We start from the raw sequence: 144,179 nt of genomic DNA, 5'->3' as shown, positions 1-144,179 counted from the left end.
AAAACACACATCTTATTACACTGTGCCAACAGGCACGGGCGGAATTTGCAAGGGATATTTGTACAGGACAGGGCCACTTGACCACTGTCAAGGGTATCAATACTTTTAGAAGCAATACCTTCAGTAATAAAGCAATACCTTCAGTAATAGCACTTTAGCAATACTTTCAGTAATAAAGCAATACCTTCAGTAATAAAGCAATACCTTCAGTAATAAAGCAATACCTTCAGTAATAGCACTTTAGCAATACTTTCAGTAATAAAGCAATACCTTCAGTAATAAAGCAATACCTTCAGTAATAAAGCAATACCTTCAGTAATAAAGCAATACCTTCAGTAATAAAGCAATACCTTCAGTAATCACTGGTAACAGGACCTCTCTAGCACCACCTGTACTAGGGAGAAAACAACCACCTACACGTCACACTACCTGTAGGGGTGTAAAAGCAAAACACATGATGCCGTAACATTCAGAGGTGTGCAAACCATAACAATTGCGCCAAACTCGCAAGTCACCACCTGTGACTGTCCCGGTGTCCCAATGTCAGGGCCTAAACGTGGCAGTTGCCCACAAAGTGCTGGGCAACTGGAGCAGGGAAAGTTAGGGCAACGTTGGAGCCTCTCTGGGCTCGAAGAACCACCACTGTGGCACCGGTGAGCCTCTCTCAGGCTCTCTTACACCAGTAAGGGGGGCTGCTGAGCCTCTCAGGGCTCCAGCAACAAAAAGGTGCAGCCTCGCTGGGCTGGGGGGTCCCTCGCTCTGGGGACCCAAAGCAATGATGCTTGCCAAGAACCACGCTGGGCTCTAACTCCACTGGTGCCCCCGGGGCACCTCGTGGCTCCAAGCACGCGGAGGTGCTTTCTCTCGTTGGAGCCTCTCTTAGGCTCGGGTTGGAGTCCCCCTCTTGGGGACTCGGATCGCTCAAAAAGGCCCCCTACGAGCCTCTCTGGCTCTTTGACTACAGGCGCGAGGTCGCGCCACAGAGAGGGGGCGGGGCGGACACCGGCAATGTGTCCCGACGCTCCCCCCCTCCTCTGCAGGCACCTGCACTCACCGGGTTCGCGCTGGGCTCTCCAGCGAAGGCGGGTCTCTCCCGCTGGTCCCGGGGCTCTCCTCTCCACTCGGGGAGCCTCGGCAGGCTGCTTCTCGGCTCCGCAGCGGGGGCGGGACTTCCGGGTTGACTCTCCCGGGCCGCGCGGTGATTGGACGGCCGTCTTTCCACTTCCGGGTCGCCGCGGGCAGCGCGGCGGCTCGCTTTAGGCAGGCAGGCGGGCTCCCAGATGATCCGAGGAGTGGGCTCCCTCGTAGATCAATAAAACCGGGCAAAATAAAGCGGCAAGGAGCGGGGTGGCACCTGCGCCGCCAAAGCACATATACAGCGAGGTAGGCACTCGCTAGGCACCGCAATTTCGGGCTGATGCCGGGTGGGCACCGGCTGGCTCTCAGAGCGCTAGCAGCGCTAGCCCCTAAGAAAAGGCGCTCCCAAGCACCACCGGGCCAAATGCAGCGCTCTCAAGCGCTAGACAAGGGATTCCAGCGCTCCCAACGCTGATGGGCAGAGAGCAGCGCTCTCAGGCAAGAAGTCCTTAGTGCTCCTCAGCACTGGAGGACAGGACAGGGCTCCAGCAGGGCTGGAGGCAGGCAGGGGGGCAAGGCTGGGCCAGAGCCAGCACACTGGGTCTCCAGGCAGGGAGACTCCCCAAGTGGCGGTCCTTCTGGCCCCAGCAGCGGCAAAAGCCCCCTCTGGCAGGATTCAAAAGTAGAACATTTTCAGTGGGGACACAGCCCCTTCTTATACTGACAAATCCTTTGTTTCAGGGTGCAGGGTGGGGGGAAAACCAGTCGCAGCTGGTTCTGGAGCACTCTTGATGGCCCAACCACCCATTTCTTTCACTGGGGAGGCTAGGGTCGTTAGACACACCACAGGGGGGCGGAGCCAGCATTGTGTGGGGAAAACCCAGCCCATCCAGGACACAGGTACACTCCTCCCACACATCACTCATGCTAATCTCCCACTCACCACCGGGCAAACCCACCTAGACTTCCTGGAGCCTGGCATGCCAGCCAGCTCCAGGCAATCATGCTCCAGCACCCTCACAGCACATGCACACATACCTCAATGTCCAGAAGTAGCACTTCCCTTCTAGACACAAACATGCCGCAGACACCATCTTGCAGCATTCACTCTCACGAGTTTACACATACTAAACTCGAGCCTGCACTCCCCACGCATCAGGAACTACCAGGGACACACACATTCCCCATGCATTCCTATGGGAGGGCAGGCCAGCCATACTACACGCACGCACTTTCACTCTGGGACTCAGGGGAAAGTGCGCAGGGACCCTAAAATCACTGACACAGGGTCACAAATAAGGCAAAAAGTCTAGGGGTGAACCTGCCCTGCGGGCCAAGTCCAACAGGTTGGAAGGCTCAAACCTGGCTAGAGATTAACTTATCACACAAAAGAAGGGGAAAATCTGGAATGCTTCCTAGCTAACTGGAATCTTTATGAATCAAGTTGCGGGCAGGGTGAAATTAGGATCCCCACTTTTAAGGGTAAGGACAGGGGTACAATTATTGATTATGTTTTTGTTACATCTCATTTGTTACGTTTTGTGTTATACTATAATGTGGAGGTTTCAATTTTTAGCGACCACAATCCTGTGCTATTAGAGCTGGCAACTGGAGAATCACTGGCATTTAGGGACTCACAACATAGAGCTCAAAATGAAGTTGCCACCAGAGATCAGGGGAGAAGATTAAAATGGCCGAAAGTGGTACCTGATATCTTTATAGCGGACATGATGGTTGCAACCAGGGCAGAGATAACAATATGTTCAAACAATGAGGCAGATGGAAGTGATATTGTTAATGCCTATAATGCGATCTGTTTGCACGTAAAAGACAACCTAATTACCAAGGGGAAATCCAAAACTGGGCCAGGTGAGAGGTGGTTCAATAAAAAATGCTCAGATGCACATGCAGCCCTACTTAAAGCACTTAAAGCTATCCCTAGGGATAAGGACTCAGTAACTAAATGCAGACGGGCATACAAGTTGGTGATGAACGAAAGAAAGCGGGAATTAAGGGATGAAGCATGGCAGAAACTGTTGACACCGGATGTTCTGAGAGATAGCAGTAAATTTTGGGCCACAGTCAACCAACCTATCTTTGCAAACTCGGACAATGGCCCCATGGACTGTAACATCACAGATGAGGCCTGGATTGCACATTTTGAGGAGATTTATAGCCTGCCCCTAAACTGCCAAAATTCTGAGGTTTCATTCCCTGAAACCACCCTTTCAAGGTTGACCTTTGAAACCGCGGAGGTGACGAAGGCCATTGAGGAAATGTCCAAAAATAAGGCGCCTGGACCAGATGGAGTCCCAGCTGACCTATTTAAAGCTGCCCCAAGTTTGTGGTCTAAAATCTTAGTAAACGTATTTAATTCTATTACTAAAGATAGTATCCCACAATCATGGTTAACGTCAACCATCATCCCGGTTTATAAAAAAGGATCTAGGCAGGACCCCTCCTGCTACAGACCAATTTCTTTGATAGATTCCTCTGTTAAGGTTCTCGGAAGGGTGATCCTGCATAGATTAAATGATTGGCTGACGGAAAAAGGGATCCTTTCCAATATGCAATATGGTTTTAGGTCAAATAGAGGAACCATTGACCAATGTTCAAATCTGCAATTATTGGTTAGCAAGTATACTACGGCTAAAGAGGGCAATCTATATTTGGGTTTTATGGACCTATCCTCTGCATTCGACCTAGTTAATAGGTCGAAGCTCTGGATGGGTCTTCTTGAGCTAGGTCTGGACCCACCCCTAGTGCACTTTATGGCAAATCTCCATACAAACTTATCTGCCAAAGTAAGAGTGGGTATGGATGGACGTTGTACAAGGCCATTTAGTTCTAATAGAGGGGTAAGACAGGGGTGCATCTTGGCACCTCTGTTGTTTACACTCTATATTAATGCCCTGGAGGCTGAGCTGGGGGAGGTCTCACAGGATATTCCGCGTATAGGGGAGCAGGTAATACCAGTTCTCCTGTATGCGGATGATGCCGTACTTATGGCCCGTACTGGGGTGAGCCTCCAAAAACTGCTGAACGCCTTTGGCACCTTTATGAGTAACCTTGATCTCAAGGTCAATGCAAAAAAATCCCAGGCTTTAATCGCTGGGAAGGGCAGAAATAAGGGGAAATTAAAAAATTTCTATTGCAATAATGAAGTGGTTTGTAGGGTGTCTTCCTTTCCCTATTTGGGGGTACTGTTCGATGTAAAGGGCACCTGGGCTTCACAAAATACAAGTCGTAGTATGCTTTTTTGTAGAAGTGTTTCGGGCCTTATGAGCTTTGCTAAAAAACTGGGAGGCAGACCGGTTGAAGCCATCATTAAGGTCTACAAAGCTAAATGCTTGGCAGTGGCCTCCTATGGATGCCAAATATGGGGTTGCACCGTACCCAAAAAAAATACAACTGGTAGAAAATACATTTCTGAGGGGGCTTCTTTCAGTCCCCCAGTCTACGCCCACATTTACAACACATACGGAAGTGGGGATTGGATATATCTCAGACTATATCCAAATAGCACCCCTTCTGTATTGGCTAAAAATCTGGCTTAATAAAGAAATTACTTTAAACCACTCCATTATTAAAGACTGCCTTCATCTAGAGAGGTCTGATAAAATTGTATGGCTGAACTATATCAAAAATGGTCTGTCAAAAATAGGTCGCTCAGACATGTTCTATTCTCCCGAATTAATAACCAAAAAAGATATTTTGCCAACAAAAAAGGCCCTAGAGGACCTTTTTAAATTAGATCGGGAGGAGACGGAGCTGAGAAAGCCTCTTGTTAGACAAAATTATGGACTGGTCAGCTGCCCAGGACCGGAACCATATTTAATAGTGGTGAATAATCGACACCACAGATTTCTGCTGACAAGATTCCGCCTAAACCTGATTCATTACTCCTTAGGAGTTTTCCGCACTTGGTGCGCACCTGACAAGGCGGACCCCTGCACTTGTGATTGCTTCTCATTACAAGACACACTCCATTTTGTCATGTTTTGCACTCACTATGAAGTATGTAGACGGAAATATTTGTTACCACTCCTGAAGAAGGCGGGCTTTATTCAGGTGAGGCCTGCTCTAATATACCTAATGCAACTGGGTAACCCTTATATTATGTTCTGTGTGGCCAGTTTTTTGACGGCAGCCACTCGCATAAGGAAAAATACCATCAGCCTTCCGCAGATCCAAAGCTGTTTTGAGTAATGTTTCTCTTGTGTAAATATGTATTCCATTTTATCAAGGTACTAGTACTGACAGTTTTTAAATGGTATATATTTTCCTTTTTTTAAAAATTTTTTAATATTTGAAATTTCTCTTTTTAATACGCATTGTATTTTTTAACATTGATGGAAAAAATGTACTGTATTGAAATTTGTTAGATTGTAACTTTTTTGTACCTTGTCTTTTATGATATTAATTTTATCGAATAAAGAATATTTGACTGACTGACTGATTAACTTATCATGGACCTTGCCTTACCAAGGGAGATTGAGAACCTCTCGGACACTTCATTAGTTTTTGCTCTTGTAGGGGGACTCAGGCCCATCATGTAAGCCCTCTGGTCTGCCTTGTACTGGATGTTTTCTTTCTAGTTTCAATGCTGGTTATGGTACGGGGTGGGTTAGGAATGCCTGCTGTGGAGGGTGGGTGTGATGGCTTTCTTTCCCCTATCATCCTGCTGAGGACTTCGCTCAGGTGACTCTCATTTGATTTGGGGTGTTCCTTCTGCTGTGAGGGCAAACTAATTTTCTTGTGGTTTATATTGGTGTCGGGCATTAGATCCTGTTGCATGAGCTCCTATGAGCCACATAGATTTATTACTTCCCCTAGTTAGAGGTTTTAGGATAATTCAGTTAGGGCAACAGATGCTTCTGGGACGGTATGCAACGCTTACAACGCGCGCGTTACCACGACCTACTATTACAACGCGGTCATAACAACGAAAGTTGTTACCACGCATTGCGCTGGGGGGCGCTCAAGGATAGGAAATGATTTAATTTACTATCCCAACACCTTCCCTACTATCCATGGGGACTGGTGTTGGAATAGTAAATTAAATTCTTTAATTTTGCGCCCCCCCAGCGCAATGCGTGGTAACAACTTTTGTTGTTACGACCGCGTTGTAAAAGTAGGTCGTGGTAACGCGCGCGTTCTAACGACATACATCCTTCTGGGACAATATGTGGGTAGGGGGATATTGAGGAGAGGGTTGTTTAGGGGGCATTTAAGCTTAGTGTATTTCTTTGCTTGCTTTGTTTTACTACTATTTTTCCATTCCTGTTTACAGGTGGCAACTAGGCAGATAGCAATGGGTAATTTGAAGCAGCATGATACAATAAGTTCTTCCGGTCCCCTGTCCACTCCGGACGGGTGAAAAATAGGTTTGATTTCCTCAGCTATGTCATGGCCTCTACCGGGTTAACAGTGCTCCCCTGGAGTGTGAATAACCTCCTGGACGATATCTAGTGTTCAGCTGTGTCACGATATGTCAAACTACTACACACACAAAAGTCAGTCTGGCTATGCATCAACAAGAAGCAAGATAAAGGAAAATTGAGTCTATGAAGTATTGAGGAACAGGGAGAAATTGCCTTCAGAACCCTTACTCACCGTTATGTGCCATGCTTAATCATATGGGTTCCCTCCTCACACCGTGGTGTGGGCTAAGACTCCCCGAGGGGAGGAGTTGAGGAGTTTTCTAAGAAGATGAGCATAAGAGAGTACTGATGAACAAGGGGCAGAGTGCAAAGAGGAAAACATAGGTGATTTAATAATGTGTCTCTAGATCCACTGAATTTTTATTAGGTGGCCACAGGGACATGATTAAAATGCAAGAGGGCTAGGGATTCAACAGATATACCCTAGTTTATAAGGTCAACATGTTTCTGCCACTGGTTTGTCCCCTAGAGGGATCCAACGGCATTCGTCACGACCTACACTGAATAGTCACTCTGCATATGTGATAAAAATAAAGAAAAATATACTGGCCACCACTGGGACTAGGCGGTCAGTTGTCCAACAACTCTCTTCTCTTCAGAGGGATTCGTTTACTATGGTGTGAAATTTCAAGTTCACTCTCCGTGCTCCTGGCCATCTTGTGGTGCCCAGCTGAAAGGAGCATAGAGCATTGTGTCTAGTTATATAATATAGTAACATGCATGTAATGCTAAGAAATTGGTGGGAGGACAACCGACGGTGGAATAAACTGACATTCCTGTTATCTCCCTTGTGGGGTACATGATTCAGTATTAAATCTCCTTCAGACTTCATGAAGTGCTACCGCTTATGCGTCAAGCGTTTCTTTTGTTAACATCCAGTGTCTAATATGACCCCACCCCTTGGGGCACGTGTAGTCATTGTGGTTTTTGTTTTGTTCAAGAACACTTGCCAGTGAGGTTTGAATATGCACTTATGTCTAGTCAGATCATTTGGCAGTAACGTTTGTGAACGCACTGATGCCCAGTATGACCCAGTGTGTGATGTAGACCCAAACATGTCCCCTAAGGGTGTCACCATGTGCAGTGTACTACACTATCATGGGGAGTAGAATTTAGAAAAAGTGCCATGCTGAGTGTTGCATGGCCAGCCTACATATGCGCTCCACCCTTATCATTAAAGTAGGGTGGCTGAAGTGGAGACCAAGAGTAGGAGGCTGCTCCTGATCTTTATGTGCCAGGGTGGCACGACTGGAGTCAGCAGGGAAACTAGTGGAGCAGGGTCAGATGCTGAAGGTGTGCCCCCATGGTGTGGACTTAAACGACCTCCGGTGCGTGAGTAGTGGGAGAGCGGGGAGGCCCTTTATGTGGGTTAATGAGTCATTGAAATAATCCACCACCTCGTGAACTCGGAGCCTGCACAGGGGCATGGTGGTGTGTCCGGCTCAAACAGAAGGGCCCTGGTGCAAAAGGGGGCGGTGGCATTGTGCTTACCTTGTATTCCTGGTTCAGACTCCCTTGGTGGATGTCAGGCGAGAGTGACAGGGCTGCTGATTGCAACATACTAAAGGTGTCATGGCCGAACGTGTGTCAGTAGATGTGTGCACCGGTACATGACTCCATGCAGTCTGGGACCTGTAGTTCAGTCATTGGAAAAAGGACTAATCGCAGATCGACACTGCTTGGGTCCTGGTGGTGATTGGGCCAAAGAACCGAGGTAAAGACAGGGACGATCACCCCACGTGTGGAGGAGCAATCACAAAAAATTAATAATAGAAAAATAATATAAAAAGAAATGTGTATGAGGTCCACAAGAGGTCTTGTTGGGCACTCATAGGGGCAACACTTAGGGATCAGTGCTGGTGCTGGTTAATGTGAAATGCCTGGCATGTACTAGAACCAAGATTCATGGTGGTATATAAAACGACCACCAAGGCGAGCCCGTATAACTGCAGATCACCAGGTCCCAAGTATACAACTGAAGTGAAGTACGGCCAGCCACCGTGGTAGCCCTACAGGTGTACCACTTCTCAGGACAGTGGTTGAGAATCTAAGGGGAGCAGCTAGATACATTGACCAAAGGCATGAGGCTCCTCGGCTAAAAGACACACTTGTGAATGAGGTGCACAACCTCAAGAAGGTAGCCCCTATGGCCCTAAAGGGAACAATTGTGCTACCATTGAGGACGGGGACTCATGCACACCTGGGCCTAGTCTGTAACTATTGTGCTTCCCAAATGCCCATACAGTTGCCCTGTATATGGGCTAGAGTTATGGAAAATCAATTCAGCTGCATAGACTTGTCCAAGGGATATCGTCATTAAGACCCTGCTGTCACATTTCAGTCTGAAAACTCATTGCTGTTCCCTGTGAAAGAGTACTCTTTTTATTGTGCCCATATTCCAAGTTTGGTTAGATTTGTCTAGTATACGCCAAAAGATATAAACGCCACAGGCCAGCGGTCATTCTCCTACAGGAGACCCATCTATTAGGCACGAACTGCTCCTTTCTGGACTGGTTAGGTTATGACAGGGTGGATCACTTAGGCTTCACACGTGGCTCTAGAGGGGTCACTATGTTGATCTATAGATTCTTTCCCTTGGCGGTTTCCGTATTTTTAACTTGCTTGACTGACTTAGAAACTCAGATACTGCGTTCTGCAGCGGCTCTTCGCCACCGGGATACCGAGTGCATTCATCGTATCCTGGCCATGGCCTGCACTGAGTTGCGGCAGATCTCCCTGGACGAGGAACAGCAATATTAGAAGGCTTCCACACAGACGGTATATGCCTGAGGGAAAATCTGGTAAATCTTTTTTTTAACACCTTTTTCATAATTTAATAATCAACGTTTGCGCTGTGGTGCTAAGCCCTTACCGCAGGAGCAGAGCATATTAAATTATTGTACTGGTTGGACACAAGGGGTGTATCTGACCGAGTGGTTCTGGTGATTTGGAACTCATTAGGTTGTGTTTAAGAGGAGCTTCCAGTAATTGCTCAGACATTTATGATTTCTATTGAGTGTTATACTCGCAGTGTCCTCCGCCATCATCGGTGGTCGCCAAACCACTCTTGGAAACCATACCGCTACCAACTATATCCAGTGCTTTAGCCCAGGAATTGGACCAAGCTCTCACACTTGACAAAGTGAGTGCTGCAGTGTCCGGGTTACAGGCCTGGACAATGGCTGGCCCAGACAGGTATCCTATTGAATACTACAAACGTTTCAGGGAGATCATATGTCCTCACCTTCTGAATATCTATGTAACCCCACTGCAGCAAGGGTTCTTTCCACCAGAGTTAGACTGTGCTACCATAGTCATTCTGCCCATGTAGGGCCTTCCGAGGGACCAGTGTGGCTTATCAACACTGACATTACGATCTATGCAAAAGGTTAGCTAAGCGGGTGAGTCGGACCTTACCTCACCTAATCCATCCAGATTAATGTGGATTCATGTCAGGCCACAGTACGCATCACTGTATAAGGAGGGCCCATGGAGTACTGCCCCAGGCATCAGAGCGTGACGGCACTCTGCTCCTCCTGTAAATTGATTTTACGAATGTCTTCAATACAGTGTCATGGAATTTTATGGATGGAGTTCTTCGTCGGGCTGGCATGGGAAAAGATCCCGTCATATGGTCCAACTTCTTCACCACTCTCCGACCACTGCTGTTCTGGTGAATGAGGTTTTCTGTGCTGCTTTTCCCATTAAGTGGGGTATGTACCAGGGTTGCCCATTGTCCAAACTTCTCTTTGCACTTGTGATAGAACCCCTGGTGTGGCTGATATGCTATGATGATCAGATTTCGGGTTGGCAGTGGGGGACTGTATTTTAAGACCACGTGACACTATACGTGGACAACATGCTCTTGTTCGTGAGAAATCCACAATGTTTTGGCCCCACTGCCTGAAACCCCTTCCGCTTTATGGTGAGGTGTCTGTGCTACAAGTTAATGAAAGCAAGTCCTGTTGGGTGGAGGTAAGGAGAGATGCTCTGGGGTGTTTTTTTGCCCTAACAATAATATACGGAGTAGCCCTTTTAAATACTTAGGGTTGCACGTGTCTTCCATGCCGGATCTGACCTAGGCCCTCAACTTCCAGTGACTGGACCAGCAGCTTGATCAGGATCTTGTCCGCTGGGCCACTCTGCCATTTAACGCCCTCTTTAGAATTGTATGCCTCACACATTATCTATATGTGCTGACCAACTTTTCTTTTTGCATTCCCCGCATATGGTCTCAGTGAGTGACAGCTAAACTTACTTACTTACTAACTTTGCGTGGGCTGGCGGTTGGCACAAGGTGGCATCTCACTCATTGTATACATCTCCTTTCAATGGCCACTTGGGTTTATCAGATCTTTGATGTACTATCTTGCAGCACATACAGTGCCAATCAATGACTGGGTCACTGGCGGGGGTAGGATGATCTGGCTTATCGATTGGAAATTCAGTCCCTGGGTATAGACGGTTTGCTTGATCTCCTATACGGGGCACGCCTGAGGCAGGCTTACATGCAGGTATCTTTAATCTGCTAGAGGGAGACCCTCTGCCTCATTGGTTGTGACCGGTGCCTGACTATGATCACCCCTCTACATGGCTCAGTCAGCTCTTAGCATTGGAGAGCTTTCTGCCATGTGATCGCAATGGATTCTTGCATCTGGGAGATATCTACAACGGGGGGAATATTAGATCCTTTCAGGAATTAAAAGCTGCCTACTCAATGTGGAACTCACATTCTTTTGATACCTCCGACTGCACCATGCCTTGTCGGCCCCCATGCTCCCTGGCGAATCGGTTAGAGGCTAAAATCTTCTTAGGGCAGTTATAAGGGGCCAACTCAGTGATCCTTAGTAATCCATGCCCCGGACAGTCTTGAGAAGGTCAGGCAGAGATGGACGTCCTGGGTGGGTTCCCTAGAAGAGGACTACTGGAAGGAGGCTTGCATGGCACCAAGGGAGCGACTGCATATGGTACAGTTCAACTACCTACACATGATGTATCTCCCCCCGAGACTCTTCCAATATGAGCGCTCTAAAGCACCAGCGATGTCCATGTGCTGTGCACTTCCCGCAGGAGATTTCTTCCATGTTGCCTGGGAGTGCCCAGCATTGAGACCCTCCTGGGTGGAGTTGAGTCAAATATTATCTGCTGTCTTGGGTCGCACCCTGGAGTTGACATTGTGTGTGGTACTGCTAGGGCTCATGGAGGAGGTGAGGGGCCCAGGGCAAAGCGTACCTTCCTGGGGACAGCCTGTTTGGTAGCCAAGCACAAATTGGCCCGACTCTGGAAGCAAACTATGCCACTAACTGTGGGAGGTTGGTGGGTGAGGGTGGACTGGTGTGAACATCAGTGGAAACTGATTTTTGAGGTCCCTTGGCTGTCTGAAAAAAATGATCGAATATCATACTGTGTCTTGCTATGTTGCACCGCAAAACTTTCAATAAAGTTGGATATTTTAAAAAATTCAATACTCCATCTTTTCTTAGTAACCTTAATCACACAGAAAATATTCAAGTGCTGACTACACATGATTATGATGCACTCCTACAGTATCGGATAGGATAAAAATTACACTACTTACTGCAAATGTGATAGCCAATGCCAAATGCCAAACCATTGTTTCGAAATGGCAGTGGCCTTACCCTTTTTCACTGACCCAAACACTAGTAACTATTAAAATATATTTGCATTGAGAGTTTCATGGAAATGAGCACCACAATTGATTAGCGGTGCTCCTGCTCCACCCATCTTATGTCCCCCAGTGTCATTTAGAGTTAGAGGACATGCAAAGTTTTCAATGATGGACCTCAACTTCCTCCATCAACAGAACCACTAAAACTGTTCGGCCCTGCAACATTTAGGGAGGTTGACTGCCAACCATGTTTCCTTTCTGGCACCGCCAGGTCAGTAACATAAAGCATGAAGGTTCTGGTAAGGAATATCACAACATCTCTTTGCATGCCTGGGAAATTTGATTTTGATTTGGGGCATTCTTTTTGAGGGTTTGTTGCTAAAAATCATAAGATAACTGGAGAGGGAGGTAAAATGTTCTGCAGGGTATACACCTGTTACAACGCAACTTTTACAACTACCTACTATTACAACGCAACTTTTACAACGCATACCATTACAACGCATTGCGCTGGGGGGCGCTCTAGGATAGGGAATAAGTATAATTTACTATCCAACACCTTCCCTAGTGTCCACGGGGACTGGAGTTAGAATAGTAAATCATACTTACCACTATCCAGCACCTCAAAGCGCTATGCGTTGTAATGGTATGCGTTGTAATGGTCGCGTTGTAATAGTAGGTAGTTGTAATGGTATGCGTTGTAACATGGTACATCCGTTATGCAGTCCACTTGTCATTTAAGTGGGATGAAAGTTTGTTTGTCTCACTTTCATCACAGATATCCCCACGGACCAGGTGGGATTTCTAAATGTGGTGGGCTGACCTCCATCTAGGTAAGATATTAGAAAGATGCCCTAAATCCAAAGTTAACTTAGATCACTGAACTTAACCTCAACCACTAGTCCACCACATTCACATCTTAGACTAATTTCTTTTCACTAAAATAAAATTAAAAGAGTGACACGTAGATTTTATTTTCACCATTTTTAAGTTTTTTCCATAGACTTGCTTTGATTTTCATAGAACTACTGGTTTCGTGTTTCTCTGGTTGACTTCTAATTGATAAGTTTCACTCATTTGTCTCCACATTTTCTTCATACATTGCATCTAATTGTTTGCAGTAAGAAACTAATGTATTTACAAATAGCACGCCTATGAATTGGCCTTCACCTTCTTTAGGCCTTAGCTGTACTGCCTTTGATGTATTACGTACTTGGGGGGCATATTATCAAGCACAGCGGTACAATTATTGCTGTTTTTTAGCGCAAAAAACTGCCGCTAAAGCGGCGATAATGGGCTTTATATTATGCCCTTGGGAATTCCAATAGAAGCCAATGTTGACACCAGGACATGGGCTTCTATTGGAATTCTCAAGGGCATATTATCAAGCCCATTAACGCTGCTTTAGCGGCAGTTTGCTGCCGCTAAAACGGCAATAATTTTACCACCATTTCTTGATAATATGCCCCTTGTTTCCCCGTAAACAGTCAGTACTCACCCCACATTTTTTATTAGTTTTAATTGAAGTGCTTTTATTTCATGTGTAGTTAGCTTTCTGATATTGTCATCTCAATTTTAGATTGTCTATCCTTATCTTCAAAGCAGACTTGCTCCTTAGGCTGGGCAAGTGACAGTCTCAAGTCAGAATCAGAATAATATTTATTTCGTCCCAGGACATAGAGCATAAAAACACAATCAGTAAGTAAGTAAGTAAGTAAGTAAGTAAGTAAGTAAGTAAGTTAGAATTTATATAGCGCACTACTCACCCAGAGGGTCTCAAGGCGCTTGAGGGAGGGGGGGTGTTTTACTTATCGAATATCCAAGTTTTTAGTTGTTTTCTGAAGGAGAGGTGGTTCTGTGTAAGGCGGAGGTGGGTGGGGAGAGAATTCCAGGTCTTGACCACTAAGTAGGAGAAGGATCTTCCCCCCATGGTGGATCTTTGGATGCGTGGAATTGCGGCGAGGGCTTCATTGGACGATCGTAGTTGGCGGGTGGGGGTGTAAAAGGACATGCGTGTGTTGAGGTAGCCGGGTCCTAGGTCGTAGAGGGCTTTGTGTGCGTGGGTGAGGAGACGGAACGTTATTCTCTTGTTGACGGGGAGCCAGTGGAGGTCTTTCAGGTGACCGGAAATGTGAGCTTGGCGGGGGATGTCTAGTATGAGTCTGGCTGAGGCGTTTTGGATGCGTTGGAGTTTTTTCTGCTGTTTGGCTGTGGTTCCGGTGTAAAGGGTGTTTCCGTAGTCCAGTCGGCTTGTGACCAGTGCATGGGTGACTGTCTTTCTTGTTTCGGTGGGGATCCAACAGAAGATTTTTTTGAGCATACATAGGATGTTGAAGCATGATGATGAGACGGCATTGATTTGTCTGGTCATCAAGAGGGAAGAGTCCAGGATGAAGCCCAGGTTACGTGCATGGTCCGTTGGTTTGGGTGCGTTTCCCAGGGCCGGTGGCCACCATGAGTCGTCCCAGGCGGAGGGGTATGAACCTAAGATGAGGACTTCCGTTTTGTCCAAGTTCAGTTTTAAACGGCTGTTCTTCATCCACTCGGCTACTTCTTTCATCCCTTTGTGTAGGTTGGTTTTGGCGGTGTTTGGGTCTTTGGTGAGGGAGAGTATCAGCTGGGTGTCGTCTGCATAGGAGATGATGTTGAGGTTTGGTTGGCGCGCAATGGATGCGAGGGGACTCATGTATACGTTGAAGAGGGTGGGACTGAGTGATGATCCTTGTGGTACGCCGCAGATGACTTCGGTGGCCTTTGATCTAAAAGGGGGGAGGCGGACTCTCTGGCTTCTTCCGGCGAGGAACGAGATGATCCAGTCCAATGCTTTTCCGTGTATTCTGACGTTGCTGAGGCGTTGTATAAGGGTGGTATGACAGACTGTGTCGAAGGCTGCGGACAGGTCAAGTAGGATGAGGGCAACTGTTTCTCCGTTGTCCAGTAGAGTTCGAATGCCGTCTGTTGCTGCGATGAGGGCGGTCTCTGTGCTTTGTTTGGCTCGGAAGCCGGACTGTGAAGGGTCGAGGGATTTGTTGGATTCGAGGAAGGCGGCGAGCTGACTGTTGATGGCTTTCTCAATGACTTTGGCAGGGAATGGGAGGAGCGAAATGGGGCGGTAGTTCCTGAGTTCGGTGGGGTCTGCTGTGGGTTTCTTCAGGAGGGCGCTGAGTTTGGCATGTTTCCAGCTTTCCGGGAAGGTAGCGGAGTTGAGGGAGCAGTTGATGACGTCTCGGAGATGGGGTGCGATAATGGAGTCTGCTTTGTTGAAAATGTGGTGGGGACATGGGTCGGTTGGCGATCCTGAGTGGATGGAGTTCATCAGGTGGATGGTGTCTTCAGTGGTGAGCGGGTTCCAGGCGCAAAGGTTGTTGGAGGGGGGTTTTAGTTCGGAGGTGGGTGGGTTGGACTGGTCGCTAAAGCTGTTATGTATGTCAGCAATTTTGTTGTGGAAGAACGAGGCGAGAGAGTTGCAGAGGTCTTGGGAGGGGGTGATGTTGTTAGTGCCGGCGGTGGGGTTGGTAAATTCTTTGACGATGTCGAATAGTTCCTTGCTGTTGTGGGCGTTGTTGTCGAGTCGACCCTTGAATGCTGATTTCTTGGTGGATCGGATCAGTTGGTGGTGTTTGCGGGTGGCGTTCTTGAGGGTGGCCAGGTTGTCAGTGGTTGGGTTTTTTCGCCAGGCTTTCTCGAGGGTGCGACAGATCTTCTTGGATTTCTTAAGGTCATCATTGAACCAGGGGGCTTTTTTGCTACCTTGCTTGATCTGATGGTTTTTCAAGGGTGCTAATTTGTCAGCGCTGTGGGTGATCCATTGTGTGAGGTTGGTGGCTGCTTGGTTTGGGTCCGATGATTTGGCAGGAGGGTTTTGGTGAAGCGATGTGAAGAGCTGGTCGGTGGTGATTTTGTTCCAGTTTCTACAAGGAATTGGTTGTGGGTGGTTGTGGGTCGAAGTCTTTTTGTAGTTGAAGTGAACACAGCTGTGGTCCGTCCAATGGAGAGCTGTGGTGTGGCCTCCCATCTGACCTAGTAAAAATTGACACTCTTTGCCATCCACTCCAAGGTTTATTGCTCTTCTAGATATGCTGGCTCCGGTGGCTGGGATCGTTCTGGAGACCCCAGGAGTCATTCCTTCTTCTACTTCTAATCAATCTTTGTCAAGCAAATATCTCTGCCTGCAGCCTTTTTGCTGTTTACTTAACACATGCTCCATTCTTTACCATTAAGTTGTATTGAAGGATTTTGTATTGTTGCACGGTTTTGACTTCGTTTTTGTTAATTTAACTTGCCTTCAGAAAACATTTGGGCCTGATCTGATGCTTGCCATACCATAAGGATACAAAAAAACAAATGTTCATCACATGAGAACTCACATAAAGAGCTCAGCTCTCTACTATTCAAGCCGGATATCTGCATAATCAAGTTCTTTCCTCTTTTGCCCAAATCAACATACACCCATCTATTTCTTTACCTTGAGCAGATTATTTTGAAGTCGTACAACAGACATAATATTTTCGTTAAAAAAAAAGATATATATCTTCACATCCAGCCCATTTTTAGGTCCATATCTTCAATCCCAGGTACAATTCAAATCTCACGAAACATAACTGTAAATAATTGACTCATGCTTGAGAGAAAACCAACACTCCAGGTGATAAAATGTTTTACCTTGTGGCTCTAAAAGACTTTGGAAAGAAGAGTTGGTCCTCTTGCTTCCATTGTACAAAAATACTTTTGTTAATCTTTCAACTATTTCTGTCTCAATCAATGTATCAGTTCTTTTGCAACAAACCTGAAATACGTTGAACTTTCTACTCTCACTCCTATTGAACACAGCATTCCCTTCTGTTCCTAGATATTCAACCATTATCAGATTCTCCCAGGTTCACTGCTTTTGAAACCCATGCCCTATTGATTTGTTGTAAAATCTGGTTCTCCACTTTACTCTTGCCCTCTTTTACTGATCCATGGAACTGCAGCTGAAGTCAGTCCAGTCTTATCCAATCTACACAATTTATGTGTTTTTGAAGCTGCTGTCCACATGACTGGAAAACATGCTTTGATGGTGCCACTATTAAAAAAACACTGGCTGACCCCTCTGGATCTTGCTAACTTAAATTCTATTACTCTCCTCTCTTAGCCATCCTTCAGGTGAGAAACTTTCATTTTCGTTTATTGTCCTTGTAAACATCTTATTTCTCAATAAGGTTTTAGCCCATCATAGCACTAAATCTGTAGTACTTACTGTCACTGATTGAATATTTGCGGATCAGGTTAAATGCGCTTCCTTGACCCTCCTCATTCTTTGTCTTATTTACAAGATTTTACAGTAGGGCAGCACATACGGCAAACGAAATGGGCAGGAATGCACCGTATCTATCAGTCCTTTTCCCCTGCATTGGCACAAAATGGGCTGCCATGCACCCACACAGGCACCTTTGCGCCATGGTGCAAGGGTGCCTACGTTGCGGGATCATTGTTTTGTGCAGTAAGGAAAACATTCCTACTCAAAATCAATAACAAGAGGCTTTTTCCTCTTTACTATGTGTGCTGCAGAAAAAGGGAAAACAGGGAGAAATAGAGGTATTTCTACTTGTTGCACCAGCCTTACGCCTCCCCTGAAGAAGCGTACATTCTTGGGGCCACCTCAGATATACCATTCCTTGTAAATCTGGAACAGTGTCAAAAAGCCATGCGTGTTACTGGTAACACCCCCCGCAATACCCACTGAATGCCACTTTAATGCAGAAAACTGTGTTAAAGGGAACAATATTTTCAAGTCATGCAAAGTAGCTTAGTGCTGCCTGGTAAATATGGATCAGGCCCCTGCACCACCGAAGGATTGCTGAAAGTGATGCTCCATTGGTACAGCCTCATTGTAAATGAGGCCCTCTATCTGCTACATTTGATATGTCTCATGCCATTCTTCAGACCTGTTTACAGGCCTGTGTTATACAAGCAAAACCTCTCTCTTGGTTTTCTTTATTTTTCTCACATCATTCCCAGTCAGTCCAACTACCTCCTTTCAGTTCTCCATTTTGCTCTCTATCCTGCAGATCACAACAGGGCTCTTTAGTGAACCTCACATAACCCTCTATCTTATTGTATTCACTCATATAGCTTCTCACTAACGTCATATGCAGATTACACCCTATTAGTTTTAGGGTAAGATGGCAATATTACTTCTTCTCAAGCTGTGATTCCATGTTTGCACCTGCTGCTTCAGGAGTGCAGGCTCCTCCACTATGCGGAGGAGCGTTGACCACCCAAAAACCGCAGGAATGGAAAAATAAAACGACAATCGTGTTATTTCCCGTTTCCTGCCAAGTCCTCAGTGCGGGCCTGGGTGGTTTCAGCACTGAGGGGAATAGTAGTGCACTCCCTTCACTGTGAATGCTGGTTTGGGTGGCTGTCTCAAGCGAGCCAAACCGTCATGGGCAGTGAAGCTCTCTCCAACCCCAGCTGCATTGCAGGAGTTAGAGAGAGCAGGCTCAGACTTCCAGTCTGTCCTGAATCACTAATCGAGGGCATTCAGGCCAATCCTGAAGCTGCTCATATGTGAGAGCAGCTTCAGGATTCGCAGCAGGGCATTCTGGGAGCCTGTGCTACAGAAGAGGAAGGAAAGGACCAGAGAAGCACAACACGGCGGGCTACAGGATTTTTTTTTATTGTTATTTTTATTTTGTACCCCGCCCTTTGGGACCCCTATGCCCGCTCTCACTCCCCTGCTCAGTGGCCCCGCCATTCGTCACAAACACCGGCCGTTACTGTACTGCTAGCCTAACAATAACATTGTGCCATTTACATAATGCAACCACAAGTATTCTAAGAATCAGAGAAGAAATGTAGCGATGTCACAAATATCAGAATGGCTTAATGAGCTGAACGATCTGAAATAGATCGTGATCTGCAAGCCATGAGTTTCACTTCTGTGCAATGTCATCCTTCCACAGGTAAGTAAATAAAGCACTATATACTTGGTAATAGTAACAACTCGTATATGTAGGACTTAGAAGCATCAGAAATGCTGAATGTAGTGCGGTATAAAAGAAATATTTTATTGTTATGACCCTCCAACAACGGTTCACATCAAAATCATTGAGGGATCTGATGTTTTAAATTGAAGCTGACACTGATAGAGGGCATCATATAGCATATTTAAACACTTTCATGCCATGCAAATGGAAAGTAATCTGTGAATTTCCCTTCATGTTTCTCTGAAATGCGTATTGGAATGGCCTGAGCTGATGCAGATGAAAGCCATGACACAGATCTAGTTCTTCAAAATTGGAAAGATGATTTGAATATCAGTGTAGGTTTGTGTGTCCCATCTTTGATGTGCTGGTTATTTCATGCTTATGTTTGCACTTCATAGCTCTTTCATGTGGAATTCTACAGCAAATGTATCATTCCTTCGAGGCTCAAAAAGCTTAATCCTGTCAATTCTGCCTCCTCAACTTGTTTAATATTTCACAATAAAAGCAACTGGCATCATATGTTCAGGACCTGACCTTGTTACAGCTGTTTTGGGTGGGGTGATTTTTGGTGTATGGAGAAGAGGTAAAAACTTCTCCAAGAATGACACGTTTGGGTTTCGCTCCAGATCACAAAGTTAATTCATTTGAAGGGGAACATTTGTCATTTATTGCTTTGCCAATAACTTGTTTAATATTTGCTCCTGTCTAAACATTACAAGGATACCCTCTTTTCAGCCTAATTCCAGAGCAAATTAGTTATTTACAATTGCAATAATGTTTTTCACAAAGAAATAATGCATTTCAGAAGTGTTTTTTTTTTTTTAGAATTGACCTTTTATTCGTTGAAATCATAATTTTGAAATACCATTTTGTCTGGTCAGCATATGGAAATCTTGCTCATTTTGTAACATGTTAATTTGATGTCTTGAACTGGCATGGATTGGTTACATTGATTTCAGGAATAGAAAAAAACAAAGTATGGCCACCACAAAAATAAGGCTCACCTTCAAGAGAAAGTCTTTATGAAAACATTAACCAGCTACCGTAGATCAGTGATTATCTTAGGATGACGAAGTTATTAGATACTTGGGGCCTGTTTTAGAGTGTGGAGGACGAGCTTTACTATGTTAGTGCAACGGATATAATACCCATACTCCATATTTATAAATGCCTGTGAGCCCTGGGGACATCTCTTAACATTAGCAGAACTAGGTGGACCTGAACCCTTAAGGGCCCCTCAACCTTTCAGGGTGCCATAACTCAGCCCAACACTAATGGCTTTTGGAGACTCAGGGATATCCTTCCATATTCTACATTGAGACTCCATCATTTTGTGTGACGAGACAGGCCTTGCTGTAAACTAGATGGCTTGACAGAGAATTTCCCAGAGAGGGTACTTCGTCATACTTGCAATGGAATAGCTTCTCCATTAAACTCTATGGGCCTGACTACGAGTTTCGCGGTGTCGCAGGGGCCCACCTCACCAGTGCCCGTTCTGAGACCACCAAAGCTGTAGTCAGATCGCCCAGTAGATTACGAGTTTAATCCTGGTGGGTGGTCCTGCTGTGGGGGTAGAACGGTGGTGCCTTTCTAAGGCTCAAAGGAGAGCTGTAGAAAGGCAGTGCCATGTGAGCGCTGCAGCACGTTCCTGCTGAAGGAGAAATGCATAATGTTGTGCATTTCTTGCTGTGCAGGAACTGGGGGTGCAGACATGCGGAGGGGCACATCATGGGCCTCTCTGCATGCACCACCTTCACAAAGGTGACAGAGGGCCCTCTAAAGGCCCCCTGAGTTGCTTCACCACCACCCGTTCCGTGGTTGCTCCACTGTTGTGGATAGCGTCACAGTGAGGCAACTCGTAATATTATCGGCGGTGCTCGTATTGGAATATTGCAACCTCTGAACACTGTGTCACCTCTGTGGAATCCATAATCCTCAGCCGTTGCAGTTCTGGCCGTCCTGTGGCGGTCCAACCACCAAACTCAAAATACACCTGTCAGACTGCCAGTGCGGTGGTGTTGCACAATCAACAAGGGTTCATCGTAGGCCCTAAATCAGGCCCTAAGATTACTCAGGAGAACTGCCCAGATATTAAAGCAAACATATCTTTGAGATTCTGGCCTTTTATCTTGTAAACTGACAGGCCAAGATTATATTTATTGCTTACAGTGGAGAGGCAGATTCAAACACAGTCAAAAACTGGTGCATCTGTTGAACATACCCGTAAATTAAATCTATTGTACTTGAAAATGAAACTCAAAAATATTTACATATTAATAATATATCTTACATGATCTATTACTAATTATTAAAATGTATGTATATGATTATTAAAAATGAATGTTGTTATATTTTAAGTTAAGACATTGTTACATTGTTACATTAATTATAATGTTCAAAATGGGGCAATAAACTGATTTATAATTAAATATAATAAATATGAAATATTTCGAAATATTTAATTTACTGTAACATTATTTCCTAGGGGTTTATTTTAACTTCCTACCTCCATTATACTGTATTGTAGGGTTGGGCAGAACAGGCAAAGTTTTACATCGCAGAATTCTGTGGAGTTACATAAAAACTCAGCTAAATCCTGCAGAGTTCCACCCACCCCTAGCATTTATCCGTTCTCTCTTCAAAAGTATCCAATTTAATCTGAATTTCCCGTCCACCGCGGAGCGCCGCACACCGCCATCAAAATGCGCCCGCAACCACAGCGGTGTGAGCCAATCGAGACTCACCGTGCGGAATGATGTCCGCCCGCTCAACAAATTAGGATGGCCCAAACAAGCAGACGCACCGCAGCGGAGGCACCGCAGCGGAGACACCGCCCAACCTGAGCAGGCGGAAACTCGACAGCGGAGAAAGATAGCCGAGACCCGGTCATGAACGCCATGGACCCAGCCCTCCATATGCATCCGGTGATGTACTTCTTACAACACTACCTTCGGATGGTCCGCCGCGGATGCCGCCGCAGGTACGCAACTACACAAATACAACACACAACACACATGCCGACACAGGGCCCAATCAAAACACAGACACACAGCTCGGGGTCACAACACATCCACAAGGGCACCCACACATGACCCACCTGACAACAAGGCACCCCTCAGCATCCGGGACACACATCGACCGCCAACCAGCAGCAACGTCCCGGTGGATGCCTCAACAGATGCCTGCACAAGAACAACACACAAACACTACAGGAACACATATTGAACCCCAACAGAAACAGACATACCCTGTCAGCCAAACTGGGGAAAGGCAATGGGAGCACAGACATAACAGAAGTTCACAACATCATCACTCAGGAACAAAACAAACGCACCATAACAACATATCACACAAGAAGTGCATCAGGACAAGCCCACACTGCCACATCAAACCAACCACAGATGCACATCAACACTAATCAACAAACACCACAGGACATCAGGGGATGCACATCAGGCAATGCCAAGACCACTTACACACAGCACTGCATGCACAACAAGCAGTGTGTGCACAACAAGCACACCAGCCACACACAGACATGATTGGCACAACCTCATCACACACACCACAAACCAGCACATCACAAATACAACAGAACACCCAGGAAGTGAAGCAACACCACAGCCAACACACACACATCCAACACAACAAGTACACATGCACGTCTCTGGGATACACGAACCAAGCCATCTCCACCAGAGCACTGGGGAGCACACACAGCTGAAAAGTAAATGTAAATATAGTATACTTGTAAAGCGCACAGCTGCCCATGTATAACGCTGTGGAACCCTTCCTCGCTCTCCCTTTGAGATGCCCCTCCTGGGTACCCCCAAGGTGAAGCAGGCATCCCAGTGTTGTAGGGGCCGTTGTGGAGATTAAGCAAGCTATTGCCCAGAGTTGCAGCGTGGGAGCCCATGATTAGAGTAGGCGCCGAGGCGAGAATTATCGAGTCTGCAGACAATGAGCCCAAGACCCTACCGCGCCGGGAATTGAACCCTGGTCCCAGGCCAGACCTCTGAATCAGGGTCTGCCGCTCTAACCATTGAGCCACACTTCTCCACTGAAGTGCACATGACCACCACAGAAGGACCAATAGCACAAGGACAGCACGCATACAGCATTGTGGCAATGTCCAGAGGGGAACAACACTCATGGCCCAAGAACTGCACCACTAAGCACAAGCTCACAAATGAAGTGATGGGGAGGCACACACACATGGAAACCAAGGGGACAGCTGAGATCAAGGTGAAATACCCTGCATGTCAGTAGCAGATGTGTAAGGGGTGTGCCACACACAAATAGAGGAAGGGAAGACCCACAATGGCCAGGCACAAGTGGCACACATGGGGGATGGCTTAACAACACACATACCATGCCATACAGGAGTAGAAAGCCACCATGTGCCTGCAATGCATGACAAACACAAACACAATGCCAGTTTGGAGCAGCAGGGCCACACAGTCTACACAAACACACCCAAGACACATTGAGGATCAAACAAACACAACACTGATGTGCAACTCACACACTTTGCACACTTCTAACTTACCAACACAACAAGGAGGAGGCAAACACAACAGCATGGAGACACCAACACACAGCACAGTGCACAACAAACAGCTCACACAAGTGCATACTATCTTATACACAGGGCAAGACAAAACAAACAACAGGCACACAACTGCTGGGTGACACGTGTGTCTCTCACAATCCAGGGGCACACACACATCCACTACAAACTTACACCCTTCACACAGAACACCTCTGCTACACCCAAGACCACGCATCTCATGTAGGCCATGGTACCAGGACTAAGGGCCAACACAAGATGACCATACACATACACGGCTGGGCACACATGAAGGAATCTACACTCATAAATCATTACATATTCCAGCCTGCTTCCAAACCTTTGCACAGCATCACACCCTGTGCTGGCAGTGTCCCCCAACCTTCCATGTAAACAGTGTAGCCAAAAATAGCAAATCACCAAGAATAAAACTGCATGGCAGGTAAAATACCTATCACAGATTACACTAATATCAGGTTCAGAATGGACAGAAGACCCTGTCACCCCTGTCTAAAAATCAGATGTGTGCAAAGAGCTTTGCAATGTTGAAGTGATACATAGAGCATGGGGCACAGCCAATCAAATGCAAACACCAAAATAACTTTAATCATCAAGGACACTGACAAAACACAAAACAGGAGTAACTGTATGTATTCACATATTGCACAGCTGTAGCAGTATAGCAATAGTAGACAACAGCAAGGCACAAAATGATGATCATATGCACAGGTTAAATACACACAGGAAGGCCAGTGTCCATAGCACAAGGGAAGAGCCCAACACAGCAGAGCAACAAGGCCAGTGTCCATGGCACAGGTGAGACAGCAAGTACATGAGAGGGTGCACAGGGGAGAGTACAGCACAGCAGAGCAACAGGACCAGAGTCCATAGGACAAGGGGAGAGCCCAACACAGCAGAGCAACAGGGCCAGTGTCCATGGCACAGGTGAGACAGCAAGTACATGAGAGGCTGCACAGGGGAGAGTAGAGCACAGCAGAGCAACAGGGCCAGTGTCCATGGCACAGGTGAGACAGCAAGTACATGAGAGGCTGCACAGGGGAGAGTACAGCACAGCAGAGCAACAGGGTCAGTGTCCATAGCACAAGGGGGGAGCCCAACACAGCAGAGCAACATGGCCAGTGTCCCTGGCACCGGTGAGACAGCAAGTACATGAGAGGCTGCACAGGGGAGAGTACAGCACAGCAGAGCAACAGGGCCAGTGTCAATAGCACAAGGGGAGAGCCCAACACAGCAGAGCAACAGGGCCAGTGTCCATGGCACAGGTGAGACAGCAAGTACATGAGAGGCTGCACAGGGGAGACTACAGCACAGCAGAGCAACAGGGCCAGTGTCCATAGCACAAGGGGAGAACCCAACACAGCAGAGCAACAGGGCCAGTGTCCATGGCACAGGTGAGACAGCAAGTACATGAGAGGCTGCACAGGGGAGAGTACAGCACAGCAGAGCAACAGGGCCAGTGTCCATGGCACAGATGAGACAGCAAGTACATGAGAGGCTGCACAGGTGAGAGTACAGCACAGCAGAGCAACAGGGCCAGTGTCCATAGCACAAGGGGAGAGCCCGACACAGCAGAGCAACAGGGCCAGTGTCCATGGCACAGGTGAGACAGCAAGTACATGAGAGGCTGCACAGAGAGAGTACAGCACAGCAGAGCAACAGGGCCAGCAACACACCCAGGTTGTAAACAATGGTCAGGTGTAGCACACCTGTATGAGGGGGATGTCAACTCACTCCAGGCTGTCATGCGGACTTGGACCTGGCTGTGTGTCGGGGACAGCAGGCCCACTTGACTGATGTGACGGAGCCCCAGGTGATGTGGGGCTAACAGTGGCATGGCAAGCTGGAGGGCTGTGTAGATCAGGTGGCATAGTGGCACTTGGAGGTGGAGTCATGCAGACCTCTGACACAGTGTGGTTGGGAGAGGTTTGAGGGGTGCCATTCCACTTCTTGGGAATATGAAATGGCTTCCCTGTCTTGGGGTTGATGGGAAGTGGTGATGACACAACAGGCACACACACCAACTGTTCCACATCAGGTGCAGACACTGGCACTACCTCTGGTGATGTGCTGGATCCTGCGGAACGCTTGGTCTGGCTACGCCTCTGGACCACCTTACCCTCTTTGCCAGGTGTACCCCCTACAGTGCCCTCCTTTCCCATTTTGCCAGGGGTGGTCTCTACAGTACCCTCCTTTCCCTTTTTGCCAGGGGTGGTCTTTACAGTGCCTTCCTTTCCCTTTTAGCAAGGGGTGTTCTCTACAGGACCCTCCTTTCCCTTTTTGCCAGGGGTGGTCTCTACAGTTCCCTCCTTTCCCTTTTTGCCAGGGGTGGTCTCTACGGTGCCCCCCTTTCCCTTTTTCCAGGGGTGGTCTCTACAGTGCCCTCCCCCACCTGCTTCAATGGTCTTGGAATTGGTGTTGATGTTGTGGGTGGATGTGTACCTGTGCTCTTCCTAGGTATACCCCTGATATGCCACACCTCCTCAGTGGGCACAGACACTGCATGGGTAGGTCTGTGTGTTTTTCAGTGATGGGAGAGTCTTTTGCTGGTGATGCCTCTGCGGCATCTAAGCCTGATGTCTGCCTCATTGCTCTTTTGGCCTTGCTCTTCCCTGACTGGCTCTTGTCAGTTCATTCTGGGGTGGCCCTGCTCTTCAGTGGGGATGGTGTCTGTGGGCGGGTGTGCTTGGGTTGTGTCTGTTGTGTGCTCCTTCTGCTGTATCATTTTGGTGACGCTAGTGAACCGTGGTCACTGTCATCTGATGTGGCCACTGACTGGGGGGTGGACAAAGGCACCTGAGCTGCAATGGGAGCTATAACGCCTGGACTGTACAGTGTAGCCCACCCACGTCAGAGTGTATGCCCTCCATGTATGCAACCACCTGGCCTAATTTCTTGTCATGGTCACTGAAGGCATTGAGCTGGGCGGTCTGGCCCACACAAAGATGGAGCAGGAGCTCTACACCCTCTGCACTGAGGGCAGCAGGGGGACAGGTACAGGGGCAGCGGTGCCAGGTGTGAATGTGACTCATCCCCTCTTAGTGACACGGGTACGGGCAGCACCAGAGGAAGTGGATGGGAGGCTGAGCACTGGGCGCTGGGTGGTAGATGATGATGCAGACTCCCCATCCCCTGTGCCTGCCAAAATGGATGCATCCCCGCTGGCACTCTGTGTCTCAGCCACGGATTCCTCCTGCATACTTCGGTCCCCCTCAGATGTGCTGGTGGGATCTGTGTCACTGGCCTCCGCTGCAGCTGTTGTGCTACTCTCGCCACCACTGGTTTCTGGGTTATGTTCCTCCGTGGTCTCTTGTGAATCTGCATGAGAGAGGGATACAGGGTTGTGTAAGTGTCATCATCTGGTCACACAAATTCAAATCAATGCACTCCAGGAGAGGCCCAAATCTACATGGTAACCACCACACCCTGCAATCACTGTGCAGCAACACACAACATAGACCACAACTGTGCCTGTAACACAGAATATATGCCATGAGTGAGCCATGTTGATGCCACACAGCACTACACCATGCCCGTAGATGGAGTGCACCACACACACAACTTGCCCTGCCCTCACCTAGGGACTTGATGTGGGTATAACACTTACTACCACTGACAGAGCTTCAGAGAACAGGAGGGGACAACATACACACCTATAATGACATAACATTCCACAATGCCAAGTAGGCCATAGCAAGCACCATGTGGTTATCTGGGGCACATTGTTTTCAGATGTGTGGGCCTCAACGATGATGGTGCATGCAAAGTAGGCATTAATGAAGTCACATTCAGAAAGTGGACACTGCTGTTCACCCCATAATAGATTCCCCACACTATCCCAATGATGAATGACTATGTGGAGCCTAACACACCTGGCAATGTGAAAGTACAGCAGGGAAGATCAGCTCATTAAGGCCAGGGTAGCCCAATGCCTTATACAAGCACACATCCCAGCAGCCACTCACATGACACAGCACAGCACAGCAACACACGCATATCACATGGGTCCCCGCTGCCACAGGCACAGTACACATTCATCCACTACCAGCAAAAGGCACTCTCCCCAGATACTCACCACCCCTGCCTGGCTGGCGATGCTCCTTCAGACCTGCATCCAGGTCTGGATGAGTCACTGCCTGGATGCGGCCCATCAGTGGAGTCATGCTGCGCCGTGCCAAACGCCCTGTGCGTGGTAGCATCCCCAAGGTCATCTCTGCGACTTGCTTTGCCAGCCGGCTGATGTCATCCCACCTCTTGTGACAGTGGGTGCGTCGTCTGTTCAATACTCCCAGTACTCGCACCTTTGCTGCAATGGCCCTCCACACAGCCTTTCGCTGGTGTACCTTGAGCTGCAGGTATGAGAGAAAAGAAGGGTAAAGGACCAGTTACACAGTGTCAGGTACCAACATCTATTAGTACAGTAGCAAGACACAGACCCAGGACCAATTGTAAGCTCACTCCCTCCAAAACTGGGGCACCCCAACCAAGGGCACTACGCATGGCCCAAACAGATGTGATTGCATGCACAAATTGGGGCGTTGAGGGTCCATGACAATCTCACAAATGCAGGATGCATCAGCACAATATGCACCAACAGAAGTGTCTAAGTGTGCAATTATACACGACACAGATGGGCCATATCTACTATTCACTGTGAAGGAACTGGAGCAAGGAGCATGTTAGTCTGGTGATGTTTCTCGTTTAGGTGGGCAGGCAATGGACCTACTCCCTGGGTCACACTGAGTCAGACAACAGGGGCACACTGAAATGTTCACACAATCAATTACTTACCTGGTACCTACATGGCCAACATCCGGTGGCTCTGTATGGCTGATAATGTAACACACCCCACTCACACATACAAGTACAGGCATGGAAAAGAGTGACTTTGGGACACACACACTCCCTCGCCCTGGAGACAGCTTGTCTGTCAGTGTTTGACGCAACCCCACACCCCGAGGCATATACTGCAGCTGCACAACTACACGTCTGACACCCCCCTGCCCTACAGCTACCTTCATGGTGACTTACCACTACATTGGGACCACCAAACAGCCTTGGGTACATGCCAGCACCTCGTCCACAAGGACCTCCAGCTCCTCACTTGTGAATGACCTGGCACGGATCTTCTATGTCCTTGCCATCCCTGTGGACATTTAACTCCTGTGGTGGAAGTGAGTGGTGAGGGGTCCCAGGCAGCAGGCTCTTGAGGCAGCAGCAGGAGAGCATCCCAGGCAGCAGGCTCTTGAGTCAGCACCAGGAGAGGGTCCCAGGCAGCAGGCTCTTGAGGCAGCAGCAGCAGAGGGCCCCAGGCAGCAGGCTCTGTGAGCAGTGGAAATGTGAGGCTCACTCCCACAGATGTATAGCCCCCTGGTCTCGTTTGTAAGCAGAGAAGCTGCTACAATTGGTTGTCCAGGTCTGCCTCTTTCAAAAGCATCCAATGACCGCCTCCGCGTTGGCAGTGCACACCTTCCCCGATTTTCAAATCCGCATCATGCCACCACGATCATCGCTGCCATTGGCTGTAGGCAATGCTCCATGGCGGTGTCGCACTGCCGGGGGCAGGCGGTAGCTAACGCCATTTGGGTGGCGGATCATGCCCACAGCCATCTACACATGTCTCCATGCCAATGGCTACCGCATTTGTGAAGGGGTGGTGCTGGTGTCACACCGCCGGGGACAGAAGGTAGCTACTGCCATTTGAGTGGCGGATCATGCCCACAGCCATCTAAACATGTCTCCATGCCAATGGATACCGCACTTGTGAAAGGGGTGGTGCTGGTTTCACACAAGCCGGGGCCAGGCGGTAGCTACTGCCATTTCGGTGGGGTATCATGCCCACAGCCATCTACACATGTCTCCATGCCAATGGCTACCGCACTTGTGAAGGGGGTGGTGCTGGTGTCACACCACCAGGCCAGGCGTTAGCTACCGCCATTTGGGTGCTGGATCATGCCCACAGCCATCTACACATGTCTCCATGCCAATGGCTACCGCACTTGTGAAGGAGGTGGTGCTGGTGTCACACCGCCGGGGCCAGGCGGTAGCTAACGCCATTTTAGTAACATTTACTGGCTATGTCCATCGTGAACACTGCATCAGTACACAGCAGCAACATGGTGAAGGGCACATCCTTGTACACACAATGCCATTCTTCCATATCATCCACATGTGGAGGCACGTTCTGTGTGACACACTTTGGTCTGTGATCCCTGCCATGTCACTTATGCATTTGATGGTTGATGATGCTTCACACTCTTAAGCTGGTATCAATGATGTTGAAGAAAGCAATGTGTTGTGGGTCAGTTCTGAGCTTGTCAAGGCTTGTCTCACTGTAAGGTATCGTACCTGACTGGTGCTTTCCCATCAGCTCATGCGCACAACTGAAATTTTTCAGTCTACTGTGATCATTGTGTTGTGGATGTGTGCAGAGTTTACATGATGCATTGAGGTGTGACGGGTACAGCAGATGAGTATGATACAGTCATGGTCATTTTAGACACATTGGTGGATGGTACAGCACCAGGCATGCACATGTCAAATGTGTGGTTCAATATGTGTGCATTCACATTGACCTATGTGTTCTTAGCGGCGATTGTGTATTGTTAGTGGAGAGGTGTGCCCTCTGTGTGTCTCAACTGGCCACCCACGTAACCTGGTGTGCCATGCATCTCTCAGGGCAGTCTTTGTTTTGCTATGACATCGTTGATGGTGAGTGCTGTGGCCATCTCATGATGGTTGTCACTGACATTTGCACATTTACATTTCAACTAGGAGGAGGTCAAATCTCCTATGTCACCTGACAGTGCTGGAGGACATGGAGAATGTTGCTATAATTCGGAAATTCCGCCTCAACAGATCAACACTGAAGACCCTGTGTGATCTTTTGGAGTCCCACCTGCAGCCTCGCCACCACTATCCAACAGCATTCCCACCCACATACAAGGTGATGGCAGCCCTCCACTTTTTTGCAACTGGTTCCTTCCAGGTGACCGTGGCCAGCGCTGGAGGGATGTCCCAGCCCATGTTCAGCCAGGTGCTGAGGGATGTTCTTGCAGCCATGGTGCGATATAAGAATCGCTACATTCATTTCCCTAGGAGAGCAGAATTGGCCGGTGTGAAGGGTGACTTCTATCCCCTTGGGTGCATCCCCCTTGTTGTTGGTGCCATCGATTGCACCCATGTAGGTCTGGTGCCACCACAGGCAACTGAGCATTTTTTTAGAAATCGTAACCATTATCATTCTATCAATGTGCATGTGGTGTGCCTTGCGAGCATGACCATTTCCCATGTGTGAGCAAGATGTCCTGGCTCTGCACATGATTTGTACATCATGAGGACAGCATGGTGCCCCGGATGATGGAAAATCTGCATCCCGAGCATGCTTGGATTGTCGGTGAGTATGCCTACTGATATGGCGTGCTGTGTGTTACCTGCTGCCCTCTGGCTGTGCAACATGGCAATGGGTGTTTGTGATTCACAGGTGACTCGGCATATCGCAGTCGGCCATGGCTGTTGAGCCCGCTAAGGAATCCCAGGACCCCGAGCAACGTCCGGTACAATGAGGCCCATGGCAGGACCCGAAGTGTAATCGAGCAGACTTTTGGCGTGCTGAAGTCAAGATTCCGCTGCCTTGACAGGACAGGAGGTGCACTGGCATACTCGCCTGGGAAGGTCTGCAGGATTGTTGTGGCATGCTGTATGCTGCACAGCCTGGCCATCCACAAGGGGATCCCCTGCTCATGGACGATGGTGAGGAACCAAGGCCACCGCCTGCTCAAGGACCTGAGTCCAGTGATGAGGACAGTAGAGAGGAGGAAGGAGTTGACCTGCGCCAACAGCTCATCGACCGCTACTTCACTTGAAGGTGGGTGACGAGGTACGACTTGTACATTGTCTGGTGTGGTTGCTGTTGTTGTGAAGGTCTATGCGCGGATGTAACAGACAGGCACATGTGGAGTGACCTGTATGCGAAAATGTGTCAGTGACATTTCACATGTGACCATAATCAGGACTCTGTTTGTTGACACTTGCTGCACATTGTGTTGTCTGCCTGTACAGTTATGTTGATATTGGGTGTCGTGTTATGTCTGCGATAGCACACTGAAGCCAGTGACTGTTGTTCTGCTGTGTCTCCCTAGGTGCAACGGAGTCATCCTGGCCTACATAATGTACATCTTTTGTATACATCATGGACATTTTGGAGACAGTCAAAATAGCACTAAAGACAAGACTGCACAAATTGTAGAGTGTAAGGCGATTTATTTACAAAGTTGACATGTGAGGGGTGCGTTCATTTTCACATGTAGGTGGTGATGGGGCAGTGAGTTGACAGTTATGGTAGATGAGATGCAAGAGTAGAGACCACATGGATGTGGTGACCCAGTCCAAAAGACATGTGCCATTCACAAGGCAGTGCGGGGAAGGACAGTTCAAAGAGTCAATGCAGTGGGGAAGAGGGTTGCCATCAGGGCTGGCTCCGTGACTGGCGTGTGGCTGGTGCTTTGCCTCCAGAGACCCCCAGGCTCTTCTTAGGATGCCCCCTTGATCTCTTGGGGAGGCTGCTGCTTGGCCAGCGGCGTCTGAGGACTCACCCATCTCTGTGACCGCAGGGAAGGATGGTGCACTGTCATCCTGTGGCACAACAGAGGGGGGCGGAGGTGTTGTTTGGGACGTTGGCCTGTCCCTCAGTAATGCCACTTGCTGGCCCATGAGGTCCAGCATCTGGTCTAGGCGGTTGTCGATGGACATCATCAGCAGAATGAGCTCCCGTAATAGCTCATCACACCGGCCAATTTGTCCCTGGACCTGTTGGTATTTCTCCACCACTCTGGTGAAGTGATCCAGGGATGGTGTCCACTCCTCCTGAGGTCTGGTGGTGACCCTGGCCCTCTTACCTGCCCTGCTGCCACTGACCTGTTGCCTCACCACTCTGGGTACACGCACACTCTTCCTGCCGTCCACAGTTGTTGGTGTCGCCTGGTCATCCCCTGGGGCAGGGAGGGTGCTGCAGGTGGTACTGGTGGTACTGGTGGTGGTGGTGGTGACGGTGGTGGCAGCGGTGGAGGCAGAGGCTGTGACTGCAGGGGTCTGCTGTGGTGTTGTTGCAACAGACGTGGTGGTGGGAAGGATGGGGTCTTGGGACCTCTGGGTCTGTGGCACACCAGATGGGCCGGCCTGGAGCTCATCGTCCAAACTGTCCTGGGAGTCAACATCCGAGAGTCCATGTACTGGGGGTGAAGACTATCTCTTCTGGTCATTGTTGTGGTTCTCAGCAGTAAGTTCCTCATCACCTGTGGTTTAGATGGGTAATGGTCAGTGTTGGGCACTGTGAAAGTATTGTGTCATCTGCATGTCATCTACTGTCTGTGCACTACACAATTGTGAAGTCAACACTAGAATTATTCATTGCAACACTGTGTAATTTCATGGTGCAGAGCAACATCATTTACTCATACATGTCTGGTGTCAATGCATTGCATGCAATTCTTGCTGTGTGTAGGGATGCATGTCCCACACATACACATCAAGAAGAGTGAAGATGGCTACCTACCTGTTAGGTGAGGGTGGACAGTGCAATGGCTGACACATGCTCCTGGTTGGGAGGGAGTGCTCCATGCAGCTGGAGTGTGGGACAGGGGGCATGCTGGGAGTAGTAATACAGGCCTCCATCCCTCAAACAGGCCTCCCAAGCAAGTTGGACAAACATCACAAGCAAGATGGCTACCCACCTGTTAGGTGAGGGTGGACAGCGAAATGGCTGACACATGCTCCTAGGTGGGTGATGCCTCCATGCTGCTGGAGTGTGGACCAGTGGGCATGCTGGGAGTAGTGATACAGGCCTCCCACCCCCAAACAGTCCTCCAATACAAGATGGCTACCTACCTGTTAGCTGAGGGAGAACAGTGCAATGGCTGACACATGCTCCTGGGTGGGTGATGCCTCATTGCTGCTGGAGTATGGGACAGGGGGCATGCTGTGAGTAGTGATACAGGCCTCCCACCCCCAAACAGTCCTCCAATACAAGATCGCTACCTACCTGTTTGCTGAGGGAGAACAGTGCAATGGCTGACACATGCTGCTGGGTGGGTGAGGCCTCCATGCTGCTGGAAAGTGGGACAGCGGGTGTGAGAAGTTGGCCTGATATATAATGTTCAGTATTCTAGTGAGCACTTTGTATCAGTCCAAACAACCCTTATTGATGATTGGTTGTAAGTCAACCTTATAGACCAGCTATCCTAGTAGCGTGGATACGAGCAGTCTTCGGGCTAAACTCTAGAGGGCGTGTTAAGCCAGCTGTTATACCATCACATATACCCCTTGAACACCAAGTGAAAGGACACCACACAAGTGTTATGAAAATAAACAGTGTATTTATTTAGATCACAACAGCCCTGTACTCTTTATGAGGACAGGGTACTAAGCACACAACAAAACTCTTACGAAAATACTTTAAGTTGCACAATTTACACAAATGCCCGAGGGGCACGAAAAACCATATACTATGAAAGTGGAATGCGAAATTACTAGCAGGTAAGTACTTGACTAATAGGCTTTGGAATCGCTAGGACTACGTTAATGAACCTTCGGATTACTAGTAGGAGGCCTAGGGGACTCGGGTGCAGACTGTGCACTCTCACGCGGATGCGGGACAAAGTCTATGGAGGCTAGTAAAAGCAAAGTTAGTGTTCTCGGGCGAACCCGACTAGGTAGATCGAAAACGAAAGTGGATCTGGACCCTTGGATAGTGAGGCTATGCTGGGGCACCGAAATGCCGAAGTTACCTAGCCCAGGGGCTGCAGCTGCATAGGTCTGAAAAGACGTCGGGAATCCTCGTTGACGAACCAGGAGCCTGAAGAAAGAAGTTGCTGGCAGGCGACCAGTGAAGATTGTTCGAGTGATCCAAGCCTGGATCGAAGATGGATGACACCTGAAAGCAGAGGGGACCAAGTTCTTAATCACTAGCCAGTGATTGTGTGGGCACCAGGATGGCACCGGGCGAAGTCACCTCGACCAGGTGAGTGGGCGACGCTGGGCTCTGCAGTCTCACAGACCAGGAGGCGTTGTCGGCGACCAGGATGGAGGTGCGAGCTGTCCCACGATGGTTGATGCTGTCGACGTCGCTGGACCCAGGATTGGGGACACAAGTCTTGGCAAATTCAAGCCCACGCGGTGGACCTAAAATGGCGTCTGGAGTGGACCAGGAGGGTCCGGGGTGCTCCTCTTTTGGAAGGGAGCAAGGGCCAGTCTGGAGCAACCGGACCAGCAGTGTTGTTGTCGTTGATCGTCGTCCGGAAGGCCACAAGCCAGCGGGCTAGTAGTCAGACAACGCAGTGAGCAGTAAAAGCAGAAGGGCCCCACGCAGATCGTGGAGATGCTGGGGGGCTGGACTTCGGTGCTGGAGCTGCTCAGGGTCGGGGCTTCTCGGACCCCAAAGCACTCACCAGAGGATCCCTCGGCGGTCGTGCTGGATAGAAGTCGTGCAGTTCTGATGATGGCCGGTCCCTCGAGGTCTCGTCGCACCTACGGTTCTCAGCTTAGCTGTAGAGGTAGGTAGAGGTCAGAGGTGTTGTTCGGATTCCTGAGGAAGGACGTGCAGCAAACCGCAGAGTTCTTAGATGGTGCCTGCGGATGCAGGGTGACTACTCCTTAGCCACAAGGGAGAAATCTTGAGAAGAAGTCGAGAGTTCCTTTCGTAGAATGTAGTTTCTTGATTCAAAGATGATCTAATTTGGAAGGGTCCCCGCTCCTGCCTTTATCCCAAAGAAAGGGGTGGGTACGCGACTAGGTCCTGCCCTGGGGGTGGGACCAGGAAGGGGGGTGGTTACACCCCTCTCCCATGCCGGACCTTCCCCAGGCCAGGGGCTGGTGTGTCCCTGGAACTGGTTCTAGCCGGCAGATGCATAGTGAGCACCGGGGTGCCACTTGCAGTCACCTTCCTGTAAAGCCCTGCCTACCCAGGATACACAAAACCCTGTCTGGGATGGTGCTAGCACCGCCCCTGACAGGAAACCCTTTGTCCAAGCTCTCCTCGCTGGAAGGACTCCCAGCAGCAGGAGGTCAGACTTGTGTCTGTGGTGGCAGCATCCATTTTGTGGAGCTGAGGCTTGAGTTAACTTTAACTGGGGTTCACAGTTACATACATGTCGTGTCCCTCTAGAAGGGTGGAATGCTAACCCTGTAGCCAGAATTGGCGAGGGGTTAGTATTCCAATTTGTATGACACCTTACTCAACATGTTTTGATAAAGCAATACCAGAGATAGCATTTAACCGCGAGGATTATAATGCACTTAAGAGTATATGGTATGCGTTATCATGGAACAGCTATTAGGACTTGGTTCCGCAAGCTGCAGACGGGCTCAGCTCATGCCAGAGCACCATCTCACACGATTCCAAGCACTCTGCCTTCAGGATTGTCAAGGCCTGCCATAGGAGTGACTGATAGGAATCTGTGTGTCCATTTTTAGGGTTAGATATAGGTATACTATATCTCAAGCAAAGGGTGATTACACCACCTTGCCCCAGCTGTCGTGCAGCCAGTTGTGTCAAATTTAGATGGCCATCCAGGGGTGGCATAATACATGCTTCAGCCCCTGGTAGGCCCTGGGTACACCTATGCCCTGAGTTACAGGGTCTGATAAGGTGGCCCAGTCCCAATTGGATAATGCACCTAAGGTACACATGTCAATTTAGTGAGAGAACAGCTAGGCTGTGGGTCTGATTGGCAGGCCCACAGCCAGAGAAAGTCGTAAACCAGTGAAACAAAAGCAAAAAATCTGGGTGATCATAGGATTGCAGACCCTACTCTCCTACATGACCCCCCCCCCAAACTTTGGGACAATAAACTAACCTTGACCAGGTGAATCTTCCTGCTCTAAGTGGAAATACCTGGAGAGCCCATCTGCATTGCCATGATCAGTGCCAGGTCTATGCTCCACTGTAAAATCCATCCCCTGTAGGGAAATGGACCACCTAAGCAGTTTGGGGTTTTCACCCCTCATCTGATTTAGCCATAAGAGGGGCTTATGGTCGGTCTGAATCTTGAAATGCGTGCCAAACAAGTATGGCCTCAGTTTCTTCAGGGCCCAAACCACAGCAAAGGCCTCCCTCTCAATAGCTGACCAATTTTTCTCTCTGGGGGTCAGCTTTCTGCTTATAAAAGCAATGGGCTGGTCTTGACCATCAAAATTCAGTTGAGATAGAACAGCTCCCACACCCAACTCAGAAGCATCTGTTTGGACAATGAATGGTTTGGAGTAGTCCGGACTCTTGAGGATAGGTGCTGTGCACATGGCCTGCTTTAGGTCATCGAATGCTTTTTGACAGCCTGCTGTCCACTGAACTTTCTTTGGCATCTTTTTACTTGTCAGTTCATTAAGTGGAGTCACAAGTGATCCATAATTCCTGACAAACTTTCTGTAGTAACCAGTCAGGCCCAAGAAACTCGAACCTGAGTCTGGGTGGTTGGAGGAGCCCAGTCCCTGATTGACTGTATTTTTCTCTCCAGTGGCTGAACTTGGCCTCCACCTACAAGGTGGCCCAAGTACACAACCTGTGTCTGCCCTATCTGGCACTTTGTGGCCTTGATAGTGAGACCTGCTGCTTGCAGTGCCTCTAACACTTTCGTCAGGTGGACCAGGTGATCCTCCCAGGTGGAGCTAAAGACAGCTATATCATCAAGATATGCTGCACAGAAGTCATCCAGCCCAGTGAGAACATGATTCACCTGCCTATGGAAGGTGGCAGGTGCATTTTTCAGACCAAAGGGCATTACCACAAATTGATAATGTCCACCAGGGGTTGAAAATGCTGTCTTGGGCTTGGCATCCTCAGCTAACCTGATTTGCCAATACCCAGCTGTCAGGTCAAATGTACTTAAGTAGTTGGCAGAAGCCAATCTATCTATAAGTTCATCTGCCCTTGGTATTGGGTGGGCATCAGTCTTAGTGACTGCATTGAGACCCCTGTAGTCTACGCAAAACCTCATCTCTTTCTTACCACCCTGGGTGTGAGGCTTTGGCACTAGAACTACTGGACTAGCCCAAGGGCTATCTGAGGGTTCAATGACTCCCAACTCCAACATTTTCTGCACTTCTGTTTTGATGCAGTCTCTAACATGATCAGGCTGCCTCTAGATTTTACTCTTGACTGGCAAGCTGTCACCAGTGTCAACCTCATGGGTACACCAATTGGTTTGACTGGGTGTTAGAGAGAACATATGCCTGAAGGATTGAAGAACTTGTTTGCAATCCTTCTGTTGATGTTCAGAGAGGCTGCCACAAAAGACAACACCATCTACTGACCCATCATCAGGATTCTGAGTGAGCAGGTCTGGGAGAGGGTCACTCTCTTCCTCCTGTCCCTCATCTATGGCCATGAGCAAACTCATGTCCTTCCTGTCGACATATGCTTTGAGCCTGTTTACATGGAGCACCCTGTGGGGGCTCCTGGGAGTTCCAAGGTCCACCAGGTAGGTGACCTCTCCCTTTTTCTCAAGGATTGTGTGGGGCCCAGACCATTTGTCTTTGAGTGCTGCTGGGGCCACTGGCTCCAACAACCATACCTTCTGTCCAGGCTGATACACAGTCAGGACAGCCTTTTGGTCATGCCAAGCTTTTTGGAGTTCTTGGCTGGCCTTAAGGTTTTCAGATGCCTTCTCCATATACTCAGCCATCCTGGAGCGGAGACCAAGTACATAGTCCACTATGTTGGTTGCAGGCTTTTTGAGAGGTCTCTCCCATCCTTCCTTCACCAAACACAGGGGTCCTCTTACAGGATGCCCATACAAAAGTTCAAAAGGGCTGTAGCCAACCCCCTTTTGTGGGACCTCTCAGTAAGCAAACAGAAGGCAGGGTATCAGGACATCCCATCTACGCCTGAGCTTTTCAGGTAGTCCATGAATCATCCCTTTTAGGGTCCTGTTGAACCTTTCAACAAGCCCATTGCATTGTGGATGATAGGGTGTAGTGAACTTGTAGTTGGCACCACATTCCTTCCACATAGCAGTTAAGTAGCTTGACATGAAGTTTGCACCTCTGTCAGAGACAACCTCCTTAGGGAAGCCCACTCTGGAGAACACTCCAACTAGGGCTCTTGCCACAACAGGTGCTGTAGTGGTCCTAAGGGGAATAGCTTCAGGATACCTGGTGGCATGATCCACTACCACCAGTATAAACTTGTGCCCCAATGCTGTCTGGGGTTCAATTGGACCAACAATGTCAATCCCCACTCTCTCCAAGGGCACCCCCACCACAGGCATTGGTATAAGGGGGGCCTTTGTTGTGCCACCTGACTTACCACTGGCTTGGCAAGTGACACAGGAGCGACAAAACTCCTTGGTATCCTCATTCATGTGAGGCAAGTGAAAGTGTGAGACAAGTCTGTCCCAAGTCTTTGTCTGGCCTAAGTGTCCTGCTAAGGGAATCTCATGGGCCAAGGTAAGAAGGAAACCTCTCTGAGACAAGGGGATAACCAGCCTCCTGGCCATGCCAGGCTTGGGGTCCCTTGCCTCAGTGTACAGGAGTCCATCATCCCAGTATACCTTGTGGGTACCTGTGGCGTACCCAGCAGCCTCAGCAGCAGCCTGCTGTCTGAGGGGTTCAAGGGAAGGGCAGTCTAATTGTTCCTTCCCCAGGTCTTCTCTTGAGGGTCCCCCTGAGCCCAGAAATTCAACTTGATCAAGTTCAAATTCTTTAGGCTCAGTTTCCCTCAGTTCCTGTAGGTCAGCCTCCTCTGAGACTTGATCCTCAACCTGGGGCAAGGGGGAAGGCAATGCCTTAACCCTACTGCTCTTCTTCTTGGAAGGTGGCTGGTCCATTGTTCCAGGATCCAGCACCTGTTCAGTGGGGCATTTTCTGGCCTGTGACCTAGTCTTAGCAAGCACATGTGCTGGCAAGCCTAACATCTCCATGTGAGTCCTCTGCTCCACTTCTGACCATTGTGATGACTCCAAATCATTGCCCAACAAACAATCCACTGAGAGGTCTGGACTAACTACAACCTTCTTTTGGCCATTTACCCCTCCCCAGGAGAAAGCAACAATTTCCATACTATGACTGGTAGTGACATTGCTTGCATTGGTCACCAGGAAATCTGTACCTGGCATGATCTGTCCAGGGTCCACAAAGTTAGGTGTCACCATGGTGACACTGGCACAAGTGTCCCTATAGGCCTGAGCCATTTTGCCATTTATCAAAGGTGTCTGCTTGTATTTGCCCAAAGTATTGGGACTGACATCAGGGGATATATCCACATCCCCTGTACAGACAAGGACAGCCTGAGTGAGTGTGCCAACTAAGTTGTCATACCCCTCAGAACCCAAGGTTAACCCAACTAGTCCCTTGGGAGGTGCACTACTACTGCTGGCTGTACTAGGGGGCACAGGTGCCTTAGGGGCTGCAGTAGTAGGAGTCTGCCCTCCTTTCTTGGTGCACTCACTAAACCAGTGAGTTTTACTTTTACAGTACTGGCACCACCTTTTTGACTGGCCTTCTTGAGTCTTCTTCTTCTGGGAAGCCTGACCCCCACCCTCTTTGGATTGTTGGGGACCTGTCGAAGACTTCTGGTCATTTTTTTCACCTTTGGTATCTTTACCCTTCTAGTCTGCTTTCTTCTGACCACCCTGGTTCTGGCCCTGGTTCTGCTTAACTCTTCTGACCCATCTGTCTGCCTTCTTTCCCAATTCTTGGGGAGAGGTCAGATCTGAGTCAACAATATGCTGATGCAACAACTGGTTCTGACAATTGTTTAAAATCTGTTCCCTCACGATCAGATTATACAATCCTGTGTAATCAGTAACCTTACTGCCCAGCAACCAGCCCTCCAAAGCCTTAGTGGCACAATCTACGAAATCAGACAAATCCTGAGACTGAGTTTTCTGGGTATCCCTGAACAGCAACCTGTACTGCTCAGTGGTTAGGCCAAACCCATCTATCAGTGTATTCTTCAGGACCTGGTAATTGTTAGCATCCTCAACTCTAGTAGTGAGGAGCTTATCTCTACCTTTGCCTTCAAAGGAGAGCCACAAGATAGCTGCCCACTGACTCTGGGGGACACACTGTACAGTGCAAGCCCTCTCCAAAGCAGTTATCCATTTGTGGATATCATCCCCTTGTTTAAAGGGGGCACTATCTTACTCAGGTATCTAGTGTCTAAACTCCTGTTTTCTCTTGGGAGAATGCTGCCACCAGTGGGGTTTGTCCCACTCAATTCTTGCTCTCTAGCAAAGGCAAGTCTCTCTTTGGCCAGGGCAAGTTCTTCCCCTTCAATCCTCAGATTGACTTCCCTCACTTTGGCCTCACACACTCTCCTCTGAGGGGATGTCATCCCTCTGTGAGAAGAGGCCTGAGAGCCATTGGTTCGAATGGATCTGTTAGAGCCTCTGGATAGAGACCTAACTCGTCCATTCCCAATGTTAAGCTGGCCTGAGAGGGGCCCCAGGGTTCTCCTAGTACCATTCTCATGCCTGCTTAAGTTGGCCCTAGTTAGCTGGCTAACTACTTCTTGGCCTTTGTCTGCCTCGTCCTCAGATGGCTCTAGATCCTCATCCTCCTCTTCACCTTCTGCAGAGAGATGGATAAGGTCAGGGTCACCTAAGGTTCCCTCTAGGGGAGGCATGTTCCCATCTGGATTAGAAGGGTCTGGGTTACCAGCCCTCCTGGCATCATAAGTCTCTAAGAGACCAATCAGGAATGGGATTGTAGGGTTAGAACCCTGTTTTAGCTTCCTGGAGGTACACACTTGTCTCATCTCCTGGAAGCTAAGAGCAGCATATCTGGAAGTGACCTGTGGAGGGTCCACTGACACAAGGGGAGACTCAGAGTTTCCTCCTTTGTCTGACATGCTGTTTCTAGTGTGGAGTAAGTGATGCACCTACCTACACTATTTGTTTGCCTACTGATCCCTTGCTAAGAGTTGTAGCCAAGGTGTGCTAAGCCTTGAGGAGCTACAACAGCTGGTTCAGTAGAACTCAGAGTATTCTAAGCTACGTTATATGTACCTGGAGTACTTATGTGATCTTTCACAAGATGTTCTTAGGATACGTGTGGTAAAACAACAGCAAGCTCAAATCCCAACCCCTGCTCACCAATGTGAGAAGTTGGCCTGATATATAATGTTCACTATTCTAGTGAGCACTTTGTATCAGTCCAAACAACCCTTATTGATGATTGGTTGTAAGTCAACCTTATAGACCAGCTATCCTAGTAGCGTGGATACGAGCAGTCTTCGGGCTAAACTCTAGAGGGCGTGTTAAGCCAGCTGTTATACCATCACATATACCCCTTGAACACCAAGTGAAAGGACACCACACAAGTGTTATGAAAATAAACAGTGTATTTATTTAGATCACAACAGCCCTGTACTCTTTATGAGGACAGGGTACTAAACACACAACAAAATTCTTACGAAAATACTTTAAGTTGCACAATTTACACAAATGCCCGAGGGGCACGAAAAACCATATACTATGAAAGTGGAATGCGAAATTACTAGCAGGTAAGTACTTGACTAATAGGCTTTGGAATCGCTAGGACTACGTTACTGAACCTTCAGATTACTAGTAGGAGGCCTAGGGGACTCGGGTGCAGAGTGTGCACTCTCACGCGGGCTGCGGGACAAAGTCTATGGAGGCTAGTAAAAGCAAAGTTAGTGTTCTCGGGCGAACCCGACTAGGTAGATCGAAAACGAAAGTGGATCTGGACCCTTGGATAGTGAGGCTATGCTGGGGCACCGAAATGCCGAAGTTACCTAGCCCAGGGGCTGCAGCTGCATAGGTCTGAAAAGACGTCGGGAATCCTCGTTGACGAACCAGGAGCCTGAAGAAAGAAGTTGCTGGCAGGCGACCAGTGAAGATTGTTTGAGTGATCCAAGCCTGGATCGAAGATGGATGACACCTGAAAGCAGAGGGGACCAAGTTCTTAATCACTAGCCAGTGATTGTGTGGGCACCAGGATGGCACCGGGCGAAGTCACCTCGACCAGGTGAGTGGGCGACGCTGGGCTCTGCAGTCTCACGGACCAGGAGGCGTTGTCAGCGACCAGGATGGAGGTGCGAGCTGTCCCACGATGGTTGATGCTGTCGACGTCGCTGGACCCAGGATTGGGGCAACAAGTCTTGGCAAATTCAAGCCGACGCGGTGGACCTAAAATGGCGTCTGGAGTGGACCAGGAGGGTCCGGGGTGCTCCTCTTTTGGAAGGGAGCAAGGGCCAGTCTGGAGCAACCAGACCAGCAGTGTTGTCGTCGTTGATCGTCGTCGGGAAGGCCACAAGCCAGCGGGCTAGTAGCCAGACAACGCGGTGAGCAGCAAAAAGCAGAAGGGCCCCACGCAAATCGTGGAGATGCTGGGGGGCTGGACTTCGGTGCTGGAGCTGCTCAGGGTCGGGGCTTCTCGGACCCCAAAGCACTCACCAGAGGATCCCTCGACGGTTGTGCTGGATAGAAGTCGTGCAGTTCTGATGATGGCCGGTCCCTCGAGGTCTCGTCGCACCTACGGTTCTCAGCTTAGCTGTAGAGGTAGGTAGAGGTCAGAGGTGCCAGGGAAGCCGGGTCTCGTCGTGCTGGTCGGTCGGATTCCTGAGGAAGGACGTGCAGCAAACCGCAGAGTTCTTAGATGGTGCCTGCGGATGCAGGGTGACTACTCCTTAGCCACAAGGGAGAAATCTTGAGAAGAAGTTGAGAGTTCCTTTCGTAGAAAGTAGTTTCTTGATTCAAAGATGATCTAATTTGGAAGGGTCCCCGCTCCTGCCTTCATCCTAAAGAAAGGGGTGGGTACGCGTCTAGGTCCTGCCCTAGGGGTGGGACCAGTAAGGGGGGTGGTTACACCCCTCTCCCATGCCGGACTTTCCCCAGGCCAGGGGCTGGTGTGCCCCTGGAACTGGTTCTAGCCGGCAGATGCATAGTGAGCACCGGGGTGCCACTTGCAGTCACCTTCCTGTAAAGCCCTGCCTACCCAGGATACACAAAACCCTGTCTGGGATGGTGCTAGCACCGCCCCTGACAGGAAACCCTTTGTCCAAACTCTCCTCGCTGGAAGGACTCCCGGCAGCAGGAGGTCAGACTCGTGGCTGTGGTGGCAGCATCCATTTTGTGGAGCTGAGGTTTGAGTTAACTTTAACCGGGGTTCACAGTTACATACATGTCATGTCCCTCTAGAAGGGTGGAATGCTAACCCCGTCGCCAGAATTGGCGAGGGGTTAGTATTCCAATTCGTATGACACCTTACTCAACATGTTTTGATAAAGCAATACCAGAGATAGCATTTAACCGCAAGGATTATAATGCACTTAAGAGTATATGGTATGCGTTATCATGGAACAGCTATTAGGACTTGGTTCCGCAAGCTGCAGACGGGCTCAGCTCATGCCAGAGCACCATCTCACACGATTCCAAGCACTCTGCCTTCAGGATTGTCAAGGCCTGCCATAGGAGTGACTGATAGGAATCTGTGTGTCCATTTTTAGGGTTAGATATAGGTATACTATATCTCAAGCAAAGGGTGATTACACCACCTTGCCCCAGCTGTCGTGCAGCCAGTTGTGTCAAATTTAGATGGCCATCCAGGGGTGGCATAATACATGCTTCAGCCCCTGGTAGGCCCTGGGTACACCTATGCCCTGAGTCACAGGGTCTGATAAGGTGGCCCAGTCCCAATTGGATAATGCACCTAAGGTACACATGTCAATTTAGTGAGAGAACAGCTAGGCTGTAGGTCTGATTGGCAGGCCCACAGCCAGAGAAAGTCATAAACCAGTGAAACAAAAGCAAAAAATCTGGGTGATCATAGGATTGCAGACCCTACTCTCCTACAGCGGGCATGCTGGGAGTAGTGATACAGGCCTCCGACCCCCAAACAGTCCTCCAATACACGATGGCTACCTACCCGTTAGCTGAGGGAGAACAGTTCATTGGCTGACACATGCTCCTGGGTGGGTGAGGCCTCCATGCTGCTGGAGTGTGGGACGGGGGCATGCTGGGAGTAGTGATACAGGCCTCCCACCCCCAAACAGTCCTCCAATACAAGATGGCTACCTACCTGTTAGGTGAGGGTGGACAGTGCAATGGCTGACACATGCTCCTGGGCGGGTGATGCCTCCATGCTGCTGGAGTGTGGAACAGGGGGCATGCTGGGAGTAGTGATACAGCCCTCCCACCCCAAACAGACCTCCAATACAAGGTGGCTAACTACCTGTTAGGTGAGGGTGGAAAATGCAATGGCTGACACATGCTCCTGGGTGGGAGGGAGTGCTCCATGAAGCTGGAGTGTGGGGCAGGGGGCATGCTGGGAATAGTGATACAGGCCTCCCACCCCCAAACAGGCCTCCCAAGCAAGTTGGACAAACATCACAAGCAAGGTGGCTACCTACCTGTTAGGTGAGGGTGGACAGTGCAATGGCTGACACATGCTCCTGTGTGGGTGAGGCCTCCATGCTGCTGGAGTATGGGACAGGGGGCATGCTGGGAGTAGTGATACAGGCCTCCCACCCCCAAACAGTCCTCCAATACAATATGGCTACCTACCTGTTAGCTGAGGGAGAGCAGTGCAATGGCTGACACATGCTCCTGGGTGGGTGAGGCCTCCAAGCTGCTGGAGTGTGGGACAGGGGACGTGCTGGGAGTAGTGATACAGGCCTCCCACCCCCAAACAGTCCTCCAATACAAGATGGCTACCTACCTGTTAGGTGGGGGTGGACAGTGCAATGGCTGACACATGCTCCAGGGTGGGTCAGGCCTCCATGCTGCTGGAGTGTGAATTAGGGGCATGCTGGGAGTGGTAGTGCTAGCCTTCCTCCCCCAAAAAGAACTCACAGTGAAGATGGCTGGCTACCTGCTCGGTGAGGGTGAACAGTGCAATGGTGTTTGGGTTGTGAAAGGAAGTACTTATCAGTGTGTTGGTTGGCATTTGTTTGTACTTACCAGCCTCCGTTCCCCCGGGTACTCCTGTGAGACTCTCAGGATGCAGTATGGAAAGCACCTTCTCCTCCCATGGTGTGAATGTTTTCGGTGGGATGGGAGGGACACTGCCAGTCATGTTCACCAGCTCCCAGTTCTTGCTCCTCTTCTCCTTGACATCCCTCTTGGAATTATGCCATTGATTCATGATCTCCTTCTTGGATCTTGGGGTGGTCCCTACTGCAATGACCCTTTGTACTATCCATTCCCACATTTGTGTCCTTGTGGCTAATGGGGTCTGTTGGACCAGCCTGCCAAACAGTTGTGGCTCTACACTGACAATCTCATTGACCAAGACTGTCAACTCACTCTCTGTGAATTTGGGCATCTTCTCCGAGGTCATGGTGTGTGGTGGTTGAAGTGTTTGTGGGTGCAGGTGTGTGGGTGGCGGGTGTGGTGTTGGTGTGTGGGGTGTGTTGTGTGCTGGGGGATTGTTTGTGCTGGTGTGATGGTGGTAGTGATGGTGATGGTGGTAGTGTGTGTGCTGTGCTCTTTTGCCTCTCCTGTCAGATGTTGTGTATGGCCTTCTCTTCTGGGGTGTTGCAAAGGATTGTGGTCAGTGAAGGGGCTGGTTTTATACTCAGCTATGTGGGTGTCTCCAAGTGGAGTTTGGCTGTCAGGTGTGTTTTGGGAGTTGTCTTGTGCTTTTATTTTTGGTTTTGTATTTATTTATTTCATTTGTATTTTTATAATGTTTAAGGGGCATGGCATGGCTGTGCTCTGTTTGACATCACTTCGGTGTTTTTTCATTGTCCGCCTTTTTTATATGTACCTTCCTCTGCGGTGGCTATGCTGCAGCTCTCCAGCTATCTCTCCCATTCACTCCTGTGTGCGACCGCGGCGGTCGGAACCAGCGGTTCCGACTGCGGGACCCTCTGGGATATCCTGTGCGGTGTATCCGCTATCCTTGTGGCAGGTTGTTGCTTTTCCGCTGCTTTTTCAACCGCGGCGATCGGTTTTCTGCCGTCACCGCCCACGTCGGACTGTTTTGGTAGGGCCGCTACCGCCGCGGTCGGTCTTTTGTGGAGGTTGGTCCTAATTTGGACGCCGGTTTATCCGCGGTCCTGGCGGGCGGTTGTTTCTGGCCTCCATGGCGGTCAGGGTGATTTTCCGCCCGCTATCCTAATGGGGGCCTAAGTATTAAGTCATTTGTCCAGTACAGGATGCAAAATTATTATATTATTTGTATTCACTGCCATGTAGTAGAACAAAAGCTAGAAACAAGATGCAGGCAAGAATAGTTTTCAGGGGTATTACTCAAATGCTATTGGAAGGACCACTTCTATACATAGGTCACACCAACTGCTGGTAAGGCATAAGGGAAAAAGATGCCAGTGACATGCTGCTGTCTCAAATTTTGCAGAAAATCAAGACCCTCGTCGATAATATTAGGAGGAAAGGTTGCAATTCACTGTGGGGTGCAAGAGATATGTGCATCTCGTTTTCAGCAGCTTCAAATCAGAGATACGCGATGTTGAAACCCACAGTGCACCAGAGGTCTCATTTGTGTTAGGTTCTATTAGTACTCGCACTCTCCTTCTCAAGAGACCACCTTTCAAGCGTCAAACACTTTCTATTCTTTCACAGGGAGTGCCCCAAAAATATGGAATTTAATTCTCCCCATGCCCCTCTGCCCGAGCTATTGCCAGTCGAGTACCAGTGACGTTAACAGGATTGACATACAGTGGCTTCCCCTATATTCTCCTTTTTTGTTCTAGGGATCTGCACATCCAGATGTTAGCTTCATCTTGCATACAAGGTGTGACGTGAGAATGCAATTATTAGTAAAATGTATAAAAGAGGTCCCACTGTGCAGTTTGTGAAATACGGTACCTCAGATGTATTATGGTCGCACCAGCATTTTACCAAAAGCTATTAGATGCACAACAGCAGTGTTCCACAAAAGTACTACCTGCACAACAGACACTCTTCGTTCAAATCGCAAGTGTTTAACATATTTATTTTGAACAGTCCCATAGAGTGGAGTGTTAGACATGAGTATTAGAGATTACGCATTCCCATCTGCTGTATACTATTTTTCCTTTGTCTCTATGCCAAAGGTGGATGAAGGCAACAGCTTAACCATAATGTCAACCTGCACGCTAGATTTCAAATACAGTGATCGCAGTTCTGTACGTGCAGCACTGGGCACCCTGTCTGTCCTCTTCTGTGGACTTAACACACACATAAGCCCCTCCTAACCCCTAGCCTTTGGTCGGTCTACCTGGCTTAAGGATACAATCTGAAAAAGGCAGACTCCACCGAGGAGAGCCTGCCAACAGCGCCTGGAGGGTAGTGGGCTATTGAAGGAGGTGGTGTCAAAAACCCAAAGGGGCTTATTTATGAGCCCTTGTGTTAGAAATGGGATTCCTGGTTGGCTAAGGCTTGCGCCAAAGCCAAGCAGAAACCACCATTCCTAAGGTAGGGTAAGGAAGTCACCCGACAAGACAACCCCTGCTCACCCCCTTAGTAGCTTGTCACGAGCAGTCAGGCCTATCTCGGAGGCGATGTGTAATGCATTTGCGCACGCACCCACCAGCAACAACCTCCAGGGCCCCCCACAAAAGGAACTCCACACAAGGTATATATGAAAATAGCCTTTGTATTAAAAAGAATATACAAGGTGCCAGAGGCACGGGCAGAATTTACAGGGGACTATGTACAGGACAGGGCCAGGGGGCCAGGGGACCACTGCCAGGAATATGCACTTGGTGGAATTGGTATTAGAACACATAACAACTAGGAGCTTCATAGTACTAACATTAGACCTCACTCTAACTAGTAGCAACATTCATGGGACATCAGATTTTCAGGAGGGAAGAAATGACAAGGCACATAACAAATCAGGAGCACCTTCAGAGGTGCAACACATAATAACTCTCAGGAATCATCTTAACATTAGCTCATAACTTTCAACAGGCCAACTGGCCTTTCTGGGGCTAGGACGCCCAATGTCGCAATGTCAGGACAGGCTGCAGGTAGCCAAGAACAAACCTACACGTGGCAGGCCCACGAAGTGCTGGGCAGCTGTAGAGAATTGGAGTTCTGGACTTTTTGGTTCCGTCCAGAGGTGTCAGGGTACAACACCCGAAGACCCCGGAGTTCCACCTGCCTTGGTGCACAAATGAACAGAAACACGGGCTTCTCGATGGTGGCGTCAAAGACCAAAGGTTTATTACTGCAGGGACACAGAAGTCACAGAATCTACACACGGGCAGAGACTAGGAGCCTGTTCGATTTGTACAAAGAGGGCTGCTCCTTATATACGGTTTTTTATGCTAGGGGCAAATTCTTTACATGTAATACATTCCCAAAACCCTTGTGTCTAAAACAATAAATATTTGGTGTTACACAGGAACCGTCGATAATATCTGAGGCCAAACATTGCGAAAAGAGGGGTTCCCACTAGTTTGTCACAATTCCCTGTCAATATTGCATTCAGGACCCGGACCGCCTCATCGTAAAGTTCGTTACCTCCCCCTAATAAAGATTCAGAAAGAAAGAAACAGAGCCAGGTGTGGAAGATAGAAAAGCGGGATAAGGGATGTTTGTGGATTGTAAATGGGCAAGGCTACCGGCTTCGGCCGCCTAATCATGATCAGGTACAATGGACACGAAGACCAGTTTGGCAGGACTGGCCTCGGGCAGAGGAGGCAGCCTTTGTCGAATCATGCAGCTACAGCGTGATCTGGTTTAAGGTGCACGTGTCATGTAAGAGGTGAATCTCCGGCTACGGCTACGTGTCCTTAATCAAAGTGGAGTGAATGAAGTGATCAGAGGCTATTGCATATGTGAGGGCAAGGAAACACAAAATGGCGGCCATGATCTAAGATGGATGCCGTGGGTATATCAGAAATATGTCAATGGAAGGAGTGCTCTTGCTCGTAGCGTAGCGAAAACACTAGGATATACTAAATGGATCATTTGCGGTTCACTGATACCAATATTATGTATTTCCGACAAACTTGAAAACACGGGTTCAAGTCGTCACGGAACCGTCACGGAACCTCAGACCCTCCTTTTGCCCTTACATAGGCAATTACTCAGTCTATGTCAGAATCTAGTTCTATGCTCATCAGGTCAGTGACATGTTGTTGTATCATCATCCTTTCTCGTGTCTTTTCTCCAAACGCAGGTGGTTTTCTGAGACAAGTCGCAGCACAAAGACTACACAGAGCAGGACCACACTGGATAATCAGACAACATGAGAATAGGAATACTAGGATGACACCAATGACCATTAGAACCTTCCATCCCCACGCTGAGATCAGAGTCCAAAACCACTCCATGAAGGACCAGTTTCCCTTGTCTACATGTATGGAGTCTGAAATCTTGTGCAACTTAGAGATCGCCTCATAGACTGTTGGAGCATTATTAGGAATAAAGACACAGCAGCTCGATTGGATCATTCTGCATACCCCACCTCGATCTGCGAGTATAACGTCTAGAACCATACGGTTCTGCAACGTCATAAGCCTATCCGCCTGAAGCTCAGCTGTCAGATTGCTAAGGGCACCAGCAGTTTCAGTAATAGTAGATTCAACTACCCGTGTTAGCTGACGTATGTTTCTACTATTGGCCATAGGTCCCCAGAACGGAAGGAAGCCTTTGAAGAAGTCTCCGGCTTCCTGACCAGCGGTATCTTCCTTGCTGAAGACACCTCTCGCTACTCTTGTTCTGTGGTAATCAGGTGAAGCAGTGTATGTCGGAGGCAATAATCGAGCAATATAACATGATCCTGAGAAGTCGGCAGGCAACCATGTATAAGCTCTGTCTCGACAAATGAAATAGGTACCCCTAGCAGTAAGAAAGGCAGGGGAAGAGTTAGCCGGAAACACATAAGTCTCTACGCACTCACTCCTCCCTAGCTGAGCTCTCGGATTTCTCCCATTACCTTGCAAACAGACCTGACCTCGGTGAGGTACGACCCAGATTGGAGTTGAGCTTTTACGCTTGCTTTCTCCTAAACTAAGGCGATACTCTGAAGTATTCCAACTTAAATATACTCGCAATTCGTCTCTAGGGTATGATGGAGTATTATTGACGTCCTTGACCATGTCAATAATTCCCTGGACTAAAGCTTTGTTAGCAGAGTTATATTTAGTGGAACGTGGCGGACGTGGAGGATAAGTTTCAAGGGCATAAGCAAAGATGGTTTGGAAGGCCTGAAATGATCCATTATAGCTGTAAGGCAAAACCAAATAGGGAATACCTTTATCCATAGTGTGAGGTATCAAGCCACACACCCAGCAGTCTGTAGTGTTAACTACCAGTTAGTGTTGGTGCAAGAGCTGTACAAAAGTGTTGTTGGTGAATTCTGAGCGTCTGGCTTGCTCATGTTCCGGAAACGAGTGAAAAGAGTGTATAGAAGAAACAGTAGAAATAGCAGGATCAAGGGGAGGTACTGTAGAAACTGGCACAAAAATCAAACTTATGCTAAAGACGATTCCACCCACCAATGTTGCTAAAACAATCAAAAATGTAACGGCACATTGCATCAAGAAACATTTGCTGTGAAGAATTCTATTAAGTCTGTTTCTGCGAACATAAATCACATTCTTTCGTTGCAGCGCAGGAAGCTCCATCTTCTACAATCCGCTCGCGACCACTGATGATGTGTACGTAGATGAAAATGCCTCTATCAGCCCTGGGAGTTCCCAGAACCAACAGAAAGATCGACCTTGTGTCAGACCCCTGCAAATTCAAACTAGGCACACAGCCACGACCCTACGGCTACCCAGACGGCAAGGCAATTTTAAAAACAATAAACAATAGCAAACTTCCTGGCTGAAGGCAAAAGGTTCAATATATCAAAATCACAATATGCAGTTGCCTGCTTTATTTGTCCTTTTTATGGCTTCTAAGGTTGTATTTCTGCTTCGCTGGTACTGTCTGATCGGAAAATAGTGTATCACTAGCAGCTGTTGCAGAGTTTAAGTTCGCAGATAGCAAAGTTTCTTCTGATGCTGGAGACAAATGTTCAGTGTTCAAAGGAGTCTTTTCAGGAGGAGAGTCAAGTTTCAAAGTGTCAGTAATCAAATCGGCATCGCTGAAAGGGATAAATTTCGGAGTGATTTCAGATTCGGAGGCACCAATTCCCTTCTTCACCCAGTCGTCGTAAGGCAGCGGCAACGGAGCACGCTTTACGTGAGAAGCGTGAATCCAGTGTTTTCGGCCAGCGACACGTACGGCTGTCCTCGTTGCCAGCAGGACCTGGAAGGGGCCGATGTAGCGAGGCTGAAGATTCTTTGTCCTCGCGAAGTTTCTGACCACCACGTGGTCGCCGGGTTTCAGCTGATGCCCTGGACTCTCCGGAGGTTTTGGCAAAGCATCAAAGACCTGTTGATGAATAAGACTTAATTTAGCAGTCAAGTCGTAAAGGTAGTCTATCAACATAGGATATTCAATGGAGCAGAATTGTTTAGGCCTTGGCACACCCCAGACATTTGCCGGGCGGCCAAATACAATCTCATATGGAGAAAGCCCTATTCTAGAATGCACTGTTGCTCTCGTTGATAACAAGGCCAAAGGAAGTGCGTCTGGCCAAGCCAAACCTGTGGATGCTTGTATTTTGGCTATTTTAAGCTTGAGGGTGCCATTGTAACCCTCCACTAGACCAGCTGACTGGGGATGGTTCGCACTATGAAATTTTTGTTTCAATCCTAGACCAGCACACACACTCTGCATAACTTTCCCTATAAACTCACTTCCGTTATCTGACCATACAATCCGTGGCATTCCATACCTAGGAAAAAATTCTTTGAGAAGAATTTTGGCAGTTGATAAAGCAGTGTTGTCTTTTAGTGGGTATGCTTCTATCCACCTGGAAAAAGCACAAACTACCACCAGGACGTATTTTAAATTGTTGCAGCGTTCCATGTGAATGAAGTCTAACTGAATCACTTCAAAGGGGCAGGAAGGAGGAGCGAAATGACCAGCTGGAGTTGGAATTCCCTTGCCAGGATTATGCATCAAGCACACCATACAATTTTTCACCACTTTCTCTGCACACTTACTGATTCCCTCATTCTTCCAGACCGGAGCCAACATCTTACATATCCCTTTAGAACTTATATGCGCTACTCCATGCGCCATCGTCACTACTGCAAGCACATATGCATCAGGCAACATCCAACGCTGCTGTTCTGTCAAATCAATCCAACATCCATTCGAGTCCAACTTGCCCGTACTTTCTCTCCATACACGTTTCTCTTCCTCAGTCGCTTCTTTCTGAATCTCTTTCACACTTTCCATAGTGTCCTCACACATCCCAGACTCAGCAATCCATCTTGCAGACGTAGCAACGTACATTCTACTCATCGTGTCTCTAGCTGTCTGTTTAGCAGTTTCATCAGCAAAGGCATTCCCACGACCAACATCATCCGTGATTGCTTTATGAGCACTGCACTTCACAATCGCAACTTCAGTCGGCAAGGTTAGAGATTCCAACAAGTCGTTAACTAGCTGACCATGTTGGATCTTAGTCCCATGGGACGTAATGAAACCTCTTTCTCTCCACAACCGGCCAAAACTATGGGCCACGCCAAATGCGTACTGACTATCTGTAAACACATTCACTCTCTTTCCCTTAGCTAAAACACACGCTCTCGTTAGAGCTATTAACTCTGCAGCTTGGGCAGAATTCTGACTCACTCTTGCAGTCTCCACAATCGTCTTCAAAGTCGTTACCGCGTAGGCAGCAGTCACATCACCATTCTCCAATTTAAAACATGACCCGTCCACATACAGCGTACCATCTGGGTCGGATAGGGGAGTATCCCTCAAGTCGATACGACCTTTTGTCTCTTCCTCCGTTTTGAAATAACAGTCATGTGGCTCAGAATCACTCGACTCTTGATCAGTCGGCAACAATGTTGCTGGGTTCAATACATTGCATCTTTTGATCTGAATATGACTCGCTAATAACGTCAGCTCGTAACCAGATAATCTCGCACTAGTAAGGTGTTGTGTCTTCGTTCGGTTCATGAGTGTATCCACTGCATGAGGAACCATGACCACTAGCATATTGTTCATCACCAAACCAGCAGATTGTCGAATGGAAGCTGCAGCTGCCGCTGTAGCCCTCAAACAACTAGGTAACGCTCTGGCTACCGGATCTAATGTTGATGAAAAATACGCACAAGGGCGTTGTTTATCACCAAATTTCTGTGTCAGAACACTCAACGCGCAACCTTCTCTTTCGTGAACGTAGAGCGTGAATGGCTTGCTGTAATCAGGTGTACCTAATACAGGAGCTGAACACAATGCTTTTCGTAATTCAGTAAAACTCTCTTGACATTCATCAGACCATGGCACCGGACTCAGAACATTTTTCCCAGTCAAAGCTACCAATGGCTTTGCTAAAAGTGAAAAATTTGGGATCCATTGCCTACAGTAAGAGGTAATACCTAGAAAGGCACGTACCTCTCTCTGTGTGCGTGGAACACTCATCTGCGTAATGGCTTTTATTCTTTCTGGGGTCAACTTCCTTCCCTCCTTTGATAAGAGGTGACCTAGGTAGGTCACTTCTTGGCAGCAGTATTGCATCTTGGAAGGAGACACCTTATGATTCAAATTAGACAAATGATGCAATAGGGAAATTGTAGCTGCTTTGCAAGTTTCCTTGTCATCGGCAGCCACTAAAAGATCGTCTACGTACTGTACTAGGGCAGAACCTGGAGGAAGGACAAAGGAATCTAGCTGACTTTTTAAAGCTTGACTATAAATGGATGGACTTTCACAATAGCCTTGTGGAGCGCGTTTAAATCTGAAACTTCGACCTCCTAAACAGAAGCCGAAAATATCCCTACTTTCTTCGGCTATCGGAATGCTAAAGAAGGCATTCTTTAGGTCAATAACTGAGAACCATGTAGCTGTAGCAGGAATCAATGTTAACAAGGCAGTAATGTCTGGCACTACAGGAAACTGCGGAATTACAATCTTATTAACTTCTCTAAGGTCTATGACAAACCTATAAACTGGAGGCTTTGTAGGATCAGTTCGCTTCAGAATCGGTAATACAGGACTGTTACAGACATTTCCTCTAGTTTCCTCAACTACACCCTTCTTAATCAAGTCTTGCACAATCAATAAAAGTGCACGCTCACCTTCACTCGATATTTTATACTGGGGAATTCTTGGAAATTTCACATTTGCTTTCAAAGTTACTACATACGGTGGAATTTCTAGGAGACCTACATCATTAGGACCAGTCGCCCAAAGAGAATCAGGGAGTGAACGTAGCTCCGGCGGGAGTGCGTCCATTGACAAGTACATCGGAGAGGTGATATTTTTACCCAATGTAAGCTGTACTCCTTCCGGAGAACAGTACAATGTCGCATATAGTCGTTTTAACAAATCTAAACCAAGCAGATTTTCATTACAACCTGTCGTCAAAATCAGGGGTGCTTTCAATTGGCACGGTCCAACAGAAATAGACAAAGGACCAGATATCGGGTTGTACACAGGGGCGCCTGAAAAACCTACGGAAACATTTGTTGAGCCAGACAAAGGTGCGCCAGGGAGTTTCGCATGCATGATAGAACTTTTTGCGGCACCAGTATCCAACAGAAACGGTTCGACTACACCTGATGTTGCTACTGCGACATAAGGCCCACTCTGATCCACTGGAACTGATACTACTCCCTCTCTCTGTCCATGGCTGTCCTAGTACCCATTTTGTTGAAAACCCTCTTCTACTTCACAATAATCTTCAACAAGATATTGCTGAGATCTATTTTGCTGAACAGATTGTCCATTTCTCTGATCAAAGTGATTGGAGGGACGATCATTCGTTTGTGGAGGCATAGCACCTCGTCCTCGTCCTCTAGAATTCTGCACAAAACCACCACGACCTCTCTGAGCTGCTGCTGCATTATTTTGCGCTAAGATCGGACATTCATTTTTATAGTGACCCTCTTTCTTGCAGTACGCGCACTGATTCCATTGATATTGAGGTCTTGATGTACTATAATCTGTCCTTTGGTATGAGTTTTGCTGCGTATTAGTCTGATTCGCGCGAGGCGGATACGCCTGCTGCAAAAGAACTTTAGTTTTTAAATCTTTCGTTTTCTTTTCTGATTTTTCCTTTTCCTCTTTATCTCTATTTTCGTAGTACTGTGCAGTCGCAAGTATTTGCGCTGTCGTAGATACAGCCCACGCACTTTCTGAGTCTTTTAATTTATTGCATAATTCAGGTAACAAATTATGCACAAATTTATCTACAAACAGTCTTTGCCCTCCTTCTGTACTCATGTCCTGACCACTATGATCCACAAAAGTCTCTTCGAACCTCGTGAAGAAGTCAGAGACACTTTCGTCTTTCTTCTGCTTGCATGCGGATAATTTATCCCAATTAACACGCAATGCTGGCATCAGAGTCTTCATTAGATCAATTATTCTACCTGGCAGATTAGCGATCAAAGGTTCAGGTTTCGCACCACCTATTTGTTGATTATCTGCTGCAGTGATAGCTGCCCAATCACCACCTAAAGCAGCCTGATGATCCTCTCTACGAATTTTAGCCCACACTGGTTGCGGAACTACATTACCAAACAACATATCAATGTCGGCTAAGTTCATTATACAAGCCTCAACTGTCTGTGTTAATTCCTTGTAATATCCGGCTGGATTCTTACGCGGATCTGGCAAGGCCTGTTTCACTGCTAACACTTCTGCTCGCTTCCATGGAATGTGTATCCACACTCGTTGGAACTGTGCTGGAGCAGCTACAACACCATTCGGTGCGTCAGCTTGCACAGCTTCGCGCCAAATTGGAGGAACCTCCCTCATAGGATATTGGCGACTTAGCTTCATTTTACCTTTCTCTAAATCTCTCGGTGAACGAAGAGATGGATCATTCCTAAAACTTAAAATGAGTTCCATCGCTTGCTTTATATTCTCACCCACTATCATTCCAGCAGCAAACTCCTTTTGAACCCTAATTAAATCTTCCAAATCTGATTCGACATCGTCTTCTTCTATCTCTTCACGTAACAACGAGCACATCTCATCAAAGACGTATCGTTGCGTTGGTTCTCCCCACTGCATAAATGTGTCTAGCACATCTCTTGTACTATATCTTCTACCCTTCGAAATCCATCTGAGAGCCGTGGAATCTAAAACTCCCCGTTCCTCAGTACTTGGAAGCTGACTCCGTCTCTGAACAGAGTCAGGAGTAGGAGTCTTAATCAAAGTTTTATATATAGGAGACAGCATATTAGTAACCGAATCAGTGATTCTTCGACGAACAGAAAGTGGAGTTAGTACACTCGCAGACATAGAGAATGCAGTGGAGGTAGGAATAGATGAGGAAGCAGTAGGAGTATCGAGGAAAATAGTTTCTGGAGCAGTAGGTACAGGGGTAGGTATAGGGGTTGGCAGTGTAGGAAGAGGAGGAGCTGTAGGAACATTTACATTCACCACAGGAAGTACAGGAACTTGATTCTGAGGGATAGGAGCAGGAGCACCAGGTTGTCCAGCAACCGGCAATTGAACATTCGGGACGAGTGGAGTCGTAGCACCTTGTGCATACGGTGGAGGTGACCGTAACAGATAAGATAGCAGAGGATCGTTTTCGGAGTCCTCCAGTATCTTAGCCATTTTTGATGGCAAGGCAGGATAGCACTTGTCAATCGCTAAGTTATGCTCTCTAATGGCTACATCTATGACCTTCTCACACTCGTTAGCCTGCAACTGTTTAGTCGCTTGTTCTAGAGTTAACTCTTCTTGTTCTTTCTGCTCTTTCTTCAACCTTCTCATTTCTCTCTGTTTGGATTCTTTCCGCCAATAACGGAAGGAATCAAACATTGCCGGCCGGGCTTTCTTTTTGAACAATTTCTCTTCTAAATTGTCGAGAATCTCTTGTTCAAAACTACCATGCAGTGGCCAACTAAGGACACCATCCTTCTTACAATAGCGGACCCATATCTCATTATAAGTTATAGGACCCACGCCATATTTGCAATATAAATCATATAGGGGAGTCCCAATCGGAGGAACCAGACAAGAGTCCTCCAATCGTGAGTCACGGTTGCAACCAAAACAAGACAACATTTTCCGACTTACCATTTTCAGTCCGGAACACAAAACAAACAAAACACGGAACAAATATGTGCACTCGAACCAAGAACTTAGGCCTACCAAAACGAACTGATGTATCGATACCCAAAACTAAACCAAATAGATTATCGTAACTAGAACAACCAGTGATAATCTTACGAAACCAAACCAAACCAAGAACCGATCAAGGATTTTTAACAATCCTCACAAAAGTAACCAGCTAGCTATCACTAAATACTTAACTGAGTCACTGAAGACGTCACCAAGGAGAAACCCGTCACGTTTCGCCGTACTAAGGACTGCACCACTTCGGGTCCAAGACAGGGCGACGGTCAAGGCAACGGCCCACTGCAGCCGTCCTGAACGGGAAACCCTCGTGGAAGAGAACTTCGGGCCACTTTTGCGATATGCCGGGATCGATGAAGTGGGGCGCCTCCCTCAGGAATCTTCACACGAAGCTTCTCGAACTCTTCAGGCTTTTGGACCGGTACCGAATGACGTCGCCCCACATTGGGCGCCAATTGGAGTTCTGGACTTTTTGGTTCCGTCCAGAGGTGTCAGGGTACAACACCCGAAGACCCCGGAGTTCCACCTGCCTTGGTGCACAAATGAACAGAAACACGGGCTTCTCGATGGTGGCGTCAAAGACCAAAGGTTTATTACTGCAGGGACACAGAAGTCACAGAATCTACACACGGGCAGAGACTAGGAGCCTGTTCGATTTGTACAAAGAGGGCTGCTCCTTATATACGGTTTTTTATGCTAGGGGCAAATTCTTTACATGTAATACATTCCCAAAACCCTTGTGTCTAAAACAATAAATATTTGGTGTTACACAGGAACCGTCGATAATATCTGAGGCCAAACATTGCGAAAAGAGGGGTTCCCACTAGTTTGTCACAATTCCCTGTCAATATTGCATTCAGGACCCGGACCGCCTCATCGTAAAGTTCGTTACCTCCCCCTAATAAAGATTCAGAAAGAAAGAAACAGAGCCAGGTGTGGAAGATAGAAAAGCGGGATAAGGGATGTTTGTGGATTGTAAATGGGCAAGGCTACCGGCTTCGGCCGCCTAATCATGATCAGGTACAATGGACACGAAGACCAGTTTGGCAGGACTGGCCTCGGGCAGAGGAGGCAGCCTTTGTCGAATCATGCAGCTACAGCGTGATCTGGTTTAAGGTGCACGTGTCATGTAAGAGGTGAATCTCCGGCTACGGCTACGTGTCCTTAATCAAAGTGGAGTGAATGAAGTGATCAGAGGCTATTGCATATGTGAGGGCAAGGAAACACAAAATGGCGGCCATGATCTAAGATGGATGCCGTGGGTATATCAGAAATATGTCAATGGAAGGAGTGCTCTTGCTCGTAGCGTAGCGAAAACACTAGGATATACTAAATGGATCATTTGCGGTTCACTGATACCAATATTATGTATTTCCGACAAACTTGAAAACACGGGTTCAAGTCGTCACGGAACCGTCACGGAACCTCAGAATGATGAGGAGGGGGGATAACGTTGGAGCCTCACAGGCTCGACAGCATTAGGCAAAAAGGTGGAGCATCTCTGGCTCGAGAACAACTGGGCCACTTTTGAGCCTCTCGGGCTCATGGATAAACAGGGAGGTTGGGGGAGTCCCTCTCGGGGGACTCGCACTGAAGAACTGCCCCCCTGAGCCTCGTGGGCTCTTCAATATAACTGGGGGACCTGGAGCCTCTCTGGGCTCGACATCAACGATGCGTGGGGCGAACCTCGCAGGCTCGTAAGGGCAAATGGCCACCGTGGAGCCTCTCTGGGCTCTGGACCCCTCTCTCGGGAGTCGGCAGCTTCTGCGGGGAAAGACAGGAGCGCGGAGTAGGCTCCCTCCGCTCCCTGCCTCATTGTGCTTTCGGGGGCTGGACTTCAAAGTCCTCGGGCTGGCAGCCAATCACGGCGCGGCCCGGGGAAGGCATCACCAGGGAATCCCGGGCCGGCAGCCAATCCTAGCGCAGCCCGGGGAGGATGTCACGAGGGGTCCCGGGCCAGCGGCTGTGAACTCAGGGGGATAACGAGGGGTAGGCTCCCTTGAGAATCAATTAAATACGAAATAAAGCGAGGTAGGCATTCGCTGGGGGTCCAGGAACCTCCGTGTGATGGGGCAAATGCCGGGTGGGCACCGGCTTGGTAAACAAAGCGCTTCCAGTGCTAGGGACACGGAGAGCGCGCTCAAGCGCTAGCAGGAAGTGACCAGCGCTCCCAAGCGCTTAGGCAAGAAGTAAAGCGCTTCAAGGCGGGCCCAAGCAGCAGCACGCCCCTGGTAGATTTGAGTTGAGAACAAGAACATTTTTAGAGTGTCACAGCACCCTTTTTATACCCCAAATCCTTTGTCTAAAGGGTGCAGGCAGTGTGAGAACCAGCTAGAACTGGTTATAGAGAATTCCTTTCACTGGCCAGGCTAGGGACATCAGACGCACCCCAGGAGTTGGAGCCAGCATTGTGTGGGGAGAACCCAGCCTCATTCAGGACCCTCAAACCAGACAGTCACTCCACAAGCAGGCCCAGGCTCACTCCTCCCCTCACATCAGCATGCTAAACACTCCATTCACCACCGGGGCAGACCCTCCCAGACTCTTGGAGCCAGGCTCACCAGCCAGCCTCAGCCAATCACACGCCAGACACAAATTACACAAATATGCCAACTTCTAAAAGTGGCGCTTCTACACTAGACACAATCATACCGCATATACCGTTGCGCAGTATTCAATCTCACGAGTTCGCACATACCAGACTCGATCCTGCACACCCCACGCATCAGGAACTACCAGGGACACATACATTCCCCATGCCTTCCTATGGGAGGGCAGGCCTCTCCCACCACACGCACTCAGAGTGGGAATCACTATCCCCAGGTCACATATAGCAAGCAAAAACTTCAGAGGTGAACCTGCCAGAAGGGCCAAGTCCAACACAACCCACTTCCAGCCAAAACGCAGGGCAGACCAATCACCATCGTGATGGATTCCCTGCTTTGGGCGATAGAACACGGACGCGGCCCGCACTGCAGGGACACCCTCTGGTTCTACGCCACGTTCATCCATAAGACACGCACAGACTTAAAAAAAAAAACACAGGCCCAACCAGGCTACCCACTGGCACTCCTTAGTTGTCCATGGCTAGGAACAGGCCCTAGGCCACCTAGATACCACTGGTCCATGCCAATCTGGAGTGGGGTGGTGGTAACCCCTGGCCCACAATAGCCATTCTCCACTCCCTTTCTCAGTGTAGCTCAAACTACCACTGCACCTTCCGCCTAGGGTCCGCACCCTCAGGCTGGCCAGAGGTCACGGGCAAGAATGCCCCACCCTACGTCTACTTCTGGGGTTCCGCACTCTCCCAGGAGAAGCACCCTCCAGAACACACTCTCCCACCAGTCTCGGAACTTTCTCCCTCCACTGGTCTATCACCTGGGACCTAATTTCATCGGATGCCCAGGGTCAGACTCCCTCTGACCCCCTTCCTGTCCCGCACCCTCCCATGTAGAACAGGGTCCTTCTACTTAAGGTGGGCCCCACCTGCTCTCAGGGCAGTACCACGACACTCAGCCAAGAACCCTAAGGATCCCCGCTAGGCCCGTACCACCCCTTCTGGGAAACACAAGGTCTCTTCCTTCTGGATGAGCCTCACCTGTGTCCACAGGGGTACGCCTAGAAGACACACCGGCCAGGACACTGGCTACAGTCGCCCTGCCATCCAGATCCGGAAACACCAGCCACTGGCTCCCCAACCGAGGGCCGTACCCTTAGGTCAGATGTCTGGTCGCACCAGGACTTCTACAAGGAAGACACATGACGCATCAAACACATTCAGCGGTGTAAGGTAGGACACATGACGCATAAAACACATTCAGCGGTGTACGGAACACATGATGCATCAAACACATTCAGCGGTGTAAGGACGACACATGGCGCATAAGACACATTCAGAGGTGTACGGAACACATGATGCATCAAACACATGATGCATCAAACACATGATGCATCAAACACATTCAGCGGTGTAAGGAGGACACATGATGCATAAAACACATTCAGCGGTGTACGGAACACCTGATGCATCAAACACATTCAGCGGTGTGAGGAAGACACATGACACATAAAACACATTCAGCGGTGTACGGAACACATGATGCATCAAACACCTTCAGCGGTGTAAGGAAGAACTCATGACGCATAAAACACATTCAGCAGTGTAAAGAAGACACATGATGCATCAAACACATTCAGTGGTGTAGGTAGGACACACTTATCGTTGATTCAGCAAGCTCCCCATCCCAGAGAACTTACACTCCATTATTCAGCAAGCTCCCCATCTCAGAGAACTTACACTCCAGTATTCAGCAAGCTCTCCATCTCAGAGAACGTACACTTCATTATTCAGCAAGCTCCCTATCTCAGAGAACTTACACTCCATTATTCAGCAAGCTCCCCCTCTCAGAAAACTTACACTCCATTATTCAGCACAACTCAACATTCATCCACACACCCCCACCCAGACTGGTAAGACAGTTTCTACCGCCCCTGATTTCTCAACCTGACCCCATGTGGCACAGGTACCATTACTCCAGGGAAGGGACAGGGACCACACACATTGGACATAATTTCGCTGCCACCACTGGATCCCACCCTTCTGGTGAATCCAGAAAACACTTGCACTTAGGGGGATTATCTACCCTCCCGAGCTAGGGACACCTAACTCACAGTGTACAAGAACCACATTTTCCACATAAACAGACATTTTTAGCAACCTTAAAAAACAATAATCCCCTTTCTTTGCGACCATCTAAAATGCAGAGTTTTGTAGTGAGGCCAGTTATCGCTGTGGTACTGCGCAAACACAAGTCCAAATCCCACCGCTGCCACCACTGTTAGAAATGGGAATTCTGGTTGGCTAAGGCTTGCGCCAAAGCCAGGCAGAAACCACCATTCCTAAGGTAGGGTAAGGAAGTCACCCACCAAGACAACCCCTTCTCACCCCCTTAGTAGCTTGGCACGAGCAGTCAGGCCTATCTCGGAGGTGATGTGTAAAGCATTTGCGCACGCACCCACCAGCAACAACCTCCAGGGCCCCCCACAAAAGGAACTCCACACAAGGTACATATGAAAATAGCCTTTGTATTAAAAAGAACACATTAGATAGGAACACACACTTTACAAGGTGCCAGAGGCACGGGCAGAATTAACAGGGGACTATGTACAGGACAGGGCCAGGGGACCACTGCCAGGAATATGCACTTGGTGGAATTGGCATTAGAACACATAACAACTAGGAGCTTCATAGAACTAACATTAGAACTCACTCTAACTAGTAGCAACATTCATGGGACATCGGATTTTCAGGAGGGAAGAAATGACAAGGCACATAACACATCAGGAGCACCTTCAGAGGTGCAACACATAATAACTCTCAGGAATCACCTTAACATTAGCTCATAACTTTCAACAGGCCAACTGGCCTTTCTGGGGCTAGGACGCCCAATGTTGCAATGTCAGGACAGGCTGCAGGTAGCCAAGAACAAACCTACACGTGGCAGCTGCCCACGAAGTGCTAAAAGGTGGAGCCTCTCTGGCTCAAGAACAACTGGGCCACTTTTGAGCCTCTCGGGCTCATGGATAAATGGGGGGGTTGGGGGAGTCCCTCTCAGGGGACTCGCGCTGAAGAACTGCCCCCTGAGCCTCGTGGGCTCTTCAATATAACTGGGGGACCTGGAGCCTCTCTGGGCTCGACATCAACGATGCGTGGGGCGAACCTCGCAGGCTCGTAAGGGCAAATGGCCACGGTGGAGCCTCTCTGGGCTCTGGACCACGGTCGGGGGTAGGCGGAGTCCCTCTCGGGGGACTCAACATCACTGGGGGCCCCACGGGCCTATGAGCACAACAAGGGATTCACGGAGGGGAGGGGCGGCCACCGGCAATGTGCCCCGAAGTCCCTCCTCTCCTGTCTCCGCAGCACTCACCGGGTCTGGTGCGCCGGTCTCTTCTTCTCTGCCGGCCTCCTCTCGCTCCCCGGGGCTCTCCCTCGCTCTTGGGAGCCCGGGGGGGGGGGCAGCGGCTTCTGCGGGGAAAGACAGGAGCGCAGAGTAGGCTCCCACCGCTCCCTGCCTCGTCGTGCTTTCGGGGGCCAGACTTCAAAGTCCTCGGGCTGGCAGCCAATCACGGCGCGGTCCGGGGAAGGCGTCACCAGGGAATACCGGGCCGGCAGCCAATCCTAGCGCGGCCCGGGGAGGGTGTCACGAGGGATCCCGGGCCAGCGGCGGTGAACTCAGGGGATAACGAGGGGTAGGCTCCCTCGAGAATCAATTAAATATGAAATAAAGCGAGGTAGGCACTCGCTGGGGTCCAGGAACTTCCGTGTGACGGGGCAAATGCCAGGTGGGCACCGGCTTGGTAAACAACGCTCTTCCAGCGCTAGGGACATGGAGAGCGCGCTCAAGCGCTAGCAGTAAAGGACCAGCGCTCCCAAGTGCTTAGGCAAGAAGTAAAGCGCTTCCAGGTGCTAGGGTCTCGAAAAGCAACAAAGTCTTAGTAGAGTCCAGGACAGCAATAGTTTAGGGGCTGGGCAGGGCCCAGGGAGGCAAGCCTTACCCCGGGCCCAAGCAGCAGCACGCCCCTGGTAGATTCGAGTTGAGAACAAGAACATTTTTAGAGTGTCACAGCACCCTTTTTATACCCAAAATCATTTGTCTAAAGGGTGCAGCAGTGTGAGAACCAGCTAGAACTGGTTATAGGGAATTCCTTTCACTGGCCAGGCTAGGGACATCAGACGCACCCCAGGGAGTGGAGCCAGCATTGGGGAGAACCCAACCTCATTCAGGACCCTCAAACCAGACAGTCAATCCACAAGCAGGCCCAGGCTCACTCCTCCCCTCACATCAGCATGCTAAACACTCCATTCACCACCGGGGCAGACCCTCCCAGACTCTTGGAGCCAGGCTCACCAGCCAGCCTCAGCCAATCACACGCCAGACACAAATTACACAAATATGCCAACTTCTAAAAGTGACGCTTCTACACTAGACACAATCATACAGCATATACCATTGCACAGTATTCAATCTCACGAGTTTGCACATACCAGACTCGATCCTGCACACCCCACGTATCAGGAACTACCAGGGACACATACATTCCCCATGCATTCCTATGGGAGGGCAGGCCATTCTCACCACACGCACTCAGAGTGGGAATCACCATCCCCAGGTCATATATAGCAAGCAAAAACTTCAGGGGTGTACCTGCCAGAAGGGCCAAATCCAACACCTTGTGTCACGTTTGCGCCACCGGTGCGTCACTTTTTGTGACATACTAGCGGCGTAAAAATAAGCCTTGTTGCACCATATTTACAAAGTGACACATCTAGGTAGATGGGTCACTTTGTAAACCCCTGCACCACATTATACCTGCGCCAGGTATAATGTATGCAGGGGGGGCGTCGGATGCAGGAAAGGGTCGTAGAAGTGACGCTGTGAAATCTATAAGATTTCACTGCGCCACTTCTAGGACGCAAATGCATCAATATCTTACGCCTGCCTCATGGCAGGCATAAGACTGACACTGGCACTTTTCGCATGGGTTGTGCCCATGTGTAATGACCCATTGCTGGAGTTGTGTCACTTTTGTGACACACTCCAGCAATGGTTCATTTTTGTGCATACAGATATTTCAGAAATAGTGACGTATCTGTAACTCCTTGCGACATGATGCGTCATACTGTAAATATGATGCATCATTGGTATCGCAAGGACAGCGCAATGAAAAATGACACATCTCTGTTTTCTTGCAGCAATGCGTCACTTTTCATAAATGAGGCCCCGAGTCTGCTATCAAAGGTAAGCCAAGTGGACACAAGTGGTCAGTGTCCTGGGGGATGCAGGGCCTGGCTGGAGACGGACTGCAGGATGAAGAGGGGGAGCTGCCTGAAGCTTGTATGGAAGGCTGGCCCAACGATTCACTACGCTAATCAACACTAATTAACTGTAACCCTTAAAACATGTTCAGAGTACGTTTGCCTAAATTACCTTCATAAAGTTAAACATGTGTTATATAAAAAAAGATTGCACAGCACTCACACCTCACTTCACACCTTGGTGTAATGCTTGACATTGTGCAATCTTGTGCAGTCGCAGTCACTTTCCAAATTTTTGCTGGCATCACACTTGTTAATGTGCTGGGCAGTGGCTTCGCTAGGAGTTTTGTGCAGCTTCTATCCACATCTAAATCTCGGGGTTGAATGACATTGCTCAGTAAGGGAGGTGAATAGGAAGTGAGAGGCATCACTTCTTTTTGTAGCCCTCAGAACCGCCCTGTCCATTGATGAAATTTGTAATGTTCAATCATTCAATCAATCATAGCATTTGTAAAGCGCAATGCATGCCCGTGAGCATCTCAAGGCGCTAGGGGCGGGAGAAGCTGCTACTGTTCGAAGAGCCAGGTCTTGAGTAGTCTTCTGAAGGTCAGGAGATCTTTGGTCTGCCGAAGGCGGATGAGGAGGGTGTTCCGTGTCTTGGCGGCAAGGTGGGAGAATGATCCACCACCGGCGGTTACTCTACGGATGCGGGGGACGGTGGCGAGGGCGCAGTCTGCTGAGCGGAGCTGGCGGGTGGGGGTGTAGAGGCTGAGTCGGCTGTTGAGGTACGCTGATCCGGTGTTGTGGAGTGCCTTGTGTGTGTAGGTGAGGAGTTTGAAGGTTATCCTCTTTTTGACAGGTAGACAGTGCAGGTCTTGCAGGTGGGGTGTGATGTGGCTGTGGTGAGGTATGTCGAGGATCAGGCGTGCAGAGGAGTTCTGGATGCGTTGGAGCCGTTTCAGGAGTTTGGCCAAGGCTCCTGCGTAGAGGACGTTTCCGTAGTCCAGTCTACTGATGACAAGGGCCTGGGTGACCGTCCTTCTCATTTCAGTGGGGATCCACTTGAAGATCCTGCAAAGCATGCAGAGGGTGTTGAAGCAGAAAGAGGAGACGGCGTTGGCCTGCTTTGTCATGGAGAGGGTAGAGTCGAGGATGACCCCTAGGTTGTGTGCATGGTCAGTGGGTGTTAGGGGTGTTCCTAGTGCAGTCGGCCGCCAGGAGTCGTCCCAGGCAAAGGGGGTGGTTCCGAGGATTAGGACCTCCATCTTGTCCAAGTTCAGCTTCAGTTGGCTGTTCTTCATCCAGTGGGCGACAGCCTTCATTCCTTCGTGGAGGTTGGTTTTGGCGGTGTGGGGATCCTTGGTGAGGGAAAGGATCAGCTGGGTGTCGTCAGCATAGGAGATGATGTTGAGGTTGTGCCATCGTGCGACGCGGGCGAGCGGTGCCATGTAGACGTTGAACAATGTTGGGCTGAAGGATGAGCCTTGAGGTACTCCGCAGATGATCCCGGTGGCTTCGGAGCAGAAGAGAGGGAGGCGGACGTCTGTGTTCTGCCGGAGAGGAAGGAGGAGGTCCAGTCGGGGGCCTTCTCTTGGATTCCGGCGTCATAGAGGCATGTTCGTAGTGTGCGGTGGCAGACCGTGTCGAAGGCGGCTGACAGGTCCGGGAGGATGAGGGCTGTGGTTTCCCTGTTGTCTAGCAAGGTCCTGATGTCATCGGTGGCAGCGATGAGGGCAGTTTCTGTGCTGTGGTTGCTGCGGAACCCAGACTGAGATGGGTCCAGGATGCTGTTCTCCTCGAGGAAGCTGGTTAGTTGTTTGTTGACGGTATTTTCGGTGACCTTCACCGGGAACGGGAGCAAAGAGGTGGGTCGGAAGTTCTTGAGGTCCTTGGGGTCCACCTTGGGTTTCTTGAGTAAGGAGTTGATCTCTGCGTGCTTCCAGCTCTCCGGGAAGGTCGCTGTTGCGACGGAGATGTTGATGGTTTTCCGGAGATGGGGTGGGATGGTGCTGCTGGCTTTGTTGAAGATGTGGTGTGGGCAAGGGTCTGCCGGGGATCCGGAGTGGGCAGTGTTCATGATCTTGATGGTGTCGTCATTGTTGATGTTGGTCCAGGAGAGCAGGCGGTTGGTGTGGGTGGTGGTCGTGGGGGTCTCAGTGGTTGCTGGGGTGGTCACAGCATTGAAGCTGTGGTGGATGTCTGCGATCTTGCAATGGAAGAAGGTGGCCAGCGAGTCACACAGGTCTTGTTAAGGTGGGATGTCGTTGGTGTTGAGGCTGGGGTTAGAGAGTTCCTTCACGATGTTGAAGAGCTCTTTGCTGTTGTGTGTGTTGTTGCCTAGGCGGTCTTTGAAGGAGGTCCTTTTGGCGGATGTGATGAGGAGGTGGAGTCTGTAAGTGGCGTTCTTGTGTGCTGTGTAGCTTTCCGGTGTTCGTTCACAGATCCAGTTTTTTCGTGTTTTCGGTAGGTTTGCTTGGAGGCCTGGAGGTCTTTGGTGAATCAGCTGGCTTTCTTGCTGGTGTGTGTGTTGGAAGGCTTCTTGTGCGGGGTAAGGGTAATGGCGCAGTCTTTGATCAATTGTCTGAGGTTGCAAGCGGCGGCGGTGGGGTAGGTCGGGTCTGCGGGTGGGCTCTGGTCGAGGGTGGTGGAAAGCTGGTCTTCTGTGACTTTGCTCCAGCAGCAACGTGGCATCTGTTGGGTGCGGTGGTGCGTGGTGGGTTTCCGGAAGGTGAAGTGGATGCAGTGTTGATTACTTCTGCCAACAGAGAGGCGGAATTCATTATGAATTCACGTTACAAGAGTAGCACGTAATTCTTAAATTCCTCCAATTCTACCCGCAAATTAAAAATCCCACCCACCTCAACCATGTGTGGTGTTGTTCCTACTACAGTTTACTTTTTTTAAGGTGAACATAAATTCGAATTTTGTGAATGGGCAAAAGTAGTAAACGTACTTGAAAGTGTCAATTACCCAAAAGCGTAACATTTTGTCTGCAGGCAACCTTTTTTTAAAAAGGGCCCATTCACAACTCTTTTCCCCTCAAACTTTTCACCCACCAATAAATTTGTCTTCATGGACAGACCATACACAAATAAACATCTGCCTCCCAAAGCCAACTGTATAGTGTAGGTGCCGTGTACCAAACAAGTTTAGATTATGCATTGATGCTAATTTTCCTATTAACGCCGTTATTACCAGTGGCCTGCAACAGGTGTGATATTTATCGCACCTGACAAAATTGTTGAGGTTTCAAATATGCTACATTCGAGGTGTAGTCATCTGCTCCGGGCGGATTTTTAATGTTATCATTGGTAATTGTCATTGCTCACCCCATCCCTTTTCCTTTTTTGCTCAATGTAAGGTATGAGAAGACACCATTTTCTAAAACCGTATTTCGTTCACGGTTCCACAGCTCTAAGCTCTACTCCTGTGAACCAAAAGCAAATCTATAATTATCTGATCCTGCAGTCATAAAATTGACCGTTCCACCAAGTAGCTCTCTGGAAGCATGCAGGTGCGAAATGCGTTGTCTTTTATGCAAATTACATAATGGCTCTCACCAATCCCAGTACAGTTAGAAATAAAACGGCGGCATCAAAGCACCACTCGCTTAGATTCTTTCAGGGGTGATTCCGTGACGCACCAACGACTGAGCAAATCGCTTCCCTCGACAGCCAGGAAATACGCGGGATTTGTTCTGATGATAATCTTTTCCTGAACAGTGATAATTTAGATGCTTGTCGCTCCCAGCGGGTCCTTTAATGTCAATCGGACGACCTGTTTTCTAAATGTTGGAGATAAAATGCAGACAATCTCACTGCACAATAAAACGGCAGGCGCATTCTCCCAAATGAATGATTAGTCGAAGAGCAATGGGTTATTTTGCGGAAATACCAGAAGTTCAACCGAACGAAAACATTATGTTCTCCAAACCCATTAAGCGTCTGCTGCCTTTTAGTACTTCTGGAAGAAGCGCCTCCGTGCCGTTTACTTTCTATTTATAAAAACAAATAAATTAAAACGAACAGAAGTCTGCTCGTGCGTGTTGAACCATTGGGATTCTGAGATTCGTAATGTCTGTAGGAGGAACAGAATTTTAGATTCAATGCTATCCCCACCGTTGGTAACCAAGGCACAGAGCATCACAGGTATGCCATTGGTCAAGTGCGGATACATCCCTGGAAAACAGGTTCCTAAAGTACACTTTCAGGTACTAACCCTACATTCCCCAACCTGGTTTGGAAAAAGTAGACAGAGTACCACCAATAAACAAGCTGTAGGACAATCTCCACCATAGTGATAGACGCCCACTGACGTGGGTGTTCTACTTTCATATTGATGCTTTTATCATCTGGTCTTAATTGAACTGAATGGTAGTGGCATAATTCACTGCAACTGACAAAAGCCCAGTCCAGACAGATCGAGGGGGGAGAAGGGAATGGGGAGGACAACAGTTTCCAGAACTGTACACATTCCACATTCTCTTTCCGGAAACTATACATAAAAGTAGACCTAACCATTCTCATGGCTCCAGTACCAACCTACTTCACTGACTAAAGATGAGGATGGTGTTGTGATCCAGGACTTGTATTATTGATGGCTAGTTTCTCATTGGCCAGGGGAAACTAAATGAAATGTGCACATCTGACTGGATCAGCTGTGGGTCTGCATGAGTCACTGGAATCAGCGTGCCTGTCTGCTGAGATGTGTGGGGGAGTCATCATGTCCTGCAGGATCTGCCTGCCCCGGGAGGAGTAGCCCAGCTGAGTCCAGTAAGATGATCAGCTCCAATAAAGCAAATTTGCAATGAAGTGTGCAGTGAGCTGACCAGCATGAAGCCGAGATTTTCTTAACGTCCTGCCTGACCAAGAAACAAAAGCCCAGATTTATGAAGATGTCATGAAATACACAGCATTATGTGACTGAGAGAGAGCAGAAAACTGCCATATGTAAAGAGATATGGCTCGATCCTGCTCTCTCCCCAGCGCTGGTGGACAATTAGGCTGCCTAGCGCCACACACACACTTTTGCACCATAGTGCAAGGGTGTGTGTGAGTCTACCATAGGTTTTGTACAGGGAGGGTACCCTTCCACTACAAAATACTATGCATAGATAAACTTTGAATCTTTTCCCACTTAGCATGTGCACTGTACAGTACACATGCAAAGTGGGTAAAGTTAGTAGAAATAAAAGCATTTTTCGTTTCAACTCTTGCTTCAAAGTGGCATTATTGTTGGTGCAAACCCTTGTCTACTATTGCTTGTGACAAAAACCATGGGTGGTTGAATAGAAATGTCCATGTACCACTCAAAAAATGCCCCCTTGACACAAGGTAACGCAAACCAGTGATTCCTGCTGCTCTGCATTACTTTCAGTCAACCTTCTGGAGCAAAAAACAATTTGCGCTGTAAAGTAAATTTTAAGAAAACTTTTTGTGCTGGTTTACATCACTTTTGTGAAGTAATCCCAGCGCAAAACACGTGTAAATCTGGACCTAAATTTGTAACTGATGATACACCAGAGAGCTTCTTCAATAGAGGAAGACAGAAAGCCTGTGCTAACTCTGGCTTAGCTGGATCAGGAAATTGCTCCATTATCACTGATCAGGAGGAAATTATTCTCCACTGTGAGTGACTTCAGTTCACCACTGCAATCTTCACCAGCCATATGCAGAGAGAAATTAGTGGGGCCATGAAATGAGCTTCGTTGACCTTGAAGATGGCTGCCCACCAATGCAGACAACAGCTGTACACCTACCTTTGGAGCTTCAAGTGTGCTGGAGGATCAACACCCGAGAGGAACTGACTTTGAATTGGTTAAACCAATTTTTGTAGGACTTAGGAAAATAACTGCAAACCGTATACCTGTGCTTAAGTTGGAGACTTTCTGTTTCTCAGTGTAGTGAACCTTGTATACTGTGTAGTTTGTATGACAATAGCGCCACTTGTTTTATGTACTGTATTGTATTTTGATGTGATGAAAGTATTTTCCTTTCTCTCAAAGAAATGAACTGATTTTCTACCATCACATTACCTGCATGAGACACATTGGACTGCTCACCCTCGTTACACCGAGAGTCAACTGTGGGAGAGCTGTACTAGGCCCAGTTTGCAGTGCTATAATAGATGGACAGTAGGACACCAGTGCTAAATGGACTCAGCGACCAAGAATGAGGCCCAATTGTTCATCATTGCCCTGTGGTCCCTCCAAACGGAGTGTGACAGCAAAGTTCAGCCTTCGAGGAGGGTCTCTTGGCTTTATAGATACTGAAATCTGTACTAGGGTCATGCGAGCAATTCAAGACAGTGTTATGTCAAAGAGCCAATTTGTGTTCTTTTTATGGAACTGTAACATGAGTCTCTCCTTTCAAAGTAAGAGGGAGTATAAGGCTTATCAAGGCCTTCTTGGGCAATCACCAATCCTGTGGTAGAATTGGATGTATGACGTTACAACGCATACATTCACAATGCATACCATTACAACAAAACCTTTACAACGCATGATCCATTATAACGCATGCCATTACAACACAGCTGCTATTACAATGCATGCCGTTACAACGTAAGTATGAGTAAGTATTTTTTTTTTAATTAATGGGAATGTAATAGTAGTGTAAGTGTTGGATGGTGTAGGGGTTAAAATTACTATTCTAACTCCAGGGGGTGTAATAGTAGGGTAAGTGTTGGATGGTGTAGGGGTTAAAATGTAATTAAATACTTACCCATACTTATGTTGTAATGGCATGCGTTGTAATAGCAGCTACGTTGTAATGGCATGCGTTGTAATGGATCCTGCGTTGTAAAAGTTTTTTTGTAATGGTAGTGCGTTGTTTTAGTTGCGTTGTAATGGCTGTTTTCCCGTAGAATTGAGCCCTGCATAGTGTCGGTAACTCGCCTTCTTCCATATTTCTTTGCTCCATTCATGCATGATTACAAGGAGTGGAGATTGACAGCCCTCACACAACTCTCGACTAATGTGTCACTTGTTACAGAATGCAGCATCGTCATGCACAAGCATGCTTATATAAGATCAGGCTTTGCTGTGTGCAACTATTCTGACCTACAACAGCCAAATTGTCAGTACCATATTTCGTTTGCTACGTGGAATGAATTGCATAGCCTTGAAAAGGTCAATTGGACGAAACATGTGTCAGCTGATTGATTGATTGATTGATAAAAATTTATAATGCGCATAAACAATAACCCGCAGGTATCAAGGCGCCTAACAATACGATCAAATTGAAACAGATGTCCTTACACATAGGCTTCTCGAAAGAGGTGAGTTTTTAAAACATTGCGGAAATTCTGTAGAGATGGAAGGGATCTCAAATCAAGCGGAAGGTCATTCCACCATTTGGGGGCTAGCGTCGAAAAAGCCCTGCCACCCCATTTGGCTCTTCGTACACGCGGGGCTTTAAGGAGCAATTTCCCGGAGGAACGCAGGCTCCTACCAGGGGTATAGTGGGAAATGATAGAGCCAAGACCTGTGTCGCTATTTTTTGCGATGGCTCTGTAGGTCATACATAGCACTTTGAACCGGATTCGAGATTCCACCGGTAACCAATGCAGCGATTTCCTGGCCGCAGTGGCTGAGGAGCGCCTGGGAATGTCCAGAACAAATCTGGCTATAGCGTTTTGGACCACCTGCAAGCGCTGTAAGTGGCTCCGATTTAGCCCAGCATACAGCGCATTGCAGTAATCCAAACGAGAGCCAATCAATGCAACAGCAATTTGCTTTCTTGCCTGCAGGGAAAGATATTTCCTGATCCTTCGCAGGGTGTGGATCAGGCCCCAGCAGGTAGAGACAGTTCTGCTCACCTGAGCGCCCATGTCAAGGGCTGGATCTAACATCACCCCAAGGTTCTTAGCAGACGTGGTGGGGGAGGGACATATTCCTAGTGAGTCAGGCCACCAAAGGGCTGACCAGATGTATTCTTTTCCCCCAAACACCAATATCTCAGTCTTCTCCCCATTCAGTTTAAGAGAGTTCTGAATCATCCAGTGGCCAACCGCCTCCATACAGGATCTAAACTTGGAGGCGGTAAGCACATCAGAATGGGGGAGGGAGACGAGTATTTGGGTGTCGTCTGCATAAGAGACTACCTCCATCCCGAAAGATCTTATTAATCTGGCTAGTGGGGTCACATAGATGTTAAAAAGGGTCGGACTAAGCGCCGACCCTTGAGGGACCCCACACTGCACTGGTCGGGATGGAGATAGGAACTCTCCCAGCTTGACTCTTTGTTCTCTCCCAGTAAGGAAGGAGGTCAAGAGATCCAAGGCTGCCCCTCTCACCCCCACCTCCTTCAGGCGAGATGTAAGCACTGAGGGGGAGAGGGTGTCGAAGGCCGCTGTTAGATCTAGCAGGACCAGGAGGGAGGTCTGGCCCCCATCTACTGTCGTGCGGATCTTATCAAGCTGCCCTTTTGCATGATGTGTGTATCAAGACTGGATAATAAACACCGCACATTTTGAGAAGAAAAGACATTTCAGACTCCGTATTCCTTCTTGAAGCAATGTAAAGTTCTTAGATGTGGGGGTTGGTCTTTGCTGTCCTACAGTGATGCAAGCAAGCCTCAGCTAGGCCTACTAGTGCAAGGGGTTCACCCTTCTCTGCACATAGTCCTCAAACCATAGGAAGAAGTTGGCAATGAAACTTGAAAAAACAAAAGCAAAGTTTATTAAACCTTTAAAGGTGGTACTACAGTCCACACAACACCCCTCAGTATTGTATAGAGTAGCACACCAAACTAAAGCACATGGCCCCTTTTATACACAATGAGGGGCTCAAAAGAAGGCGGTACAGAATACAAGAGCAGTTTTATGACCATAAAAGGACACATTGGAAAGCACAATCGATAAGTTGGCGTAGTTAACAGTCTTCCGAAACTAGTAAACACATTCCTATCTGGAGCTAATTAGTAACAGTCGCAGACCCTACTGGGCATGTCTGGGCATGCTGGAAATGGGGGATGCTAAATATAGCCTGTTGCCGGGCAGACTTCAGGCGCAGTTAACAAGGAGGTAGGACAAAGCACATGATGAGCACATGGCCATGTATGGCATACAAAATGGCCCCTACGAATACAAAATGGAGTTGGTTCATTTGCTACGATAATGGTCAAATACAGCATGTCTTCTGCTAATGCTTAGCCTAATCGCCGTTGATTTACAACAGATGACCCTTTCAGCATTAGCTGAAGACATTCGACTTCCTTGGATAAGCTAGATACTCATACCTTATATCAATGACCATCATATCAGCTATCTCCTTGACTGGGCAAAAGCTGAAGCCCCATTCAAATCTAGTGATACAATCTGGAACAAGATCTATGAATCGTGCATGGCGGGCACTAAAAATAGATCCAATGGACTCTACAAAAATAACAAAATTGAAAGAGGCCCGCAGCTACCTTAGAAAAGCGAAAAGAGAGCAACGTAGAACACAATGGAATTCGTTCTGGGCTAGACTTCAGCATGATATTAAATCAAATAATTCTGCCAGGTTTTGGCGAACTACCAACAGCATATCAGGGCAAGTACCAAAAGTAGCATCTTCTTGCATATTGGAGTCGGAGTGGGTTGACTTCCTTAATCTTCACTTTAATGATCATAAAACAAAAATCTTACATCAGAATTTCACCCTTGAAGAGTATGAAAACCGGAACATTATCAATCCTTCTATGAAGGTATCCCTTAACGACGGTCAAAAAATAGTATCAACAAATGAGTGCTCTTCGATTGGGAGCAGCAAAGATCTCGTAAAAGTGCAGGAGCAAGATATTGGAAAATTGATTAAAAAGGGTCGGACAGACGGGGCTCCAGTCCAGGTGGAGTCCCTCAAGCTTTGTTTAAGGAGGATGTACCCTTCTGGGCTGGGAAACTATGCACTTTATTCAATTCCATTCTGCAGAAAAACATCATACCGCCCTCCTGGCATGGATCAGTCCTCGCTCCAATCTTTAAAGGTGGGGACAAAAAATCCCCTGGGAATTACCGTCTCATTGCCCTAATCGACAATGAAGCAAAGTAATTTGCAGGAGTTTTGCTCAACTCACTTAGGGCATGGGCGGAGGGCAACGCTATCATTCCTCCAAATCAAACTGGCTTTACAAGCAACACCGGAACCTCGGTCAACCTCATGACCCTCTCCTGCCTGATTGATCAGGCTGAATTCAGCTCCTGCCCACTCTACATGGGTTTCATTGACTTCCAAGCGGCCTTCGACAACATGAATAGAGCTAAGCTCTGGCAGAAGCTGTTTAGTTTCAACATTCCAATTGACCTCCTAAGAGCCATACTAATTCTACATCAGGACACATGGGTCAGGATCAAGATCAGGGACGGCTCACGTTTGTCACGCCCAATTCCAACGACAAAAGGTTTAAAACAGGGCTGCGTCTTGGCCCCAACACTTTTTAACTTATTTCTATCCGACCTTCCTGGTGCTCTTAACAAGGTCAATTCACATGCTCCCAATGTAACTGGTCTCTTGCTCTCAGACATACTATACGCCGACAACGTTGTTCTTCTTAGTAAAACTAAGATCGGCATGCAAAGGCTCCTGGACGCCACCTCCGATTATTCTAATAAGAATAACCTACAGATCAATAATAAGAAGACAAAAATATTGGCGGTCCGTTCAGGTAAAGCTAAGAAACTGTCTTGGACCCTTAATAAGGAAAGCATTGTCGAATCTAAATGCCATAAGTACCTTGGAGTCATCTTTAACAACAACAACAGATATAAATCTCAGTTAGAAGAACAAAAAAGGAAGGGTGCAGCACTTGCCTTCGCCATTGGATCCGTTCACAAGAAACTACAAGGCCCAACTTTTGCACCTACTTTACAGGCCGCTCAGGCAAAAATCATTCCCACACTAACCTACGGTAGCGAAATCCTAAAAGGACTGGACAGTGGCCAATTGGACAAAATAATTACAAAGATTTATAGAACAATGTTCAAACTACCAATTCAAACATCTCCAGCACAAATCAGGTTGGAACTGGGAATCTGCCATCAACCATACGCCTGAGCCATGACTTTTCTTGTGTGCTGTCACAAACTGAGATCATCTAAGGAAGGCAGTCTAGCACACCACCTCTGGGTTAGTCTCGATACGAACTCATGGCATGCAGGGAACGACTATTGGAAAAAAGGTCTAACAACCTTATGCTTAAATGAACTTTAGAGCATGCATGTAAGCCAAATGGAATTTAAACGGCTAGCGAAACTAAGCACAAAAAAGTTGTCAACTGTGGAAGATAAGGCACGGCTGGCAAAAAGAAGTCATGGGTGGTTGACTCTGCATTCCTATGCCCTGTTGATTCCACAACAGTATTTAACCGTATCTTTTACTGCACAAACTAAATCAAAATTCCTAAAATTGAGACTGGGAAGTATTAATCTGTTGGCCCATTTCCCAAAATGGAAAAGAGATCATGGACGAGAACTTTGTCGACTTTGTGGGAATCACAAAGAAGACATCACGCACATCTTATGTCTTTGTCCAAAACTGCTGAATGAAAGACGGTTCCTTTTGAAGCACCTTTGGAACACAAACAAGATTAGATCATGCAGAGCAGCAGTTCTGGCCTGCTTTGACCCCAGGAACATCAAATTAAACTGTGCCTTGGTAAGGTTTATGGACCTCGCAGAAAAAAAACTCTGCGAGGGGCCAAAAGCCAGTGACTCGTCGTTGGCTTAAAGTTCTGGCAGGCTCCATCGGCTGTCCCTATCCACATTGGATCCCAATCAGTCGCCACTTTTTATATGTATTTTAAATGTATCTTTTACAAATTTTAAGATTCTGAATTTGCAATGATTTTTCTTTTAATCACGCAATAAAGTTCTTCTTATATGATATCAGCTATCTCCTAGTTCAAGTTATTCTGCATTTTGACTTCTGCAACATTTCTTTTGGTCGGTATGCAAGCGGTAATACACATAGAACATATCATCAGACTACACTGGATACACATACAACAAGTGAAGACTATTGCAATTATTACACATAGGGCAGTCAATACTTTCCAGTCCCAGGCAGAAATTAGAGTCCAAAGCCATCCTGTAAAAGTCCACGTACCATTTTCTGTATGGAGGTCTGCAGCGATTTTATGAAGTTTATTAATCGCTTTATACACTGATGGTGTGTGATCTGGAATGAACACGCAGCAACTACTACCTATAATCTGACATGCACCACCTCTATCTGCTAGCATGACGTCCAGAACCATTTGGTTCTGTAAAGCGACAATTCTAGCAATTTGCAATTCTTCGGTGAGGTTTCCTAGGGCTACAGCTGCTTGATCTGTAACAGCTTCTACAACTCTAATTAATCGTCGCACTTTTCTTCTATTTAATGCAGCACCCACGAAAAAGAACAATCCTAAATAAAAATCTATATATTGTTGTAGGCTAGTATCTGTTTGGTCTATATTATTAGTATTCAAGAACCTCTTATATCGATTTACAGTAATATTGTTGATCAATTTAAGATCTCGATGATACAATAGAGGTGCCAGAAACACAGGGGGCAACAAAAATGATACGTAGCAAACTCCTGTCCATCCAGCTGGCAATCGATAATATCCACGATTCCCACACACAAAATAGGTGTTATGTGAAGCTAAAAAGGTACTATTATTCAATCCATCTATATTCAAAACAGTAATACAATTGCTAATGCCAACAGGAATATGTCCAATGCTCTGTACACATAATTCTGCTTGTGTTTGAGTAACAGAAATAACAAAATGTTCAGCATTAACAGAGTCTCTTGTGTTGGTGAAGATATATGGTGTTGAAATATTGTCCGGTCGATATTCCTTCCACTCCCATTTAGTTCCATTTGCTTGGGGATACCCATCTTTGTCTTGATGACACTCTTTGTTCAACTGGAAAAGCAGTCTGCCCACTATAGGCTTCCTAGTCACAAAAAGCAAAGTATACCAGGCTCAACAGGAGCCATTATGTGAAAAAGGGAGAGGTATAAACGGTGTACCTCCTTTCTTTTGCTGTGCAGGCAGCATCCCGCAAATCCAAAAGTTTGTGGCATTCGTAGAAATGTGGGTATGATGTAACATCTGAATAAAAGTATTCTTTAGGTAGGATTGTCGATGCTTCAATTCTTGATATGGGAGCATAAAGAAATAATGCTCCTCGGGTGTCGGTGTAGTGACAACAAACAACTCACGAGCAGGAGTTGTCTCCTCAACAGACCATGTTATTGTTGCCACAATCACCAGGACAACTATAAGCCCTACAGCGCAAAAAATCTTCTTCTTTTCCATTTTAACAAAGCACAAAACAATTCTTCCCGAAACTAAAGTAGTTGTCAGAGCTCTTACCCCTGAGTAGCCATTGATTTCTTCACCACGGGCCAAGACGGGTGTCACTACTCTAATGCAGGGCTGATCCCCTCCCCCTTGCCACATCGGCTCTCCGTTTCACTAACCCAGGGAATGCTCATACAACTTTCACAAGCACTGCAGACTTTTCTCTCGGTCTCAAATTATATCTCGTTGCTCCAGGGATTGTCTGGTCTGGGAAGAACTCAGATCCATCAGGTGTCACAGCACGGCCTTTCTCCGCAGTCAGAACCTCTCGATGGTCGGTCAACACAGCAAGCTCCACCAAGGTAGGAAGTACTCGCCGACAATGGGTGCTGTGAATCCAATTTTTCCGGTTCGTGACTCGAACTTCTGTCCTCCTGGCAAGTAGCACTTGCTCTGGCCCACGCCACCTTGGCTCCAAACTGCTCTATCTTTCAAAGGACTTCAGGAGAACAAAATCACCAGGTCGGAGATTATGGCCTTCACCTGTAGATCTATCAGGAAATGCTTCTCGAACCTGTTGATGAATAGAAACCACGTTATCAGTTAACTGTGCCAAATAGTCATTCATTAAGACACAAGGTGCATCATACACAGAACTTGGTTTAGGAATTCCCCAGATATTCATGGGCCTACCAAACAAGATCTCATAAGGTGTGAGACCTGTTTCAGAATGAGGCACTGATCTAATAGACAACAATGCCAGTAGCAACACATCTGGCCTAGTCAGAGAAGTAGAAGCCTGGCTAATTTCAGCTTCAGAGTAGCATTGTATCTTTCCACCAATCCTGCTGATTGTGGGCGGAACACTGCATGAAACTTCTGTTTGATCCCTAATCCTTTCAGGACATACTTGATAATCTCCCCTCTAAAATGAGGTCCGTTATCACTCCACAAAAATCTACAAACACCATAGCGAGAGAAAAATTCCTTCAAAAGTACCTTTGCCGTAGTAATTGCAGTATTGTCCTTTGTAGGGTACGCCTCAATACATTTACCGAATGCACATACCAAGACATACTTCAGATTATTACAGCGTTCAAGCTAAATATAATCCATCTGCAAAACGTCAAAAGGTGCAGTTGGTGTAGCAAATCTTCCTACTGGAGTTCGTGTCCTTTTTCCAGGATTGAATTGTAGGCAAATCATGCAGGACTGTACTACTCTCTTAGCTGTGCTAGCAATTTCTGGATGCTCCCAAACTTGTGTAAGCAATTTCCCTATTGCTAAAGCTCCAACATGTGCTAGCCCATGTGCCATCTGAACCATAGGTTGTACAAAAGCTATAGGCAACTTCCATCTATCCATCTGTTCGTTTCGCCAGCATCCTTCATCATCCAACTCTCCATCCTTGGACATCTTGCTCCCGTTCTTTTTCAGAAGCGGTCCTCTGTTTCTCTAATACTTCTTTCCTAGCATCATGCCACCGCTCAGCTTGTGACTTCGCTACATACATGGAAGTAGTGTCAGGCTGCATCGCAGTCTCACGTTCCACTCGATCTACAAAAGCATTTCCTTGTCCCACCTTTTCAGTCACTTTCTTGTGCGCACTACATTTCACTATAGCTATCTTCTTTGAATATGTTAATGCAGTCAGAAGATTATGCACTAGTTCTCCGTGCATTATCTGCATCCCGTGTGATGTCAGAAAATCTCGTTCCTTCCAGAGCAGGCCAAAATCATGCGCCACTCCAAAAGCATAGTAGCTATCTGTATAAATGTTCACACGCAAACTTGTACTAATCTCACACGCTCGTGTCAAAGCTATTAGTTCACCTGCTTGAGTTGACTTCTGTGGTATGCGAGCTGTCTTCACTATTGTGTGAAGCATAGTAATTGCATATGCGGCTGAAGTTGTACCATCCGGTAACTTCAGACAAGACCCATCAACCCACAATTCTCCATCTACATCTGGAAGGGGCGTATCTTGCAAATCAATACGACCCTTTCTCTGTTCCTCAGTCAGGAAAATACAATCATGTGTTTCTTGCGCCTCAGGCTGGGTCGCCGGAAATGGCAACAACGTGGCTGGGTTTAGTGTTGCACATCTCTTCAGTGTAATATGAGGAGCTAACAGCGTCAAATCATATCCTGTCAGACGAGCGCTAGTTAAGTACTGCATCTTTGTTTGATTCAAAAGGGCATCAACAGCATGGGGTACCCTCACCAACAGCTTATGTGATAAGACTATCCCTTCACTCTGGCGTATTGACACAGCTGTTGCTGCAACCGAGCGAAAACATCCAGGCAACGCTCGAGCAACAGGATCAAGTACTGCTGAAAAATATGCACAAGGGCGTTGCTTATCACCATGTGTCTGTACTAAAACTGACAATGCACATCCATCTCTCTCGTGTACGTACAATATAAAGGGCTTTGTGTAATCGGGAGTACCTAACACTGGTGCTGAACAAAGGGCTTGTCGTAACTGTCGAAAAGCATTCTCACATTCATCTGTCCATGGAAGGGTTGTTGGAGTATCTTTTGTCAAACATGCAAACAAAGGTTTAACAATTTATGAAAATCCCAATATCCATTGCCTACAAAAAGAAGTAAGACCTGAAAATGCTCGAACTTCTTTCTTTGTAGAAGGTACTGGTGTGTCTAAAGTTGCCTGAATGCGATCTGATGTGAGTGCACGCCCCTCCTTAGACAAAAGGTGACCTAAGTAGGTTACCTTTGGTCTACAATACTGCAATTTTTTTTCTCGTAACTTTGTGATGATGTGAAGCAAGGAAAGAAAGCAAAGACAGGGTACTCTTTTCACATTGTTCAGGGGTATTGGCTGCCAACAAAATATCATCAACATATTGTATGAGCGCCACACCTTCGGGTAGAACAAAAGAATCAAGTTGCCTTTTTAGTGCTTGGCTGTAAATACTAGGACTCTCAGTATAGTCTTGAGGAACTCTACCAAATCTATACGATCGATTATTCAAAGTGAAGCCGAACAGAAATCGGCTATCAGGATGAATAGGGATCGAAAAGAAGGCGTTCTTCAAGTCTATAACAGAGAACGTAGTTGCGGTAGGTGGAACTAAAGTAAGAAGTGTCGTGATGTCGGAAAACACTGGGTATTGTGGCACCACTATCTTATTCACCTCCGGTAGGTCAATTATAAATCGATAAATCCTAGTATCAGTATCTTTCTTCAAAATTGGGAGGATCGTACTGTTACAAACATTAAATGGAACTTCTTCAACAACCCCGACTTCAATAAGATCTAGTACAATTCGTGTGAGTGCTTCCTCACCCTCCTGTGAAATTCGATATTGAGGCAAAAGTGGTAACACAGCTCCCTCCTTTACACTAATATGCACCGGTGGAATGACCATCTGTCCCACATCAGTATTTGAAGTAGCCCACAAAGTTTTAGGTAGGGAGGCTAATGCAGTATCCTCTTTAGCAATGCAAACTCTGTCCGTTACTGGATAATTGTCATTCTAAATCACACGCACTCCTTCAGGGGAACATCTTATTGTGGCTCTGAAATACTTGAGCATATCAAGACCCACAATATTGTCTGGTGTATTTGGGGAGAGCAAAAATGGGCACGGAGCAGCAAACTTATCAACATGAAAAGCAAGTGGTTGTGACAATGGGCTAAGGGAAGGTGTTCCATCGAACCCTATCGATGTGATCGTTAAGCCAGACAGGGGAGCCCTTGGAACCAATTGTTTAGACAAAGCACTACGAGCAGCTCCTGTATCAACCAGAAACTGATCAGTAGAACCCAAAGCATGTGCTGTAACATAAGGACCCCTCTGATCTACTGGAACTTCAACTGATCCCTTACCCCATCCTACGCAATCCTATGCAGAAGCAGAATCATGTAAATCAGGCTGCACATAATCAGACATCTGGTATTGGTTGAGCCTATCAAAAGTATTGAACCCATTTTGTTCCCGCACATTAGAATCAAACCTAGTGCGATCATTCGTGTTGCCTCTGGGTCCTGAATATCCCGCGCGAATTCTCATTGGTCCTCGACCACGGACAAAGCGGTGTTAGCGCAACAACGGACACTCATCTGCCCAATGGCCAAATTTCCTACAATACGCGCATTGATCAACAGCCAAATTATCCAGGGATCAATCGATCACAATTAAACCTGCGGACAAGGGTGGTGCCACGGTAGTTCTAGATACTTCTAGCTATCGGGCTGAATGCCTGAGGCAGCTAGACAATAGGACTGCCTATCAGCCTCTGCAGAGTGATCCTACACCCCGGTTATCTGTTGAAATCAAGACTCTAGTAGATGAGGGTCTTGTTGAAGGCTGGATTACCGCAAACGAGGCAAAAAGTTTTGGTAACACCAAGCCCAGTGATGCCCGGGTTTTATTGTCTACCGAAAATACACAAGGCAGTTAGACCGCAACCAGGACGTCCCATCATTGCAGGGATAGGCTCCTTGCTCGAACCACTGTCCACTTTTGTGGAATTTTTTCTTAAACCCCTGGTTTTCGAAATGCCAACGTATCTGCAAGACACTGCAGACGTTTTGAGACTCCTTCCCACTATTGATTTTGATACCACTACTGACTTTCTTGTCAGTTTTGATGTGGAGTCTCTATACACCTGCATCCCCCAGGAAGAGACTCTAGAGGCAGTTAGAAAACTTCTGTCCTCACGGGAATTGGATAGCAATACTCCGGTATCATTCATCATGGAATGTGCCCGTTTAGCCATGGTGCAGAATTTCTTCAAATTTGAAGACCAATTGTACCTCCAGGTCTCCGGAACATCAATGGGGAGCATTTTTGCTCCCAGCCTCGCCAACCTCTATGTACATCTTTTTGAGCAAAATATCGTACTCAACCATAGCAACCCATTCCACTCTCAGGTGTTGCTATGGAAAAGATACATAGAAGACATCCTAGTGGTTTGGCGAGGTTCAGCCGAGGAAATCATGAGATTCCATGACTGGCTTAACATCCAAAATGAATTCTTAAACTTCACTGTGGAATATAGTAAGGAACGTTTATCGTTCCTGGACATAGCCATTTTTCCACATGAAGGTCATTTGGCCAGTGAGCTTTTCAAAAAACCTATGGCTAGGAACTCTTTACTTATGTATCAAAGTCATCATCCTCGAGCATTGCGGGATAATCTCCCAGTGGGACAATTCCAACGTTTGAGGAGGAACTGTTCCACCACAGAACTTTTCACTTGTCATGCAGAGGTTCTCTCCAAACAGTTACAGGCACGACATTATCCGAAACACCTAGTGAAGCAAGCTTGGAAACGGGCCTCCAATATCAACAGAGAGGCCCTCTTAGAAAGACGCCCTACCAAAACTCCTTTGGATAGGCTCACTTTTGTGAGTACATTCAGCACCATTTCTAATCGAATCCAAAAAACCATCAGACACCATTGGGGGATACTGAACATTGCCCAAACAAGGATTCCTTTACCACTCTTTTCGTTTAAAAGAGCGCCTAACATTCGAGATAGTTTGGTGCACACTCGTCCAAGACTTACGACACCTTCTTACAATAGCAGACTGTGGGATTTGCCTCCTGTTCAGGGACATTTTCCTTGCGGGTCCTGCAGTGTCTGCCCTCAGACATATAAAATGGATAAAATTGATATTGGCACTGGCAAACCATGGTTGCTCCGAACTCACCCAAAGTGTAACTCAGAACGATTAATCTATCTAATCACATGTCGTTGTGCATTACAGTACGTAGGCCATACCACCAGAAAAATAAAACCCAGGATCAGTGAGCATAAGAGCACCATTCGGTGCTGAAAACAATCCACAAAGATGACCACCCACTTCATCACAAAAAATCACAACACTGATGAATTGAGATGGGTGGTAATCGAACAGCCATTTATTCCACCTCACATCAGCGATATATCAAAGTTCCTTTTTGTTAAAGAACAAAAATGGATTTATAGATTGAGGAGTGACAGCAGCGGGCTTAATGATGACATTCCTTGGACCATGATCTGAATGGGGGACATCATGTACTATAACATACTTACTGCCCTATTCACCTAATTTTTACCTGTGAGATGTATGATCATACATGATAGGTTATAAATATAAATCAGGTGATTTACTATCCCTGTGGGCTTGACCATTGATACACAATGTTCTAATGTTTCCCTGGTAGACAAGTTTCATTATGTGATCACTACCCATCTGTGTGTCTACGAGTGTTACAGATACACATTGTAATACAGGAGCCTACATTTTATGCTCCATATGTCTGAAGATTACTGCGTCAGCTTAATGGACTGAGTAGGTTAGATCCGTTGGCCTTAAGGTGATGTTTGGGTTCTTATGCGACTGTTTCTGTCTCTTGTCACCATTATGCCTTCTTTTAAACACATTGATATGTGTAGAAAATCTTTTTGAAAAAATGTCTGTAAGAGATTTATTTACTGAGGAGATTAATTATCACTCCTTTTTGTTTTTCAAATAAATTCAGGCATATGAAACGCTTTCGCATTAGTTCAGGCAATATCCTTCTGGGTACGGAATTTTCCCTTGTAATACACGCAACTCTGCTTTGAAAGCGCCTGTTCGCTGCCCGAGACACTGCCTTTGACAGTGTTTTCGGATCGGCGCATGCGCAGTTCGCGCATTATACCGGCTTAGTCCCGCGCATGCGCTCAATGGGGAGATCGCGCGGCACCTCGGCAGGCTGTATAGTGGTTCCTGTGCATGCAGATGGGGCGTATTAACGTCCCACTTGCCTTTCCTAATTAACCAATTGGGGCTACTATATAAGAGACACAGGGCCCACCTACCGTCACCTCCACTTCCTCTCGGATGCCGGAGAGAGGTACCGACGGATAGGTGAGTCCCTGTGTCTCCCCACTTGCCATTTCTGTTTAGACTCAATCTGTCTAGACTTTTCAAGTCCAGACTCTCTTTGTTTTGCCTTTTAAATCTACCTCTGAGTGGAGATATACTATTTGATGCAATTTTTCATTGTAATAGAGCATTTTACTCTGCTTATGAGTGAAATGAATTATTTGATGACATTTAATACTATAAGAGAGCATTTTTCTAGGAGAGACACTATCTCCTTAGCTATCAAGGGTTGCCATTTGTGGTTTGAGTCAAATTGAGGAGTCACTAACCAAGTTTTACATTTGTGCACAAGTTTTAACAGCTTTAGTAGTAAACTATGTAATCTTTTATATAGGACAGCTACAATTATTCCTTTTCTGTTTATGCGCATATAGAGCGGGGCCTCACATACCCGATCGGTTGCCGGTAGAGGTGAGGTCTTCACCCACAGAAAGCGGGGTGAGTAAATGATTTGTTATTACATACTTTTGCTTGATTCTCATGCCCCTATGCTTATGAAGGAGTGCTAAGAGAGGTATATCATTCTGAATACATTAGGGCTGATGCCTTGAACAGGAGCTATAGCATTAGACTCCTGTTGTGTCTAAGTGATGGGTTTGTTGGATTGGGACAGGTCTATAGTTTATAAAAGAGTAATCTAGTAATTTCTCCTCCTTTCTTTCTAGGTGAGAATTCGTGGTCTACTCCAATAGGACACATTGGGGCTCCAAGGTCCTGGTAGTAAGACTTTATGATTCTTTGATCACACTATTACACATTTATTTAATCTTTCACAAATCCTTTTTGATTCCCTGCAGTAGCATTCACATCTATTAGGTCCTGACGAATGCCGGACAGTATTTCCTCACGGCAGAAACATGCTGACCTTCCTGCACCATGCAACGGGATAGCTATATATTAACAACTACCCCGTGTGCTTGTTTTTATTATTGACACTGGAACAACCTCATTAAACATATCTTTGTTCCACAGCTCGATTTTTATTATCACTTCTTTTTTGCACTGCACCTCATCAGAATCACCTTTAAGATAAACTCAGGCTTGAATACACCATACCAGGAATACATGGTCAGGGCGATGGTTGGATCCTCTTACTAATCTCATGTGACGACACTCCACCATTAAGGGTGGCCTGATGAGAATTTTAAGCCAATGTTATAACAACTAAAGGTGATACTGTATGACCTGTTCCTTCCAGCTCCCATTCCATGACACCACTCACTAGACCTTAGTGTCCCCTTTCTTGTTATTTAGTTGAAATAGGGGTCTGGGACACAGAGGTCTCTAAACATTCCCCTCTTTGACCCTAACTTAAGGTTGTTTTTTGGATGCTAAATATAGCCTGTTGCCGGGCAGACTTCGGGTGCAGCTAACAAGGAGGTAGGACAAAGCACATGATGAGCACATGGCGATGTATGGCATACAAAATGGCCACTACGAATACAAAATGGAGTCGGTTGATTTGCTACGATAATGGTCAAATACAGTATGTCTTCTGCTAATGCTTAACCTAATCGCCGTTTATTTACAACAACAGTGACATTCTCCAGCTGAAGACCAATGTGGCTACTTCTCAGCTCTTTCCTGTCATCTGCTCTCCAGCTTTATTTTCTCCGGCCACAGGAAAACAATTTTGTTCTCTGACAGGACACTTCACGCCTCGGCGCAGGCTGGCCAAACAGGAGAGAGCAGCTGAAAAGCTGTACTGTGGCTCACAGAAAAGAAAGTTTAATAACTTCTTTCATGTAATAGTTATTGCATATCCAATGGCAGCAAGTTCTTGGATATATGTCAAATATTAATTTGATATTGTGAAGCATATTTTTAGATGGATCCTTACAATATTTATAGGTCGTTAAAATATTTACAATTTTAGCCTATAGAGCCATTCACTTCAGTAGAGGAAAAACGAAATTGACAGTTTTTCCCTCACCAGGGGTTTTAAAACTTTTTTTCAAATGTCACTGATTATAGTTACAAAGCACCCTACCCCTGGGGCATTTAGTGTAAAAATAAGGTAGATTAATACTTTGCAAGTACCTTTCAATCCAAAATCGAATTTGCATATCATTTTAATTTAAAAGCAACCTTTAAGGCCAGGTTGGCTTTTAAATTGACAGCAGGCACCATAGTATCACACACACCAGTGCAGGAACTCTACTGGGCCTCTAAATGTCCCTGCTCTATTATATACTATGTGCTTATAAGTGGTTTGAATACCCCTTGCCTTATTATCTCCTCGGGACTTACCCTGGGCTGTAATTCCCAACTGCAATTATACCAAATTACCAAGCACTTATACCACTTAGCACAGGCCCTGGGTCTGGTTAGCAGATCCCAGGGCACAGTCAGAAGACGAGCATCTAGTGGTCAAAATGGGGGCAGAAAGTGGGGGACACTGCAAACAGGTCCTGATTTCTCACACACCCCTTCTCCCCCTGGCAACAGCCCAGGGGATTCTGCCATCCCTTGAGACTGTGTTCCTGGTTTGTCAGGCAAGGAAGAAAGTGCAGAAATCAGGCTGTGCAATTACAGGGCCTGCTCTGCCTTACATCCTCCTGCTAAGGTCATTTCCCCTGGGAATCTGACCCATCTCTACAGTAACAGGGCCCATTCTAAACTGAAATTTCCCTTATCCAATTCATTTTCTTCCTCCCTCTTTAGTTTGAGTAGTGAGGGGTCCACCCTCTCTATCCGCAACTTGGCTAGAGCAACACCAAGCTTACCCACAGAGGCTAACCAATACTTAAGAAACCCCACCATGACCAACAGAATCAGGGAGCCTAACTTCCTGTTGGCCATGAGGTCTGCCTTCCATTCTAAGTACAGTGAACCACACTCTAAGCCATCCACTGACAGATGTCTGAGTTGCTTTAGGGTCAAATGTGGGTTCCTGGAACTTCTCTTGCTATATAGAGTGGAGAGTGCCACATCCTGTGTCAGGCACCCTACTTCCAATCCCCTCTCTGTCAATACAGGGTTGGCACCCTTCTGCTTGACAGCTGCCTGATTGCTCAGGACTTCCGCGTGGTCTGGTGAAGCCTCACCAGTGCCTCACCAGTGCCAAATTTGGGTTTCTCCCTTACTGACACACAAGACCTTTGGCCCACTGGAACTCTCTTTAAGAGTGACTGATCTTTTCCTTTCTTTTTCCCTACCTTTTGAAACCCCAGTTTACTAACTGGCCCCCCAGTATTTTTGTGTTAGGGGAGCACAGGCAACCGTCCCACTCAGACTCAGACCAACCTCTGGGAGGTCATTGCCCAGAAGACAATCTAAGGGCTGGTGTGCACTGACTGCCACCTAATACCAGCTAAGGGTACCATCTCACTCTAGTGGCACTATGGCTAAAAGTTTGGCTGTGACCCTAGCTGAGGCTACTTTTACCCTTCTTGTCTCTCCTGGTACATGCATGATGGGGGACACCAATCTGTCATTTACTATAGTGTGACTGGCACATGTGTTTATCAGGCCACTGGCAGAGAATCCCAATCCCCTGAATGTAGTGGAAGTGCCCACCCCCACTCCCTAGGGCTACTAGCTAGCTTTCCATCTAGACCGTCCTCCCAACCGAATTCTGGGAGGACCTCATCATCTGGACAGCCCAGTGCTAACCACCCTCTTTGAACAGGCAGGATTGCCCCTTAAGTGACCTGACTGCTGGCAGTCCAAACACACCCTAGTGTCCAAATGGTTCTTCAGCCTACAGTTCCCACTGCCTCTGCTTGTCAGAGTGGGGGTGGGATTTCCTCTCCTCCTGTTTAAGGTTCAGGGGTATGGACGAAATCTGTGTGCTGGTCTTACGGTATACCTCCTTAGGTTTGTGTGGGCATAACTCGCCCTTCTTAGGGGCCGATTCCGATCCAGTAAAATTACCGTCCGTTTGATTTGCATCCGGAGCCGTCTCCATATGACTCGAACACACGCCGTTCGACCCAAACAAATTGTACAGCCCCTCATTTGTAGTTACTTGGTTACCCTTAATCCAGCCCTCTAGTGCCTTTACTGAGATGTCCACAAAGTCCACCCAGGACTGTGTGCTTACCTTCTGGGTGTTCCTGAACTTAACCCTGTACTTTTCTGGGATGAGATAATATTTCCTGGCTAAGCATTTCTTCATGTGTGGGAGGAGTCTGCCTCATCCTCTTCTAGTGTCAGGAGCCTATCCCTCTCAGCAAATGGAACCAAGACCCACAGGAGTTAACCCCAGTATCTAAAGTGGACCCTCTTCAACCTAAGGGCCCTCTCAAAAGCTGCTAGCCATTTATCTATGTTGTACCCTTCCTGGTATTTGCCTATTTGGCCACTATTCCCCTGGGGAGCTTTGAGTCAAACCCACCACCCCTGGACATCTAATTGTCTTCACTGTTGCTGCCACCATTTCTACTCTGTTTTCTTTCCCACTTCGTCTGAGCTAGGTGCAGCTTTTCCCTTTGTAGAGCTAGGGAACCTTGTTGGGTCTGAAGCTGTCCCTCTGTAAGTGTAAAGCATTTAAAAACACAGATACATTAAACAAGTAAGACACAACACTCCATAAAAATTAACCCTGGGTGTAGTACTACCATACTCTCGCGGAGCGTGCATAGTTTGTGCTACTACGCACTACACAAATTGCACGTAGCACAGTGCAAAAATGCATAGCAGGCATTTTTTGCTTGCTCGTGGTCCTCAGCAACAAGTTGGTGACCGCAAGCGAGCAAAATCAACATCCCGGCGAGACCTTTTCCTCGTTGGCGATCAGCAGCATCAAGTTGCCGAACTAGAATGGAAAATAAACCTCCCGGCGAGATTCTCAATGCGCGGAGGTCAGGTTTCTCATCGCGAGTGGTCACGTATGCTCGTGGCCGCTCGCGATGAGAAACAACCAGTCCGCGTTTAGAAAGTAGCCGCTCAAGTACAAATCCACTAAAGCGGCAGAAAACGACCGCTTGCACTATGCAAGATACCGTTTGCAATGATTACACAGTGTGGACAAGCATCCAGCACTGTGCAAGCAGTGCGAACCGCATTTCCTCATTGGACTACGCAGTTTGCATAGCTACGTGTAGCGCGCGTAGTGTGAAGTGCACTTCGCGTAGCTACTCGTGACGCTACTACACAAACTAAGCCCAATATTAATAAAAATCCCACTCCAATTTATGACAATAGATTATACTTTTATGAACAAATAGGCACCAAAATGGCAAAAACAAATGTACGGAACCAGTGATATAAATGTTTATAGAATAAACACTTTTTAGTGCTTAAAAACATATAGCACCACTGTCAGACAACTGTTGGTGCTTGACCTGGACAAATTAAAAGTATGAGGCCGACAGTGATGGAGTCCTGGTCAGATATACTAAACGGGAGGTCTCTGTTAAAGTGTTACTTTCATACTTAGTCGTTTTTCAGAGCTTTTTCCCTCGACATCGAGCAAGGCACTGTAGTAGAAACATGATTACCTGCTTTCTTAGTTGAATGCCGGTTGGTAGTCAGAGGATGAATCTGTCCATCTCAGGGGGCTGATGTGTGGCCATGTGAACCTTCAGTGGTTCACTGCAGCAAGCGCGCTCATTAATATTAAAGCAGCCCAGCTTATCCTTCCCAGATGCGGAAGTAATCTCGGCGTTTATAGCAATGGAAGAGTCAGCAAAAGCCATGGCGTACAGGCGGCGGAGGAAAGGAGGGAGAATTGAAGGCAGAAGCAAAACAGGCCTGTTGGAGGTGCCTTGAGTCAAGGAAGGGGAGAATGGTTGGAGGATACAGCAGGGCCTGAGCTTATGGAAACAGGAAGACAGTGTTTTGAGGGTAAGACTGACATGTGAAAAAAGCTTTTATTTTTCGATTAATTAAAATCATTACAATATGCTAACATTCTAAAATAATTATCTAAAAACCAAATAGGTTAAAACCCCTGATTTTTGCCATAGTCTAATTAAACCTAAAACATTCATTATAGTATCATATTCTAGCAATACAGTTTTAGAACAAAGTGCGTTCATTTTAAAGACGAAGGTGTGCCCACCTCTCTCCTGCTTCCTGTCCTACAGATGTGTTTCTGCGGCTCAGCGTTTGCGGACAGTCCTGCAAGGATTAGGTCTGTAAATTTCCCCAGCCGTGCTGCTACATGACTTTCTGTAGACGAAAAACACAAGTCCAAGATTTCGCTGCATCGCGTGAGGACCTGAACTCTGCAGATTGGGATGACCAAGCAATGCATCTCACTGGCTAGCTTTGGGCAGCAACACAGCAAATGATACCAGGATTCCTGATGGTAGTCACAAAGTCTGCATGCTACTAATTTGTCCGCATGACCCAACTTTGATTAAACTCCACAATTGGTAATGCAAGGAGCCTCATATAAGTGATCTTTTTTCGAGTTTGAACTGATAGTGCCTGCTCAAAATAAGGCTGTGCTTTTCCCACTTTGTAAGAGGAATCCAGTGTGGAAAGATTTGGCTGGTGATGCAGACTTTCAAGAACTCTCGCGAATGAAATGTGCTTCACCTGTCTGTTCACTGCTCTTTTCCATGCAGCAATTGAAATATTAACATTGACCAGGTTTTGCTCCTCTATTTCTAGCGATTGAATAGCTCCTGTCAATTGTGCTTGCCATGGTGATTCTCTTTCACCACTTTTTCACTCCCTACCCTCACGAAAACCTGCTCCGCAGTCTCCTGGCGTCGCAGCACACCGGGGAGGTATTCGATCTCTCCCGGTGGACCCGATGATGAAGCATGTCACCACTAGGGTGAGTGAGGGTTTCCTGAAAAAATCTTGCATTTTTTCTTGAAATTGGTCTTTCCATACGACCATTTACAACTGGCCTCAATCTCACGTGCTATAATCATTCTGAACGCTTTTCTGACGGACACTCTTCCTTTGTTTATTTGCTATTTGACTGGGGACCAAGAGTGCCCGAATCCCTTTCTCTCCTTTTGTTGATTGATTCTCTTTCACTGACATGGGGGACAAGGGGCTGTACCAGGAAAGTACAAGGACTTGGGTATTGCTAAACAGGCTGCACGGAAGGAGGCACTTGGTAATAGGTATAAACTAAGGTCAATGAAGTTTCTCCAAATTAAATCAGTCTCCCTTACTGTGACCAGCAGAGGACAGAGTAGTGTTCAAAGCAAACAGCTAGAAGGGTCTACACCACAAAATGCTAAGAAGACCTGCAGTAGAGTACCATTAAAAAGGGTCACATGTCTAAGGACAAAAAGAGTGATATGTTGACTAGATGCCCCAGACTGACACCTTTACTGAGGTCTTTCTTTAAAGCGTTTAAGTAAATATTATGAGTAGTGCAGAAACCTTAGGGGGGGGGGTGAGATATTGCTAGCTCAGGATAAGGAGAAGGGTAAAGTGAATGTAGGTCCTCCCAGGTAGCCCTGTATGCCAATGCCATCCTTATTTTGGCATCAGATCTGGACTCTTCTTTCCCTCGAGTGATTGAACTCGCTAGAGATTTCGGCACGGTCTCTGGGTAGGAGGTCAACGAAGACAAAACTGAGATAATGACTTGGAACTTGCCAGTGTCCCGATACCAAACGAAGAAGGAGCTTCGCTATTTTGGAATAGGGATTACTCCAAAGATAGGCCAAATACCTAAAATTAACTGTAATAAAATTTTGAAGGGATCTCAAGCCCTTATGAAATCTTGGCAACATCTACCTCTGTCTATATTGGGCAGAGTAAGTCTTATAAAAATGTTTATCCTGCGCCAAAAATCACGTTCCTGCTTAGCACCATCCCTTTGAACTTTGAGAAAACATTAATGGATACATTTCAGAAATCCATTAATTCTTTTGTTTGGGCATCTAAAACCGTGAGAATATCATGGAAGAAGTTGAGACGGAGGAGGGAGAAAGGAGGTCTGGCTCTTCCGGATATCCAATATTATGCATGGGCCTTTCAGTTGTCATATTCCAGAATGTTGCTAAAAAACCCTGATTCATCAGGAAGAGGTATAACTTTCCTGGCCATGCTAGAACAACTAGGGCTTCCTCAAGAAGGCTTTATGTTTAAATATGGGGACAACATTTTTTTAAGAAGGTCAGACTGAAGGTCCTAAGCGTCTTGCCCCAAAATTGGGCCAGGATAAAGCAATTAATAGGTCTTGAATATTATTCAAGGCTTGCTCCCATGTGGGACAGCCCGGGAACTGCCAGCTGCTTAAAAGATCAGTTGGCTGCCCCTTTAAAAACATGTGGAGTAGTAGTATGGGGGGACCTCACGGTTGGTGGATCGCTATTGCCATGGGCAACCTTAAATGATAAGCTGGTGGTTGGTTTGTCTAGGTTAAAATACCTGCAGTTATTGAGCTGGTCTCAAAATCAGAAGATTCAATTAGGGCACGGGAACCCCTTGGAAGACCATCTAGTTAACAAACCAGTAGGGAACAAAGAAATATCTTTTAACTTTTTTCATTTTTAAAAAGTTTAATTTTCCCAATTTCATGTCAGCCGAGTAGTACAAAAATACAATACAGTGAGAAGACAAGGATCCTTCAATGAGGCTACATTTGGGTCACTTGCTGTTAAAGTACAGTTATCTTTACAGATACTGAAGCTCAATGAAACACCAGCTGGAGTTAAGGTGCAGGAACAAAAGAGTCTATGGAACAAGGAAAACATTGAAAACTTACACATAAATGCATGTATATATTTATATACTGAAACCGTTTACCTTCCTTTGCAGGTTACTAATATGCAGGTTAAAAATATCTTTTTACTATTGAGATATTGAAGAGGCTATTGACGGTGAATTCAATCTGGCCGACCAATTATGGGGGAGGCCATTCCGGATATTGATTGGGAGCCCCTCTGGCGGTCTTCATATAACATCCTTTTCTCGACCGTAAAGCCAGAATGGTTGAGAAGAAACCACTATTTTACAACACATAGGGCTTACTTCTACCTGGCAAGGCTCTCTAAAATGTCCAAAGGCACCCCTACTAAGTGTAAAAAATGCAATCTGGAAAGCGCCCCGGATATACACATGTTTTTGGGATTGTCCTTCACTGGCAGAATTTTGGAGCAAAATCGGAGATTCTGTAACATCAATTCTGGGGTATACAATACATATTTCCCTTGAATCTATCATTTTTGGCATCTGGAGGGATATCACTGACCCGGATAGAGACTTCTTATTTTTTGCAATTCTTTTAGCCAGACATGAAATCTGTAAGAGACGGGCTGAAGTAATACTTTCCACACATCCGGAGTGGTTGTCTTCCTTATATAACACCTCTAAAATGGATTTGATTCGGTTGAAAAACTCAAAAAAAAGATCATTTGGAACAAACTACTAAACTGGTAAGCAGTCTGATTTTTTTTGTGTGTCCTATGATGAAGCCCTAAGGAAGCTCTCAGGCAGTGGCTAAGCTTGTGACGATCGGTGATACTAGCCCTGGTTTATTCCTGATGAGAGTGCAACCACCCTCCTTAGTAACAAAGGGAGTGCAGCAACTAGGATGAAGTGGGTATGTTGCTGGTAGCGCTGAGGGGCAAGATCAAACTGTTGGGCCTACCTCTCCTTCTGGAGTAACAGCAGCAGTCTATGGATTTCATGTAAGCTGTGGTTGGAGGCGAATGAGGAAAAAACATTTTATAAAAAAAAAAAAAAAAAACCCACTATCATCTCAGTGGATTTAGAATCTGGAATTGGTTTGTACCATTTTGCTCCTGATTGGAAAGAGTCCACAATCCTCAAAATATATCATTGGCTCTAACATCTAATTATCACCTAAAGTCATGAAATCTTGAGCAAATCCAATGGCTTTCATTTTAAGAAGGGTGATATGGCAGTCATCTAAACAATCTAAAATCCTGGGGCCTCATTTATGAAAAGTGACGCATCGCTGCGTGAAAACAGCGATGCGTCACTTTTCACTGTGCACTCCTTGCGACACCAATGATGCGTCATATTTAATGTATGACGCATCATGTCGCAAGGACTTATAGATACGTCAGTATTTCTGACGTATCTGTGAGCGCAAAAGTGACGCATTGCTGGAGTGTGTCACAAAAGTGACGCAACTCCAGCAATGCGTCCTTTCACATGGGGAAAGCCCCATGTGAAAGGGCTTGCGTCAGTCTTACGGCTGCTGTGAGGCAGGCGCAAGATTTTGACGCAACAGCATCCTAAAAGTGACGCAGTGAAATCTCATAGATTTCACTGCGTCACTATTACGAGGCTTTTTGCGGGGGAACGCCCCCTCTGCATACATTATACCTGACGCAGGTATAATGTGGCGCAGGGGTTTAAACAGTGACGCATCTATTTAGATGCGTCACTTTTTAAATATGGCGCAACAAGGCGCATTTTGTACGCCGCTGGTGCGTCACAAAAGTGACGCACCGGCGGCGCAAAACTGACGCAAGGCTTCATAAATAAGGGCCCTGGCCTTTGCTGAAACCAAAATATCCTCGGCACTCTGTGAGCTTCAATTGGGAAAACCCAAGGTGAAAATTTGGCCCAGCCTATGTTCCTCATTAATAGACCACTTTCCAGTTAAAAAACAGCTAGGGGCAACCCTATCAGGCCAACATCTAACAGGTGGTACTCACACAATCTATAGCTTCAAAAGAAGCCTCTTAATAAAGCAACAAGGACAATATTTAAGCAACCTGATTGTACACACACTTTCCAAAAGTGCTCACTGAAATGTTTGAGAAGAATATATTAAACTAAGATTTTGAAGGCAAAAAGGGCCCCTCTTGAAGAAATAAGGACAAAGCTGTATTACTCCTGTAAAACCAACAATTTAAAAACCTTCTGTGAAACAATCAACGATTTAGAATATGGTAGCAGGAGGGGGAATAGTGCTAACATTTCTGAAACCAGCTGGGACTCCTACATCTCCAAATTGTATGATGTTTTTAAAGCTAAAACAGATATGTGAGCAAGAATTTTCACTCCGTTATTTAAAGATTTGGTGACATCCAAATCGTCCCAAAATCCTGTCAAGGGAGTATTATACAACCTAATTATAAGAGCGGCCTACCAGATAACCTGACTAATTACTGACTAATAGCCCTAACCGATGTGGAGGCAATTGTTTTTGCTACATCCCTACTTAAGGATTTGGAAGAGTGGGCCTTATCAGCAAAAATAATAGACATTTATCAAACTGTATTCCAAAGAAGACAATCAACGATTACAAATCTACTGTCCCTTACACTGTCAGCAGAGAGGGCAATACACAAAAAACTAAAATAATGCATTTGCTTTGTAGATTTGAAAGCTGCATTTGACTCTTTTCCCGCAATATGTTGTGGGAAAATTGGCTACTTGGGGGGCACTTAAAAAATTATTAGATATGATCATGCTATTATACTCAAATACATGGGTGCAGGTGAAATTTTGGGATGGCAGCCATATTAATTTTCACATTGAAAGCTTTAGTGGATTGAAACAAGGCTGCGTACTAGCACCATGTCTTTTTATTCGTTTTACCGCTAATTTACCTCTCCACTTACAGAATGTTAATTCTTATTCTGCAAAGTTTTCAGGTTATAAATGAAAATTACCTACAGTATGCTGATTACACCATATTGCTTAGTCATACACCAATAGGCTTACAATGGTCAATGGAACCATTTAACAACTGTATTTTAGCTAATAGCTTACAAATAAAAGCAATTATGACAATAGGACTATTTAAACCTGGAATGGGACAATGGAAAGTTAATGGGTAAATAATAGAATCAGTAAAATCTTATAACTACCTAGGAATCTCATTTGATGATAGAGTGTTTTTTAGCCTTGTTTTGCTTGCTGTGAGGGGAGCAGCTCTTGCTGTACCTGTACCAGGTCTCGCACTCCAGCGCCAGCATCAACGCCGTGGGGGGAACGGCTTTCTGTCTCACCAGGTCCCGCACTCCAGCGCCAGCACCATCGCCGCCGCGAGGGCAGGGACTTCAATCCCCAGGTGCCTAGGCGGCTGTGGCGCCTGAGTGACGAGATCAGAGCGCCCGGAGGCGCGTAAAGGGAGAGGAGCGCCGAGCGCTCATTGGGAGCCTTGCTTTGCTTGCCGTGAGGGGAACGGCTCTTGATGTACCTGTACCGGGTCCCGCACTCCAGCACCAGCATCAACGTCGTGAGGGGAACTGCTTTCTTTCTCACCAGGTCCCGCACTCCAGTGCCAGCACCATCGCCGCCGCGAGTGCAGGGACTTCAATCCCCAGGTGCCCCGGCGGCTGTGGCGTGCGAGTGACGACACCAGAGCGCCCGGAGGTACGTAAAGGGAGAGGAGCGCCGAGCGCTCATTGGGAGCCTTGCTTTGCTTGCCGTGAGGGGAACGGCTCTTGCTGTACCTGTACCGGGTCCCGCACTCCAGCGCCAGCATCAACGCCGTGAGGGGAACGGCTTTCTGTCTCACCAGGTCCCGCACTCCAGCGCCAGCACCATCTCCACCGCAAGGGCAGGGACTTCAATCCCCAGGTGCCCCGGTGGCTGTGGCACGCGAGTGACGACACCAGAGTGCCCGGAGGCGCGTAAAGGGAGAGGAACGCCTCTCGCCCCACGAGTCGTGCGCAGGAGAGCACGGGCTAAGCCCGGGCAAAGGGCAGAAGAGGCCGGGCTGGGCCACCCCCCTTGGTAGGCCTCTTCCACTTGGACCATTCGCATTGTTATCAGGTCAGTGATAAGAGTATATTAAACTGCCTAAACATTTGTCACATAGTAAATCCCGATTAAACCCACCAAGCTTGCCCCCTCGCTTGAATCAAGAAAACTCCCTGGATTCTCTACTTGCCGCATCCTATGCAGGGCTTCCAGGCACAGACTCTAATGAGAACTGCATAATTGTGGATACGGCCCCCCTCGAACATCTTACCACAGCTAATAGGCTATCATCAACTCCTACTATGCTCGGGTCTGATATGAACATAAGTCAAGACTCTTGTGTACCACTGGTCAACAACCTGGCACATCTAGATGGCACTGACCCATGTCCGGACCTTGATATATCAAACACTGAGAGGGACAAAAGTGACAGTATTCCTGAGCTTACCAGGGGGCAAAAAGCCAAGAAAAAATTGAAACACTTAGACACTGAGCTATCACCAAAAAAACAGAGAAACAAGGGTGGGCGCAAGCAACGTCGAAGGATACCTGCTTCTGTAGAGCGGAAAAGGGATAAGGGGGAAGATCAATCTAACGAAATAGATACCCACACTACAGAAGCTAGTGCAGCAATGGGGAACGAAGGATTCTGGGGGAGGATGGAGACCTTACTGACTATCCTTTTAGGGCCAATAAACCAACAAATCCTAAATATGGATAAGAGGCTGAGAGTGTAAGATGATCATGTAACAAAACTAGGCATAGGGCAGACTGTAACAAATGAATCCAATGTGGGGATATTAAGTGGAACTAAGTCCAAAAACAATGGGGTTAATACGAACACAGATGGTCACATTAAACTCACTCCCCCGATGCCAACACCAAGCACAAGCAAAAATCAACCTCCAGCCTAACATGCCCTTAAATCTAATATGACTAAAGTAGTTAGTTTGGAAGGCACGGAACAAAATGTTGATAAAAGTCGAAGGGTCCCAATCAGACAAACTAAGAATGACGCCCAAACCCGCCCAACAGTCCCACCTGAACAAAACATGGCAACCAACACGAGGAAGATATCTTCCCGCATCAGCCTGCCGCCTGAATGTGGAACGTATGTGTTGGTTTTAGTCAATGTGCCCAAAATAAGGAATGACCAAGAGGAAAACCCCATCACCCTCAAAAATAAGATCCTCCATTGGCTATCCATAAATCGCAATTTCCCAATGGAAGGAGCAAGGGAGATTATCCAAACACAAAAAGTAGGGTGGGTGGGCCCGTTGAGAATAAAGTTTGAGGGGGATTGCATAATTATAAATTTCAGATCCCCTCAATGGGCTCAAAAATCCCTTGCTAATGCCCCACTGCCCTCACCTTGGGAATTTAATATGACTTTGCTCCCTCTGGGCTACTTTTACAGACACCTAATAGCCCCAAACTCTAACCCCGGGAATAACCCCTTGCACCAACTGAATCAAGATTTTAGCTTTATGAACGGCCGTGCCCAGTGTCATCAGGCTATATTCCCAGCACACCCAATGCCACACCCACATTTTCCCATCATGCCCCTGTACAACCACAGTGAGAGGCCATATCTAAGGACAAATTTAAACCGGAACTTGCCTCAGAACGAGTTGAGGTCCTTATATAACATCCCAACCTACAACCGGTTTGAACATGCCTTCTCAAATTTAGAAGATCAGGACTGACTGGGGAATAGGAGAGGTAACATTGGATCTCAAGAAGAAAGTAATGATAATGAGGAATATTTATTACCAACACTAGCCAACACGACCCAGGAAATAGTAGCGCACCATCACACTGCCACACCCTTAGCCATACAAGAGGATGCAACTCCTACACTAACTATCTCTAAGCGGAGCATAGATATGAGTGTTAGGAGCAAGTCAGCTAGCCACTCTAACCACTGTGACTTGTCAATCCTTAGCTGGAACGTGGCAGGGTTAGAATCAAGATTGTCAGACCCACAATGGGTCCAGCTATTGGATGGTAAAGACATTATTATGTTTCAGGAGACATGGGCTGTTGGGAATCTACATATAGAGGGCTACCATTGTTTTAGCGTGACAGCACCTAAGCCTGATTTTGGCCGCCTAGTGGGAGGCTTGTTTATTGGGATTAAGATACTGGCCGGTGGCACAATCAGAGACTTATCAAGAGCGAACCCGAATATATAGATCTTGGAGTTCAAGCAAAAGACCCGGATTTATTTAATTAACTTTTATAATAATGATTTTTATTCTGTACCTAATAAGAACTTTGAAGCACTCTCTAAGACCTTACGAAATCTTGAAACCAATTTAGAAACAGAGGAGGAGATAGGGATTTTAATCGGAGGGTACTTTAATGCGAAAGTCCCAAAGAACTACTGGACTGAGGACAGAAATCACTCTGATCAAGCTGAACGAAGGGGTATTGAATTAGTCAACATATTAACTGAACACACCCTCAGCAATGATATGGATAGAGGTTACGCTCCTAGCACATATCATGCTCCGACGTTCAGAGGCAGGGATTGCTCTTCTACTGTTGACTTTATCTTTATGTCCCCCCATTTATTAGACTGCGTAACAAAATTTACAGTGACGGAAACATCTTTTGGCGATCACAACCCCCTCACAGTGACTCTGCACCTAGGCCCTAGCCAGGTATATGCTAACTTAAATGGCGCAAGAACATTACACCCTCTGGTGATGGTGCCATTAAAATGGAGGGGAGTTGATAGTGCGGCAATATTGGAAAGTGTAAAAAGGGAATATCCCCAGTTAATCAACACTTGTTTATCCATGGATGGGAACTGTCACAGGATAATCGCCGACTTTGGTAAACTTTGTCTAGCCATAAAAACTTCTTTGTCAGTTCCATTGCCAAAGGAAGGGAAAGAGCCAAGGTGGTTTGATTCCGCCTGCTCACTAGCAAACAGGGAACTGCGTAGAGCATTATCCACCAAACCAAGGTGCACCAAGCAGATAGCGGAATTGAAGGCTGAAATAACTGGGGACTCCACCATTACCAACTCAAAAGAAGCCCTGACCAAACTCGTGGCGACCCTTCAGGATTTTGAGACAACCACGATAAAAAGGAAACTTGAAAAACTAGCACGTGACGTCAAACTTTATGATAAAAAAAGAACATATCCCTACCTGCAGGACGAGTACTACAGACAGGACAGCCAGGGAAGATTCACCAACCGTGGACGTGGCTCCTTCAGGGGGAGACGCAACTTTACGACTTTCTCTGATTCGTCATATAGTTCTGGTGAGGATTCAGAACGAGCGGGCCCAAGTGGGGCATACGGATATCAGGACTCTTACGGACCGTCATACCAACCCATTCCTTTTTTAGAACAGGGAGGATGCAGACCCCCACGTGGCAGAGGGAACGACTGGAACAGGGGCACTGGCAGGGGCCAATCCAATGTGGGACAGGAGTGGGACTCCGGGAGAGGGAGAGGCACAAAACAGGTGAACTTCCCCCAGGAGTAACACGGAGAAAGATCAACCCGCAGGAAGAACTACAGATGGTAGAGAAAACCTCCCCTGTGATCAACATCTCAAAATACACCTTAAAGGATGATGAAATTAGAGTACTCAGTCGCGGTCTATCTTTTGCTCCTACATCTACACCTGATGCCTTCAATACTGTAGTTGAACTTCATAAGTTCTTCAGGAAAATACGACTCAGATACTTTTTTAGGGAAAAACCCTTCCAACAGTCCACGTCAGCTACAAATTTGAGGGTACCATCCACTTTCGTACCACCAACTCATGCTATGACTCAGTGCATCCTGGCATACGAAAGTCTTGTGCTACGTGATGTGAAGAAAATCTTGGATGAGAAGAAATTTGTTAAATATAACACCAGCAGAGCTGAGAAACTTGCGCTAACATCTATAAGAAACAACACGGAAGTGGTAGTAAAACCCGCAGACAAGGGTGGTGCCATTGTCGTCCAGGATTTGGATAACTACACGAGGGAGATTATGAGGCAGTTGGATGATGGGATCAGTTACAAAAAACTGGGCGGTGACCCGTCAAAAGATCTCAAAGCCGAGATTCTGAGGATCACACAGGATGGTCTACAACAAGGCTTCCTATCGGAACATGAATTTCAGTACCTGAACCAGAAGAACCCACGCCTTCCTACCATTTATACTTTACCTAAAGTACATAAGGATCTTCACCAGCCTCCAGGACGACCCATAGTATCTGGGTGCGGCTCACTTTTGGAACCCCTATGTAGATACATAGACTTTTTTCTGAAACCCCTGGCGGAAGCGACCACAACGTATCTACGAGATACTACACACACAATTAACATGATTGATGGACGTCCATATGATTCCCAACAAGAACTCTTGGCAACATGTGACATTGTGTCACTTTATACCAGCATACCCCAAGAGGAGGCCCTTGTGGCAATGACAATCGCGCTCGACAAGCGGGAGGCACCCACTCGGGTACCCACATCCTTCATCATCCTACTACTTAAAATTGCTATGATGAGGAATTTTTTCATCTTCCGGAATTGTTTTTACCTCCAGACCAAGGGGGTCGCGATGGGGGCGGCGTTTGCCCCAGACCTGGCCATAATTTTTATGTCAATGTATGAAGACATGTTCGTACTCAATGATGTCAACCCCTTCAGATCCCAGATACACATGTGGATGAGGTACATTGATGACATCATTTTAATCTGGGCAGGAACTGAAGATGAAATCACTAACTTTTTCAACTGGCTTAATAGTAGGTCTCCAGACATACAATTCACCATCCATTTTGATAAAAAATCCATTGACTTTTTAGACCTTACTATCTTCGTGGAGAATGAGACCCTTCACACTACCCTTTTCAGGAAGCCCGCGGAGAGGAATTCCCTGCTTCTATATTCCAGTCATCACCCGAGGGGGCTCCGTGATAACTTGCCTTTTGGCCAATTTTTGCGAATTTGGCGCAATTGTAGCAAAAAAGATGACTATATGGAGCAATCGGCAATACTGATGGACCGATTATTGGAACGTGGATACCCGAGACGTTTGGTCAAAAAAGCCAAAAAGAGAGCATGGTTTAACCCAAGAGAAGTCTTACTACAGCCGGGAGAGCAACACAGCAACAATGACCAACGGATCATCTGCGTAACCACTTTTTCGACAAAAAGTAATGTGATAAAGAAAACTATCAATAAATATTGGAACTTGATCTCGGAGGACCTTGACAGCAGTTGCCTACCCCTTCACGCTTTTAAGAAAGCGAAGAACATTCGTGACCACGTGGTGTGCTCATTTCTCATGACCCACAATGAACCATCCATTGCGTCTATGTGGAATCTACCTCCTATTGTGGGACACTACCGATGTGGCTCTTGCAAGGCTTGTCCAGCGACAATTCAAACCAAAGTATTTTCTCATAAACAACAGCATGTTTCACTAAAATCACACACAAACTGTAACTCCACCAATGTGGTGTACTGCATAACATGCCCCTGTGATTTGATATATGTGGGACAGACACAACAACGTGCTAAGGTACGTTTTTTGGCAACACTGCAGCCATGTAAAGTGTAAGGTTGAAGGAGCCCCCCTGGTTGACCATTGCAATGACAAAAATCACCCCCTGAAAGCCTTAAGTGGACTATATTGGAACAGGTGAAACTGGGTCCAAGGGGTGGTAACATAGAACCTATCCTTAATGTCAGGGCGATCAAATGGATTCGATTTTTTGATTCAGTACGCATGGGCTTGAATGAGTCCGAGAGTAGTTTTGCTCAATTGGCTACCCTCTGATTTTTCATGTTTACTGTGCGTTTAACCACCATGTGGTAGGTTCACGCAAGTTTGACGACATAATCACTTACTGTCATTGGTGTATCTCTCAGTAATTCCATGTGTTGCTTATCATGAAAATTGAATCAGCTTGATGTATCATGGGCCCGACCGCCATGCTCGGCAGGTTCGCGCTTTATAACGAATGCTTTAGCCACTTTGTTTTCTGCTGATGAATAATGGCTTACCCAGTTCTGCAAATGGCGATATCTCCCTGTGTCTAAACCTGGCTGAACCAAGGGTTCAAATGCATTGCTATGATTCACCATGCGCCTTGACCGCTCTGTTTGGCAGGTCCGCGCAACATGATGATACAGGCTCTGTTGCTCTGGCTGATCAACGTTGTTTAGATTGTAAACAGACACGCCACGCATTTCAAAAACATATAGAGGGTGTAGGCCAATCTGGGTAGTATTAATTGAATTCTCTCAAATATGTTTCTCCGGTTACCAATAGCAACGGGAGTCTTTTCTCCACTCATAGTCACTGAGGTCTGCTAACCACTCGGTTTACCCGCAAAATGCTTCCCCGTCACCAATAGCAACGGGAGTCTTTCTTCACTTATAGTCATCGAGGTTTGTAACCCTCTCGTGTTACCAGTGGCAGCACTTCCTGGTTTCAGGAGACGCGAAGAGATGCAGGCTCGGACGCTCCGTAATAATCACAATTCCCTGGGGTGAGTCTTTGACAGGCAATGTCTGCGGGCGCTCTTTGACTTAGTCGCTTGTGTTTGGCCGTAGTATTGACTCGTTTTTTACCCTTCGCTATTGCAGATATATACGAGAGATCGTACCGCTTTAAATTTAAAGAAAAAAACCCCATTCCAGTTTTGACGGAGGAACATGAACCAGATAATTTCTTTAATCCTGCCATCCTGAATGATGAGGTAGGCCTCTAAGAGTATTTTAAAATGTATGGTCTAAGTGATATCTTTGACTTTCATAAGAATGATTGGCCCCATATTTCATTATGGTCCTTTAGATACGGATAGCGCTTCCAAGCACCTACCGTAAAAAAAGCCACAGATTTGTCACGGACCACGTTTCTCTGGCCACCTTAGACTACACCCTCCTTGCCTTCCTATCAGGTCATTTTAAATAATGTTTTGCGTGCAACATGTGGCTCATCCTCAGTATAATAATTTTTCTCACCTTTATTTAAATAATTTCATTTTAATATTGAAGATAACGGGCTTTTCCGTTATCATACTGTTTCGGGTCTCTTTGAGACCATTTTAAGTAATTAGTCTCTATTCTATTATGCTTAGGAATCAGCCCCACCCCCCCACCTTCCCTCCACGTCCTGACAAAGACCCGTGCAGTAAGGATCTAATGTCCTACAACATCTGGGTCGAAACGTAGACATTTATCTACACCACGTGAGGTTCCGTGATGATTGTAAGTGGTGTTTTCGACTCGCACAAATATGGTCGAGTCTGGTATCTATGAACCGCAAATGACGAGTTTAGTGGGTGTACGCAGTTTCGCTGTGTTAACCTAAACCGTTCGTCTGTTTCGTGGGTTTCTATATCTGTACCCACGGGTTCCATCTTAGATACGGCATCCATTTTGTTTCTTGCCCTCAAGTAGCCAGCGAACGGATGCTGTCCGCTTCGCGACCCTGGGATTCCCAAGACTCTTGCGGAAGACACGTTTCCTTTGAAAGTGTCTTTATGATGAGGGGGATGATACTGTAAGGCAGATGGCCCCGCTCGAGGCACATCTTGCCGTGCCGGTCTATTGTCTTAGCCGTGCATCTCATTAGGCACGTCCCTTTGATGCCTGCAGCTCGTGTTTCCCGATACCACCCCTTTTACACCCTTTCCGATCTCCCCACTGTTTCTGCCTTCCTCTACACCTGTCCCCGTTCCTCGTTCGATCTGTTTACTACCGATTGGAATGTACTAATGGTGGGAAGATGGGTTTTTACAGTTGGGAACCACCAAATGTTTCTGTACTTATGTTCCGGACCTTGAATACATCAAAGCGACCCCTCTTGGGGATAATGATGGGAACCAAGTTGTAAACCTTTGTGTACCATGTTAACCTATGAGCGAAAACTGTATAAAAAGGAGCGATCCACAGTAGCAAATTGAATCAGATCCCGCGAACTTACATGCTGTGTACTTCACGTGACTTCTGTGTTCCCTGCAGTAAATAAACCTCGAATCTTTGACGCCAAAGGAAGTGTCCCGTGTCTCTGTCATTTGTACGCCGGAACAGGTTACCCACGAAGGTTTCAGGTGTTGTCCCCTGGCACCGCTGGGTCTTAAATAACCCAGTCCTTCACACGGACTCCTAACAATAGCATGATGCACACAGCAGATTAGGAGTTCTCCTGCTATGAAAATGTTTTGATGTATGCTTACTGTATTTGACCTCTCGTATGGGGATCAATTGTATTTACGATTTACACTTGTGGATTTATACATATGAGAATTTTGACTAGTGATGTACAACTATCAAAAATGTTTTTTCCCCTGCACTTTTCCCTTTCCCTGTGGGCGCATTGAATTTGTGTATGCTATTACCAATTTACTGATCATTGAATGGTTATAACGGTGCAGTGAAAATAAAAAACACTGAGCACCCTCATTTGTTTTCGGATCAATTCAACTAAATATTGTGATATTCAATAATTGATTTTGTTCTTGGTCTGGGACCCCTTTATATATATATATCGACTATTTACCCAGGTCCCACTGACTACATGGGTCCAACCCAATTATCTATAACATAACGGAGGTACCGGCAGCCAGGAAATTTTATAAACTTAAAATAGATGAAAGAAAGGCTGCATTATTGACAGAACAGTGGGAGTCACTGGTTGGTAGTGCAAACTTGAAAAGCAGTGGCCCCTTCTGGTCAGCTGTCAGAAAAATGCGAGAAATGGGCAAACAATTAACCTCAATAAGTTGCAATATAACCAGCAGTTCCTGGGAGGCCCATTTTTCCAAAATCTATGCCGCACCACTTGAAGAATCGACTAGCTTTGCCCCTGGACAGCTCCGCTGCCTAGAGATCGATCTCCATGAGGTGGAAATGGCTACCAAAGAGAGCCTTGGGAACAAGGCCCCAGGTCCTGATGGACTGCCCATAGACATCATCAAGCATTATCCGGATCTATGGGCATCAATCCTCCTTAATGTTTTTAATAGTCTGCCAACAGTGACTACGCCCACTACCTGGGCAACTAGCACTATAGTCCCAATTTTTGAAAAGGGCGAGAGGTCGGACCCAGTGAATTACCGTCCGATCTCCCTCTTGGACAATACCTTAAAAATCTTGGGGAGAGTAATTTATAAAAGGGTGATAGAGTGGAATGAAGAGACGGGTCTATTGGACCCGTGTCAGATGGGATTCAGGAGCAAGGTGGGGACGGTTGAGCAATGCTTGAACCTAAAACTGATAATTGATAAGTATAGCGTTGCCCGATCGTCTCCTATTTACCTTGCGTTTATGGATCTTTCATCCGCCTTCGATCTAGTGAACAGAACTAAACTATGGGCAACCCTCCTGAATTATGGACTGGATGAGTCTCGTGTTAATTTTCTGGCCTACCTCCACACTGATCTCAAGGCACAAGTCAGGATTGGGATGGGTGGAGAAGTATCTGGACCTATCAACATTGGCAGGGGGGTAAGAAAGGGGTGCGTTTTAGCACCCCTGATGTTTATTATTTATAATAATGGTCTAGCCAAAAACCCTAAAACAAGTGACTAGTGATGTACCAATAATCCAGGGGCAACCATTACCAGTTTTATTATACGCAGACGATGCGGTCCTCATGGACCGAACACCAAATGCCCTCCGTTTACTTGTTAAAAGTTTCCTCCAATATATGGAGGGCTTAGATCTGTGTGTAAATTTAAAAAAATATTTTATTATGCCATGTGGACCCGGGAAACGAAAGCTCAACACCATACATATAGGGACAGATAAATTAGAATCTGTAACTACATTCCCATATTTAGGGTTGGTTTTCGCTGCGAACGGCTCATGGAGTGGGCACTCGGCCTACGCCATGGGCAAGTTCTCGAAAGCCACCCATTCTATTTTGAGCTTGTCCCGTCCAAAGAAAATAGGTGCCACTAGAGCTACTTTAAATTTTTTTAGATTACAGTGCTTACCTGTGGCTACATACGGGTCTGAGGTCCAGCGAGAAGAAGGTTGATTCTGTAGAAAAATACAGGGCGCCCCAATCTCATCTTCCGAATTCATTTGACATGAGGAACTAAACCTCCCCTATGTATGTGATGTTATCAGAACTAGACCAGCTCTATTTTGGATCGGGATCTGGAGGAACAACTCAGCCACTCTAACGCAAAATATTATAAAAGACTGTCTCAAATGTGACCATGGCATGGCGACATTAAACATAAAAACATTGAGTGCCGTGGACAGAGGAGATCTTTTCTCTGACCCAAGCAGGATTGAGCCCAAAGATAAAATTGAGGTCAAACAAGCACTGTATGCACTTTATAATTCTGAACGAATGGAAAGGGAAACCCTCAAATCAACTGTTGTGAGTTACATGGGGAATAAATTATGTAGGAGACCACTTCCACCCTACCTCACTTTACCCATGACCAACTGGGAGAGATCACTGTTGTTTCGCCTAAGGGCGGGTTCAGTGAAAACCCTACTGGGATTTCCTTTGGGTTATCAACACAAAACACAATACAATCCATGTCCGTGTGATGGTATTAGTAAACAGAATGATTTGCACTTTCTATTCTTCTGTAAATTTTATTTAAAATATATGAATTGTTTTTTAACTCCCTATTTTAGAAAACGAAGATCCCTTTCGTTGGGGGAGTCTTATACAATGTTGCTCTCCCTGGACACAGATGAACTAATTTTTCGCACTAGCACTTTTCTGAGACTTATAACACGTGCGCGCAAAATGATGGAAAACCCCTGAAAATAGTCTTATGAGAGTTGTATTAGATTTCTTTTAACAATTATGAATTCTGTAATTCTGATCTGTTATGTAATTGAATTGTTTTAATGTGGTACTTTTATGAATTTTATGAAATTCGAATAAAGGTCTTTTGAACTTTGAACTTTGAACATTATTTTACTAATTTATAGGCCAAGGCCACAACTCTTTCATTTGCTTTCAGAATACTGTGAGATAAGATTTTATGTCCAAGTCATGAGCACTTAGTCTAAGTAATGTAAGCAAAATTGAACCCCTCTCTAGCTTATGGATCAGTAGTTTTCATTCAAGATTCCGAAAAATATTGGACAAGCTAACATCCAACTGGAATTTGGCGTGACCAGTCAAACTCAAATTAGACAATCAGCATTTTTTAAATGCTTATATACTTTAATTTTATCAGACCCCAGCACTCTTGCAAATCTGTGTAGGCAAGAACTCACAAAATATGAATGCCAAGTGTTTGGAGATCTTACTTAACTAAGACCTTACATACTTTTAACTTCCAGCCTTTTTGTCATTTGGATAGAAACAAAATTGCTTTTAAGCATTTATTAAATTGATCAACACGTTTCCTACCCCTATTTTTGGATAAGGACAGTAAAAAAACATGCCATGGTGGTCATTAATTCGTTTAGTAAAATAGGCCCCAACCATGCTTATTCACTCACTTACAACTATTTATTAGGGATAGATTTCCAAGCTAAGATTTGGTCGATACCCAACAAAGGATGGATTTCCAAGATGCCGCTTTGTGTATGCAAATGCATTACATGCATTTTTAGCATTGTGGTGGGCGGTGCTGAGAGCACCGTCTGCCTCAATGTTAAAAATGCAGGATACGCCCGCTACTGTGGCGGGCGCATCCTAATACCCCCCACGGGAACCCCGCCCTTATGGCGGACGGTACCGTAATCCGATAGGATGGCGGGTGCACAAAGTCCGCCCGTCATCCTAATGACCCCCTAAGTCTCTGGGGACTCTGAAGAAATAACCCCTCAAAGGCTCAGCCTGCATTGAATCACCTCTTGGGCGGGAACTTTTGTTCTACAGCTGGGGGTGTATTGAGAAGTGCATCAAGGTGTGAAGACCTGAGTTGGAGATGTCTGGAGAAGGGCATCCCCAGGAGGTAAAAAGGTGCAATTGCACCAGAAATGCACTTACTAATGTAGTTTCTTTTAGAAGAACTTAAAGTCACATGTTTTATGTGAAGTACTTGGGTAAGGTGACAGTCATAAGCCAAATGGGGTTATGTTGCTAGACATTCCTGCTAGGGTGTCTGGCTGTATATGCTTAATCCTGTGATTTCATCTGTGATGTCTTTTAGAAGTTGTAATTGCAATGCATTCGAAATCTTATCAAGTCTAATAGGTACCTAATTTTAAAGGGATGCCTAAACATGTATTCTTGCTGCTGTGTTAGGTGAGAAGAACCTGAATGGTTAGCCCCCAAGATGTAAAGGTGTATACTTCAGGGTCATATGGGTTTCTCAGTCAGAGTTATGTGTCACCAGGGCAGGTGTACCTATTTTGAATGCTGGTTGAGATAATGCTCCAGGTTATGTTCAACTAACTGCATTGGGTGTCAAAGTGATGTGCATACATGGGAGTGGTGGTCCTAGACCCCAACGCTCCTGCAGGAGGGGTGGAGATGTTATGCAAGATCACAAAGTAATTCCAACAGCTATGTATGTTTGTAAATTGGTGCAAAGTATTGAGTAGTGTGTGTGTTTAATAAATGTACTCCTACTTTTATAAAGCAAAGTACAGACTGGACAATCAATTATTGAGTGTTATTTCTGGGTACCTGTAAACGGCAATTACTAGTCCACACCACCTCCCTTGAGTAAGCCTTAGAATGCTCTGCATTGCTACCCTCTGAGAGTCAAGCGCTACAATAGGGTTTTTGGTTCCCAGTGAAGGACAAACGTGACATGGTATTAGTGCAGGCCTCACAAATACTGCCTCATTTTCAAACAGTATGTAATTTAGCAAAATTGAGAATTAAATTTACAGACAAATCTGGAACACAATAAGGCGATGTAAGCACAGAGTCACTTTATTGCCCATCCATCTGGCCACTGAATTTATGGTGATCTTAGAGAATTGAAATGCTATCTAAATGATCAGTTGATGCTGTATCAATGTTCCAGTACGTCTTGTTATCTCTAAACCATCATAATATTTGCAGTTTAAATATTTTGAAGACACCAAAACCTTTAATAGATTTGCTTTTACATTTTCTTCCTTAAACTTATTTAGGAATTAATGTGCATATGGTTTTACACTTCCTTTCGATTGGAATGATTTTATTAATCAGAAAATAAAGGGAGATATTCCCAAGAATGTGTGATAATTACTGCAAATTGAGCTTAATTCAACTCTTCATATCGCAGTCTATCACGGGAAAATAAAACCATGTTATTTAAGTAATCACAACACAGTGGTAGCATGCGATATATGCACAATAACACGTCAAATGTCCGCGATAAAGTCACTCCAGAAAAGCAGAACACAAACGCAAAAAAGTTCAGATGAAGCCAATCGCGATACAAAATTTAGCAGAAACCAGTGACAGGCCAGCAATTCACACACGTCAGGTCGGAAAAATCACCATTAAAGATGCAAAAAACAGAAAACAAATGCCAAACAACAGCAAATCACAATGGATGTTGCCGGAGCAAGTACGGAGGACAACCAGAACCCCACAAGCCCCCCAGACGACCAGCCAGGGACCTCGGAGTAAAGGAAGGGCAAGGAGAAGAAGAGTAGGAAGAGGCAGTTCAATCCGCAGGAAAACAGGATCCTGATAAAGGAGGTGATAGAACACCATCAAAAACTGTTCTTCACCTCCACTGTGTCATTGACAACAAAAGAAGGACTATGGCAGTTCATTGAGGACAAGGTGAATGCAGTCGGAGTGGTGAAGACAACAATGGAAGAAGTCAAGAGGCTCTGAATTATATCAAGGGCAAAACCAAGCTGAAACTTACCAACAGCCAGAAAGAAGACAGCAATGCAGACTGGAGGTGAGAGTCCTGCACCAAAGGAGGACATGGATGAGATTGAGGAAATGGTGTCCACAGTCATCAGTAGGGAGATGGTGGCAGGAGTTGGAGGACTGGACATTGCTCAACATGACGGGACACAACAGCACCAGGGTGAGTAATGACCAGGGACTGGGGGGACGGGGAGAAGATGGGCACAATAGCACAAATTTACAATTAAGTAGAGCACATCTGCAGACAAACCAGGCCCCAGCCCCCATCTCCCACCAAGAGACCAATGTACCCAAGTATGAAACATCTCAGCACTGTATAAGCACAGAAGTCAAAGGCACATCGCATGAAAGGGATAAGGGGAAGCAAAATCAGAGCTGCAGGAGCGACTCCCCTGAAATGCAGCACATACACAAATAACATGCAGAGTACATCAACATTGACAACAGTGTGGTACAAACCACAACATGTCCGGTAGGCAGAGAAGATATCTATTTCTAAATATCGACATACAATAATGTCGATGTTTAAATATCAAAGGGAATATAGAAGGTAAGTAATATCGATGGGACAGAATGTCGAAGGTAAGTAATATCGATTTTGTTAATATCGATTTTAGTAATATCGATGTTACTAATATTGATGTTAGTAATATCGATGTTACTAATATCGATTTTTAGATAATTCTTATGTATATTATAATGTATTTAATGTGTATTTTTCTTTTTTTTAATGTAATTCAATTACATTTTGTATTTTATTACCTTAGCAGGTTGTGGGTTTATAGGGGAATAGGGTGGGAAGTAATGTAATTATTTTAAATTAATTATTAATTTTTAGGAATTATAAATACATTTTAATTAATTGGCAATTAATTTTTATTATTTGGTAATTAATTTAAATATTTGATTAGTTGATAGTTATTTTCCGTTGCGGGATGTGGATTTATAGGGGAATAGGATGGGAAGTATTTAACTATACTAAATTAATTATTAATTTTATTAATTATAAATTAGTTTTTAAGAATAGGTAATTAATTTACATTAATTGATCATTATGTTCTGTAGTGGGTTATGGGTTCATAGGGGAATACGGTGGGAAGTAATTTAAATGTAGTTAAGTAATAATTTATTTTCATTAATTGTTTTTGGTAATTCTATTATGGTAATTCATTTATATTAATTTATTAATTTATAATTATGTTCTGTCATGGGTTATGAGTTTATAGGGGAGTATGGTGGGAAGTAATTTAAATGTAATTAGGTAAACATGTATTTTAATTAATTGCTTTGTTAATTATATTATTGTTGATTAATTATTAATTGGTAAGTAATCATTATTAATTGGTATTTATTATTAATTTATGTTTACTTAATTATTGATTGGTAATTATGTTTTTAATAATTATGTATTGGTATTTGTAAATAGTTTAGATTAATTGAATATATATTTTTTTAATATTTTAAAATATTAATTTATTTATAAGTATGTTATTTTTAACTTCTACGCAATCCAACACTTTCCCTACAGTTGCACTCTCTGGAGCTGGAATACTAATTTTTACCCCTTCGCTATCCAGCACTTTCTCTACTGTTGTACTATTTGGAGTGGGAATAGTAATTTTTACCCCTACGCTATCCAACACTTTCCCTACTGTTGCACTCTTTGGAGTGGGAGTAGTAATTTTTACTCCTACGCTATCCAACACTTTCCCAACTGTTGCACTCTCTGGAGTTGGATTAGTAATTTTTACCCCTACGCTATCCAACACTTTCCCTACTGTTGCACTCTCTGGAGTTGGAATAGTCATTTTTACCCCTCGCTATCCAACACTTTCCCTACTGTTGCACTCACTGAAGTGGGAATAGCAGTTTTTACCCCTACACTATCCAACACTTTCCCTACTGTTCCACTCTCTGGATTTGGAAAAGTAATTTGTACCCCTACGCTATCCAACACTTTCCCTACTGTTGCCATCCTTGGAGTTGGAATAGTAATTTTTACCCCAACGCTATCCAACACTTTCCCTACTGTTGCACTCTTTGGAGTGGGAATAGTAATTTTTACCTCTACGCTATCCAACATTTTACTTACTGTTGTTTTTAGGATTTATAATAGTATTTTATTACCTCTGTTATTTCATATATTTTGTATAATTTTAGCTAATGTAGTATATAATTAATTGTAAAATTATTAAAAGTTTTTTGTTTTTTGTTTTGCATAATTATTTAATTTTTATTTATGTTAATATTTTATGTGTATAGATGAATTTGTAATTTATAATATTTTTTTATTATTTATAATTTATTAAAATAATTATTAAAACTGATTATTAAGTAATTATATATATTATATATTATATGTATATGTTTCATTTTTTTTAAATTTCATTATGAAGTGGATTCCGATTCGGGAAAAAAACTTCCGTACTAATTGTATCCGGAGCCCTCTCCGTACGATCTGTACCCGTCCGTCCGAGTCGCGTAGTACGATCTGTATTTTGTGATCCGACGAGTACGATCCGGAACGGGGTATGAGGACGCGATTCGTACGGCCCACGTCAGGTAAGGGCGATTTACATGGAAAAGCACACAATCACATACACACCGTATGGTCCGTACGCCCCATGATCGCAGGGTATACGCACCGTACACCCTGCGAACATGGGGTACGGTGCGTACACCCCATGATCGCGGGGTACGGTGTGTACACCCCATGATCACTGGGGTATGCACCGTACCTTTGCGATCATTGGGGTACGCACCATACCCGGGGGGCCGTTCTGTACCTGTTTTGAGGTGAACTCTACTTTTATGGCTGTTTTCGGCTCTCGTGGGAAAAGCGTCGTACTGTGCGTACCCGACACGAATCGTACTTGCTGGGTCGGAAAACCCAGCCGTGAACCATACGGATGTCTCTTACAGCAGCTTCCAAGGGAGAATAGTACGGGGATTTCATTCGTACGGTCTCTGTATGATTCGTACGGAGTACAGCTCCTGGTACGAATCGTACTTTGTCATACGTACGGGGGACGTTGCAGGGTACGAATCGTACGGGTAAAATGCTCCGAACGGCTATTGGGAGCGGTTTTTCCCAAATCGGAATCGACCCCTTTGTATATTACTTATTGATTTTAAATATTATAGAATATTTGTACCTATATTTATTATATTGTTAAGTATTATTCAATGTATTTTACATATTTTTTATAATTTAAAAAATATATATATTTTTTTAACGATATTTTTGACATCAATATTTTTTTTCACGATATTTTTGTACTTAACTTGTTGTAGATAGGATGTCGATATTGTTGACATCAAGTTGGGTACACAGTCAAAATATCGAATTTTTAATTTCGACTTACACTTATATTGAGTTGCTAATATCGATGGGACAGAATATCGATGTCCAGAATATCGATGGCCAGAATATCGACCCTAAGGTAAGTAATATCGAAATTACTTATATCGATAGCATATATATCGATGTAAGTAATTTCGATTTACTAATATGTGTTAGAAATTTTAGTTAAGTATTTAAATTAATTGTTATAATATGTGTTTAATATGTTTTTATAAATAAAAAATATATAAAAGTCAATAATATGTTTTACTACCAGAGCGGGTTGTGGGTTTTTAGGGGAATAGGGTGGGAAGTAATTTATTTGTAATTAAATAATTATTTTTTAATGATTAATTTATTTTGCTATTAAATATTAATTGGCAATGAATTATTTTAATTGATTAATTGATTAATTAATTGATAATTTATGTATATTTTTAAGTAAATTATATGTTTTACCACTGGAGCGGGTTGTGGATTTATAGGGGAATAGGGTGGGAAGTAATTTATTTGTAATTAAATAATTATTTTTTAATGATTAATTTATTTTGCTATTAAATATTAATTGGCAATGAATTATTTTAATTGAATAATTGAATAATTAATTGATAATTTATGTATATTTTTAACTAAATTATATGTTTTACTACTGGAGCGGGTTGTGGGTTTATAGGGGAATAGGGTGAGAAGTAATTTAATTGTAATATTAATTAATTTTGGGTAAAGGAGTATTTTTAGGGTTCAGGGTCAGTTTTGGGTTTTTGGGTAAAGGGGTATTTTTAGGGTTCTGGGTCAGTTTTGGTTTTTGGGGTAAAGGGGTATTTTTAGCATTCAGGGTCAGTTTTCAGTTTTTGGGTAAAGGGGTATTTTTAGGGTTCAGGGTCAGTTTTCAGTTTTTGGGTAAAGGGGTATTTTTAGGGTTCAGGGTCAGTTTTCAGTTTTTGGGTAAAGGGGTATTTTTGGGTTCAGGGTCAGTTTTCAGTTTTTGGGTAAAGGGGTATTTTTAGGGTTCAGGGTCAGTTTTTAGTTTTTGGGTAAAGGGGAATTTTTAGGGTTCAGGGTCAGTTTTCAGTTTTTGGGTAAAGGGGTATTTTTAGGGTTCAGGGTCAATTTTCAGTTTTTGGGTAAAGGGGTATTTTTAGGATTCAGGGTCAGTTTTCAGTTTTTGGGTAAAGGGGTATTTTTTGGGTTCAGGGTCAGTTTTCAGTTCTTGGGTAAAGGGGTATTTCTAGGGTTCAGGGTCAGTTTTAGGTTTTTGGGTAAAGGGGTATTTTTTAGGGTTCAGGGTCAGTTTTCCCTACTGTTGCACCCACTGGAGTGGGAATAGTAATTATTGTTAAGTAAGTATATATTATATATGATTTTTAAATATTATTTCTTTTTATTAAATATGTATTATTATTATTTTTTACCATTATTATATATATTTAAATATGTTTAAGTAATTAATAAGTATTATTTACAGTATTTTTTATGTTATTTTAAATAAAAAAAAAATCGATATATTTGACAACGATATTTTTAACATCGATATTATTTATTCTTTATTTTGGTACTTACCATGTTGTACATAGGGCGTCGATATTTTTGCTATCGATATAATTACGCCGATATTTGTGTAGGTCGAAATTCTGTCTGTCGAAATTCTGTCATAGATCCCAAGATTAATGCTCTGATATTTTTGTACCTCAATATTATGCCTTTCTGTATTTTGTCAGACATTCAACACGTCCACAACAGAAAATAGGACGCAACTGGTGCCGCTTCTGTGTAGAAACTGGCCGATCACATTTGGCATTGCAGGGAAATGTGAGTTGATAATGTTCAAGTACAAACACACATCCGTTATTTTGTCAAAATGTCCACTGTCCCCCATCAAATAGGCAGCTCCTCCCAAACAACCACAATGTACACAGTCATGCAGTCTGTATGAAAACATGTACAATGCAACAACATACATGTGAACACATTGTTAAACTGCATCTACCTTTTACATTGCATAGGGAGAATGAACACCTCCAGCAAAGCAGCCTGGACCTCTCTTCTCTGATGAGGAAGAACACCACACCAGCTTTTCTTCCGACACCCTCCAAACAGATTATGGACAGCCTCTGCAGCCCTCCTACAGGAGCATGGCAGTCCATCTGCTACGAGGAGACTCCACCCCCTACACAGACTACACAGTAGGCAGCACCAACCACCACGGCTGCCTCCCAGGACCCCCACGAAGCACACATGGCCTTGCAACGCCGTGTGTTGGGGTGCCAGGAGAATCTGTCCAAACAGGTGCGGGTGGGCCTTGACCGCATGGCAGCCAAACTAGATGCCATACATGATGTCTAAGTCCCTTCAGGAACCACTCACAGTCCCTAACAGACACCCACAGTCTACTCCATGCTCTCCAGTGGACCATGACTGACATTGCTGGAGCCCTGACTCAGACTAGACCAGCTGTCCAGTCAGCGTGGCTCTAGCGATGTCGTCCAGGAGTTGGGAAACATGCAGAAGTCTATGGAGACCATGGAGTGGACACAGGCAGAAAGAGGGGCTGCCACAGCTGCATACCAGCAAGAGATAGCTGGGTTTCTCAATAACCTCAGGACCACCATCATGGCATTGCTGCCACAAGGCCTGGCGTTGATGCATGCTGCTGTTAGCACTACATCCACATCTCAGCCCCCTGAAGTGTCAGAGCCACACAGTACGTCAGACATTCCACCTCCGGCCCCTGAGGTGTCGCTGCCACACAGTGCTGGAGACAAAGCTCCACCACCCACACGTGAGGCACATAAAACAGAAGAGGACTAAGAAGTGAATGAAACCACCTTATTGGTAAGAAGAAAACTGTAGCATTCATCTCTGCCATATGGCCTGTTTTTGCTTGGTTCTGCCCTCTGCATCATCACCTTTCACTGTCCCCCGATACACTCTGCGACACTCACCTTGGAAATCGTCATGGACAGCCATATTCTGTTTGATCGCCAATGACACAGCAATCAGACTGCGTACTGAACTCATCCTCTTTCTTTGGACTTGTCATTCCCTGAAGGACTCTTGCTGGCCCTCCACGGGCTTACATTGTAAAGTGGGGTTTACATGGCCCTGTACCGCTCCAACTGCAACACTCCAATAAATGTGAATTACACATTCATAATCACACAGATGTGTCAGGCCTATGATCTTTCAAGTGTGGATGTATGGATGAATGTAGGCCCAGTGATTCCCCTTTATGTCCATGTTACTCATGTCATTGGACTTGGGTCACAGGGCGACACATTGCCGAATGCGGTCTGGGTGACGCTGACACAACAACAGGGACACACGCATTAGTTACTTTCATGCCCAGCCCAGTACGGAACCATGCCCAGAGACCCAGGGTCATTGTTCAAACCCCTATGCTGGACTGGCATATGCCAGGCCAGGCCAGCCTACTCCGCGTATGCTCACAGGGGATGGTCACAATGCTACATGTTCCCAGGCTTCCCTGTGATGATCTGCCAATCACAGGTCTTGTTGTCAGCATGCCACAGTCACTCCCTCATGGCTTGGGATACACCCACACCCCACCCATCCAGCACACGCATCGCAGGACATGTGACCCTGCCAATAAAAAGGGTTGGGTGCACGTGTTCGATGCCATTTCCACTCACTACCTGGATGTATCCTTGTGGTGCTAATGTAGGCATGAGACCCTAGGGCCTTGCAACATCACATTCCCAGGGCCAAAGGCAACATGCTGTCGTCCGCACCACAATACTCAATCATAGAGGGTCCATGACTTTCGGTGGCACCGGATTCACTGTGGCCAGTACAGGCACACCACCACAAGATGGTGACTTTCGGTGCACTGAGGTAGGGACACCTTAAGTGCTGAGCGGGTGTGCAGCCTGTGATGATGCCCTGTCCTGGCGGTATGGACTGGTGACAATCGTTGTGAGCCCTGCTAGACCGCAGTGTAGGCCTAAGCCAGCGGGCAGGGCATACCTACTGCCGCGTGGCATTGCCTCCTGGGTAACAGAGTTAGTGGCACCTCAAGGGCATGGGTGTGCAGCCTGCGATAATGCCATGTGCACTGGTATGTCCTCTGCTATAGCAAAATTAAGACCCAGAATCGAATGTGGGACCTGGTGGCCCGTGGATCAGGGCTGCATGATGTGGAGGGTGCCATGTCCCCGGGGGTCCCAGACTTGGGGCTTGCATCGGCTCAGGGTGGGCCCTCTTGGAGACACGCCGGTGGTGGAAGGTGAGCCGTGAGGCCTGGGTGCGCAGGGGTGAGCATGTACCGCTGAGCGTCAGGATGGTCTGGGGTGCAGCTGCCTGGGTGCGCAGGGGGCATGCACCTCTGGGCAGTGGGAGGGGCTGGGGTGCAGCTGCTTGGGTGTGCAGGGGTGGACATGCGATAATGGCGTGTGCAATTGTATGTACTTTGCCATTCATGTATCTGGACTCTGTTTCAGTTCAGGGATCTGTTTCAGATGATGGACCTGGTGAACTGCACTACATACCGGCATGTGGTTGGTGACACACCGGTGGCAGCAGGTGAGCAGTGAGGCCTGGGTATGCAGTGTCGTCCCTCTCTCTACCTGTCCCTCATCTTTTATCTGTGTCTCTCTCCTCTCTTTACGTCTTCCTCTCTCTCCCTCTCTCTCCATTTTCCTCTCTCCCTCCCTCTCTTTACGTTTTTCTCTCTCTCTCCCTCTCTTTCCCTCTTCCTCTCTTCCTCCGTCTCTTTCCGTCTTTCTCTCTCCCTCCCTCTCTTTCCATCTTTCTCTCTCTCTCCCTCTATTTCTTTCTCTCTGTATCGTTCTCTCACCTTCACTCTCTCTCTGTCCTTTGGTGTGTGCATGACACACCTTCTTATCCGTTTTTAGGTCTCGCCTATGCAGCGAGCATTCGCTGCATAGGAGACCGTTAGCCGCCGTGGAGCTCTTTTTCAAAGCACATACTCGTGTTTGTGGCGGCATACGCCTTGTGGGAGTGTGCAGCGGTGCGCCACAAGCATGAGTATGCGCTTTGAAAAAGAGCAGAATGCTCCTCCCAGCGGGTGCGCAGCACTCGAGGGTGCACCCCACTGCTCTCTCTCCCGCTGCAGCATGCACGTCTTTTGTTTTTTTAACTTTCAGCGCGAGGCGCACTTGTCCTATAATGCACCAAATCATTGTACAAATGTTTCACAGGATAATCGTGACCCTGAGCACACTGGCCAGCCCAAGGACTTCAGACTTTCTAGGCAGTCCGGGAAATCTAAAATATTTTGAGGTGGTGCTATAAAAATGCATGCACATACTGGTGTATTTTTTCTCAATGTATGATCGAAATTGTGCTGGAAAATCCACTGTGTTACCCCCCACCTCCTTTGAAAAGAATTCTCAGGTGGAGGTAACACCCCAAACATTCCTCACAATAATCCCGCTAGCTCGCTGCACGCATGCAGGTGAATTCCCCATATGTGTTCTCACCCAACACCCACTGCCATAGTGACTGGGATGGATAACGGTACACGATTTTTCACCTTTGATAGTCCAAGCTTTCATTCAGGAGGATCTTGGCAAGATGTCTTCCATGTTTATTTTATTAAACTCTGGCAAGTTAACGCAGTGCCTCTCTTGGCAGAAATTGTATGGCTGAATTTAAGCCACAGCAGGTAAAAGGGCACACCATGCCCATTTTTGCTAACATATTTAGCCTCTATATACAAACTTTGATTCTGAAGGCTTTTATGCAGGGTGGCTTCTCACTTCAGGCTTTACTGTAGATATGCATTTAATTTAATATGATGATTGTTCCCTGGGCTACAGAAATTCCTGAGTTAAGGGAGGTCTAGCAACCAATAGGGAAATTGCTTTTGCCTGTATTTTGAAAATATTACTATTTTGAAGTGAAACATGTGCTCCTAAAAACTGAAATGCTTTCGCCCTTGATATCTATACAGCATGAATGCAGCTTTCTGTGCTACACGCACTACTGGCTTTAAGAAAATGTTGCGAACAAGTAAGGATATTGTTTTTACTTTGGCAACGCGACTAGTTCTTAGCGTAAAACATGCTTCTGCACATAGAAACGCTTGAACCGGTTTGGGAACCCTCTACTTGCTGTTTTTGTCTCTTACTTCACCCATGCAGACCATGCTTTGCAGGTCTCTCCCTTAGGATGCCCTCTATTACTTTGCGGGACAGATAAGTGTTGACATCTGCTTGACCAACATTTTACACCTTTCACATCTCCTGCATGGCCGTGACAGTGACGAAACAACTGCACCCTGTAATAGCAGCCGAAAGGACTTGCGCTATTGGAAACTAAACCCCTTATAGTGCTTGGTTGACGCCATTAGTGTTTCAACTAGCGCATTGCCCATGCTGGACACCATTTTATATTCTGCCTCTTGCGAGTGTTGCTTGTAGCCACAGACCCATGTCCCTATGCCATCATATATGAGCATGCTGTCTAGTCCAGTTGTCTTTTGCATTATAGGACTTGTAGTTCTGCGTATATAGCATTGTCAAAGCTTTGCACAAGTCCATTGCAAAACCTAGCCCAGGCATCTGCAAATCACGTCTCGGCCCATCCTTGACATGCAGAGCCTTCTCCTGGTGAACAAAGAGAACCCAAACTCCTGTTTCTTTTTGTTTTGTGTAGCCCAAATTTTAAAACTGCAGACTGGAAAGTGGGGTCGGATTTACATAAGTGCAAGTTGCGTATCATGACTATATTAACGCCTCCTTGCATTGACTTAATATATTAACCATAGAGGTCTTACTACCACTAGGACTACAATGTATGGCTCATTTAGGACATCACATAACAACTGGCGGCATTCCAGGTGGATTCTGATTGTGTAATGGAACAATAGGTTCTGGGTTCAGATTGCTCGACTTTCAGTACCTTGCATAGAGTAAATTGCAGAGTTGTACTGAGGTAATTGGAATTTTTATGGTCAATTGTGTCCCCTACTATGTACCCCAACGGCTCCGTGTACGTGCTTCAAGTACATGTAATTTCCCTCCATGACCAGATATGAAGACGCAAATACATTTGCGTCCAACGTTAACATGTCCTCTTTCAGATCCACCATGACTGGGTCGATAATTCAGTTCCTAAGTATGCCGTGCCACCGTCTTTACATGGTGCACTTTCACGTTTTCCTGGCTCTAGCGAGCTAGGCCCTGATTTCTGCCATCAAGCCCTTTCTGCCTTCTGCCTCTGAAAGCTGCAGCCTGGATCTGCATCCATGACCCTTGCCTTACTCCCTGCGTGGCGAGCGGTGCCCGGCTCGGCCTGCTTGCCTGCCAAAACAGTATTCAGCCTTCAAGTTATCTGCTCCGCTCCTCGAAATACATTCCTGTCTAGAGATTTAGGTAAACACCTCCCCAGCTGCAGAGCAAAGGGCCCGGCCTCTCTGTCTCCGTACAAGTAATTCATAGCTCCCGTTACCATGGTAGGCCCATGGCCCCTCGCATTACACGTAGATACGTAGACACATATGCACGCACTAGCAGTCAGTATAGAATAGCCTCTACCCGACAGACCTTTCCTTCTAGATAAAACAGTTCTCCAAACACAAGATATCAGATATGATTTGGGTTTAGGTTGTTCTGACACGCCAGACTTCTGTCTCCCCTTATAATGCTAAATGTCAAGTCCCCTTCACCCTCCAGTTCCACGTCAATCACACGTCATGTTGCCTGCGCGCGCATCCAGCCCCATATTTCTGCTGACACTGCAGGATTCCTCTATGAATCCACCCACTTGTGACACTTTCATGTGACGTTTCTAGCACACACCTCCGTGTACGCCCTCGTGCACGCCTTCTGTTACGCACATGTATTCTTATCTCGTTTCTTTCAGCTGTTACGCCTTCTGTATCCATCACCATTGTATGCATTTACTATATATATTGTGCACTGTTAATAAAGTATTGTCTATCCCTTCCTGAACCCTCGTGGTGATGGAACATGATACCATGGTTCGAACCATTCCATTACATGGAATAAAACACTTATAAACTCAGATGCCACGGACTCTGCCTCTCATTTGATTGAGCTATTTTATTGAACTTATACCGCATAGAAATTCCGTATACGGTAAATATTTATTTACCACATAAAATTGGCGCCCAAACAGGGACCCCTCCCCCACCTTACACGCCGGCGATGCGTCGCAGGCCTTGCCGCCTGCCACAGCCGTGACGGACAACTACGCGTACCCGCAGGATTTCCTGTATCTCCCTCAGGCCTACGGAGGTGACGGAGACTGCGATCGACATCCAGACGAGGCGGTAAGGAGTGCGGAGGATCCCGACCAGAGCCCAGCCGAGAGAGCAAGGTCCGAGGTGTCTAGAGGCCCACCAGTTCCGAAGTACCTACGTCACGTGTCGAGTCGAGTCCAGTCCGGTCCAGTCCAGTCGAGTTTCCGAGGCCTTCCGTTCTGTGCTTCCCGGTGAGTACCGTTGCTGGGGACGCATCTAGACGGGTGCATTAATTTGTGTCCGGTCAAGACGGGTTTGGGTACGCAGACCCGGTCTGCACTGTTTTAGCAGTGTATCTGTACTGTTTAGCAGTATATCCAGTATCCAGTTATCTAGTTATTGTTTGTTCTGAAATGTTTAAATGGGTTGTTATGTCGTGGTATGAGTGATTGTTTGATCTTCATTACTGTGTTTATTGTATTAGTGGTGTCCAAGTAAGTATCAAGTATCAAGTATCAAGGTTCAGAATGCCACTGTTTACTAAACTACGTCAGATAGGAACTAGGAAAGGGTTACTTGAGGAAGCTGTTCCCATCCCACCCAGGGACACTCCCGGATATTTTATGTACCACAAGCACGGCTTAGATGCCATATTATTTCTCGACTTGTGGGTGGAATACACCAAAGACTTAGCAGAAAATCAAAGATGGCCCGTTACAGGGACATGGGATGCCGAGTGCATCATGAGAGTAGAGGAAGCGTTGTGGAAAAAGAAAGCCAGACAGTCACAGAAAGATGCCATTGAAAGAATCACATAGACGGACAGAGAAAGCATTTAGAAAAGCAGAGAAAAGTAGAGAGGATTCTGAGAAAGCCAAAGAAAAAGAACTACTAGAAGAAGGAGAACGAGTCAGAATGGAGCAACACGATAGACGGAGTAATGCCATTATGACAGGATTGTATCCAGTCCTGGCCGAGGGCCTGCCCAAAGTGACCCCGGAAACACCGAAAAATCTGCCCCCTCCATTGGTTCCGACTAAATTACGTCACAAGACCGCAGCAGACATTTTTCTTTCTTCCTATTTAGACGATGTAGCTCCCGCATATACCAATGTACCCGCTCATGTCCCACCTGCTGACGGTAACCTACCCCATGATCATCAGCTTCCAGGTCCGCAACAACCGACCCTCCCTGCACCGCTTCCTGCACCCGCACCTGTTGGTCCCCCTATTAATCCGCTTAATCCTTTTGGGTCTGGCACGGTCCAGGTTCCAACCCAGTTACAGCAAGCACCGACCCTACAGCCAGATTATGTCCAAGCCTCCGCCTCAGGAGGTGCTACAGGAGGTTACCATACCCCGCCACCTACACAGCGATTGACAATAAGAGACTTAGCTGCACAGCATACCCCGAAAGGGGCCCCTTTAGAAAAGCTTAAAGAATATCTTACAGACTGTAGATATGATCCCGTTCCAGGCAAGCAAGGGCCCATGATGTTAGCCTCAATACGTTTAAGACGTGCTGCAAATTTTTTAGTTTTATTGCCAGGAATGCCAGATTATCTAGACAGGATATATCGTTTTGTTCAGACTGGGGAGGGTCCTGAATGTATTCACGAGGCCATGGCATATCAGAAAGTAGACACTCAAAGTATGATATTAAGATTCCTCGTAAACTGTTTCATAAGAGAACGAGATCGGCCAGGTGTAAATAAAGAAGAGATGGAGGTACTAACTACATGGAGTCAGAATATAGCAGACGGAAAACATGATAAACAGAAATGTATTGAGGCCATGTACAGAAAGGTCCGTAAAGAAATAGTAGTAATGCATGAAAGAGAGAAGGATGCAAGGGAAGCAGAAACAGACAAGAATAAATCCTCAGAGGAGGATGAGCCAGAACATACAGAAACGGTGGCATATGTGGGTAAGGGTAGACCCTTTAATAAAACGTTACGCCCAGAAAGCAAGAGAATTTTTCACTCTGCTATGTCAAACCCGAGGACTCCTGAACATCTATTCCAGGCTACCGATAAAATACTTCAAGAACGAATGGGGTACCATGTACTCAATTCCATGGATGAACAAGAATTAGCCAGGTCAGCAGTACAATGGGCTGACAATTCCGATAGATATAATGATGACGCAGTAGCGCAAACCTTTTTGAATCTTTCCCCAGACGAACAGCGATTAGCTGGTATGTACATGATACAACACCTCCTTACGTTGTATAAGAGCCAACATTCTGATCCAGGTCCCCTACCTGATGTACTAGTAGAATTACTAATGAATAAATGGAGAGGCCTAGGTACCGATTTAATTAAAGTGATTTTAGAACATCGACACAGATATAGTGCTTTCCTGAATCCACAGTTTGTTTCAGCTCCACCCCCAGTAAGGAAAATGTTTTACATAGACAGACAGAATCCTTTACGAGAAGTACATCCAGTCAGGAATGCTGATGATACCCTTACACGTGTGTATGTATACACGCCTATAACTAAAATGGAATTGTTAGAAATGAAGAAAATAGTGCCCAGTCATGATAAAGACCCTGCAGGTTTTCACCGTGAAATAAAAGACATGTTACTCATGGGAGATTATACCTATCCTGACATTATGAAAATATTGAAAGTATTATTGTCTGCCGGTATATACGAAAAACTCAAAGAAAAAGAATGGGAGGTGGGAGACCAAAAGATCGATTGGGCTGCATTAGAAACTGAAGAGACAGGTCGAACCCCAGGGCTGGGTCTTGGGGATAAGACTAAAGCATTACCAGGTTTGTTAGTACAGGTTTTGCCACGTTTGTTAGCAACTAAAAAGGAGGACTGGGATGCAATCTCAGCCTGCAAACAGAAACCCGATGAAGACACTAGTGATTTTTATTCCCGATTTGAGAAATGTTTTATTATTAATAGTGGCCTGAAAGCAAGTAGCGAGTCATACCCACACCTTTTTGTATCCAAATTAGTCGAGAATTCATTGCCCCAGGTTAAGAACCGTGTACTGAAAGTCGAGAGCACATGGCAAGCTAATTCGCCTTCACAAATGTTACAAATGTTACAGTATCACCAGAATAGGATCAGGGAAGAACATGACCATGAACAGAGACGTATGAAAGACACGAAAATGAAAATGCTAGTTGCTCAGTCAGTTCCAACTGACGGACATAAAAGGGGCACTACACAATCAAATAATTCAAATTCGGCAGCTCCTGTTAAAGGGACATGCAACTATTGTAAACAGCCAGGTCACTATGTAAACGATTGTGCAGTTTTGAAACACAACATATCCACAGGTAAAACTAAAGAGAGACCGCGTCCTCCTAGACAGGATCAGGTCCAACAACACGTTCCCCAGAATGTACAGCCTATGCAAGCTCCACAACAGACAGTACAGACTGTAGCGGTACCACAGTCACAACCCATTGCCGCAACACAACATGCAACGCAGCAGATGTACCAATATGCACAATCTGACTATCCCGATTATCAGCGATATACATGAAACAGCCTAGAGAGGGAGGTTGGCTTGCCTCTTATTGAGGTTCCTGTAGATCAAGAGGGTCCTTATGTACATAGTCAAGTACTAGGAAATGATAGAAAGTTTTTGATTGACACAGGGGCAGCAGAACGACAATCAGTCACGACGAGGTTCCAGGGGCACCCCTCTCAGGCTCACAGAATGTTTCCCTTGAATTTTCAGGAAAGCCTATTGTTAATGAAGTTTCAAAACCAGTCCCACTTGCAGTTGGTCCATTGTCCCGCACTGCAGATTTATTACTCACGAAATCATGTCCAGAAAACCTGTTAGGTATCAAGACACTGAAAGCTCTAGGAGCTGTAATTTGTTGTTCTCCGGAAGGAGTAAGACTGTTTCTGCGTGACTTTAAGGGTCACTATGTGTTGAGAGAGGTATTGATTCCAGATTACAGAATGTTCCTGCACATTTATGGGCACAAGGCCCCACTGATGTAGGTTGTATGCATATTACACCATATCGAGTTACACTCAAACAAGGAGTGGTACTACCACGCATTCGACAATACAAGTTACCACCAGATGCTGTAGTGGCTTTACTGAAAATAATTAACGAGCTCATTGCACAAGGAGTGGTTGTAGAAACCGACTCCAACATTTGTAATTCCCCTATCATTCCAGTTCTTAAACGTACTGATCCAAATGCACCTCCAGTTTATCGATTAGTGATCGATTTGCGAGAATTGAATAAATGCATTGTACCACAGTACCCTGTGGTTCCAGACATCTCTTCTTTATTAACAGCTATTGATTCTGAGGCAACGTTCTTTACTGTAATTGATCTGAAGAACGCCTTCTTTAGTGTCCCCATTGATCCGGAAAGCCAATACCTTTTCGGATTTTGTTTAAATGGCCGAAGTTTCAAATTTGCACGTGCACCTCAAGGATTCACAGACAGCCCCAGCATCTATAGCCAAGCATTGAAAAGACAACTTGACAGTATTCACATGCCTGCTAGCACCGCCCTACTACAGTACGTCGATGATCTATTGATCACCGCCCGAAGTGAACTAGAATGTGAACAAGCATCACTGACAGTCTTGTATTTCCTGGCTGACAAGGGACACAGGGTGTCTCCTTCGAAGCTGCAATTCTGTGTTCAGCAAGTGGTGTACCTTGGGCACTTGCTGTCCAAGAGGGGGAGACAGCTAACACCTGACCGCATCCAGTTAATTGTAAACATGTTACAACCCAAGACACAAAAGGAGGTACGGGCCTTTATAGGCCTCACTTCTTACTGTAGACAATGGATCCCTCAGTACGCATTTCTAGCCAAGCCACCTATACAGTTGACAACCCAGGAGGCAGCGACATCGACTGTCCTCCTTTGGACTCAGGAACATACACAAGCTTTTGACGAATTAAAGAAAGCCTTATGTCAAGCACCTGTTTTAGCAACACCATGTTACAGCAAGCCTTTTACACTTTTTGTCACAGAACACGAAGGTACTGCATTGTCAGTACTCACCCAGGATCAAGCAGGTTCACACAAACCGTGTGCTTATTTTTCTAGTATATTAGATCCAGTAGCCCAGGCTCTGCCTGCGTATTTGAAATCAGTAGCAGCAACAGCTCTAGCAATCAGACAAAGTGATTCCATAGTATTAGGACACCAATTGACAGTACAAGTTCCACATTCCGTGGAAGTTCTTTTAAACAGAACACAGACTCAGCACTTGACTATAGCACGACTGACAGGTTATGAATTGACATTGTTTCAGCCACACATAGAAATCAGACGTTGCAATACATTGAATCCTGCTACACTTTTCGCCATTAAGTGAGACAGACCCTTTGGCACATGATTGTGTTGAAGTCATTACCATTACGACGAAACCCAGACAAGACTTGACAGACATCGCATTACCAGATCCAGACCTGACACTTTATGTGGATGGTTCATGTATGAGAACAAGTACAGGAGAGCTAGTGGCCGCATATGCCGTCACAACAGAAACAGAAGTCATAGAAACACATCGTATTGACACCCTGTCAGCCCAAGCAGCAGAGCTCATTGCTCTGACCCAAGCCTGTATACAAGCAAAGAACAAGAGAGTTAACATATACACAGATTCACGTTATGCATTCGGAGTCGTACACGACTTCGGTGTCCTCTGGCAAGAAAGAGGTTTTTTGACCTCTCACGGTGCCAAGATCCAGCACGGTCCCCTCATTCAAGCTTTGTTAGAAGTGTGGCTCACTGGTAGTGTGGCTCACTGGTTAGAGGCGGCAGACCCGAGAGCAGAGGACGGCCCGGGACCAGGGTTCGATTCCCGGCGCGGCAGGTTTCTGGACCAGGGTCAGCGGACTCGATAATTCTCTCGCCTCGGTGCCCACTCTGATCAGTGATCACACTCGGCAACTCTGGGCATTAGCTTGCCTCATCTTCACTAACGGCCCCACCAGACCGCCGGGGATGCCTGGTCTCACCCTGGAGATACCCATTAAGGGACCATCTCTCAGGGAAGCCAGGAAGGGTTTCGCAGCGGTCGAAGCGCCTTGGGACCCTACGGGTAAGTAGTGCGCTATATAAATGCCTATACATTTACATTTACATTACAAGCAATACATTTGCCTACAGCCATAGCCATCATGAAGTGCAAAGCACATACGAAAGTTACAGATACCATTTCCCAGGGTAATGACCTGGCAGATCGAACAGCCAAGCATACAGCTCAGACTCATACTCACACAACTGATATGACAAAGACAGTAGTCCAGACACCGACACATTGCATGACAGTTAGGGATCCCGCCCTTGATGTAATTGACATACAGACACATGCTACACCAGACGAAATTAAGAAATGGACTGAACTAGGAGGGTTACAGACAGAACAGGGATGGGTGACGAAAGGAAAAGCCACATGGTTTCTCCCCGACTCTATGGTTCAAGTTATAATTAACACAGCACATAGTCCTGCACATTTAGGAGAAAAAGCCATGTTAGACAGTATTCAAAACCTTTGGTTCAATAAACATTTACGAGCGGCAGCAAAACAGAAAGTGCATACTTGCATGATCTGTTGTCAGTTCAACCCAGGAAAAGGCATTCCCATAGAGCAAGGTGGATTTCATCCTCCCGATCACCCTTTTGAAGTCCTCCAGATGGATTATATCCAGATGGAACGTTGTCGAGGATTCAAATATGTCCTCGTAGTTGTATGTGCACTCTCCCGATGGACAGAAGCATATCCAGTCCCAGATTACACTGCTCCGACCACTGCCAAGCAGCTGGTACGTGAATTCTTCCCCCGGTATGGTTTGCCCCGTATCGTGTACTCAGATAATGGTCAGCCATTCTCGTCCGAGCTCATGAAGCAGGTATCACTCCTGCTAGGTTACCAGTGGAAGTTCCACTGTGTCCGACATCCCAAGGCAGCAGGTCTCGTAGAGCGACACAATCAGACCCTGAAAACACGTCTCGCCAAAGTGTGTAAAGAGAAAGGCGTAGATTGGATAGTAGCTTTACCAGTTGCTCTTTTCTTCATGAGAATGGTAGCCCATTCGAGAACAGGGCTATCCCCGTACGAGGTGGTCTTTGGGAGGCCGCCGAATATGTGGGGGACGCCTCTGCCTCGTAAAATAACAGATGTTGACTGTAATATGCTGACAGATTACCTTGCCTCCTTGATGTCTGCACTACAATCATGTCGTTCACAGGTAGCAGCAGCCTTTCCCGACAACACCGAGGTGAAACCACACGAGATCGTCCCTGGAGATCTAGTACTTGTTCGGAATTTCGATAGGAGGAACCCGCTGGAGCCCCGCTGGCAGGAGCCGAAGCTTGTTCTTCTGACAACAAGGACCGCAGTGAAGGTGGAGGGCCGCAAAGGCTGGCTCCACTCGAGTCATATTAAGAAATACTATGGACTGCCGCCAAAAACAGACTCCCAACCCTGCCCCGTTTCAGAGACTGATACTAAACTACCCCTGGTAGAAAATACTCCTTCTCAAGAATTCCGAATGAAATTAAGGTCTAGCAAGTCAGACAGTTTAATTGTTTAAGTCCTCCCCTAGGTGAAGCGGTTAGACAGGTTCCTGACATGTACAAGTTAGACCCCAATAGAGAGAGAGATAGACAGAAACAGATCAAGAAACATGAATATTGTAAATCTCTCCGTAGTCACTGCATTGTGACATTATTGATTATGTTTTGTCTAAGTCTTATAATTATTGCTACAAGTTTATTGTTACACATGTATTTTCCTATTTCCGGACGTGCACATTCTTCCTCAAATGACACTGTCGAGCACACTTTCAGTGAATTGCCCCCTCACGAGTTATCTTACCGACTTGCGCTGCGCAACAATACCTTCATCAGTATGTTACATCATTCCCATCAGACCAGCAACGCTACAAATTGTTGGATATGTGGCCGACTCCCTCCCTATCAGAAGTATAAGGGAGTTCTGCCCCTCTTTCCGTATCCATTTACACACAATGGTTCCTGTGGTGCATGGTTTAGTTTAATAAATTCTTTAGATTCTGATTCCATAGTTTACCAGGGCAATTGAGTATGGGGAAATCTGAACACAGTTATGCATAACGCATGTTTCCCTGACAAGGAGGGTCTTCCACGAAGGACAGGGACCGATCTAGAAAACGAAGTATATGGATTAGGTAATTTTACACTTAACCTCATGATTTTGAATGTCCAGTCCGATACAAAACCAGACTTACCCGCTATGTCAGTATTACCAGTTAAAGGTGAATTATGTGTCAGAAAGAATGGTTCAGTACACCTAGGTCATAGTGAATGTACTACTGTGATCGAATTCAGTGATAAAGGCAAGTCTACATTCAAAGCTTCCCGCCATTCCTATTTCATTTGTGGTCATACGGCTTATGTTCGCTTACCTCTAGACTGGGATGGTACTTGTTACATTGCATTCCTTCTGCCACCTGTTTTCCTAGCCCCACCTGATTATCATAGGGACTCCCATCTAGTACACAGTAGATCCAAGAGAGATCTCCCGATTGTCGACTATACTGAAACGGCATGGGAGCAATACACAGACTTTAATAAAGGTTTCTTTCCCTATTTAGGTACTGTCTCGAATAGTAAATTGATACGTAAATTAACCACAACCCTTGAAGCAGTAGTGAATGAAACTACTTCCGCCCTAGGCAACCTAACAGAGGAACAGTCTGCTATGAGACTTGTTGTTCTTCAAAATCGTCTCGTTCTTGAGGTCATTCTGGCCGATAGGGGCGGAGCTTGTAGAGTCATCGGATCGAGCTGCTGTGTTTTCATTCCAGAAAACGCACCATCAGTATATAGAGCCATAACCCGTCTCCACAAGATTGCAAGTCAGATACACCAGGATCCAGGCACCTGGACTTGGTCCGGTTGGCTCTGGAGCGTGTTATCAGCCTGGGGATGGAAAGTCCTATCCTTCCTCGGAATAGCCCTTCTCATAGTATTCAGTTGTTGTCTATGTTTACAGTGTGGACCGGCGATTTGCGGCTTGTGCGCCACATCATGCATTCCCCATCCAAGTCCACGTTCTAAATCCCGCCAGAAAAAGGAAGAGCAAATGGTGTTATATGAACAAATAGATAGACTAATGAAGATTGATATATCATGAAGGGTCCGTAGGGGACAAGGAGGGAATGAGGTAATTGGAATTTTTATGGTCAATTGTGTCCCCTACTATGTACCCCAACGGCTCCGTGTACGTGCTTCAAGTACATGTAATTTCCCTCCATGACCAGATATGAAGACGCAAATACATTTGCGTCCAACGTTAACATGTCCTCTTTCAGATCCACCATGAATGGGTCGATAATTCAGTTCCTAAGTATGCCGTGCCACCGTCTTTACATGGTGCACTTTCACGTTTTCCTGGCTCTAGCGAGCTAGGCCCTGATTTCTGCCATCAAGCCCTTTCTGCCTTCTGCCTCTGAAAGCTGCAGCCTGGATCTGCATCCATGACCCTTGCCTTACTCCCTGCGTGGCGAGCGGTGCCCGGCTCGGCCTGCTTGCCTGCCAAAACAGTATTCAGCCTTCAAGTTATCTGCTCCGCTCCTCGAAATACATTCCTGTCTAGAGATTTAGGTAAACACCTCCCCAGCTGCAGAGCAAAGGGCCCGGCCTCTCTGTCTCCGTACAAGTAATTCATAGCTCCCGTTACCATGGTAGGCCCATGGCCCCTCGCATTACACGTAGATACGTAGACACATATGCACGCACTAGCAGTCAGTATAGAATAGCCTCTACCCGACAGACCTTTCCTTCTAGATAAAACAGTTCTCCAAACACAAGATATCAGATATGATTTGGGTTTAGGTTGTTCTGACACGCCAGACTTCTGTCTCCCCTTATAATGCTAAATGTCAAGTCCCCTTCACCCTCCAGTTCCACGTCAATCACACGTCATGTTGCCTGCGCGCGCATCCAGCCCCATATTTCTGCTGACACTGCAGGATTCCTCTATGAATCCACCCACTTGTGACACTTTCATGTGACGTTTCTAGCACACATCTCCGTGTACGCCCTTGTGCACGCCTTCTGTTACGCACATGTGTTCCTATCTCGTTTCTTTCAGCTGTTACGCCTTCTGTATCCATCACCATTGTATGCATTTACTATATATATTGTGCACTGTTAATAAAGTATTGTCTATCCCTTCCTGAACCCTCGTGGTGATGGAACATGATACCATGGTTCGAACCATTCCATTACATGGAATAAAACCCTTATAAACTCAGATGCCACGGACTCTGCCTCTCATTTGATTGAGCTATTTTATTGAACTTATACCGCATAGAAATTCCGTATACGGTAAATATTTATTTACCACAGTACGCATGAAGTCAAAGATGGCGTTAACACCAAGAATGGGCTCATGTGAATCACCGCTTTTATATGATGCACTGTATGAGCTATGTGCTTATTTACACATCTCAGTGGTACTAATTGTATCAACCTCAGAAGGATGCGAGACTGAGCTGCCTGTTAATAATTCCACCAAGCGATCTTTATCTTAGACGCTGATTTCTGCAATTGATGCCCCTGATCAGCAAGCTGTTTTATGACTAGAAGGTAACCTTAGGGCTTGAGCTTGCATCCTTACAGCACCAGAAGTAATTTTGTGTTGCCACCTCTCTGCCACCATACATAGAATTACCCTCTTTAACTAATCTCCCACTTTATAATACCACCAGTAACAGCACAGTATATTGCCTTCTTAACCAAACAAAAAAAAACACTAGCACGGAGTTTCAGTAACTTATAATGCACAACTATTCCCCAAGCTACAACTTACAACAACAAGCATTGAAAATGCAATAGGTCTCGCCTTTGATTACGGTAAGTAAAGCTATTTGCTTTGTTATGTTATGTTATAATGCTTTTGTAGCGCGCACTGTTACTCGAGAGTGTCCTGGCGCAGAGGAACGCACAGGTGAGGGCAGGGATCAGATCGAATTAGTACATCATGCAGAACAGGTGTGTTTTCAGCTGCTTCTTGAAAGGCAGAGGTTCCGAGATGAATTGAAGGTCAGCTGGAAGCGAGTTCCAGGCTTCAAAAGCCGTGGAGAAGTGTGGCCAGGGGTTAGAGGCGGCAGACCCGGAAGCTGAGATTGGCCCTGGACCCCCGCCTCCGCGGGTCTTGGGCTAAAAAATTCCACGGACTCGATAATTCTTGCTCCGGTGCCTTCTCGACTCACGACTCTGGGCAATAGCTTGCTTAATCTCCACAACAGCCCCTCGCGGCGGGATGCCTGGCTTTCACCTTGTGGATACCCTGCCGGGATATCTCACAGGGGAATACCAGGACGGGTTCCCTAAGCAAGCGCCGGAAACCCACTGCGGGTAGCTGTGCGCTATATAAGCTCAAATACAAAAATTGACAGAAATAGACTTGCCCCCCAGCCGCACTCTTCAAAAGCGGGATCAACCATCCGGTGTTGTGCCGCTGAGCGCAGAGGTCGCTTAGGCACATAGAGAGTGAACCGCTTCTTAAGATAGGTGGGATCCAAACCATGCTGGGCCCTATGGGCCAGAGTGATTGCTTTAAACTGCACCCTTTGGGCCACTGGGAGCCAATGTAATTCTCGGAGATACTGTTGCGTGCTAGATTTCGAGAGGACATTGAAGAGAAGCCTAGCTGCGGCGTTTTGGATCATTTGAAGCCTGTGCAACAAATAGTCAGGCAGCCCTAAGAACAAGGCATTAGCGTAATCCAGTCTGGACAGGATCAAAGCATGGGTGATCGTTTCTTTAGCTGCTCTCGGGAGGAAAGGACATTTTTTTAAAGTGTTTTGAGAGTGCCAAAGCAGATCCCCGTCGGTTTTTTTATATGGTCACTAAATCTGAGATCCTCGCAAAACCAGATACCCAGATTTTTTGCTGGCCCTGCCTTGGGCACTGGGCAAGGGAAGCCTGGGGGCCACACGTGGGTTTTAAAGTCATCCGGGAAATGGCCGTAGAGAAGGACCTCCGATTTATCCTCATTACATTTGATGGAGGCTCGGGCAAGCCATCGAAATACTGAGGTCAGACAAGTCTGGGCGATGCCTGTATTCAAGTCAGAGCCGTCCCACGTGAAGAGAAGCTGCGTATCATCCGCGTACGCTATCACCTTAGCGCCCATCTCCTCTGCCAGGCAGACTAGCAGCATCAGGTACACATTAAAACGAAGAGGGCTGAGGGTAGAACCTTGTGGCACCCCAGTGGCCAGTTTACTAACAGAAGAGGTGTAAGAGCCCATACAGACCTGTTGTGAGTGGGAATCCAGATGAAGTAAATCCATTTCCAAGCCACGCCAGAAATCCCAACAGCAGACAGCCTGTCCAGGAACCGCTGGTTTGGCACCGTATCAAAGGCCGCAGAGAGGTCCAGTAAAATCAGGGCTTCCCTGCCGCCTCCGTCTAGACACTCTCTGATGGCCTCCGACATCTCAACCAAAGCTGTCTCTGTAAAGTAGGAAGATCTAAATCCTGACTGGGCTGGGTGGAATGCTACAGATGCTTCAAAAAATGCCTCAAACTGCCAGAAGACCACTTTCTCACAAACTTTAGCAAGTGCCAGCAGAAGGGAGATGGGCCGGTAGTTAGCTGGCAGCAGAGGGTCCAATGTGTGTTTCTTCAGGAGAGGGAGAAGTTTAGCATGTTTCCATTGAGTAGGCACGTAGCCGGCCTTTAGGGACCAATTTACCATATTCACTACTGATGGGCAAACCACCTCTGTAACACCCGCCAAGACTCGCGGCGGGGGTATGCAACGGTTACCACGCATATTTTACAATGCGGTACAGTTACAACGATACTTTTACCACGCAGGTCGTTACAACGAAATGCGCTGGGGGGCGCTCCAGGATAGTAAATACTTTAATTTACTATCCAACTCCTTTCCCTAGAGTCCACGGGGACTGGAGTTGGAATAGTAAATTAAATAATTTACTATCCAGCGCCCCTCCACGCAAGTCGTTGTAACGACTTGCGTGGTAAAAGTAGCGTTGTAACGGTACGCGTTGTACAAGTACGCGTGGTACCGTCATACATCCGCGCCGGGCAGGGGTCAGCTGGAGAACCAGACTTCAAAGATCTTAAAAGGGCCAATACATCTGTTTCGGTAGTGGGCAAAAATGTGGTGAACAAGGCGGGTCCTATTGGATGAGGTAGGGAGGGTTCCTGGCAGAAAGTCTCATTGGGCCTAGAAACAAGACCAACGCTCTCTTGGATTTTAGCAATTTTGTCAGTAAAAAAAGAGGAAAGCTCTTCGCACCACTCATTTGATGCAGCATGTGCGCTTTGTTCCACGCATGGGGCGAGAAAGCTACGGACAATCGCAAAGATCTATTTACTATTATTCCTCGCCATCATAATCCTCCCGGCGAAGTAATCACTCTTTGCCTTTTTTATAGTCATGTAGTTGTCTCGCTGGGCTGAGCGTAAGGTTGCTTTTGCTCTTGGACAGTAGGTCAGACGCCAACAGAGCTCCAGCCTCCAACAGCCCTGCTTCAGATCCCTAAGATTGGAGGAGTACCATGGTTGTGAGGGGAGTGAACGCCGGGTAATACCTGGTTTTGCATTTGAACACGCTCCCACACCCAGGCTGATCCAGTTGTCGAAATTAGCTACTGCCCCCTCAAGGTCTGTGACACAGGGATAGAAGGGTATAATAATTATAGGCCACAATGTGCACTATAATGGCAAAAAAAGTCCAGCCGGACTTGCAAAAATTTATTCAATAATTCATATAACCAGTTGAAAAGAAGCAATAAAACAGTGGGACACAGTCCTGTATCCACAAAGCTTACACAGACTCAGGGACAATACAAACATATACAAATACATCAGGCATGTAAACGAAAAATGGAGCAAGAAGGGGACTCTGTGATATACTTGCTTCACATATGTGGGGAACAAAACATATTATGCACATAATAGTGAACTAGTGTTAAGCCCACATATCATGTCGACGGCGTTTCGATCCTTTCATGGGTAACGGATCATCATCAGGACTACCATTGTTTGCCTGAAAAAAGCATCAATTTGGTGAGTGAGACATGGAAATCCAGTGCTGTTCGGACGTGGTTGCGGTGAATTAACCGAGGTACATCTGGGCGCTAGTAACTGCATCAACAATAATTGGCTGAGCGTGGAAAAGGGTAGCTAGACTTAATATCTCGAAGAAGGCTTCGTGGGGATCGGGCAACTGTATGCCGGTCAAGGATTGCTGAGCGTACTGTGGTCTGCAGCGTGGACCAACGTGGAAATACTAGAAGGGGTAATGCATGGGCACTTCTAGGTTAGTTGAGGGATAGCGCTGAGGTAGTGAGCGGGGATCCAATTAGGTAATAGCCCGCAGTTCCAGCAAGGGATAGGCTGAGTCGGTACCTGCGTTCGTAGTAGAACGGCAAGACGGCGTCCCGGTGCACAATCGCGCAATTGTGCACCGGGACGCCGTCTTGCCTGTCCTGCTACTAAAATAACATGGCTAAAATCACTGTCAGTTCTCTACAGACCAGTATGCTGACAGTAGTCAAGCTCATCCAAAGAAAGGTGCACATAGCATCCCTCGTACTACTGAGCCTGGCTCAGGGTCTCAATACTTGTCTCTACTGTGCCACCAGTGCACAGGCAATAGTTCTTTGTGGAGAGGTAAATGTCAAAATCCATATCTTGCTGCAGTAAATTTTATGCAAAGGTGCATGCTCCAAGGAACAACACAGGTGACCAGGGTAAAGCTCAACAGAGGTCTTGCGCTTGGACTCTTAGAACCAAGCCAAACATGCGGCTTTGCTCACGCAATGAATGTTGTCGCTTGTCCAACTCTACGCAGGACTTTAAGTGGGCCAGGTCTCTCAGGGTCTCAGACCTGGCAGTAATTAAAAATGGACATTGAAACGGGATCCGTTTCGGGCCCTATGTTACCCTTCTTTAACTTTCCTGGCATAAACACTGATCGATAGGGAACATTGTATGTAATAATCAAAGTAATCCACGGTCAGCAATTTACTTTCTGGTTATATTTCACATAATTTTTAAAAATCTTTTAAAAATATAGATCCATATTATCAAGAAAGGGCAATACATTATAGCTGCTTTTATGGGCAGGACACTGCTGCTAAAGTGCCGATACTGGGCTTGATAATATGCCCTTGTGAATTCCCATAGCAGCACAGTTTAACACCACAACCTGGGCTGCTATGGGAATTCACAGGGCCATATTATCAAGGCCATTATCGCCGCTTTAGCGGCAGTTTTCTGCCACTAAAACGGCGATAATGTTTACTCCCTGCTTCAGAATATGCCCCCGTATTTTTTATGCACAGATGAGACAGCCTGCCACTTGCACAAAATAGGACATGGTGGCAAAGGGGAATTGATTTGGCAGCATTGTTCACATTGTCCTAATTGTTTTGGAACGGCTTTGTTAACAGCCTTTTCCATGTCACTGAATTCAGCCATTTAACTTTCACTACTAAGCTTAAGTGCAGCCTACTGTCTGTGACCATTTCATCTCACTAACTGCGACTAGAAGTGACGCTTCCTGAACTGACTCGAAACAGAACGAGGCGGTGTGACTTTATCTTATTTTACATACGAATTCTAAAGTGCGACATTGTTTTACTGAGGCTGAAAATCTGCTCTGCAGCGAGAAGGTGCAGAATCAATACTGTCAAGCTCCACAGGATGCCAGCATCCGAGGGCAGAGAGCAGCCAGAGAGCTGAGAACTACAATAAAGAGCAGAGAGGAAATGTGCGAGGCCACTGAGAAGACAGGGGAGAGCAGAGACAAGACAGATGAGGGCAGACGGCAAGCAAGGAGAGGGCGCAGGGGAATCGCCAGGAGGATGCAGTCGAACGTAAGAAAAAACAGCCTAACAGCAAAACAGCTGCTCGTACCACGACCAGTGAGGGATAAAAACAACAAAGGTTATACCGTTTTATAAAATTCTAGATGCTTATATTTATTAGAATGCTATGACTGTAGCTACCGGAAGTAAATGGCAAATCTATAACAAAAGAAAGACACACTTAATTCAGATTTCTGGAATGGTGGACAGGAACTAGAGAACACAGCACAGAGGTTTAGATTCATGTTGAACACCAAAAGACAATTTGATCACAGAATGTACTTTTTTTGGATGCCCTTGCCCTTGTGAAAAACTGCAGGTATAATCTTATATGGTGTATTTTACAGCAGTGCAATTGCGGTTCTATCGGTACTACACAAACGGCACCAGTTTGTCAGCTACCCAGAAAAACTGCCAAAGTCACTAATGCAGCCTTGGCAAGCTATTGAGATGTTTATTATTTTTTTATCTCAAGCGTATGCTACTTGAATAAAAAGAATTAATAACATGCAACCACTGTATAAATATGGTGGCCATATGTGCTTGCAATAAAACATATGTACATATAAAATAATGAGCAATGCAAACATTTGATAGATCACAAAACGATACTAGAAATAATAAAAACAAGCTGAATAATGAAAAAAAAGTATTGGCATTGTAAAGTATTACACCACCAGCCTTTGCGTAGAATCATACTTCTCAGACAGATAGGCAGATGTGATCGCCTAAAATACAACTATTCAGTGCAAGAAAGTCAATGCATGAAGGTGGCTGACACATTGCTCCTTGCTATTTGTCTTGGTGGTTGAAAGCAGAATGTGAATAATAGTTGAACTGACCAATGGATGAAGATCGTTGCCTTATTACTTACCAGTAATCTTCATTACCCTGATTAGGGTCCTCCCTGTCCCAGTCCTTACAACGTGAGGCAGTCCTGCCTCCGCCCAGCCAATCACAACACCAGTATTTCCATACTACATAAGCCCCGCCCTCCTACCGCCATGCCTGTTATCAACAAAACTCTGACACAAACACAGCGGGAGGGAGGAAGAAGACGGGGAGGACCCTAATTGGGGTAATGAAGATTACTGGTAAGTAATAAGACATTACCCTCTCATGGGTCCTCCCCGTCCCAGTCCTTACAACGTGAGGAACTCACAAGCAGAGAACCAATAAAGAAAACACACGGGACACCAGGGATCCATGCAGAGTACAAAACTTTAATCAATAAAAGATCAATGAACAAAAGCGTTCAAGACGCCAACAGAAAAACTGTCAGCAGAGGCATGTAAAACATCAAGCCGATAATGTCGCACAAATGTGTGATGATACTGCCAGGTAAATCTCCTGCATAGAGAGCCCCGCTGCCTCAGCCCCGGAAGCAGACACAGAACGCGTCGACTGAACCTGCACATGAGACGGAGAAGGCAAATCCAAGGACTTGTAAGAATGACAGACTGCCAAACGGACCCACCGACTGATCGTGGAAGTGGAAACCTTCTTCCCTTTAGCCACACCCCCACAGGAGACAAACAGGGCAGGAGAACTCCGGAACCCCAGGGAACATTGGATGTAAATTTGTAGAGCCCTGCGAACATCCAAAGAAGGGGGAACAAGGGAATCCCCCTCAGCAGGCAAATCAGGAAGAATCACCTTCTACTGCAAATGAAAACTCGAAGAAACCTTAGGCAGGAAAGCCGTATCAAGCCGCAAAACAACCCGATCCGGGAGGAACTGCAAATAGGGAAAGGAAACGAGCAAGGCACCAAACTCACCCAACCTGCGAGAGGAAGTAATGGCCAACAGGAAAGCCACCTTAGCGGACAGCCACAGCATATCCGCCTCCATCAAAGGCTCAAAAGGGGGCAACTGCAGACCACGCAAAACAGTAGGCAAATCCCAAGAAGGAATGAGAACAGGAGGGACCGGCCGACGAAGTCGAAAGCTCAGAAGAAGCCAACTAACCAAAGGGGCAACACCCTCCAAGGAGGCCCCAGGACCCCGACAAGCACAAACTGCTGCCCACTGAGCAGACAACGTGGAAGGGGAAAGGCCTTTTAGGAAACCATCTCGGAGAAACTCCCACACAGAAGTAGGAACCCCCAGTACAGGATCCACCCCATGAGAAGAACACCAAGAAACAAAGAACCCCAATGACGGCCATAGCACTTAAGGGTCGATGGGCGGTGAGACAACTGGACATCACGAGCCACCACCAATGACCTACCCAAAGACTCCAACGTCAACCGCTCAAGAGCCAAGCCGTCAGCTGCAAACGACGAAGACAAGGCAGAGACAGGAGCGGAAACTGAAGAGGAGACTGACACAAAGGAGGCCGGACAAACCGACCCTCCGCCAGCTTCAACAGGAGAGGAAACCAAATGCAGCAAGGCCAGAAAGGAGCAATCAACAAGACCGAAACTTTTTCCCCCTGAATCTTGTATAGCACTCTTGGGAGGAGGGGAGGGGAATTGGAGGGAATGCATACAGAAGGCCATATTCAATGCATCGCTTGAGCAATCTCATGTCCCCTCTAAGTGGAAGCACGCTCAGGTAAAGCCAATTTTGAAGAAACCATCTGATGATTCTACTCTGCCATCCCACTATCGGCCAATATCGTTGTTACCTTTCTTTGAGAACGTGTTGGAACTTCTTGTCAACAACCGGCTGGCGGCCTATATAGAAGCGGGTGGAGCTCTTGACCCTTCTCAGTCCAGTTTTTGGGCCGCACACAGTACAGAGACTGCTGTGGTGGAGATTGTGGATAACATCAGACTCGCGGTGGATACGGGCGACTCAGCCGTTCTCATCCTCCTGAACCTCTCCGCGGAATTTGACACCATTTCCTACGGCATTTTGAAATATCAGCTGGGGGAGATAGGTGTCAGAGGGGGGGCCCTGGGCTGGATTGAGGACTATCTTACTGGCTGCCTTACCACCGTTCGAGTCGACACCCTGGTCTCCGGCAGTCGTCCTGTGACTGTGGGTGTACCTCAAGGGTCGATCTTGAGCCCGTTGCTTTTCAAAATGTACCTGACACCCTAGGCTAAAATCATTAAATCATTTGGCTTTGAAACTGTGTCATATGCTGATGACACCCAGCTGCTGATCACGTGCGGTGTAGATTCCGCTGGCACCTGCACATGTTTTTAAAACTGTATGATCGGGATCAGCAGCTGGATGCGGGTGAACAAACTCCAACTGAACGCGGGCAAGACAGAAATTATCTTGTTCGGGAAGGCAGAGAGGTGCTGGACGCAGGAGTGGTGGCCTGCTGAATTGGGGGGTATGCCCGACCCCTAAGCTAGCACTCCGCAACTTGGGAATTATAATTGAGAGCACTCTGTCTATGAAAAATCATGTCGCTAGGGTGACGGGTACCTGCTACGGCATAATGCGCAGCCTCAGAAAGATCTTCAGATGGCTTACTATTGAAGTCAGGAAACCTTTGGTGCAGGGCCATATCATTAGCCATCTTGATTACGGTAACGCCTTGTACCACGGCTTGAATGGGGACCTATTGGCAAAACTGCAAACTTTGCAGAATACCACAGCCAGACTAGTGCTGAACCTTCCGCCTGGAACTGCTTCTTCGCCGTGTCTGGAAAAACTGCACTGGCTCCCCATCCGGCAAAGAAGCCAATTTAAGATCTTGTGCTTGGCCCACAACGCACTGTACAACAAAGAGCCTTGTTACCTTAAAAAAAAACTCAACTGTTATGTTCCGAAAAGGTCCTTAAGTTCCAGTAATAAGTCCCTACTGACACAACCCCACGCGCGCACCTCTAAGTATGGGCAGTGCTCTTTTTCCTACCTTGCCCGATACTTTGGAATAAACTGACCTCTCATCTTCTTTCCATTGTAGAGCACCAGCAATTCCGTAAAGCATTGAAAACCTGGCTTTTCCCAAGTAGGACTCCGCTTGTTGTCTAGCTGCTCTTCTTTACTACCACTTCTCCATCTGGTTTCTTATGCTGCAAGCGCCTTGAGACTAGGCATGAGCGGATTTTGCGGATTGGCAATCCGCGAATTTGCGGATTTGCAAACTCGCAATCCGCAAAATCCGCGAATTCCCGCGAATTTGCGGATTTTTTTTTTTTTTTGTGTTCGCCCGTGTTTCTGCCATTTCGCGAGGGTTTTTACAATTTCGCAATTTGCGAACTTACCTGTCGGGTCGCAAGTTTTGCGAACTTGTTGTTTCTACGTGTCCAACCTGTTTGGGACACTCTTCTTCATCACTGCCACTCTCTGTCACCACTGCCACTCTCTGACTACTCATGCCACCCTCTGGCCCACCCATGCCACCCTCTGTTTCATCACCACACCCTCTGGTTGTCCAGTGTACATTATTTTCGGCAAAGCAAAGCACACCTTCCCTGCCTCAAGTGACCTGAATTAATTTGGGGCTGATTAATGTGTCACAGAATATTTTTTTAGCTGGCACCTGCTTCCTTAGTGCGCCCTGATTAGTGATCTTTTGCACTTGCTAAGTGCTTTCATTGTTGCAAAATTAGTTACAACACCTGCCCTGCCCCAACTGACAATAATGAATTAGGGGCTGATTAATGGATTTTAACTTCCAGCCTGGCTCCTGCTTGTCTCCCTTAGCTGTAATTCAGGACCTTTGTGGCATATGTGTAACTATTCTGAGGTTCAGAGCAGGGTCACATAATAGTTGCAACTGGCAACTGAACTCTGG

The 144,179-nt window shown here is 46.4% G+C and overlaps 1 pseudogene; it reads right to left on the bottom strand.

Moving 5' to 3' along the window:
• Nucleotides 1-31,974: 31,974 nt before the first annotated feature.
• On the bottom strand, nucleotides 31,975-101,658 carry LOC147722747 (uncharacterized; annotated as a pseudogene).
• Nucleotides 101,659-144,179: the final 42,521 nt, after the last annotated feature.

This window comes from Lissotriton vulgaris, chromosome 4_1 (assembly GCF_964263255.1).
Source record: "Lissotriton vulgaris chromosome 4_1, aLisVul1.2, whole genome shotgun sequence".
NCBI lineage: Eukaryota > Metazoa > Chordata > Amphibia > Caudata > Salamandridae > Lissotriton > Lissotriton vulgaris.
This window is presented reverse-complemented; position numbering and strand designations above follow the sequence as displayed.